Source organism: Mytilus edulis, chromosome 13 (assembly GCF_963676685.1).
Source record: "Mytilus edulis chromosome 13, xbMytEdul2.2, whole genome shotgun sequence".
NCBI classification, from domain to species: Eukaryota; Metazoa; Mollusca; class Bivalvia; order Mytilida; family Mytilidae; genus Mytilus; species Mytilus edulis.
This window is the reverse complement of record NC_092356.1, coordinates 69,170,178-69,314,356: the sequence shown is the minus strand read 5'-3', so window position 1 is coordinate 69,314,356 and position 144,179 is coordinate 69,170,178. Positions and strand designations below refer to the sequence as shown.

Sequence of the window (144,179 nt, the reverse complement as noted above, 5' to 3'; positions counted from 1 at the left end):
CGACCTAAATTATGAACCGGAAATTGGAAATTGGATAAAAAAATACCGTTTCCGGAGAACGATTGACTGTACTCCGTACTTTTGAACATAGATTATTGTTTGCTCTACGTCCAGTGAAATTATTTCATGGATATTCGAAATTACTACCCTTTGGAAAAGGTCTTATAATGTGGATTAAATTTCATTTTCAAATTCAAAAGTATTATTTATGAACGAAAACAGAATATGAATCTTTTATATCGTCCTATTACAAACAAAACACTTTAAACAATATTATATATATATTTTCAAGTTAATAAAATGGGGACGGTATAATAATTTATTGTCATAGTCCAAATAATTATAACGCCTAAAAAGTCTATTTCAGTTTATTTTTTTGACGCAACAAGGGTCTTTATACTAAACTTCCACCCAATCTTATTAAAGTTTCCCGTTATCTAAATAAATCATGGTCGTTTAAGAAATCTGATTGCAGGTTATTTGCTGCAACTCTTATGAAGCGTGTTCCATGTTTTCTCAAATGAGAAAAAAATATATATGCTAGATATACCTACCTTAGATGTCATGAGATGATTAAAGCCCTAGATTTTCTCCTTGTTAATATGTATGTACATTTCGGCAATAAAGTTTATCAACCTGAGATATTCATGTTATTGTTACACCAATGAAAACCTTACACAAAAAAATTACGACCAAAAGTAACGGTTTTATTCCCCCCTAAAGTTAATTTTCCTATTTGGTACCATCTTGTGGCCTCTTATCTATTTCTTGCATGAATAGATATTTTTCGTTTCACACTTCACGGAGTTGATATTAATTAAGCGCTATCACATTCTCACTCGTTATGAAATTTATAATTATACATCAAAAATCGTTCGCTATATAAAAAGAAGGAGCAGTATATGATTGCCAACTAGACAACTCTCAACAAGAGACCACATGACACAGAAACTATCAGATATAGGTTACCGTTCGGTCTTCAACAATGAACAAAGTCCATACATCAAAGTCAGCTATAAAAAGCCCCGAAATGACACATATGTGTTTGTAGTGACTTTGAAGTTGGATTTCAATGAGTGCAGTCTAGAAAGTATTGGATATTATTAATTCAGGGATTTTTGTTTCCACGAATTACTTTGTTCAACCTGTACTGAATTCGTCTATATAAACAAAGATTCTGTTTTCAAGTTAGTCTGTACCAGTCCTGTAGAAAACTTATTACACTCCGAATAGCACATCCGAAATTTTATGACGATGTTGTTAACTTAACCCGAAAATTTCGATACGATCCGGGTAACCTTGTCAATTCTTAAAATAAAATTATTCTGGAAGGTTATCAAATCAACACTGTCATTACCTTTTTTTTATATAGTTTTTATTGATATAAATAGTGATTTTGCTATCACTATATTAAAACCATACTCACTTTTACATTATATACTTTCACGGTATTACAATCTGTAGATGAGACAATATCTGAAAAGTCTATAATTTCCATGTCCCACACTTTACCAGCAATTATTTTTTATTCAGGTATCTTTTTGGAAAATTTTAAGTTATAGTTTTAACTAGTGTATAAAATGCACAAACTACAGCCACTTAAACATTCTTTTTAATATTTCTTATAATAAAATATTATAATTTAAATGGTCACCCCCCAAAAAAAATCATGTTGTCCCCTGTTATTTTCTGAAAATTAAATCATTCAAAGAATATTTAAATTAAGTAAACAGCCTTCCGATTTTCACAAATCTGATAGATTATATAAAAAAAATTCTCCATTACTGGTCTGGTTTTGTTATAACTAAAGCATGTAAGAAAATTTTGCATTTGTAAGGGTCTTTCAAATGTTGTCCCCAGGGGTAATATCCCTCCTGTTACCGCTTGTTTTTTTTCCACCTGTAGACATGTTTCAAAGACCAAACATTTATTTATTGTAATGCAGTGTGAAGAGCATCATTTCCTGAATGTATGAATTCATATGATTAGGTGAATAGCCGTGAACCAGTTTAAAAAATCTGAACTCCCAAAAGATCAGAATTTGGAGAAAAATAATTTTGTTGTTCTCTCATGTTTAAAGGTACAGCCTTTTTGTGTACATTCTGAGAATATTTCATTGTCAGCACTATACCAGTACATGTGTTTTTATAGTATCTTATCAAATTGACATTTTAGATGGAAGTAAACTTATACACAATTCGAGTAAATGAACAAAAAGTACTGCGTAATTACTTTCTGTTACGTTAACGTTCTAGCTGTCATGTTATCTGATTGAGAGTAACAGCATAACCATAATCAGTAACAGGAGGGATGTTCAAGACAATTTCACTGATGAATCAAAAAGCTGATCTACTATATGCCAACTATTTCATTTAATATAAGTTATCATCACCATATTAAATAAATTTCAAAATAATATACAGTATATTGAATGAAAAAATAGGTATTTTGCTTTTGATAACAGCAGAGTACATTGTGCAATTTTAGTATAGTAGATAGTAACAGAAAGGAATTTATTTTAGAATTGTTCATTACCTAGGCAGATTTGTCATCTTGCAAATACAGTTTCAAAGGATAAATGACATTGTTTGCTGTTATCTTCCAATTGTGACCAATCTGAAATGATGTATTTTTCTTAAACTATAAAATAAATCATTTTTTTAAGAAAAAAAAATCCTTTCTGTTACCAACTCTGTTCTGTTACCGTTTTCCTGTTACTCAAGATACTTTCATGTTACCGACATATCTAACTATATTTTAGGATATTTCTAAACCTTTTGTATTGCAAATGCTAAAATTAATAATTGGCATTTGATAAACTATTGCAGGACATACTAGAAAACCACAAATAGTGTATTAAACTTATTCCTTATTCCCATTAGAAACTTTTTTAAAATTGATTAACTTTGGTAACAGGAAAGAACTGGATTTTTTTTATACCATTTTTTAAATTGCCATTGTTACCACATTTAACAATTGTTTGAATTACAGACAACAGTTCCTAGATCCTCAAGGTGAGTTCTTCGATTTGTGTTTTTAAAATACCGGGTCTAAAGATTTTTTTGGTTTTTTTTTTCTTATTACCAAAGACTTTTTCAGATTTTGTCTCAAATACTTTATGACATTGCACAAGGTTGGGGTTTTCTGTGACTGGTTGTCACATCCAGTGCAGGATCTGTCCGCTTACCCTTCCGGAGCACCTGAGGTCATCGCCACTTTTTTGGGGGGTTCGTGTTGTGGTTCGTGTTGTTAAGTCTTTAGATTTCTATGTTGTGCTTAATGTACTATTGTTTGTTTGTCTGTTTTTTTTCTTTTTGATCCATGTCGTTGTCAGTTTATTTTCGAGTTTGAATGTCCCTCTGGTATTTGACGACCTTCTTCTATAATGCGTCTTTACACTAAATCCATTGGATGATGTGATCTGAGTGATATTTTAGTCTTACAGATACATAAAATTGAAAATAGAAATGGAGAATGTGTCAAAGAGACAACAACTGACCACAGAACAAACTACAGCAGAAGGTCACCAACAGGTCTTCAATGCAACGAGAAATTCTCGCACCTGGAGGCGTCCTTCAGCTGGCCCCCAAACAAATGTATATATACTAGTTCAGTGATAATGAACGCCATACTAAACTCCAAATTGTACACAAGAAACTAAAATTAAAAATAATACAACACTAACAAAAGCCAGAGGCTCATGACTTGGGACAGGCACAAAAATGCGGCGGGGTTTATATAAAAGAGAAGATGTGACATACTTGCCAATGAGAAACTTTCTACAAAAGACAAAATGACACAGACATTAACAACTATAGGTCACCGTATGGCCTTCAACAATGAGCAAAGCCCATACCGCATGTATTAAACATGTATTAAACATGTTTATGAAATCTCAACCCTCCCCCTTTACCTCTAGCCAATGTAGAAAAGTAAACTCATAACAATACGCACATTAAAATTCAGTTCAAGAGAAGTCCAAGTCTGATGTTATAGATGTGCATAAAAAAGATAAAGTCATAACGTCAATAAAAAATAAAAGATATGCATGTAGATTTTTTTTAACACCTTTTGCAAAATTTTATCAGAAATGAGTTTATATTGGCTGTTTTAGTGCATGCCCCTTTTGAATTTGTCATTATTGTCCAATTTCTGTTAACACTTCCCCTGTCCTAATATACAGTAACTGATCATGATTTGTATGTTTTATTGCGATATGTGCATTTCCTTTTTAGTCCCAGCATTATGGTTTTTAACATAGCCTTATAATTGTTTAACTTTTTATTGCAAAATGTGTTTGCCCCTGTTGTCAGTCAGTGATAAAATGTGTTTATTTTTCGACGGATTTCAGAATAATAGAGTTCATCCGTTCATTACTAATATTTCTTATTTAATAGAATATTAAACCCTTCTTTTGGCTTTTGGAATTTGCAACAACAAAAAGAAAGGTATGGAACAAATTTTGCTAAGATTTTACGAATCTTGTTAATATTTTTCAGAAAGTTATGGTGCGTTACTGTTTGAAACATTTCAGGATTTAGATGTATTTTAAGTAGTTCGCTCAGGAAACAATCCAGCATGTGGACTGTCCCTAGGCATCGATCACAACAAGGATTGTTTCCCCTGATTGCAATTACAGAAAGCGAAAAATGAGATGATGAACTGAAAATACTGAGCAATGGCAATATTTAGTGTATACATAATAAATAAGGCTGGTGGTTTAATTTACCAGTTTGACCATAACAATACCCGACCAGAATTGGAGAAAACATTTGCATACCCTCTCAATTTAATGTTGAAAATTTATGATGATAAGGTGGTAGTTGCATTTGGAGAATGTGATGGGATTAAAGGTGATTGACAGGATGTCAAACTGTAGTATTAAGCTTAAATAATCATTATTTATATAAATCATAGTTGTGTCAAATGTATAATAAAAAAATACAGACAAATCCATTGCAGGCTGCAACTTAAAGGCAGCTACTATGACAGGCATTGACATTTTTGTATATAATATATCACAAAGTACTTAACTCGCATTTTTGAAAAATGTCAGCCGGTCGCACAATTAGCCCCTTATATGCCGATTTCTCGGTTGTCAACCCAACTAAACCTTGTTATCTGGTTAAGGTTTATGTACCCTTCTGTAGCCATTTTTGTACAAATTTTTCAAACCTCAGTTGTATCAAAACTAAAGATATAATAAATAATAGAGATAGGCCATTTAGTACATGTTCCAAGGGGAAACTTGATGCAAAGCATTATTTTTTACTGTTTCATTGCATTTGATAGAAAAAGAGGACTTTGTGGCAAATAAATCAAGATTTTTATAGAAAATCCACAGCCTTTAATACAGAGATTTTTGTTATAAAATTTGAAACATAAATTACTCACTTGATTTTCTATGATGTGCTAGTGTTTATTTTTTACAAAAGGTTCTAAGTAACCTGTAAATTCCAAAACACCTCGTGCTGAGTCACTAAAGTCGAGCGCACCCTAAAAGGTGTACTTGATTTTGGCCATATTTATACTTGTCTTAACCAATAACTACATTTATAAACTTGTTTTAAGGAAATCAATGCTAGCACTGCATGCAAAAATCCTATATCTATCAGTCATCAAATTGCCAAATATGAGAGTACAAGGATAAAGGCTGTGGATTTTCTATAAAAATCTTGATTTATTTGCCACAAAGTCCTCTTTTTCTATTAAATGCAATGGAACAGTAAAAAATAATGCTTTGCATCAAGTTTCCCCTTGGAATATGTACAAAATGGCCTATCTCTATTATTCATAATATCTGTAGTTTTGATACAATTGAAGTTTGAAAAGTTCGTACAAAAATGGCTACAGAAGGGTACATAAACCTTAATCTCAATTGATTTTTCTACACCATGATGTATAACACGCCTACTTTTGTTGTCAGAATCATCCTAATGTACCTAAGCTTGTCAATCATAATTATTTCGTCTACCGAAGCCAGATTGGAAACATACGACTCACAGTAAAAGGTATCTTCCCACTCTCTTCATATACTTCAATTGTTGATTGGTCAAATTTTATTGTAAGGTCTGATCCTGATTCTGATCCTAAGGTCAATAATTGACACAACTTGTCTCTCAAGATTGTACTGTATACTGACTATATACTGTCAGGGGACTTACTTTAATAAGTGATTTTAAAATCACTTATTTAAGTAGCAGATTCAAAGTTTTGTCACAAAATGTGATTTTGTAGTTTTAAAAAATTATTTTAAACACATACTTGACATATTATAGGTTTAAATAATATCTTTTCATTGGTAAAATTGAAAAAATATACCTTTTTGCTTCTTTTAAGTAGCAAGGTTTATGCCTTTAATGCTGCCATTTAGCTGCAAATTCTATTTTAGTTGAAAAAATACTATTATAATGGTTTTACATAATGAACTGATACTTTTTTAACAGATTTTTCCCAGCAGTGGGAGTATTTTTCCTGTGAAGTTCAAGGTTTCATCTCTCAGATTATATAATAAAATTCTACTGTTTGCGATAAAAATTTCACTGTTCCAGCCTTCACGACGAGTGGCAGCCCAGGCAGCCTAGGCAGCCTAGGCTGGTAAAATTGCTCTCGGGCCTGTAAAAATCAGACTTACAGGCCAACAGAATCTAACTAAAAATTTTCAAAAATTGAGCTGCGGGCCTGTAGATTTAGCAGTTCAACGTGAAGACTGCTGTTCGGGGTGTTGAAATTAGTGGTGGTTATTAAAATAATGATACTTAAATAAGTGATTTTTGGGAAGGAAATTAAGGTATGATACTTAAACAAGTGATTTTTATGTCATTATCCTAGATTCAGTACAAGGTCATCACCTGAAATGACTTGGTCATCCTATCAACACAGATGTTGGTTCTGATAATCTTAGAAATCAGTCCCTGGATCATTAGTATTCTATATTTAAAGCTACAATAAAATTAAATCACTTCTTCTAGTGATTAATTTGTACTACATGTACTTAAATAGGTGATTATTAAAGAAAGACAACTCTAACTTTCAACCTTTGTTGAAATAATGTTACTTGAATCAGTGATTTAGAAAATCACTCATTTAAGTAAGTCCCCTGACTGTTGTACGTTGCACCATTTCTCTTGGTAATTTCTCGCAAGTATTTGAAAAATTAGTTTAGGCCCAGAATTGGGTATCAGGGTCTATAGTTTCTCAGAGTTTTCTGATCTTATTAGATTTCATACGTAAAGTCCAGAGAGTCTGAATGACATTGATGTAATGGGAAAACTTACAACATACCACCATTAACACTTGTTTATTTATTTTTCACTGTATCTTAAACAATTTAACATAACTTGGTAATAAGTTCTATTCAGACAAAAACTTCCAGTTTTTGTTGAGCCTGCAACTTTTGTTGCAGAAAGCTCGACATAGGGATAGTGATCCGGTGGCGGCGGCGGCATTAGCTCACTTCTTAAAAGCTTTATATTTTAGAAGGTGGAAGACCTGGATGCTTCATACTTTGTATATAAATGCTTCATGTTACAAAGTTACCGTCAGTCACATGTCCAATGTCCTTGACCTCATTTTCATGGTTCAGTGACCACTTGAAAAAAAAGTTCAATTTTTTTGTAATGTTGAATTCTCTCTTATTATAAGTAATAGGATAACTATATTTGATATGTGCGTACCTTGCAAGGTCCTCATGTCTATCAGACAGTTTTCACTTGACCTCGACCTCATTTCATGGATCAGTGAACAAGGTTAAGTTTTGGTGGTCAAGTCCATATCTCAGATACTATAAACAATAGGGGTAGTATATTCGGTGTATGGAAGGACTGTCAGGTGTACATGTCCAACTGGCAGGTGTCATCTGACCTTGACCTCATTTTCATGGTTCAATGGTTATAGTTAAATTTTTGTGTTTTGGTCTGTTTTTCTCATACTATATGCAATAGGTCTACTATATTTGTGGTATGGAATGATTGTAAGGTGTACATGTCTATCGGGCAGATGTCATGTGACCTTGACCTCATTTTCATGGTTCAGTGGTCAAAGTTAAGTTTTTGAGTTTTGGTCTTTTTATCTAATACTATATATGCCATAGGTCAACTATATTTGGTGTATGGAAATATTTTATGATCTTTATGTCAGTCGTGCATGTTTTATTTGACCGTGACCTCATTTTCACGGTTCATTGCACAGTGTTAAGTTTTTGTGTTTTGGTCTATTTTTCTTAAACTATAAGTAATGGGTCAACATGGTCACCTATATATGTTGTATAGAAGCATTGTTAGCTGTACATGTCTGCCTGGCATGGTTCATCTGACCTTGACCTCATTTTCAAGGTTCATTGGTCTTTGTTTAGTTATCTTGGTTAATGTTAAGTTTATGTGACAGTTGTAATTAAAGCTTAGCTTTATACTTAGGACTATCAGCATAATATCAATGATTAGTATAGAAGGCGAGACATTTCAGCGTGTGCACTCTTGTTTTTCTGAATGATTATTCTTATTAATCTTTGACCTGTCAAATATTGAAACAAGTTTATTTTTTGGTTTTTACGATGTGAAATATGTTCTAGTTGCCCCCCTTTTGCTGATCATTTGATATTCTCGTTTAACTGATTTTGATATGTGTTTACTCCACCTTTAGTTTTAAAGTGAATTCCTTTTCCTAGTCATTACATTAGAATTCTTTAGATTAATCAAATCAAGAAATTTCCCATCCCTCCCCCCCTTTTTAGCTCACCTGACCTGAAAGGTCAAGTGAGCTTTTCTCATCACTTGGCATCCGTCGTCCATCGTCCGTTGTCCAGCGTACTTAAACTTTTACAAAAATCTTCTCCTCTGAAACTACTGGGCCAAATTTAACCAAACATGGCCACAATCATCCTTTGGGTATCTAGTTTAAAAATGTGTCCGATGACCTGGCCATCAAACCAAGATGGGCGCCATGGCTAAAAATAGAACGCAGGGGTAAAATATATATTTTGGCTTATATCTTTAAAACCAAAGCATTTAGAGCAAATCTGACAGGAGTAAAATTGTTGATCAGGTCAAGATCTATCTGCCCTGAAATTTTCAGACAAATCGGACAACCTGTTGTTGGGTTGCTGCCCCTGAATTGGTAATTTTAAGGAAATTTTGCAGTTTTTGGTTTTTATCTTGAATACTATTATAGATAGAGATAAACTGTAAACAGCGATAATGTTCAGCAAAATAAGACCTACAAATAAGTCAACATGACCAAAATTGTCAGTCAACCCCTTAAGGAGTTATTGCCCTTTATAGTCAATTTTTGACAACTTTTTCGTCATTTTTTTGTAACTAGTACAAAAATCTTCTTTTTGAAACTACTGGGCCAAATTTAAACTAACTTGGCCACAATCATAATTGTGATATATAGTTCAAAAAATGTATCCGATGACCCCACCTACCAAACAAAATGGCCGACATGGCTAAAATTAGAACATAGTGGTTAAATGCAGTTTTTGGAAAATGACGCTTTCAGCCGCATGTTTCCGATACTAGTGAACTGAACTTCCATTACATTTCTCTGCCTACCGCGCTTGGTTCGTATTTACTTTCCATTACATTTCTCCATCTACCATGCTTGGTTTCGTATTTACTATTTTACATACAAACTGGAATTTGCTTGTATTATCATTTTTGTGTAGTAATCAACCGGGAACCAGTTTACATACCTCCGGTCCTTCTTATTACCAAAAAGATCCAAGTGTACCAACCAATGTTGTTAAGATACTCATAAATCTATTTTTATAACTTTATTGATTATGTGAAGTAAAACTAAAACATTGTTAAAACATTAACGATATATGATTAATCATGGAAAACTTGACAGTCTTTTCTTTTTACAAACAACTGCCTTTTTATAAGAAAATATAATGAGTCCGTGTTTGTCCACTTTCTACTGGTTATAAGACAGATCGAAGTACCGGAAATTTGACTCAATCTTTGTTTACAAAGTTACAACAGTAGAGTCGGTAACAGACTATCTGTATGACAAGTGAATAAATTGTCGATATCGATGCTGGCTTTAATACAACAGTTTTATTGCAATGTATTGGCGGGGCTGGAGAACAGATTTGAAGCTCTCTACGTTTGATGCATACACAACAGTGTCGTCTAGCTGATTCGGCATGCGATCACTGTCTTACGGAATTCTAGTCAAATCGGCACTTGGTTAAATCGGCACCTGGTCAATTCGGCACCCGGTGTAGTCAAATCGGCATCTAGTCAAATTGGCACCTGGTTAAATCGACACTTGATATAGTCAATTCGGCACACATGTTAGATTTTTTTAATATATATTTTTAACAGTATTTCATGCAAAAACAGTAAAAATAAGGAATGGGTTGTCCAGAAATTTTTACAGTATTTACCCAAGAAGAGGTAGATAAGGAAGGGGTTGGCCAGAAATATTAACCTAAATTTATCATGTTTATTCACATTTTTAAGGGTTGAATTATTTATATATATTATTGGATGCCTAATTGACTTTAAATAGGTGCCGATTTGACTAGATGTCGATTTAACCAGGTGCTGATTTGACTTTTTCTATGGGTGTCGATTTGACCAGGTGCCGATTTGACTTGTACCCTATTATTAAGGCCCTAAAGTGAGTTTGAATATTGTATGGAGTTTAACTTGGCGGAATGTCAATACACTCACATTAAGAGTAATACTTTACTTGCTTTTCCATAATAATTATTTCGTGGTATTCTTTGAATTTCTCAGCAGTTATGGTTCTCTTCGGACATGCTTTTAAGAGGAATTCGTCTGGTTCAATAGCGTGAATCAGCCCCTCAACTTCTTTGTACATAAATACTAACTTTGGCTTCAACGCCTTGTTCATCCTTGTCTGGAGATCTTGTTGTAGTTCCAGTTTGGCAAACATTTTGGAGACTTATCCATCCTCTTTTGACTTGTAATCTCTGGTGATAAATTTTGCCGCTTGACATGTTTATTTTTGTTACCGGGTAGTGGTCGCATACGATGGCTCCATATTAAATTATGAGATCAATTCCTAAAGGTCTAGTTCATTATCCAATCTGACACAAATTTCAATAACCATGATAACTGGAATGCCACCCAAGATGAATATATGGTGACCCACTATAACAGCATAATTACTTGAAATTGTGTTTAATACCATGATGGTTCAATGGCATAAACTTAAATGGAGACAAAAGTTAACATGAAAGATTGTGAATTAGTGTAAAATAAAAAACTAGCTTACTATGATATATGGTTAAAGAATGAATATCAAATTATATGGGTCATGGGCAGAGTTGTTATAAAATATCAATATGGCAGAGAAGTGGTTTCAAGTATCATATAAAGGGACCTGATTGACATGAAATAAAAAAATCAAAGGAGTATCCCTATTTGTCTTATCTTCAATGTGAAATAAAAAAAGTATAACAATATTGTGTAAATCTACAGAAAAAGAATTTGCTTCAAGTAACAGAAATAACATACATTTGTGTATGTCACTAGTAACTTATATAATGAGTACATGTATGTGGGTAATTAGTCCTATAACATATGACCTCAGGAGCATTATTTACTATTTCTATTTACTGTTCTTATAATTTTTTTTACTATCAATGTGTCACACTTCGCATTCAAAAATTTAAAAAAATGAAAATATCAGTATAACTGGTATAAAAACGTTAAACATTGAATAAGAATGGGAAGTCAGATGTTATAGGACAAGTGGGGTATAAGAGCTTATTACAACAGGCTCTTCATAATCATTTGGTTTGAAAGGATACTAGTAGTCTGTTTCTTGATTTAGAAAAATGTAATTGCAAGAAAAAAAATATACACATTACTTAGAATACTTTAGATCATTCAGGTAGTCTTTATTTAGAACGTACAAAAGACATGAAAGAACAGCCAGTAGTCATTGGATATTGTAGATCATATAAATAGTCTTGACCTATTTATTAGTACAAGAGAACAGCTAGTAATCATTGGATATTGTAGATCATTCCAGTATTCTTGACCTATTTATCTGTACAAAAAAAAACAGCCAGTAGTCATTGGATACTGTAGATCATTTAGGTAGTCTTGACTCTTGACCTAATCATTTGTATTAAAAAAAAACCAGTTAGTTGTCATCTTTACTTCACACACTCATATACAAATGTCAATTATATGCTTACGAGACATGTTGCGATGTTCACCTTATTACGGTATGTGAAAATCAAGACTTGCATAAAAAATATCTCAATATCAGAGGCAGTGGCGTCATTTTTCCTCAGAGCTTTCAGCTCTTTGATTGCTTTATATCTTTGAAACTAAGACATTTAGGGCAAATCTTTCAAGATTTAAATGTCCATCAGAATAAGATCTATCACCTCACAAATTTTCAGATGAATCCTACAACCTGTTGTTGGGTTGCTGCCCTAAATTTGGTAATTTATAGGAAATTTTGCAGTTTTTGGTTATTATCTTGAATACTATTATAGATAGAGATAAACTGTAAACAGCAATAATGTTCAGCAAAGTACGATCTACAAATAAGTCAAATGACCAAAATTGTCAGAGAACCCCTTAAGGAGTTATTGTACAAAAATCTTCTTTTCTAAATGTCAAATGACCCTGCCTACCAACCAAGATGGCCGACATCAGTAAATACAGTAACAAGTGAGCGACACAATCTCTTGAGAGCCTCTAGTTTATATTGTTTAAAAAATATTTTTTGATTTTTATTCATTTAATTTTTGCATATTTTGCATCAGTAACTTATACAGGGGATATTTAATTTTTGTGGCCCACCATTATGTGTATTATCCTAAATTAACTGAATAAGTATTTAGTATTTTTATATATTATATGCATTGTTATTTGTTCTTTATATTATTGTAAAGAAATGTATATAAAGATTTATGTTTTCGGCCAAATAAAGTTATTAGTACAGTCTTATTTGAAGCCAAAAGTAATTTAAATACTTGCATAAAAATTTATATGAGTGATTTTTTAAAGAAGGAATTCATAGAGTCATTTTAAAATTATGTGAAAGCATGGAATATATGTGTATGCATTTTTTTTATTTTATGAATAAAGATGAATATTATTTTATACCTCATGTCAGTCAATGTCATTCATGGACTCTTATTACTTAGCATGTGATTTCAGGATCCCCTATTACAAAATTATTAACAACAGACAAACAAGTTTTGTCATAACAGATCAGCAACATTTACCATCTTCTCATTTCAGTTGGTCATTGTGTACTTGGAATTAATGGTATTATTGCAGAAGGCAGATATTTGCAAGACGGCAGAGAAATCTTAGAAGTTTTATCCTCAGCAGAAAATTACCCCATTAACATCAAATTTGGAAGGCAAAAATTATCAACAAATGAAAAAATTATGTTGGCTAGCATGTTTCATTCGTAAGTATAAAAAATTATGTTGGCTAGCATGTTTCATTCGTAAGTATTCTAGTCTTTTAGTGTTACTGGTAAAGTTTAACTTACTGTATCACGTTCCTGTAAATTCAGAAATTGTTGCGTGCATTTATGATTGCGATTTCGTCATTTTAAACTTCCAAATGTGATTTTAATTCTTAAGATTTTGAGAACAATCCTGTTTAATTCATATGAAATATTTCAAAATGGGAGTTTAAATTATTGCGCTTTCAACTCTGTCGCATTATTCGCAATAATAAAAACCTCCCATTAATTTCTGAATTGACAGTATATCATGTGCATAAACATTAGGTAGCTTAAGGTGGCTCGCAGGTATAAGATTTTCAGAAAAAAATTAAACTTTAATATTTCATTACAAATTTTATTTATTACCTTTAGTAGTTGTTACTTTATCATATGGTACAAAATTCATTCCCAAAAATCAATTCATGTTGGCCCCAGGTGACTTTTAAAATGTAGATATCATTGAAAAAGCTCAAAATTATCTCCCTTTGGTGCAAAAATGCCATATTTTGGCATTAGAATTGAAATATCTTTTTTAACTCTTCGGTGACCTATATTTTTTATTGTTGTTTTCGAATAAGCTGTACATAAACTAAATAATTGTAAAAATTAAGCGATTTCTGCAATTTTAGTTCTTTTTTTATTTCAACAAATGTTCGATATTACCGCTATTTCTGCTATTAGTTCAACAGAAAAAAGGACATTAACAAAAATGTATGCTTCTTTCGAAGGCAGATTGTGAGCGTAAATGAACTGTGAGCCCATTTTTTATTTCATTTTTCTATTAAGTATAACACGAATAAGATAAAGTTCATTTATAGAAAAATATAGAGAAATCCTATATTAAATAAAAAAAATTTGATTTAGACCCGCGAGCCCCCTTAAAGGGTCAAGTGAGCTGTTCTTCTTTGTTTTGTTTGTTTTTGCATTTTTTGTCTTCATGTTTGCTTTAAATCACAGTTTCTACCCTTTTCTGATTATATAGATTCCTATTTTGTCTCTGACCAGGGTCAACCAGTACCAGACAAGTTGAATTATAATATTTTTCTGCTATGTTGAATATGCTATGGTTTTGAAGTTAAAAAAATTTTGAAAAAATTTTGAAATTTTTTTTTATTCTCCAGCATTTTAATAATATCTGTTCCAAACATGGGTTTTGATATTTAAATCAGATTATACACAGTATCTGTGAAGCCTGACTCCTATGTCCTTTGGCATTGATAGCTATATAGATAATAGATTTGTTTGTAATTTATTTTTTCCAGATTATTTACGATTGGTTCCCAGCTTTCTCCAGAGCCTAGATCTTCTGGTATAGAGTTATTGGAGACAGATGTATTTAAACTTCACTGTCATCAGACAATGACAGGTAATTTATTGTCGAGCCTGCAACTTTTGTTGCAGAAAGCTCGACATAGGGATAGTGATCCGGCGGCGGCTACGGCGGCGGTGTTAGCTCACTTCTTAAAAGCTATATATTTTAGAAGGTGGAAGACCTGGATGCTTCATATTTTGTATATAGATGCCTCATGTTACGAAGTTTCCGTCAGTCACATGTCCAATGTCCTTGACCTCATTTTCATGGTTCAGTGACCACTTGAAAAAAAAGTTCAGAATTTTTGTAACGTTGAATTCTCTCTTATTATAAGTAATAGGATAACTATATTTGGTATGTGCGTACCTTGCAAGGTCCTCATGCCCGTCAGACAGTTTTCACTTGACCTCGACCTCATTTCATGGATCAGTGAACAAGGTTAAGTTTTGGTGGTCAAGTCCATATCTCAGATACTATAAGCAATAGGGCTAGTATATTTGGTGTATGGAAGGACTGGAAGGTGTACATGTCCAACTGGCAGGTGTCATCTGACCTTGACCTCATTTTCATGGTTCAGTGGTTATAGTTACGTTTTTGTGTTTTGGTCTGTTTTTCTCATACTTTATGCAATAGGTCTTCTATATTTGTTGTATGGAATGATTGTAAGGTGTACATGTCTAGCAGGCAGATGTCATCTTACCTTGACCTCATTTTCATGGTTCAGTGGTCAAAGTTAAGTTTTTAAGTTTTGATCTTTTTATCTAATATTATATGCCAAAGGTCAACTATATTTGGTGTATGGAAATATATTATGATCTATATGTCAGTCCCGCAGGTTTTATTTGACCATGACCTCAATTGCACGGTTCATTGGACAGTGTTAAACTTTTGTGTTTTGGTCTATTTTTCTTAAACTAAGTAATAGGTCAACTATATTTGTTGTATGGAAGCATTGTTAGCTGTACATGTCTGCCTGGCATGGTTCATTGGTCTTTGTTTAACTATCTTGTTTAATGTTAAGTTTATGTGACAGTTGTAATAACGCTTTATACTTAGGACTATCAACATAATATCAATGATTAGTAAAGAAGGCGAGACATTTCAGTGTGTGCACTCTTGTTGTTATATTTATAAACTTTCGAAAAATGAATCTTTTTACTTTATATGAAATGAATCTTTTATTTAAAGATAATTGATCTCTGTATATCATGTATATGTAAATATTAAACAGTAAGGAATTTTAAATGTTAAAAATATTCACATAAACTTGGTTGTCAAGAGATAGCATTAATCGGTCTCACTAATTAGGGACAAGAAGTGTCAAGAAGCGACAAGAAACTTTTTAGCGACAAGAATTTTTTTTTTATAAAAATTACTTATTCCAAATAACTATTAAAATGATATGCAAAAGAAACCAATTTTAGTGACAAGAAGGTTAATATTGATAGAAAAAAAATGAAACATAGATCTAATTGCTACATTTATTTTCATGATATTTTATTATTTATTATGTATAACAGCAAGTATTACTTTTACCCTGTCGTAATATATATGCTATTACTTTTACTTGTGTTTTAGAACAATAATATATTTATCTTATAATTTGTTTTTTAAAACTCTCTTTGTAAAATATATAATAAACTTGCAAAATGCATTATTTGTGCATCATTGTCCAGAAAATATAGACACGAATTGTGAAATACAAAGAACTGAAATCAAACAAGAGGTAAACAAAATTAAAATGTGAATAATTTTCATCACTTTATTTAGTGTATTGCATCATTTAATGATATTTATCATGTTGATTGAAGATTAAAGAAAATTAATAAATAAATTTTGAGTTTTCAACAGGTGTTCACTTTTTAAAATGATTGTATATTCTGGCCGTGCAATTGTATAGTCTGACGCGTGCAATTGTATAGTCTGATGCATGTACAAAGTTGAAGGTGCTAATTGAATGTTATTGTAGCAATAAAACAAGGGACACACGCCTCGTTAATATCATTTGATGTTCCACATCGCCGTGTCAATCTAAATCCCTTAGGATAAGGGTTTTCCTCTTGGGCAAAGGAAAAAATAAGGGAAGTTATAACCTGCAATAATAATCTTACACTCTAAAAATGTCACATCCCTGTGGTAACTGCTTAAAAAACTGCACTCAAATGTGCCCATGGTGTGTTTTGTGAAAAATGTGAAACATGGTTTCAACAAAAATGTCAGAAAGCATCGCATTGTCATAACAAGAGTACAGTTAGAGCATACCATTAAGCAAATGAATCAAGAGATTATATTCTATTATGCCCACTCTATATTTATCTCTATTCGTTTATTCATACTCTGTCGTTGCTGAAAACAGATACATACATTATCTTAAACATATTCTTTATATTTAATGAAAAACTAAACAATCCCTTTCCTTCTAGGCCTTACAAATGTTTAATTTCTTCATCGATCAATATAATCAATTTAATTCTGCCCGTATATTCTTTATATTTAATTAAAAAAATTGTTTCTCGTTACTAAACAGTCTTCTTGTTGCCAAAATTATTCTTCTTGTTGCTTCTTGACGCTTCTTGTCGCTTCTTGATGCTTCCTGTCACTTTTTGACACTTCTTGTTGCTAATTAGGTAGACCTGCATTAATTAATTAGACTACAAGTGAACAAAAATTTCATCATTTGACTTATTTTTGTGAGTAGAATATGGAGCACATGTCAGTACCAAATAAATGTTTCATAAACACAAATTATCTACTGTAAACCAACTAATTTCACAAGCCATTAATTTTTGCGACTTTCAGGATTAAAATAATGCTAATATTAAAAATATTCACTTTAATAGTTAAAATGTGGATCTTTACTCATTTAACTACTAGATTTGCAAATGGTGAAATTAAAGAGATGAAATATCGGAGATAAATAAGTTTGTTTAAATTAGTTGATATGAATGTGTTTAATATTTGCTGGTGCAAAAGTTTGTTTGAAATTAACCAAAATCTTTGCATTCTTCACTGAAACATGTATAAATAAAAAAAATGAAGATGTGGTATGATTGCCAATGAGACAACTCTTCACAAGAGACCAAATGACACAGAAATGACTGTATGGGAATTTTCCATGACATTACAAGTTTAAACACATGTATTAAAGAAATTGCGGTTGGTCTTTATTATAGTTGAAATTTAGTTTTTCAACTATTATCATGATAAAATATTTTATTTTACAGGAATAAAATTTATTGTGATAGCAGATCCTAGACAAACTGGTGTTGATGTGTTTATTAAAAGACTTTATGAGATTTATGCTGACTTTGCTTTAAAAAATCCATTTTATTCCTTGGATATGCCTATAAGGTAAGGAAGTTAACAGTTAGTTATATTCTATAATTAAAAGATCCTCCTTGTTACTGGGCTCTAGCATTGGGACAAATTTAATGGATTAGTTGTTGATTTTTAGCTCACCTGGCCCGAAGGGCCAAGTGAGCTTTTCTCATCACTTGGCGTCCGGCGTCCGGCGTCCGGCGTCCGTCGTCCGTCGTCGTCGTCCGTCGTCGTTAACTTTTACAAAAATCTTCTCCTCTGAAACTGCTGGGGCAAATTAAACCAAACTTGGCCACAATCATCATTGGGGTATCTAGTTTAAAAAATGTGTGGCGTGACCCGGCCAACCAACCAAGATGGCCGCCATGTCTAAAAATAGAACATAGGGGTAAAATTCAGTTTTTGGCTTATAACTCAAAAACCAAAGCATTTAGAGCAAATCTGACAGGGGTAAAATTGTTTATCAGGTCAAGATCTATCTGCCCTGAAATTTGCAGATGAATCGGACAACCCGTTGTTGGGTTGCTGCCCCTGAATTGGTAATTTTAAGGAAATTTTGCTGTTTTTGGTTATTATCTTGAATATTATTATAGATAGAGATAAACTGTAAACAGCAATAATGTTCAGCAAAGTAAGATCTACAAATAAGTCAACATGACCGAAATGGTCAGTTGACCCCTTTAGGAGTTATTGCCCTTTATAGTCAATTTTTAACCATTTTTCGTAAATCTTAGTAATCTTTTACAAAAATCTTCTCCTCTGAAACTACTGGGCCAAATTAAACCAAACTTGGCCACAATCATCATTGGGGTATCTAGTTAAAAAAATGTGTGGCGTGACCCGGCCAACCAACCAAGATGGCCGCCACAGCTAAAAATAGAACATAGGGGTAAAATTCAGTTTTTGGCTTATAACTCAAAAACCAAAGCATTTAGAGCAAATCTGACAGATGTAAAATTGATTATCAGGTCAAGATCTATCTGCCCTGAAATTTTCAGATGAATCTGACAACCCGTTGTTTGGTTGCTGCCCCTGAATTGGTAATATAAGGAAATTTTGCTGTTTTTGGTTATTATCTTGAATATTATTATAGATAGAGATAAACTGTAAACAGCAATAATGTTCAGCAAAGTAAGATTTACAAATAAGTCAACATGACCGAAATGGTCAGTTGACCCCTTTAGGAGTTATTGCCCTTTATAGTCAATTTTTAACCATTTTTCGTAAATCTTAGTAATCTTTTACAAAAATCTTCTCCTCTGAAACTAATGGTCCAAATTAAACCAAACTTGGCCACAATCATCATTGGGGTATTTAGTTTAAAAAATGTGTGGCGTGACCCGGCCAACCAACCAAAATGGCCGCCACGGCTAATACTAGAACATAGGGGTAAAATTCAGTTTTTGGCTTATAACTCAAAAACATAAGCATTAAAGTAAATCTGACATGAAGTAAAATTGTTTATCAGGTCAAGATCTATCTGCCCTGAAATTTTCAGATGAATCGGACAACCCGTTGTTTGGTTGCTGCCCCTGAATTGGTAATTTTAAGGAAATTTTGCTGTTTTTAGTTATTATCTTGAATATTATTATAGATAGAGCTAAACTGTAAAAAGCAATAAATGTTGGCAAAGTAAGATCTACAAATAAGTCAACATGACCGAAATGGTAATTTGACCCCTTTAGGAGTTATTGCCCTTTATAGTCAATTTTTAACCTTTTTTCGTAAATCTTATTTTTTACAAAAATCTTCTCCTCTGAAACTAGTACTGGGATAAGTTCATTATAGATAGAGATAATTGTAAGCAGCAAGAATGTTCAGTAAAGTAAGATGTACAAACACATCACCATCACCAAAACACAATTTTGTCATGAATCCATCTGCGTCCTAAAGTTTAATATTCACATAGACCAAGGTGAGCGACACAGGCTCTTTAGAGCCTCTAGTTCTAGATATCTGTAGTTTCCCAAAGGTTAAATGTATATCTTCATAATTACTAAAATACATGTATGTTTCAATGTAATCTGTTTTGATTAGCTGAAAGCAATCATAAGACATTCAAATTTCCAAGTGTATTTCTCAATAAAATTCAATATTGGTGCTTCTCTTTGGCCAGCTCTGAATGCCATATCTCAAAGATTATTAGATACTTACATATTTATTGATTGTCTCCCATATTATTTTCTCTTCCATGTGCATGCAATAACTATTCAGTGTTTTATTGTGATGGTATAAGTTGCATGGACAGAAGGTAAACAGTAAATTGCTGATAACTCTATTTTATAATGTTTTTTTTTTGTCTTTTCAGATGTGACCTGTTTGATACAAATCTTCAGCAAACAATAGAACAAACAGAGAGACAAGGAATAAATACTGTATAATGTACATGGACTATGATTATGTCATGCTTTTATTTGATTTAAATTTTGTTAGATTTGTATTGTTATTTTAAAGTTTTTGAAATAGGACCAATACTGTATCAAACAGAGGAAGATATATCCATAACACTGTTTGTCCATCCATAAAGAAATAGGCCCCAGATAAAAATATGTCATCTTATAATATTTTTCCTATGTACTTATAGATATGTGATAAAAGTTCAATTCTAATATTGCTATCTAGATCTTTTGCCCTTATTTTAAAAAGTACAAACAGTGTTTAAAACTAAACCATTTCATAGTATGGGATTTGTTAAATGATATTCTAGTTGAAGTGATAAATGTATAAAATTAAATGAAATGTAAACATAGCTTACTGAGCCCAGATTACAATGTGGACATACACAGTGTATGATTTATTGGTAGTTAATTGCTATACATGTAGTATGTTACATGAAATATTTATTTGAAGAACTGTGCAATATATGTGTATGAAATAATAATTAAATGAATAGAAATAAATAGAAATAAATAAGACATTCCATACAGATATTTCTTTGTTTATTATTGCAACCAGATATAAGTTTCAAGAGTATGACTGAATCTTAAATTAGCTATTTATCACAAGATAACATTACACTGACAAAGGTACTATTTACACTGTGAAACTCATTTAATTGAATATTTTAGTTTAAATAGTGTACTTTCATAAGAAACACAACAGGTGCTACATGTTGAGTAGGATCTCCTAACCCTTCCAGAGCACATGAAATTCCCCCCAAGATTTTGATGAGGTTCCTGTTGTTTTTGTACCCATATATGTGACATTCTGTTCACACATCGTTGTCAATATAATGGAATTTGAAGTGACTGTTGTACAAGTGAGAGGTTTAGCACTATCAAACCAGGTTCAATCCACCATTTTCTAAACTGAAAATGCCTGTACCAAGTCAGGAATATGGCAGTTGTTGTCCATTCGTTTGATGTGTTTTGTCATTTGAATTGATCATTTGATAGGGGACATCCGTTTTTAGCTCACCTGGCCCGAAGGGCCAAGTGAGCTTTTCCCATCACTTGGCGTTCGTCGTTTGTCGTTGTCCGTCGTCGTAAACTTTTACAATAATCTTCTCCTCTGAAACTGCTGGGCCAAATTAAATCAAACTTGGCCACAATCATTATTAGGGTATCTAGTTTTAAAAATGTGTCCGGTGACATGGCCAACCAACCAAGATGGCCGCCATGGCTAAAAATAGATCATAGGGGTAAAATGCAGTTTTTGGCTTATAACTCAAAAACCAAAGCATTTAGAGCAAATCTGACCGGGTAAAATTGTTTATCAGGTCAAGATCTATCTGCCCTGAAATTTTGAGATGAATCGGACAACCTGTTGTTGGGTTGCTGCCCCTGAATTGGTAATTTTAACGAAATTTTGCTGTTTTTGGTTATTATCTTGAATATTATTATAGATAGAGAAAATCTGTAAACAGCAATAATGTTCAGAAAAGTAAGATTTACAAATAAGTCAACAGGACCAAAATGGTCAGTTGACCCCTTAAGGAGTTATTGCCCCTTTGTAGTCAATTTTTAACCATTTTTCGTAAATCTTAGTAATCTTTTTCAAAAATCTTCTCCTCTGAAACTACTGAGCCAAATTAAACCAAACTTGGCCACAATCATCATTAGGGTATCTTGTTTTAAAAATGTGTCCGGTGACCTGGCCAACCAACCAAGATGGCCGCCATGGCTAGAAATAGAACATAGGGGTAAAATGCAGTTTTTGGCTTGTATCTCAAAAACCAAAGTATTTAGAGCAAATCTGACATGAAGTATTATTGTTTATCAGGTCAAAATCTATCTGCCCTGAAATTTTGAGATGAATCGGACAACCTGTTGTTGGGTTGCTGCCCCTGAATTGGTAATTTTAAAGAAATTTTGCTGTTTTTGGTTATTATCTTGAATATTATTATAGATAGAGATAAACTGTAAACAGCAATAATGTTCAGCAAAGTAAGATTTACAAATAAGTCAACAGGACCAAAATGGTCAGTTGACCCCTTAAGGAGTTATTGCCCTTTATAGTCAATTTTTAACCATTTTTCGTAAATCTTAGTAATCTTTTACAAAAATCTTCTCCTCTGAAACTGCTGGGCCAAATTAAACAAAACTTGGCCATAATCATCATTAGGGTATCTAGTTTAAAAAATGTGTCCGGTGACCCGGCATATCAACCAAGATGGCTGCCATGGCTAAAAATAAAACATAGGGATAAAATGCAGTTTTTGGCTTATATCTCAAAAACCAAAGCATTTAGAGCAAATCTGACATGGGGTAATTGTTAATCAGGTCAAGATCTACAAAATGATGTATCTGCCCTGCATTTCTCAGATAAATTGGACAACCCGTTGTTAGGTTGCTGCCCCTAAATTGGTAATTTTAAGGAAATTTTGCTGTTTTTGGTTATTATCTTGAATATTATTATAGACAGAGATAAACAGTTTTTCATAATTTTCATAAAATTTGTAAATTTTTACTAACATTTTCCATTGTAACTACTGGGCCAAGTTCATTATAGATAGAGATAATTGTGAGCAGCAAGAATGTTCAGTAAAGTAAAATCTACAAACACATCACCATCACCAAAACACAATTTTGTCATGAATCCATCTGTGTCCTTTGTTTGATATTCACATCTATAGACCAAGGTGAGCGACACAGGCTCTTTAGAGCGTCTAGTTAATTTTCCTCAGAGTTAAGTTTTTTTGTGATTTTACTTTTTTTCTCCATATTACTGGTTAATTTACAAACTTGGACATATCAATCATGTCCAAAGCCATTTGTATAGAATGACTATATGAATAAGATGTTGTACAATTGCCAATGAGATAACTCTCCATCTAGGTCACAATGTATAAAAAGATAACAATTATAGGTCAAAGGACTTACAAGAATGCCAGGGTAACAAAGTGTTAAAGAAAAAAAGAAAATCACAAAAATACTGAACTCTGAGGAAAATTCAAAAAGGAAAGTCCCTAATTAAATGGCAAAATCAAAAGCTCAAACACGTCAAACGAATGGACACCAACTGTCATATTCCTGATTTGGTACAGGCATTTAATGTCAATTTATGTTGCAGATTCTAGGTACATGTTTATTAGTTATAAAGCGTGAATTTAAGGAACTTTTAAGCATCACTAGAAGATGTGTTATGAACATTAAAATATCTTGAAGATCAGTATTGATTGCAAATGTATATAGTATAACCATGTTCAAATGCATTCCAACAATACAACTTATCACAATAGTTCAAATGACACTAACACTAACAAATGTAGGTCCCGTATGGCCTTCTACAAAGAACAAAGCCCATACTGCATAGTCAGCTATAAAAGGCACCGAAATGACAAATGTAAAACAATACCTTCCCTTCGTAAATTTTACGAACGCCATCACGAGTTGGTTTACCGTTATGGAATAACCGTTTCACAGATGATATCTGATATGTTCCTTACATCGTAACTACATTCCCTTTCCCCTTTAATGAATTTGACCTACCGAATTAGACCATTTTCTGTGTTTGTAATATCATAAGCAACACGACGGGTGCAACATGTGGAGCAGTATTTGCCTACCCATCTGGAGCAGCTGAGATCACCCCCAGTTTTGGGTGGGGTTCGTGTTGCTTAGTCTATAGTTTACAATGTTGTGTCATGTGTACTGTATTTGTTTGTCTTTTTGATTTTTAGCCATGACGTTGTCAGATTATTTTTGATCTAAAAGTTTGACTATCTTTCGCCCCTCTTTTTTAAACAAGAAAACTATTGCATAATCAATATCCAAAAGTGAACGAAAAATAAATTTGTAACTTAGCAACAAACGACAACTACTAAATTACAGGCTCATGACTTGAGACAGGCATATACATACAGATTGTGGCGGGGTTAAACATGTTAGCGGGATCCAAACCCTCCCCTAACCTGGGACAGTAATGTAACAGTAAAACATGAAAACGAACGATACAAATCAGTTAAAAAATACTTAATTCATTAGATGGATACAAATAGAAATACATCTAACACAATCACAGTGTTGACGTAACTGGGTACGTGTACATCCAAACAACACAAAGATTATAAATACAGATCTGAGATACCTTGTAATTACTTACAGCAAGTTCAAAACCAATAAGAAAGTTAACTAATCTAGCAAATACATTTCGGTATTTTGAATTATATGCCGTTGAAAAGGCGAGCTGACCATCCAAATTGTCAACCCTTAAAGGTTATTTTTAGGATGCAGACCAAAGTGAAATAAATTAATGCATGCAATGATTATGCTCCAAATCGTATAAAATAATGGGTCCATGATTAAAATGATTGTCAGAGTTTGGTTGTTTGTAATGATGAACGGTTCTTTGAATCTTTCTCTGTTCAAAATTATGCGAGTCAAGAGCAATGATAATGGGTAAATTAATGACAAACAATACTATATAGACTCATATAACCCATATATTATATTTAGAAAGAAACAAAACTGGAAATAAGTTAGAAAAATAAAGATTCTTACACTGCAACAAGTGTATTACGACATTTCTCCACTCGAGACAGTTAAATCTTATTATTTAAAGCGCGAGGCTTGCCGAGCCCTTTAAATAATAAAATTTAACTGTCGAGAGTGGAGAAATATCGTAATACACGAGTTATAGTGTCAGAATCTGTTTCTCTAATGCTTTTTATCGTTCTTTTTCAAAGATTTTCAGAAAATTGTGCTCTTTATATGCGACGTCATCAGGCAAGGTCGCCTTTTTTCATGACGTCACAATAGGAAAATTGAGAAGAATACAAAACATTTTGACGTCATAATCAAATTTCGACTAGTCATTTGCCGAAAACAGACTTTTCACTAGTGAGGAGAAATATTTTTCTCACACCGGTCAGGAAATGTGAAAATAGTACAAAAATTAGAGAAACGAAGTTCTCTCATTATTTTGTTTTATGTTTTCCCCCAACCTGTTTAATTTCCTTCTACAAAAAGCTGATTCTACATGTGTACGAACGGTTTTGTCACATAAACAGAAAAGAATAAAATTCCAAAATGCCTGCGCACTGTCTCCATATGAATGTAGATATAATAAAGCTTGTTTTATGCCATGGTCATAACAGTAGCTGTTGAACGGTATATCGGTTCTAACTAGTCCTAAACCCAATCGTATAATCCCCCACATGCGCAGACAGTAGATGATAAGACAGCTGATACAGTATATTTCATCTTCTCGTCTCAGTTCATTACTGATTTGGTTCCACTGAAGAACGTTCCTATTAAACCGTCTTCCCTGAAAACACAAAAGTTGACACTAAATTGTTAACCATTTTGTTTTATATCACATGTATGTTGTTTTTGTTGTACTGTAGTGTAAAGATCACCCCAGTTTTGTTGGGGTTCGTGTTTCGTATTTCTTCCTGGGTGACGTTTACATTTTCTGACGTCAAACACGCGAAGCAATGAATGTCCGGTGTTGCTGTTAAATTTGATAGATGCTTTTATGCTTCTTTAATAAATATTTATTGTTTTGAGATTGGGACACAGTGTACCCATACTTTGACAATTTCACCTATTATGTCTGTTTTGTTCACGCATCGTTGTGAATATAATGGAATGTGATGCGACTGTCATATAAATGAGAGGTTTAGCGCTATAAAACCAGGTTCAATCCACCATTTTCTACATTTGAAAATGCCTGTAGCACGTAAGGATATGTGTTTTATCATTTGATACGGGACTTTCCGTTTTGAAATTTCCTCGGAGTTCAGTATTTTTTGTGATTTTACTTTTTGCTAAGTCTTTAGTTTCTATGTTGTGTCTTGTGTACTGTTGTTTGTCCTTTTGTCTTTTACCTTTTTTAGCCATGACGTTGTTTGTTTATTTTCAATCTTTGAGTTTCAATGTTCCTCTGGTATCTTTCGCCCCTCTTTTATAGGTTTTGAACAAGCAAGTCGAGTTAAAGAAACTTATCTAGAATGTACATTACAAAAAAAACATAAAAGCTACCCCTCTAGGAAAAGAGTCTGTCCTTCGCGATTTGCCCTTTTGCAACATGTTTCACATGAAGATGCGCAAAGTTGTTTAGGTATATTGTATTAATCGTTATATTACCCCGCTACTTTTTGTTTGCCTGCATCTTACAGCTATCGTTCCGATATTTTACTGAAATTGTTTTATTCTGCCTGCTGCTATTTTCGTTCTTAAAATTCAGATTCCTGTCACCTGTATTTTATATTTAAAGACACAATTCTTTTACACTTACAAAATGTTAAAAAATTCTATACATGGACGATGCTTCTTTATTTCGAATGCGGTCGTTTTAAGGAAGTACACAATGGCGTCGACATTTTTGCATTCTTGCAATGAAATGCTCTTCGCTTTTCATTTACATATAATCCGAATAGGGATTTCATCCAGATCATCACATGTTAATCTAATTTAATTGTTATCTTTACATTTCAATTGTTTAGTATAGCTGTTTACGTTTTCAGTCAGTGATATTCAATTTGTTATTTGACACCTGCTTCAAGTTGGTTATTGCGTATTTGTTTTGTTTAGTGTATACAATTGCTTACATGCAATTTTGGAGACCGTACATGTTTTGAATTTACTTACTTGTCTATATGTTTTGACTTTCATCATCATATATAGAATTGCAATTACAACATATGTGATGACTTCCCATCCTTTGCCTGTCACAAGCATCCAGAATAATCCCCATTTTGTATCTACTGGAACCTTTAACCAACACCATACACCATTTATGGAGTAAGTTCCATTACCAAGTTTGTCACATATATATGCCGTCAATGTAATTACTCCTAAATAATTCAAATTCAGATAACAGTCAAGTAGAGTTATTCGGATTTTAGAAAATATACTGATAACTCCAAGGTCTTATATTATAAAGAAACAAAAAGAATTGAAACAACAGCCTACAATGCACAACTCAAAAACTTTAGACTGAGCAACATACAGCCTACCAAAACCTGGTCTCATCCCATGGTGCTCCGGTAGGGAAACTATACGGTAAGGAGTCATTGACTATCATTTGTGGTCACATGACTAATTTGAAGATCTTGACCAAATGTTCAAAACATTTGACAAGAAATGGATAAGAATATTATTGTCTTTACGTCAATAGAGGCTTAAAATACAGGAAATGCCATGGGGAAAACTTCAAACGACAACAAGACAAGCAGTAGACAAACAATCAACTAAGAAAACTAAGGACGATCATTTCTACAGTTTGTTTTGCAGATTAGGACATGATGATCGTTTTCCAAGGTCGTTTGTTTAATTATCAATAAGGAAGTTATAACCAACCATGATTTATCCCTGATATTCTTTTTCAATACCTGGTATGATATGAATTATCCGAAAAAAGATAAACTTCATACAGAGTTATTACCCAATTACCTCAAAAGATGAACTGATCAAGTTTTGTTTAGATTAGCCTTGTATTGATGTTTTAGGACATTTTAAAAATAAGTTAAAAATAACAAACGAGGGACGATAAGTTATGGTTATACTTCACATGGACAAAAATGATAAAATATCTGACAATCATATCAAAGACCCGTATGACAGAAGTACGTGTCTCTAAATACACACCCTGAAAAGCAAGAAAGTTACGGAAAACTAAAAGTGGATACAGAAAAATATTGGAAATTTAGTTTTTTACAACGAAATTTATTTAAACACGTAATTATAGATAAAGGGGCATACATTTATTGACTATAACGACTTATATAGGTTTCATATTATAGATATACATACATGTAATGTAATTTCAACATATTTAACTTCCCTCAAAATAAAAATTCATTAAAACAAAAAATAAAATAATTCTTGCTGACGTACCTACCTGGTATTCCCCAAATAATAACATGAATTACTATCATAGTTTTTCTGGTTAAAAGCGGGTCTTCCTGTATCCAAACACATCGAAAAAGATACACCGCTATTGATAGGATCCACAGAAATGAGGAGATACTGAAAGTAGTGGTAATAAAACTCTGTCCAACACACACAGCATTACTTGAGAGAGACTGTTTTAAATCCAAATAATAAAACTGTACACCTCCCACGCCGTTTCCAAATGCAATGCAAATGTCAGCGATTGTCAGAGCAACCAATAAATCGCGGACTCGATTTTGAGTTTCTGTGATTCTCGAATATGACCATATTATTAAAATACCACCAATGATAGAAAGAATTGAACTTGCAACTGTTATTCCAGCAGAAATAGTTAGTTCTTTATCAGAGAAATCGGTTTTGTTCATCTTTAACATGTTTAAGCTACATTCAATTTAATTTTTGTTTACACGTGGTTAATGAAAATTCCCTTTCCTGTTATCATCAGGAAAAGTTATTGCAGATAACAAATGAATTTGATTTTAACACATGATTTAATTAGTCATGTATTGTTATTTGATAGGGCGACACCCATCAAAATCACAGTAATGATCATAAAAATAAAATTGAGAATGGAAATGGGGAATGTGCCAAAGAGACAACAACAGAAGGTCACCAACAGGTCTTCAATGTAGCAAGAAATTCCCGCACCCGGAGGCGTCCTTCAACTGGCCCCTAAATAAATATATACTAGTTCAGTGATAATGAACGCCATACTAATTTCCAAATTGTACACAAGAAACTTAAATTAAAATAATACAAGATCATGTCTATTTAAAAACATTGAATTGGCATTGCACATTTTGAACTGGTTATGGATAACACCAGTATTGTCATAGAAGGAATTCAAACAGTATTTACTAAACGTATAGATGATAACATATCAAGACTCCTTGTGTACACGCCGTATTATTGATTAGATAACAGAAGATGTGGTATTAATGGCATTGAGAGAACTCTCCATCCAAGTCATAATTTGTAAAAGTAAACCAGGATAGGTCAAAGTAAGGTCTTTAACACGACGTCTTAGCTCACACCGAACAGTAATCTATAAAAAGCCCCAATAACGACTTGTGTAAAACCATTTAATTTTAAACGGGAAAACCAATAGTCTAATTTATATAAAAAAAGGAGAAACACTTAGGAAACACATCAACAAACGACAACCATGGTTCCTGAATTATGACAGGTGCAAATAAATGCAGCGGGTAAAAACTTTTAATATGTCCCAACATTCACTCGTTCCTGAAACAATAGTGTAACATCACAACATAGAAAGACACACTATAAAATAGCAATGGCTTTAGTGAACACACATATAAATTACAAGAATTGAAACGATGGATAATGACTTTTGTTTTACTGTTTCGAAAAAAATCAAAGAAAACAAAAAAAATACTGAATTTAACATGCTTTCGTGACCTTATTACTGGTAATGGTTAAACCAGAAAAAAAGATTATTTTCAATCACTTCATTTACAATCGAACGTTTATCATGTTTAATCTTTCAATAAAAATAAATACAATCTCTCAAATCAGATAACTTGTCACCTATTTATTGACCTATAAAGTCACACTGATATGAACCCGCTAGTAAACATCCTGATAGAATTTTATTCTGACAGTAGCATCACAACATGGGACTAATATACACGATTATTTTCGCACGTACTCATGACACGCGAGATTTAAAAACGAATAGGGTATCTCTTTTGTATAAGAATGCAATACCATTTGCGTATAGGGTATCTCTTTTGTATAATAATGCAAATCCATTTGCGAATAGGGTATCTCTTTTGTATAAGAATGCAATTCCATTTGCAAAAAGGGTATCTCTTTTGTATAAGAATGCAATACCATTTGCGAATAGGGTATCTCTTTTGTATAATAATGCAATACCATTTGCGAATAGGTTATCTCTTTTGTATAAGAATGCAAAACCATTTACGAATAGGATATCTCTTTTGTATAAGAATGCAATACCATTTGCGAATAGGGTATCTCTTTTGTATAAGAATGCAAATACCATTTGCGAATAGGGTATCTCTTTTGTATAAGAATGCAATACCATTTGCGATTAGGGTATCTCTTTTGTATAAGAATGCAAAACCATTTGCGAATAGGGTATCTCTTTTGTATAGGAATGCAATACCATTTGCGAATAGGTTATCTCTTTTGTATAAGAATGCAAAACCATTTACAAATATGATATCTCTTTTGTATAAGAATGCAATACCATTTGCGATAGGGTATCTTTTTTTGTATAATAATGCTATACCATTTGCGAATAGGGTATCTCTTTTGTATAAGAATGCAAATACCATTTGCGAATAGGATATCTCTTTTGTATAAGAATGCAATACCATTTGCGAATAAGGTATCTCTTATATATAAGAATGCAATACCATTGGCGAATAGGGTATCTCTTTTGTATAAGAATGCAAAACCGTTTGCGAATAGGATATCTCTTTTGTATAAGAATGCAATACCATTTGCGAATAGGGTATCTCTTTTGTATAAGAATCCAAAACCATTTGCGAATAGGGTATCTCTTTTGTATAAGAATGCAATACCATTTGCGAATAGGGTATCTCTTTTGTATAAGAATCCAAAACCATTTGCGATTAGGGTATCTCTTTTGTATAAGAATGCAATACCATTTGCGAATAGGGTATCTCCTTTGTAGATTAATGACTGACAGTTCTTGCATCTAAAATAAAAATATTACCTATTCAAACTTACACATTATTCGATCTGCTTAGGACTATAGGTAGACAAATCAAAGGGTTGCGAAAATTTGTGATGCAATTATTTGTTGACATTAATATTGTTTGATTTAGTACGCATATGATCGCTGCTTTGAATTATTCACATATTGTCATGACGGAACCTTTTGTAGTTGACTATACAGTATGGATGAAGGCTTTATAAATGGTGACAAATAATATTATCCGCTTCATGACCACTCTGTTGAATACTAAAGCTTTATATCAACTAGTAATATATATTTATCAAAGGTATATATTGAAAATAGTGAGATGAAATTTAACACAAAATAAGTAAATATTGAATAACACAAATGCATTACCAAGTGTATCAACAGGTCAAATTAACACGCAATTATGATTTGAGAGTACTCGCAGTTACTGAAGCTAAAAGCAGTTAAGAATAAAAACATCATGAATCATCACTAAAATCAACTAAAATTCATCCCAGGGATTTATTTTTTAACGTCATGTCAGTCAAATAAGACATACCTTCTGCAATGCCAAAAAAATGAAAGTATAATAAATGTGTATAATGTTATATATAGATAAAGCAATATTTCAATAAAAAATGAACTGAGAAATATGTTTATTTAACTATGCTTTGATTTGTTGTTGACACTATCGATATTTGTGCCAATAAAAAAAAATCTAATTTTAAAGATCTAATAACAACATTGATAAGTAACTTTTACTATTAATAAGTTCGTTTAAAGGTTCGATGAGTTTGTACGGATCACAAAGTAATTTCCGCGCTATTAGTGCAATAAATCCTCAAAAATGGGTTAAGAAACACCATTTTGAAAATCTTGCTACAGGAACAGCGGAATTTACTAATTAAATCAGACGCGTGCCTCGTCTACAAAATAATTATCTATATATGAGGATTTAATGAAAACATAACTGCTATACCTTAAACTTTTCGCAAAAGGAAGTTTTCAAAGGCCCAAGACTGACAAGACTTGATTCTCTGAAAGTTTGGTATATTATTTAAAGTTGTAATAATGCAACTCAGGTAAATATTATCATCAACGGACCAAAGTCACGTGCTGCAAATGCTTTGTATAAAATACTTTTGATTTTGTTACCTGCAAAGCTTCACTGTTTACATCATCATTTGTAAATTAAACGCGACGTAACCAATTCATCTTTTGAACTGCAAACTTTATTTAGCAAAGAATACAATTTATGGTGTTAGAAATGAAAATTAAACTTTAAAGAGGGTTTGATCCGAATCGGTTTTCTGAATATATCTCGACAAAAGCCCCAAGACAATCGTTTGAAAGCTAAGAATATATAAGAACTGAAACAAGCGATCTGGTTCTAAACTCGTCAGTATATTTTGCTGTTAATGATGAAAAATGTTCATGTAATTTGGTGTTAATAGGTATCAAACACATAACACACAATTCGGTTCCAGCTGAAACACAATGCTTCAAAAGGATTCTGGATTCTAAACATATGCCTACACCATATACCTTTCAGCAAATCAGGACTGTCATGCTATTCTTCATAATCAATATAGTTCTTTAATCTTTTCTACATTAACTTAAGTTAGCAGTTTAAGCTTGATGTAATTATAAATTATACAATGCGTGTTTTGTGGTATAGTTGGCACAGATTTAATAGGATAGAACAGATATTAATAAAAAAAATCTTATTGAAAGAACACTATTCATCAATTTTTAAGTCTTAAAAAGATAAACTATTCAAGAGCAATTAAGTTCATATCACCAGTAGTATTGGACATTCTTACGTTACAGATCTCAAACATTACATAACACATATTTAGGAATATGTTCTAATAACAGAATTTACGAACTTCAGATTTATAATCCAATTAATATGGACCAAACCGATTTATTTGTTCCAATAAAGCGCTGTTGCACTTGCAATGAAAATCTTTCAACTAAACGTGGACAAACTATCGTACTCGTAAAAATATTAGTATTGGCCATCATTCCTATCATCGTTCTAGTAATCCAAGGAGGGATAGCAATAGCAGAAGATAACAATCAGGTCGTTACACAAAATAAAGTCAAAACAGATATTAAGTTTAGTGTAGAAATCGGACTACTAGTCCACAATTTACAAATTGAAAGGGGAACAACATCCATGTACGTTTCTTCAGGAAGGATGGATATTCTACCAGTTCTACACAGCAAAAGAACAATGACAGACATTTCGCTAAATGCTCTAGACAAATGGATATCATTGTCTACCCCTAGTTACTTCAGGTCAAGAAATACCTTTTTCCAACGACTACGGGAATATAGAAATACTTTCGACAGCCTGAACAAGAGTTCAAGTGAAGTAATACGATTTTACTCTTATGATATGGACTTCATATTAGATTGGTTAGGATCTATAATAACAAACGCTAAATATGTAACCGAAACAAGCTGGCAACCATTGATAGCGTACCATATGATTTTGTTAAGCAAAGAACAAACTGGGATGGAAAGAGCCCTTGGTGGAGTGTATTTTGCGAAAGGTAATGATATCAGATCTTTAAAAAAAAATCAATTACTTTTAAAATTTATGAATGAGTTTTAAGTTGATTTTATGTTTATGTTCACGATACAAATACATCCAACGATAAAAAGGTTAACAAAAACATTAAACACAAGACAACAATAAACAAGTGAAATAGAAAAAAAAATAAACATAATAGACTATCATTAGTTCCAATTCACTACAAAGAAAAGGAAGTATAATTATGAAGATGTGATATGAGTGCCAATGAGACAACTCTTTATTAAAGTCACAATGAATAATAAATAATTAAGATAAAAAGCTATAGAACCTATATAAAAAAAAATTACGAGAGACATGAATCACAGCAACACACGACAGCCACTGAACAACAGGTACATAAAAATGCAGCGGGTTAAACGCTTTATCAGGCACAAACCATCAACTTAGCCTGCGACAGCAAAGTAACATCAAGTGTACTCACAACCCACCAATAAAACCTTGATCAGTACAAGCGATCATAGAGGGATAAAAATTCATACTCCTTTTAAGGCACCCATTGTGCTGCTTGAGAGAAAAAAATGAATGTTTAGTAGAGTAACCGATAATCTCTGTCCTTTTTAAAAATATGAAAAATAGATCTAAGGGCCCGAAATGACAAATGTAAAAGAGGGACGAAAGATACCAAAGGGACAGTCAAACTCATAAATCTAACTGACAACGCCATGGCTAAAAATGAAAAAGACAAAAAGACAAACAGACAAACAGACAAACAATAGTACACATGACACAACACAGAAAACTAAAGAATAAACAACAGGAACCCCACCAAAAACTAGGAATGATCTCAGGTGCTCCGGAAGGGTAAGCAGATCCTGCTCCACATGTGACACCCGTCGTTGCTTATGTGAAAACAAATCCGGTAGATAGTCTTATTCGGTAGGTCACATTCATGAAAGGGAAGAGGACTGTAGTTACGACGTAAGGAACATATCCGATATCATTAATATTTGTGAAACGGTTATTCCATAACGGTAAACCAAATCGTGATGGCGACCGTAAAATTTACGAAAGAATGATTTCAACTTCACCATTTGAAACTCTTGGTTTAATAGCTACCTTGGAAGCAGCAACCCTCTATCAAGAAAATCATGATAGGAAATGCAAGCACGGGAATATCGTACCAATTGAAAAAAAACAAAACTAACGGCCTAATTAATGCACAAAATAATGAACGAAAAACAAATATGTAACATTAACAAACGACAAATACTGAATTACAAGTACAAAAGCTGCATGACTTTCGACAGGCTTTTAAAGTTGATTTTGAGGTGTTGACTATGCTCATTGTTAAAGACCATACAGTGGCCTATAGTTGTTATGAACTGTGTCATGTTTTTCCCTTGTGAAGAGTTGTCTTATTGGCACTCATACGAAGTATATCTATCTACATATATGTTTTTTGAACGCATAGGTAAACTACAGTATAAATAGCTTTGCATGACGTTTTGGATATTCAATTAGCCTATACTGTTTGGTCGAATAATCTGTAAATCTGCTCATGCGAACTACATTACATCAAGTATATGTCATTATATATGCATACGAACTGAATTAAACGAAAGTTTCAAGGATGTAAAAATACTAAAAACCTTCAATCAAGTTCAAGTAATTGACCAGTATTAATAGCGTATGACGTATTGCATAATATATGTACAAATTAATTTGAAATTCATAGCGTAGGACTAAAGATGTACATAAACATTCACCAGTTCTAATCAACCATATACTATAACAGCACTAACCTTTTAAAAAGTAGATAATTTTAATGGTTTTAGATTAAACATGATTATCGAACAAACTTGCTAGCATAAAAAAATACCTTTTAAAACAGTAGAGTGACACATTAACAATTAAGATTACATGTTGCAGAAAATCATACAAATGTCATACCAATTAACGTTTTGAATAGCACTGAGATTATATGTCGTCGACAAAGAAAAATCATGAGCGATATATTTGAACGGAATCATGTTAATATTGACATGTCCTAACATTTATGCAATTTGCCGTTTCAGACTTTTAAAATCCAGGGAACTGCATAATATGTACACTTCAAAATAGCGTTCGACCTTTGTTAGATAACATTGTTAAGTATGTCAACTTGTTAACCGATAGCCCGATAGTCTTAGGAATGATGACTGTATGCAACATGCTATATCTATGTTGGTCTCAGTATTAGCGCGTCTTAATGGTAATACGAAAAATGTGCTGTGATTTATATTAAGAAATAATAGTGATTTTCATGATCCTTAGTAAAACTGACTTTTTAACTTGTTCTATTGTTGTGCAAAGTCCTAAATGATTCCTAGAAATTAAACTCTTTTCCACAAAAATGAAATGTTACTTTATGGAATCAAACTGATAGTCCACACGACACTGCATGATGTCCTTGTTAATTTTGTGATTGGCCATGGCTGTTTCTGCATTTATTAAACTGAAAAGGCGTAATAATAATCTTAGAAGTCTAGAAATAAAGGATGTCAAACAGAATATGTGGCAAATTTAATTACTTGTAAAAGGCTGAATCTTAGAGAGGTTTTCCATTTTGCGTTGTTTCGTTGCCGATATACACACCGAACTAGATTGTATTTCTAATTGTGAAAGATGTGCTTGGCATATAGTAATAATTAGCCTTTTGTCATGGTTTTGAACTGTTTTTCAAATTCGGCAGGTTTTAGAAGACAAATTGTGTGCAATGTTTTCTAACTATGTTGCAATAACTTGACAATATTTATGTGTTGTTCTACATGCACACATTTGAATGCATTCGCTATTAAATTTTTTAGATAGTACTTGTTAAGACTTATTTGTACTTTTTGGTTCTTTGAATTTCTTTTTGATCATTTTAAACATCAATACTCTTCCTGAAGCATCATCTATGAACAATTCACATGTATGTACAAGGGACCAACCAATCAAACATTCATGTGCCAAGTCAGGAATATGACAGTTGTTGTCCATTCGTTTGACGCGTTTTATCATTTGATTTTGTCATTTGATTGCGGAATTTCCGTTTTAAATTTTCCTCGTAGTTCATTATTTTTAAGATTTTACTTTTTTCAATACGTCAGTCACCAACGCGACACTCTTTCACTGACATTTTTTTGTATAGAGAGAAACTTGAGAAATTTATTATTAAGCCTTCATTTATGAGATTTTCTCATATAATGGGTTGAACTTCAAACGGTTTTACAAAAACTGTAACTTATAAGAGGGCACTAGAAGTTTGATTTATTTCGTATGAAAACGATACATTCAAACTCGTAATAATATTTTAGCGTGACAAATATAACACAACATTAAATTGTCAGTTTTTGATCTCTGTGCACAAAGCAGTCACATTATTACCAGAAAATTCGTTCAGATATAAAATTACTTTTTATATGCTTTTTTTTTCTTGATCTAAATTTCAAAGAACGGCTCATTTGATTAATTTTGTGTCGCATGAAAAGTTAAGCTTTATTGATTGGTAATTATGGGACTACATTTGTAATTAAAATAGGAACTTAAAGCACTGACCCTTTTCTATGTGATATGTTATCAAGATAGAAAGCAAATAAAAATTTATGGTGGAGAAGTAATGAGTACTTTTTTGTCATCGTGTGAAGGCTACATTTAAAGTCGATAAGTTTTGACTCGTAATACCAATTGCCAAAAGTATTAAAAAAACATACTAAAATCAAAAAGGACTTCTGGAAGACAAACAAAATCATGCTTAGCTCTAAGTCAATTCATAAAAACGGATGATTTTTCTTCCTTATGGAATTGGTTGATATTGATTGGTATTTTAAATGTGACCTTCCGAATTAGACTATTTACCGGATTTGTAATAACACAAGCAAGACCACAGGTGCCACATGTGGAGCAGGATCTGCTTAATTTTCCAGAGCCCCTGAGATCACGCCCAGTTTTTGGAGGTGTTCGTGTCGCGTAGTCCTTAGTTTTCTATGTTGTGTCTTATGTATTATTACTTTTACTGTTTGTCTTTTTCTTTTTCAGCCATGACGTAGTCAGTTTTTTTTTATCTATGAGTTTGACTGTCCCTTTGGTAATTAGAGAAGTTTATAAATTGGTTCAAGCACATCTTTTGTGTTTGCATAAAATTAAACTTATCAAAGATTCCAGGCATATAATCAGTGGTCTAACAAGCTATGCTAGCACTCAATCACTTTATTTAGAGACGGGATGGGAAAAATTAAAGATTAGACGGGAAGTGAAGAAGTTATCTTTATTTTACAAAATTATGAAAGAGGACGCCCCAGAATACTTATTATATTTAATACCCCCTACAGTTGCAGAAACGAACAACTACAATCTACGAAGCAGTCAAAATATATACCAAACCTCTAGCAGACTGTCTCTTTATCAGGAATCATTTATTCCATCAAGTATCAAACTGTGGAATTCGCTCGATTTAAGTATTAGAGATGAACTTTCTTTAAATATGTTTAAATTAAAAATTAAACAGAAATATTTTAAAAACAAATCACCCCCTACATATTTCAATATTGGCGATAGATATTTAAATGTTTTACACGCAAGATTAAGAAACAAATGCAGTGCCCTGAACATGGATCTGTATCACGCAAATATTAAACCTAACGCAATGTGTCAATGTGGTTATTTATATGAAAATGCGCAACATTATTTCCTCTCGTGTAAAAATTATACAGTGCAAAGGAATAAATTATTTTTTGAACTTAGAAAAGAAAATATACCTACCGACTTTGAAAATTTAATGTACGGCAATGCTTTGTTTAATATGAACATAAACACGCTAATTTTTTATAAAAGTGCAGAATTATATTAAAGAGACCAATCGCTTTTCATAGTTTATAAACATTATGGTTAAATATATACCAATAACAATGTTATTACTTTTTGTCGACTTCGAATGAAATTGTTCATTTTTTCCTAAGACATGGATCATCAATTTGATTTTATTATCCATCAGTTGACAACAACACTTTAATTTAATTGTTCAAAATAAAATAAAAACTTACCTTTTGAGTGAATATTTATTCCAAGATTAAAACAACCTATTAGGTAGGTCTTTCATAAAAATTTACGGTCAACTCGACTTTTAGGAATCGATGAACCATGTCGTATAAATTCTTGTTAATGTCATGTCTTCATATTAATATTGTTTATGATGTTATTATTATGTATTTCATATTTGTTCGGATATGTATTATTTGTATGTAATGGAGAAGACGTTCTAAGTTGCAAAACTTGTGTCCAATCCTATTGTCAATGTTTTTTTTTGGACAATAAAATATGTTTAAACTAAACTAGGCATAATGTGTTGTTTTAAAGTTTAAATTCGAGTTTTAACTAATGTTTCATAATAAAAAAAAAAAAAAAAAAAAAAAAAACAACGTTGAGCGAATTCTAAGTTAAAGAGCATTTGAAACCCAAAATTCCAAACATCAAAGGTACAATTGAGCTGTGTATATTTTTGAAAGTTTTATATTGTATGAACTGCATTTCTCACGAATCAAGATGGTTTTATGTCTTATTTACACCACTGGGTCGATGCCACTGCTGGTGGACGTTTCGTCCCCGAGGGTATCACCAGCCCAGTAGTCAGCGCTTCTGTGTTCACATGAATATCAATTATGTGATCATTTTTATAAATTTCCTGATACTAAATTTTGAATTTTTAGAAAAACTAAGGATTTTCGTGTCCCAGGAATAGATTACCTTAACCGTATTTGGCACAACTTTTTGGAATTTTGGCTCCTCTATGCTCTTCAACTTTGTATTGTTTGGCTTTATAACTATTTTGATATGAGCGTGACTGGTGAGTCTTATGTAGGTGAAACGGGCGTCTGGCGTACTAAATTATAATCCTGGTACTTTTGATAACTATTATGTACGTTGATAATATCTTCAAAAATATCATGTGTCTAATTTTTATATTTACATTGAATTAAACGATGTTGGTTGCCTTTGAAATTGACGACTACCTCCACGCTATACCTAGTTTTCACATCATTATGACACAAATGTTGATTTTCATCTTAAATCACGCAAAACAGACATGGATCTCACATTTAATTATATTGTAAAAGATAAGACAGACGATATTAATCTTAGTAATATAAACGGCGAAAACCCATGATTTATATGTCTACATCAAAGATCATCTGACCGTACTTGAGAAAATCTGTTAAATCTTTGAAAGGGTTCAAGGTTAATTAAATCATTTCTTTATAAATGAATTACTTGACCGTATTTGATTTTTTTCTGATTATCAGAAAGAGATATGTTTAGTCGCTTATCTTGCCGATCCGAGAGCAGTAGTAATGGCAGATTCTATAATAACTCCGTTAAACGGTCATTTGAATTCATGTATTAAAGAAGTTGCAGGATTAGTGTTATATTATTCTCATCGGATTTTGTCTAATGCTTAGTCCGTTGCTGTGTGTGTTACATTTTAATGTTGTGTCTTTGTTCTCCTCTTATATTTAATGCGTTTCCCTCAGTTTTAGTTTGTTACCCCGATTTTGTTTTTTGTCCATAGATTTACGAGTTTTGAACAGCGGTATACTACTGTTGCCTTTATAATACGTGTCTGTGTGTGTTACATTTCAATTTTGTGTTTCTTTTGTGTCGTAGTTCTCTTATATTTGATACGTTTCCCTCAGTTTTAGTTTGTAATCCGAATTTGTTTTTCTCTATTTATTTATGAATTTCGAACAGCGGTATACTAATGTTGCCTTTATTAATCATTTCATCAAAGTCTAAAAGTTTTAACCTCGTCACATTGCATATGTTTCTGTCCATTCGGTATATGTATATTGTTTTACAGATTTGCTTTTAGTATAATGTTTATATTGAAAAAGAAGCCCAAAATACTTCTGTTACTGATTCTCATTCTGTTAAGTATAGATTAGTTGCAATAATCATCGACATTGCTAACCATAGACTATTCAAACCCGTATCGACTATATCCAATAGTGAGGAAAAACGTTATTTTTTAAGGTAGAATTCGCCAATAAAGGTTTAGATGCTGTAAATATAAGCAATATTTTCCATCAAAAATCTGTACAAAAACTATACCTGATTACTTCAGAAATAAAGCTACACCTGTTATTTCTTATACTTACACCAAAGCTACTAGTATTGCATCCAAGATTTTCCACCACAAGAGAGATTTAGAGGCCTTTAACCTCAAAGATACGAAATCCAAGCCTCCGGATTGCTCATGTGCATCGTCACAATACAATTATAGTCCAGCTGGTCATGTTATTACTGGTGACCTTGGCATCGTTACCATTGAACAAGTAAGAGAGTTGTTAGCCAAGGGACCAAAATATAGAATCCCTCGGCCCATCAACTGGAAAAAAGAATTTCAAGTTACTGATGGATGGTTGAGGACTATGGAAGAAAATGGGTAAAGCGCGAACCAGAAGAACCAGAACTGGACACTTTGTCTGAATGGATCAAAGCTATTTGATCATGCATTCAGAGGCGCATACAAAAACTACGATGCAATATGAGTACAAGAGTTACTAACCCTTTCAAGAATCCGGATGTTGTGAATGCTTTATCCTCTTTGCATGACAAATATGTCGTTGTTCCAGCAGATAAAGCCTCTAATGATATTGTCTTCATATGTAAAAAAAAACATTATTCGCAATGTCTCACAACAGAGCTTGGAATAAATAAAACTACTGGTAACCCTATATATTCTTTAACATCATTTATCAAGGACGAAATTTTACAAAATCATAAATCTGTCCTTCTTTCTTTGGTATCAACATCAAAGAAAACGAAGAAAACTTACCTTCATTATACTGGATACCTAAATTACACAAAACTCCAAATAAAGAACGATACATAGCTGGGTCTTCAAAATGTTCGACTAAACATCTTTCGAAAGTACTGACTACTATTCTTTCTACAGTAAAAGATGGGCTTCAAAAATATTGTGATGAGATTTATTATACCAGTGGTGTTAACCAGATGTGGATTCTAAAAAATTCGAAAGATCTACTGCTTAATCTTCGATGACAATTTTTGTAATTTTGCAGCAACATAAAAACTTTTGATTTTCTACGCTATATACTACAATTTCCCATGCTCAGTTGAAAGATCGACTTCACCATCTTATAAAACAGAGCTTTTTCTATAAAAATGGGAATCATAGATACAAATTTCTTGTTTTGGGTTACAATAATTCATATTTTGTGAAGAATCACACTGAATCTTCAAGAAAATATACTAAAGATGATATTATCAAAATGCTGGACTTTTTGATCGACAATATATTTGTTGAGATTGGAGCATTTGTATTTCAATAGACAGTCGGTATTCTAATGGGTACTAATTGTGCACCCTGCTGGCCGATTTGTTTTTGTACTCGTATGAAGCAGAATTCATTCAGAACCTCCTAAAAGACAAAAAGAAAAAGCACCTGTCGAAATTCTTTAATTTTACTTTCCGATATATTGATGATGTTCTATCATTGAATAACCCATATTTCAGCCAATACTTGCATATCATGTATCCCAGTGAACTTGAAATTAAAGATACTACTGATACTAAAAGGACTGCTTCATATCTTGATATTTTCCTCAATATTGACGCAGATTGACGACTCCACACGAAAATCTATGATAAACGGGACGATTTCAACTTCCCAATTATCAATTTCCCATTTCTCAGCAGTAACATACCCTCTGTCCTTTCGTATGGTGTTTACATATCACAATTGATACTTTATTCTCGTGCTTGTTCACACTATACGGACTTCATATACAGAGTGTGCTCCTTATGCAGAAACTGCTACAACAAAGTTATGAGGAGGACAGATTAAAATTGACACTCTGTAAATTTTATGGACACATCACGAATTGGTGGATCCATACAATGAGTCTTCGACCAAACTAGCTGAGGACATTTTTACCACATGGTAGATTGTGGTTTGTTAACGTCGTCTAATCTTTTAATTGCAAAACGTGACTTATTCCCTATTGTGACTGTTTTGCTGAGTGTTAAATCGCATTACTATAAGACGTGTTACGGTACTTATCTATCCCAAATTCATGTATTTAGTTTAAATGTTTAATGTTATATTTGTAATTCTCATCGGATTTTGTCAAATGTGTTGACGTCTTTTCCATTATATTCATGTAAAAATGAGAATGGAAATGGGGAATGTACCAAAGAGACAACAACACGACCATAGGGCAGACAACAGCAGAAGGTCACGAACAGGTCTTCAATACAACGAAAAATCTCGTGTATGGTAAAGAAAATAAATCACCTTCTTCATTCATTTGATCTAATTTTGTTAACGCAATCTGTACGATGTTTTATGTTTGAAAAAAGTAAAATCACAAAAATACTGAACTCAGAGGAAAATCAATTCGGAAAGTGCATAATCAAATAACAAAACGCATCAAAAACGAATGGACAAGAAATGTCATATTCCTGACTTGGTACAAGCATTTTCAAATGTAGAAAATGGTGGATTGAACCTGGTTTTATAGCTACCTAAACCTCTCACTTGTATGACAGTCGTATCACATTCCATTATATTGTCACCGATGCGTGAACAAAACAAACAGACACAATAGTTAAAAATGTCAAAAACAGGGGTACAGCAGTCAACATCTTAATCACTATAAAACAACAAATGTAACGAAGAAGCACACATCAAATTAACATCCTCATTTTGATTATATTATACGATTTTATTTGTCTAAGTAAAAAATGCACCCATCAAGGAAGGAGGGTTTTGAGTACTAGTGTGAAATTGAGCGTTTGAAATTCGACCAGGTAGACATGAAATAATTTTGTCGTTTAAAGTATGACGGGATGCATAAATGCAGTCACGCAAAATAGATATAACAAAAACTGACTAAACAGTATAAAGTAATAATGAATAAAATAATAGTGTGGTTCAAAGAATGACGGGATACATAAGTACAGAGTCACGTCAAATGTATATCACAAAAAGTGGTTTAACAGTTAAAGTACTATTAATAAATAAAATACTTTTGTCATTCAAAGTATGACAAGATACATAGGTACAGAGTCACATCATAAAATAATTTTGTCGTTAAAAGTATGATGGAATACATAAGCACAGAGTAAAGTCAAAAAGGATATCTCAAAAATCAGACTAACAGTAAAAGTAATATTAATAAAGACAAATAAAAGAATAATATAACAAGTTATTAAGATGATAAACAACGTCAGTACGCAAAATCTATACTTCAAGACCATCGTGTATTATTTGTGAAGTTGATACGAAATATTTATCAACAAGTTCTGGGTACCTTCCGATGAACTTTTTAGAAAAAGGACGAGACGTTCTTTGACATACCCCTGGTTCATCAACTTTCTGCTCAGACATTGGTGACGTTTTACAAAGTCTGAGTAGGAGCTGCAAGCTTTTGAATACCGAATAAGTTGGGAAATGTATATTCCATATGCAGGTGAAGTTGGTATATTGCTACTAAGGTGGGGGAAGTTGATAATTTCAAAATCAAAATCGTCTCGTTTGTCATAGATTGTACTTAGATGACTGTGTATGTCAAATTCGAAGTATAAGTCTAAAAATGAGGCAGAGGAAGCCGTGTTTGTTGTCTCTTTAATTTCTAGTTCTGGTGGATATATAAATGGAAACCAATCAGAAAAGTTCGGATTGTTAATGGAAAGAACATCATCAATATATCTGAAAGTGAAATATAATAACCTGGCTTCTTTGATCTTCTTGTTTTGACAAGTGTCTGAAGGAACTCCGATTCATATGAAAATAAGAAGAGGCCAGCAAGGAGAGGCGCGCAGTTCGTTCCCATAGGAATGCCTACAATTTGTTGAAAAAGTCTACCTCCGAACTCAACAAATATGTTGTCGATAAGAAACTCCAGCATACTGACCACTTGTTCTTTTGTGTAGCATGTTTTACCTTTTTGTTTGTCACTATTAACGAAATATGCCTTATGAAATCCCAAAGTAATAAATTTATAGCGTGTGATACCATTTTTATGTTGAAAGGCATTGTGGATTATTTCTTTTAGGCGATTTTTTAATTTACATGGGGAATGGTGGTATACAGGGTTGAAAAATCAAAAGTTTTGATAGAACTAACTTCAGAAAAAGACCGAGATTTAAAATTGTCTAGAAGTTCTTTAGAATTTTTAAGAATCCACATATGGTTAATACCACTACGCGAGTAAACAGTTCCACAGTATTTCTAAAGACCCTCTTTCACTGCGGATAGAATTTTAGACAATCTAATGGACAATTCTTTAGTGGAACATGAAGATGAGCCAGCAATATACCGTTGTTTGTACGGAATTTTATGAAGTTTAGGTATCCAATACAAACAAGGTAAGTCCTCCGATTTGGTGTTCAATGTAATCTTTATTGAAGCCATGAAGGACTCATGATTTGCTAAAATCTCATCCTTGTCAAATGATATGTCTTTGTATGCGGGATTACCTGAGTGCTCCTTTATACCCAATTCTTTTACAAGACATTCGTAGTAATACGATTTACATACAAAGACAATATTATTTGACAAGGAGTTAGATTCAAAACAAACTATATCTATAGCTATATAATATAGTTAATTGCTACCGTAGTTTGCTATTAATAAGTATTGAAATGTGCATTGTTATTAAATGTAATATCAGTATTTAGTTCAAATATAATCTTAAATCAATCCTAATTTTATCTTATTCATTCAAATGTGTCAATTTTTTGTCATTTTTTACAAATCAATATGCGTCACTTGGCGTTGAGGTTTTCACTTATTCGGATGTGTCAATTTTTTGTGTTGCATACTGTCGGGTTATGTAATGTATTTCGGTTGTTTCCTGTAATTAGTTAATACTTCAGTTTTATCATGTATATCTTTTGTATAGTCATTTTATAAAATTTACTGTTTGCAAAAGTATATATTATTCTAAATGATAGGGATGTTCTGGTAACTAACAGAAAACCCTGAGAGTTTTTGGCAAAACTTTTTTGAACTTTTGGTCCTCGATGCTGTTCAACTTTGTACTTGTTTCGTCTTTCAAACTTTTGTATCTGGGCGTCACTAGTAAGTCTTGTGTGGACAAAATGCACTTCTGGAGTATTAAAATTTAAAACTTGTTGCCTTTTGTTAGCTATTATTCGTGTATTTCTTTGTCAATTGTGTTCTCCTATTTATTTATGTTGTAGTCCTGTAATGTTGTGTTGTCATTTTAATGTAATGTTTCACATGGCTATACAAGAGGGAGGTTTGGCATGCCACAAAACCAGGTTAAACCCACAATTTTAACCTTTAAAAATGTCCTGTACCAAGTCAGGAATATGGCCATTGTGATATTATAGTTCTTTTCTGTGTGTGTGTTACATAATAACGTTGTTTTTCCGTTGTGTCGTTTGTTTTCTCTTATATATGAGTGTGAATTCACATTACTATAAGACGTGTCACGGTACTTATCTATCCCTAATTCATGCATTTGGTTTTGATGTTATATTTGTTATTCTCATAGGATTTTGTCTAATGCTTAGTCCGTTTCTGTGTGTGTTACATTTTAATGTTGTGTCGTTGTTCTCCTCTTATATTTAATGTGTTTCCCTCAGTTTTAGTTTGTTACCTCTATTTTGTTTTTTGTCCATAGATCTACGAGTTTTGAACAGCGGTATACTACTGTTGCCTTTATACACAAATCAAACTGTTTCAACATATAATATAAACAAAAAAAATATATAACTGCGTTTGCATATACTTTTGTTCCTTTCACAGCCTAGTAAACAAACTTGTTAACTTTTATTGATATTTGGTTAACCGTATTTTTAATAAACTCTTCGTACTCTTGAAATGATATGGACGCCGGCTTGATCTAAATTGATCAAGTTATCTGATGTCAACTATACATTATCTCTGAAAAACTCAGAAACGAAAATAAGCCGATGTCAAATAAAAGCTCATTATATTCATAATCAGGTCACATAAGTACATCAATAAAACTGGTTTATGTTTCAAAACAGAATCAAATTTTACATTTAAGAATCATTGTATATGATAACGTTTGAAGAGTTTTTATAGCTGGTCAACAATGCAAAAAGAAATACAGACGTAATAGAATACATAAAAAGGTTTTCATAAGATGGCGAAACTATGGCATTCCTAATCAAGTAAAGTAGCATTCGAACGAACCGAATATGCAAAAGTTTCGAAAGTTACAACTTTAGAGTTGACAGTTATCTCGTGATACTGTAGAAAACAAAACAGTTTGTGTAATCGGCTACAGAGGCTACCCCCTTGACTAATATGATAAGAATGTATCTACCGCGATATCGTAACGTATCCATAAAGATATTCTCCGTTTTAAAACTACAAATTAAAGTTAAGACCATCATAACTAACTTATACTTGCAGGAGGTGTTTCATCACCAGAACTTTTATGGTATAAAGAAAAGGAAACACTTGGACTTAGCTATTTAACAAGAAGTATGCAGTATTCTACCACAGTACACAATCAAATAAACAGCCGGTATACCTCAAGTGAACTAGAATCAGTTATAAACAGCATGCGGGCAGACATATTGGCTAATAATGCAACTGGTGGATCTACTAAAACCAGTATTGCATGGTCCAATAACATTACTAGTTATATAGATTTACTGAAAGAAATTCAGGATATCTTATCGCAGGTAAATATTATTATGGAAAGACAGAGTTGAGATTGCATGTACTAGTTGCGACCTTCTTGATACAAATGTGTCCAGTCAGCTAATGGGCATCGAATCAACTGATATTCGCAATTTGACTTTTTTCAACACCCTCAGGCAAAGTTGATTTTAGATGAATTTGGCTATTTATTTTAAGTATTTTTGACATATAGCTCTTCAACGGTTTCGGTACTTATACATCTTCGGATTTCAAATGTTTGGCTTTGAGCGTTCCGAATGAAGGTAAATCCAGAAAAGCGCTTCGAACGCAAAATAATAAACGTGTTGTTTTCATTTTTTTTAATTATTTATCACATCTTTGCAAAATTAGTATTGTCAATAAATATGTTTATATTACGGAGAGACAAAATAATAAGGTACATTATAATAAAAGATCCATTACACAACACATAATAGAATTACCGAAACAGGACAAGAAGAATGAAAAATGAACACTTATAATAGTTTATTTCTTTTTACAAAATTGTGACTTTGATGAAGAGTTGTCTCAATGGCTACAAATTAAATCCTCCTATATCTACTTTAAACATTTAAAATTGAGAATGGAAATAGGGAATGTGTCAAAGAGACAACAACCCGCCCAAATAAAAAACAACAGCAGAGGGTCACCAACAGGTCTTCAATGTAGCGAGAAATTCCCGCACCCGGAGGCGTCCTTCATCTGGCCCCTAAACAAATATATACTAGTCCAGTGATAATGAACGCCATACTAATTTCCAAATTGTACACAAGAAACTAAAATTAAAATAATACAAGACTAACAAAGGCCAGAGGCTCCTGACTTGGGACAGGCGCAAAAATGCGGCGGAGTTAAACATTTTTGTGAGATCTCAACCCTCCCCCTATACCTCTAACCAATGTAGTAAAGTAAACGCATAACAATACGCACATTAAAATTCAGTTCAAGAGAAATCCGAGTCTGATGTCAGAAGATGTAACCAAAGAAAATAAACAAAATGACAATAATACATAAATAACAACAGACTACTAGAAGTTAACTTACATGCCAGCTCCAGACTTCAACTAAACTGACTGAAAGATTATGATTTCATCATATGAACATCAGGCACAATCCTTCCCGTTAGGGGTTTAGTATCATACCATCATAACATATATGAGAAGAACATAACCCGTGTCATGCCAACAACTGTTTTTAGAATAAATGTGTTTAGTTCCGATGCAAAGACCTTATCAGTGACTCAATATTAACGCCAAAATATGCAATCTTTAATGACTTGACAACAGTACCGTAATTATATCCCTTCTTAATAAGTCTATTCAAAGGTTTTGTAAGTTTCTGAGGTGAATACTGACACCTTTGTGCTTTATAAAGAATATTACCATAAAAAATTGGATGTGAAATACCTGAACGTATTAGAAGTCTGCATGTTGAGCTATATTTACGAATGATGTCTTTATACCGATGATAAAATTTAGTAAATGTTTTGACTAGTTTGTGATATCAAAAACCCTGGGGTAATAATTTTTCAGTAATACATAAATTTCTCTCGTTAAAATCTAAAACATTGTTACATACACGAGCGAATCGTACAAGTTGAGATATATAAACACCATAAGATGGTGACAAGGGAACGTCACCATCTAAAAACGGATAATTAACGATAGGAAATGAAAAATCATACCTTTTATCATAAATTTTAGTATTCAGCTTTCCATTAGTGATATAGATATCAAGATCGAGAAAAGGGCAGTGGTCATTGTTAGTATTAGCTTTATTTAAAGTAAGTTCAACAGGATAAATTTCATTAATATACATACTGATTTATTTATTTTTTTACATTTAATGTTACTGTAAATTGTTTCAATCTAATTTTTACTAAAAAGAGGAGAAAAACAAAAAGGACCAAAAGACAACAGCAAAAAACACAAAACAATGCATTTAAGGTAGCACAATGCAAAGATTTTTCATCCCCAATCAGACATCTTTAAACTGATGTAATTCCACACATCCTTCTTTAAATTTTATAAATGAGGTACCAAATGAAAGACGAATGAATAATCTTTCAAATTGTGATAATTTACATAATTAATTGTTATGTAATTAGTTGCTATATTGTGATGTCCATACTTGAATGAATTTAGCTTCTTTGTTATTCATAGCATCCCAAAATATTTTATAGGTTCTTGCACTCCAAAACAATGTCTAAACTAGGTGTAATAGCAGGTGCTCCGAAAGGAGTAAACATTTCCTGCTTCAAACGGGTAACCAATCGATTGCTACTGTAGCTTAACCCGATAATAACGTCTTATAAGTTAGGTAACATTCGAAGAATAAGAGAGATTTTTTTTATTTTAGGAAATAATAGGAAAGCTCGAAGACCACGTAAAATCATTGCAGAAAAATTTAATTATAAATGTGATAAAGATGGTTTGTGCTATATTACTGTTTCTGATTACTGTGACCCTCGTTTACACACTTACAAACAAACTTCGGCTATTCGCGAATTCACTCAGGAACAAAACATATGACCTTGAGAAGGAACGTAGACGTTCGGAACATTTGTTGTATCAGCTGCTTCCTATATCTATAGCCAGAAGAATGATGAAGAAGAAGCCGATAATTCCGAAGCATTATGATTCAGTGTCAATATATTTTTCTGATATTGCTGGTTTCACTGACATATGTTCAAAAAGCACTCCAATGCAGGTTATCTACATGTTAAACTTATTATATATTATGATGGACGCAAAACTTGAAGCCTTTGACGTCTATAAAGTAGAAACTATAGGTATGTATGCAAAAACGTGTAAAATGGGAAACATTTTAATCAACGTCGTAATGTGAAGAACTTTGATATTATGAAATAATACATTTACATTCAATTTCTTGATGTGCATTAATAATTTTTTGGTAAATTGTCCTCAACCAATGCACATTTATCATTACATCAATAGCTCGTTGTCATTAGAACTTGTATCCGACATGAACTTTTTGTCATCGGAGGCTACAATATATATTTTCAAAGGACATTATCAAAGATTAAAAAAAAAAATTGATGGTGTATAATTTAAACAAACCATTTGATGGTTGCTTTTTGTGCTATGACGTTGAGTGGCAAATATATTTCATACGTATTGAGTACATACAAAAAAACAAAACCAAGAATGGGTAAGTTTTGAAAGAAGTGGTTCCTTACTTGACTTTGACCAGAATTTAAATTGGTGTTTCAGAGTGATGTCATTTTCACTTTGCGTTATGAATACATATGCATCCATTTCAAGTTGGAATTGAGACGCTATATGCGTTCTCTTGGATCGTTGACAAGGTCTCTTATTGCATAGGTTCATTCATTTCTAACATTAATCAAGCCATCGCGCTCTACTTTCTTTGCAGAATCCTATATTTTTATTATGTTTTTTTTTGTTTACGCCCTGAAAAAGCTTGATCTATTTTACAATTTACCTTAGGCGTTGAACCTAATATCCTGCAACTATGTCGGGATTTTTTGCGTTATTATATACCCAGGTATATTGGAGCATATATATTTCCGCTTTTTATATCGGTCACTTGTTTTTAGCTGTTTGTTTTCTATAAGCTAGACGAATATATTAATTGAGGAATAAATATGTGCCAATGAATGATATCAAACCTTCTACACAGTGTTTCTTATAATTTTATAACTACATAATAATAATAATATTACTGCCTTGTGGTGACCTATTTATAATCATGAGGTATATGAAATTGCTCTCTCATTAACCATTGTTCCGATTCTTTTAGTCATGCATTTTACTGTATTTATTTGTTTCAGGCGATGCCTACATGGTTGCCTCAGGTCTACCAGTACCTACAAAGAACAGAACAAGACATGCAACAGAAGTAGCATCAATGTCATTAGAAATCATGAGTACAGTCAGTAAAGCTACGGTTCCTCATATTCCACAGGAAAGATGGAAAGTTCGAATAGGCATCAATTCAGGTACTACACTTTATCTAAATGTAAAAAAAGGAAGTGATATTGATGATACAAGTAATCGAAACGCTAGTACATGCCTAACCCACTTTTAGAATATCACTGTCTTTGAGCTTCTTTGACAAATCTGAACTCAACTTAAAATGAGATTTAGTATCGTAGTTAATAGTTAATGTCCTTTTGCTTTAAAACTTCAGTTATTATTGCGGTCAACTTTAATTTATTATTCAAGGACACGACTTTTAAAAACCTATGTTGTACAAGCCTTATGATTATATTAAGATTTCAGTTAGAGAAAAACACAACAGACAACTATTTTTGGGTTCTGTAATTGACTTTTATATTGCCGCAAATGTTATCAAGCTTAAAACATTTTAAATCAAATAATAGAACATGCTTTTAGAATTTTGAGTATGTTCTGCGTCCGTTACACTATAATATGCTATTGGTTCTTGTAATCAATAATCTGGAACACAGTTCCAAGATCAACTTTGTGTATTTGTATATAAGCTTTGTTTAAAATCTAAAAAATGTCTTCTCAATTTTTAAATGATAAGCTTTGTTAATGAATCAAAACTTCCTCATTTCTTGTGTCGAATAAATTTTCATAATAAAACGTAAACAAACTGCTGTAATGAACAATTTCTGTAAAACGTTTTGCTCGATTACTTTCGATATCACTATCATATCAGCATGTTTTGATTCATTTTCGTTTATTTTATGGAATATATGATATAGGCCCTGTTGTAGCTGGAGTAGTAGGTACTAAGATGCCTCGTTACTGTTTGTTTGGTGACACTGTCAATGTAGCATCGAGAATGGAATCGTCTGGAAAACGTGAGCACAAAGATATTTAATGAAACATGTTGAAAATATCTTATTATTTATCTTAAGCACATGCCAATAACATGTAAAAACTAAACGCCCATCACAATATGTATGCGCCTGTCCAAGTTGGGAGTCTGTTATTCAGTAGAGGTCGTGTGTTGCTGAGTAATAATTTTTTTTCGTCCATTTTTTGTACAAAATTAAGACCGTTAGTTTCTCGTTTGAATTGTTTTACATTGTCATGTTGAGCCCGTTTAAAGCTGACTTTGCAGTAAGGACCTTCGTCATTTTTGAAGGCCGTAGAATAGCATATAGTTGTAGTTATTAATGTGTGTACCATTAGGTCTTTTGTGAAGATTTATTATTGGCCATCATACCACATCTTCTTTTATACGTATTGTATAAAAGTAAATTATTTAGTACATCGATAAAATGAATTAGTTTTAAGACACAAAATGTATTAAGTTAAATCACAAAATTACAATTTAGAATAAAGAGATGTTGTATTATTTTCAATGTGACAAATGAACAACTTGTCTAAGGAAAGCGGATTTAAACAATTTAATATTGGTCACCGTAGACTTCCTACAATAGAGGTATAAAGCTCACGTCATAATGAACGGCCTGATGTATAACATGCAGTAAACGAAGAACAGATATTACAAACAATAAACAACAATTACAACTGACTAACAAACTCCTGATATATGAGTCCACATAAATAATGGGGCGGACATTGACGTGTATACTCGGGCTCAAATCTCCACAACCTGAGTCAATGATGTAACAAAACGATGAATGTTGCATAAAAGTTTCCCTCAAAAAAAAAAAAAAAAACAAAAATATTTTAACAAAATGTAAACGGTGTGATACTACCATATCAATACGTCACATCCAGCAAAACATAAAGTCATAAATATATATCTTGGGTGTGTCAAATCTCCAGTCTTTTTTATTTGGAAAACTTGAGGTCACATGCTTGTTAAAGCTTGTGTCCAAGGCAAATAAGTGTGGCAATTTGATTGGTTAGCTTCCAGTGATGGTTATTATCATTTAGGGAATTTTGTGTGCAGTTCTCGACAGGATAAAACATCGTTAATAGGATCATAAACATTTCTTTTTTAATTAATATTTAACAAAGACAAATATTGGAAAATGAATGGTGGTATTACTCCTATACTATACGTGTATACGAAATACCATGGGTTGTGACATAAACGTCTTCAAAAGATGCACGAGCAGCTACAGAGTATCTGCTATTTCATTCGCAATAATTATATATACAGAGTAGCCACCATAACAAAACTAGAACAAAAACCAAAACCGGAACATTATTACCCGTATATAACTAGTTACTATACCATGTATACTGTCCTGCTATCTACATAAGAATTAAATAATTAATAATATATGATTTTTATAATGTTTCAGCTGGTATGATTCAGATATCGTCTGCTACAAAAGAAGCTTTAGAAGCATATCCAGAGTTTCTCATCAGAGAAAGAGGTGACATGACAATAAAGGTAACTAGTATTATTGTTGTAGATCAGACAAACAGGCGACATGACGATAAATGTAACTTATCATAACTTGGAAGGTCAGAGAAAGAGGTGACATGACCTTATGGTCACCCATTCCATCGTGGTAGGTCAGAAAAAAAACGACATGACAATAAGGGTAACTAATCACATCGTGGTAGGTCAGAGAAAAAGGCGACATGGCAATAAAGGTACCTTATTACATCGTGGTAGGTCAGAGAAATACAGGCAACATGGCAATACAGGTAAATTTTCTCATCGTGGTAGGTCAGAGAAAAAGGCGACATGACAATAAAGGTAACTAATCACATCGTGGTAGGTCAGAGAAAAAGACGAGACATGGCAATAAAGGTACCTTATTATATCGTGGTAGGTCAGAGAAAAAGGCGACATGACAATGCTGCAGGTAAATTATCTCATCGTGGTAGGTCAGAGAAAAAGGCGACATGGTAGTAAAGGTACCATATCACATCGTGGTAGGTCAGAGAAAAAGGCGACATGGCAATACAGGTAAATTATCACATCGTGGTAGGTCAGAGAAAAAGGCGACATGACAATAAAGGTAACTAATTACATCGTGGTAGGTCAGATAAACAGATGACATGACAATAAAGGTAGCTAATCACATCGTGGTAGGTCTGATAAGCAGGTGAAATGGCAATAAAGGTAACTTATCGCATCATGGTAGATCAGAGAAACAGGTTAAATGATAATAAAGGTAACTTATCACATCATGGTAGATCAGAGAAACAGGTTAAATGATAATAAAGGTAATTTATCACATCATGGTAGATCAGAGAAACAGGTTAAATGATAATAAAGGTAATTTATCACATCGTGGTAGGTCAGAGAAAGAGGTGACATGACACTAAGTTAGCTAATCACATCGTGGTAGATAAAATAGACAGGTTACAGGTTACTAGTCACATCACTGAAGGTCAGAGAAACAGTTGACGTAAAATAAATGTAACTAATCACATTGTGGTATGTCAAAGAAACAAGTGACATGCCTATAAAGGTACCTCATATCATTATTATATGCCAAAGAAAGGGATGAGATGACTACCAATGTGTACTCAAATTAAATATGTTCACTCAAACCTTTACATGGATTTATTTTTTGTTATAGATTGCCTTTCTAATAATGAAATCAAAAACAAAATCGTACGAACACGTGGACCGAAGTCCATAACTTATATGACTAATTTATAATTATATTGGTATCCCATGTATGACACACTATTTATAAAAGTTAATTAAGAAAGATTTTTCATCAGTTCATTTGTTTGCGAAATAAGGGACCTCGGTTGCCGAGTTGTCTAAGTAGTTACTACTGTTATCACTAGCCAGTCAAATTGTTAAATTATAGTTCGTTTCTGTGTGTGTTACGTTTAAATATTGTGTTTCTGTTGTGTCGTAATTCTCCTCTTATAATGATGAAGTTGAAATCATCCCTTCGTAAATTTTACGGAAGCCATCACGAGTTGTTGACCGTTATGGAATAACCGTTTCACAAATGATATCGGATATGTTCCTTAAGTCGTAACTACAATCACCTTCCCTTTTCATGAACGTGACCTACCGAATGGGACTATTTACCGGATTTGTTATCACATAAGCAACACAACGGGTGCCACATGTGGAGCAAGATCTGCTTTCCGTTCCGGAGCACCTGAGATCATCCCTAGTTTTTGGTGGGGTTCGTGTTGTTTATTCTTTAGTTTTCTATGTTGTGTCATTTGTACTATTGTTTGTCTGTTTGTCTTTTTAATTTTTAGCCATGGCGTTGTCAGTTTACTTTCGATTTATGAGTTTGACTGTCCCTTTGGTATCTTTCGTCCCTCTTTTATATTTGATGCGTTTCCCTCAGGTTTAGATTTTAACCCGGATTTGTTTTTTTTCTCAATCGATTGATGAATTTCGAATAGCGGTATACTACTGTTGCTTTTATTGAGTGATTTCCATGTGACGGATACCTTTGGACTGTCAGACAAAATACATGCTTCAATAAGGGGACAGAAGGGTAAACATTAACTCATAAATTGAATAATGACAGACAAATTCACGTAAACAATCCAATAATTTACATTAAAAACTATATACTGATCATCATGAACTTACCAAAGACAATAACAATCAAAACCAAGGAGTAAACAAAGACTCACAAAACCAAAGGACATTTATATCAACAGTTATAGATAATAGATAAGAAACAACACGAACTCCACTAAAAACCGGGAGAGAAATCAGGTGCTTCGGAAGGGTAAGCATTTCCTGCACCGTATATGGCACACGTCGTGTTATTTCTTTGTTCAGTTCGGTATTGATGGAAGGTTATTATGACTGATGAAGTATATCAGATATGATTTCTGACACACTTTTTTTATAATGGCCAAACAGCTCATGATGGCGACCGTAAAATTTCTTGAGTGATGAACCAAAAGTAGGGGTGATATATTGTATGCAAATGTTTTAATTTACAGGGAAAGGGTCAGATGAAGACCTATTGGTTGATAGGACACAGTAATTGCTACAGCGATTCCACGCCTCAATAATCCCCGACTGAATGATCTATTCAGGACACAGTTGTTGCATCAAAGTTTTCACACTCCAGTTATTCCTCACAGAAACATTTAGGGAAACAGTATTCTGTTATATGTTTATTAAATGCCTCATTTCTTACTTAATAAACACTCCAGGACACAGTAGTTGGTACAAAGTGTCTACACCACAATCATTCCTAATGGCATACAACAGACAATAATTGGTTCCTTTTTGTTTTAAGGTCTTATTGATTTCTTACAGAATGAACACTTTAGGGCACAACAGTGGCAAATAAGTTGCTACGCCGAAGTTATTCAACACGGACTAAAATACTTCACGACAGTGTAGTGGCTACAGATGTTCAAACCAACAGTAATTTCTGAAAAATTAAACACTTTGGGACAAAATGTTGGGTACTGATTTATTCCTAACAAAATGAAACACTCTTGGACAAAGAAGTAGGATCAGAGTTTTTTTATGGTTTATATATTATTCATGGAATACAACATTCAAATACAAAGTTGTGAGTACAGCGTTTATACGTTTCATGTAATACTCACATCATAAACTCCTCATGCCAAAGAAGTTGCTACTAAGTTTCAACACCAAAGTTATGCATACGATAGAAAGAACAACATGACACACTTTTAACGTTTTGCACAAAGATCATTTAACATAGCTCCTATCAACAGTATATTATATTATATTATATCATTGAATTATATATAAACTCATCATAGATACCAGGACTAAATTTAGTATATACGCCAGACGCGTATATACTAAATATAATATTTATATATCCTGCCATGTCTTGTTCTATCGTGTCCTGTCTCTCTGTAAACTATACACACCAATATTGATAAGGTTACTTTATACTTTCCGATTCATGCATTGCTTTTTACATTATTACAGCATTTTATCTTGTTCCATATGTTAAAGATATTTTTTTTGATAGGCCTTCATGTAAAGAGGCTAACATATGGCGCTGTTGTATAGCCATATCATAGATTTCATGAAAGTGACAGTTAAAAAATGTCTACCGTTCAAAGTATTTTTCTTGACTAACTTTCATTAAAAAATAATCATTTACAATAAAGGATATTAAAAAACATTGAGGCGATAAGGGCAATATGCCCAACAGAGAAATGAAAAAAATATAGCGAAATTCAGCTATGTTCAACTTTGCGTAATTTGTTAGTTTATCAACGGGGAATTTAAAAACAAACTATGTCGCAGCACAGTAGAGTGCTGATACGGGTACCACATGTGAAACAGGATCTGCTTACCCTTCAAGAGTACCCGGGTGCACCCCCAGGTTTTTGTTGGGTTTGTGTTGCTTAGTCTTTTAGTTTTCTATGTTGTGCCTTGTATACTATTAATTGTTTGTTTGAATTTTTATCATTTAGCTATCTATGAATTTGAAAGTCCCTCTAGTATCTTACGTCCGTCTTTTGCAAATACCGCAAGTGCCGACGATGATTACTGATTTGACGAATGCCTCAATTATTCCTAATATTATACGTCAAAAATTGATAATACATTATTATTATTTTTGTGAATTATATTGAAGAAATAAATATCAGCCGAAGTTTTTCATGGTTTTGTGTTTATGAGTCTTTATTTTTTTTAATTGTTTGTAGGTGCATACTGAGTTCTTTCGTTTGGTCGTGCCACATGTGGAGAAGGGTCTGCTTACCCTTCCGGAGCACCTGAGATCACCCCTAGTTTTTGTTTGTCTGTTTGTCTTTTTCATGTTTAGCCATGGCGTTGTCAGTTTATTTTCGATTTTCAGTTTATAATACACATACACAACATAGAAAAATAAGGAATAAACCACACGAACCCCACCAAAAACAAGGGGTGATCTCAGGTGCTCCGGAAGGGTAAGCAGATCCTGCTCCACATGTGGCACCCGTCGTGTTGCTTTTGTGATAACAAATCCGGTAAATAGTCTAATTCGGTAGGTCACATTCATGAAAGGGAAGGGGATTGTAGTTAAGACGTAAGGAATATATCCGATATCATTTGTAAAACGGTTATTCCATAACGGTCAACCAACTCTTGATGGCGTTCATAAAATTTACGAAGGGATGATTTCAAGTTCACCATTCGTAAATCTTGGTTTAATAGCTTCCTTGTGAGCAGTAACCCTCTATCAAGAAAATCATAATAGGAAATGCAAGCATAGGAATATCGTATCAATTGAGAGATATATACCCCGTATGCAGGTGCGGTTGGAATGTTGCTTCTTAGAAATGGAAAGTTCACAATTGGAAAGCTGAAATCATCTCTTTTGTCATAAAGTTTTGTTTTCAACCGACCCTCATTGTCAATTTCTAGATGTAAGTCAAGATATGAGGCCGACTTAACTGTATCTGTAGTATCCCTTATCTCTAGTTCGATGGGATAAATGCGTTCCACATAGTCACCAAAATTTGAATTATTTAGTGAAAGAACATCATCTATATAGCGGAAAGTAGAGTCAAAGGATATTGCTAACTTCTTGTCGTTCTTCCTAAGAAGTTCCTGTGTAAGCTATCATTATAAACCTTAGATGTTTACTGTCAAGTCTTTGAATAGAAGTTAAAAAGAGGTCATATGTGGCAGTGCCATCTACACGTAATAATGTTCATTTAATGTTGATAGCTCTAACATAAGTAGGTATATTCTCAGCATTAGGCTTTTCAGTTACTAAGGTATAAGATTGAAATGAAGAATTGCAACATTTGTGTTTCTGAATTATATGACTTCTATAAAGCTTAAAATTTTGTTAGGACGTTTTGGAGTATTGCGACATTTTTGTGGACTTCATTAATTGGACTTTCTTGCGTTTTAGATTTGTATTATTAATGCAGTTTTGTTACTTTTGTTTTCTTTTGTTTTGTTTTTTTTGGGGGGGGGGGGGGGGCATTATAGAAAATTCGCTCTACTCTCATTCAAAGTATGGATAACTTTATGTCAAGGGAGCTAATTCTTTTGACCAGCTACAGATATAATAATTTTGTACCTTTTTCAGCTGCCCAAAATCCTTTTTTTCTAATTATTCGTTGTCCACATTGAATTATATACTAGAATGAAGAAAACAACAATTTCAATTTTCAGTAACAAGATTAGGCCCTAAACACTAAAGATTACAAAGATGTGCTACACCTAGTGCTGCTGAATATAATATTACATACATACAAATATTATAGTGACATGCGCATTGTACTGGCCAGACACATAGTCCTGGAACTATTCGTTCGGCTAGCCGGACAAATAGCAACTGCCAAAAATAAAACCTAAGCAAAAAAACCCATGCATAATACTTCAAAACACTGCTTTATAGCAGAAAGTTATTACGAAACAACTCAATATTATTGTTTATGTACGTATATCATACATATTATATCCGGCTACACCAATATGGTGTTCTTGCAATGAATTTGTCCGTACGTTTGTTTATTTGAATGTTCGTTCGCATTCACACCAAAACGAATACAGTACACTTTATATCTGGTCATCAGCCTGACTGTCATAATAATTTATTTCTTGCGAACAGCACCTTTAAATATGTAAGTTAGCATTGATCTGTTTCCCGCTACTTTAGGTTACGAGTTGGTGTATGGTGTATGGTGTATGGTATATGGTGTAGGACGTAAACAAGTTTATTTTGTAGGTTTACAAGTATAAGTAATTGAAAACCTAAATCTTAATCGTCGAGTTGTCTTTCGTCGACCAGATAACTTGTCTTGTGTACGTCTCTTACATACGTAAGGGGAATTTATTTTCAACCAACCAATAAAAATGTTATTCTATTGTATTTTTAGGATTCAATTCGAATAACTAAATTTGAATTAAAAAGACAAAATTGAGGCTGCAAAGTGATTTCTTTTTCATAGATAAGACTGCTGGTTTTCTGTTTTCTGTTTTACACTTATTCATTTTAGGGGATTTTAGGGACTTCTTTATAGCTTGCTAATCGGTGTGAGCTACGTGTTGCAGACCGTACTGTGACCTATTATTGTTTACGTTTATACATTTTGACTTGTATAACAGTCATATTGTAGTCTTGTATTTTGAAAACAATGTGTGAATATATAACCGTAGTTGTATTTGGTAAAATCTTTTGGATTTTAGGTTCTCAATGCTCTTCGTACATTATTTGGCCTTCATGACTTTTTTCTTCGAGCGCCACTGATGATTCTTTAGAGAAAAAACGGACGTCTTACTCTTCCTAGTAAACATTACATGTTTAACCCTGCCACATTATTTATGTATGTGCCTGTCCCAAGTCAGGAGCCTGTAATTCAGTGGTTGTCATTTGTTTATGTGTTACATATTTGTTTTTCGTTCATTTTGTACATAAATAAGGCCGTTAGTTTTCTCGTTTGAATTGTTTTACATTGTCTTATCGGGGGCCTTTTATAGCTCACTATGCGGTATGGGCTTTGCTCATTGTTGAAGGCCGTACGGTGACCTATAGTTGTTAATGTCTGTGTCATTTTGGTCTTTTGTGGATAGTTGTCTCATTGGCAATCATACCACATCTTCTTTTTTTATATAACTATTTGTGTACCATTTAAAAAACACATATATTGTGTTGATAAATAAATAACATTAAGTTATAGGATATATCGGTAGATTAATGTGTCTCAAATGAATAAATTAGTTATCATTAAATTTTGTATAATACTTGTAGCACGTTATGCCTGTTTACGTTATTATTTAAAATTTATTTTCCAAAGAACCAATGGCAATTCAAAGGCAATAAAGAGGTGTGTCTTATGTGGGATGTAGCACTTTAACAATCGTTCTATTTAGTTCAAAAAGTAAAATAAAAACAGAGATTAGTGAATCTTTAACCAATATTACAAAACATGGCATCAATGTGGATTGCATGGATATATATCATCATTTTATCGGCTGAATGCGGTATTGTATTTTTTCTTATCAAATAATTTTACAGTGGCCTGATTTAAAAATGTATGTTTTACATTTGTATAAAATTTCAACTCGTTGATATATAAAGCTTTCATTAGTTATGCGTAATCCTTATGAAATACTAACTGTAAATGTAAAAATACTACCAATACCATAATGGATAATGGCGTCTTGTGATTGATAATGCATCTGCACACTGTTACGCAAAACATTGTATATGAGGACTACGGCTAAATACAAATTTAAGAAAAAAGTCTTATTTTTAGTGAAATAAAGTAGAATGTGTTTTTAGTTAAAAACAATTAATTTTATATGTTCAATAGGTATTGTTTTAATTTTTGTTCAAAAAGAGGGATGAATGATATCAGAGGGACAGTCAAACTCATAAATCGAAAATAAACTGACAACGCCATGGCCAAAAATGAAAAAAAGACAAACAGACTAACAATACACAACACATTAGACAACATAGAAAACTAAGTAAAAAGCAACACGAAGCCCACCAAAAATTAGGGGTGATCTCAGGTGCTCCGGAAGGGTAAGAAGATCCTGTTCCATATTTGGCACCCGTCGTGTTGCTCATGTTATAACAAATCCGGTAAATTGTCTAATTCGGTCACATTCATGAAACCCATTTACACATCAACACGTTTTGATGAGAACATTGTAACAATTTTTAATAAGCTTTAGAACTTAAGTCTATTACTGCAAATACAATCCTTTGTAGAAAGTTTCGTTGTCTTTGCAAACGCACTAATAAAAGAGGGGCAAACGACACAAGAGTGACAGTTAAACTCATAGATAGAAAATAAACTGACAACGCCATGGCTATAATAATATAAAAATAAACAGACAAATATTAGTACACAAGAAATAGGTTGAGGTTCAACCCACCACTTTTATTCCCCTTTAAAAGTGTCCTGTACCAAGTCAGGAAGATGGCCATTGTTATATTATTGTTCGTTTCTGTGTGTGTTGCATTTTCACGTTGAGTCGTTTGTGTTTTCTCTTATTTTTGAGATATTGAGATCAGACGTGGCACGGTACTTGTCTATCCCAAATTCATGTATTTGGTTTTCTTGTTATATTTGTTATTCTCGTGGTGTTTTGTCTGATGCTTGGTCCGTTTCGGTGCTATTTCGTTGTTCTCCTCTTATATTTAATGCGTTTCCCTCGGTTTTAGTTTGTTACCCCGATTTTGTTTTTTGTTCCTGGATTTATGAGTTTTGAACAGCGGTATACTACTGTTGCCTTTATTTAAAGAATGTTAATTGGTTATTCTGTCTCAGACTAAACAATATAGTTATCAAAGGTACCAGGATTATAATTTAATACGCCAGACGCGCGTTTCGTCTGTATTTATAGTATCATTAGTGACGCTCATATCGAAATATTTATAAAGCCAAAAAAGTATAAAGTTGAAGAGCATTGAGAATCCAAAATTCCCAAAAGTTGCGCTAAATACAGCTAAGGTAATATATGCCTTGGATAAGAAAATCCTTTATGTTTCAAAAACTTCAAAGTTTTGTAATCAGGAAATTTATAAAAATGACCATCGAACATGGAGACTAACTTGGGGTGAAATGGTTGTCTTTGATTGTATATGTGAATGCCATATGATTGCCATTAAACATATCTTTTATAAATCAGCACATTGCATTAATAAACAACACCAACGTTTTTCTTTTTTTGAAACTTTCGATTGTGTTAGCATTAAGTTATTTTCCATGAATATTTTGTAGCTACAATGGAAGTTGCTAAGTACAAACAAACAAAGCAATCATCAGATGAAAACCCAATAACAAGACATTCTTCTAATGCTGTAGAAGGAATTTATGAACAGTATCTTATTAGTTCACCGAATTATTGTTCACATACAGGTTTTGTCGATGAACTGGCATGGTGGGCAGTGGATCTTGGTGCAATTTATGACATAAGTAACGTTGTTATCTTTGGTAGAACTGACTGCTGTAGTAAGTTTTACTTGTTAATAGTCTCAGCCAACCCAAATAAAATTTCTAACGGAACATTTTGATAGGTATAGAACCACGAATTCTGGCCCGGTAAACAAGAACATTCAATAAAGTGGTACATATTTTAAGCAAAAAAGTTCATACGCATCGCAGTATCTGTCACGGGGTGAAATATCCAGTTAGTTTTGTTTCAAATGTAAACTTGGGACTTGGGACGACTGTTTAACCCTAGGTGAAAGTTTCGTTGAAATAAATAATAAAAAGAAAACAACAGTATACACATAATAGGAGGGCACATTTTCCCTGTTGTTCAGATAAGAAGTAACTTTTATCATATTACCGGGAACCAGAACGCTCTAATATGCAATTAAAATCCAACGATTTTGTTTTGATATTTAGCTGTACCTGTAGACCCCTAATTTCTTAATACTAAGGATTTTCTACCTCAGGAATAGATTACCTTATCTGTATTTGACAAAACGTTTAGGAATTTTCAGTCTTCAATGGTCTTCAACTTCGTACTTTATTTGGCCCTTTAAATATCTTTGATTCGAGCGTCACTGAGGAGTCTTTTTTAATCCTGATATCTATGATGAGTTTATTTCTAACGTAATCTCACATCCTATATTTTACGCGGATGTTCTTTTAAGATGATTAACTTATGAATCCTTGAAATCAAATCATTCTAAAGAGCTACCAATTCAACATTTTGATTAAATCTTTTAATATGATTTTATAAGTATCAGTATAATTATTAATTATCTGTATCAGTAAATTTAAATCATGCTTTATATCATTGTTATTCACATACAGACATTTGCATGTGTACTATTGTTTGTTTGTTTGTCTTTTTTATTTTTAGCCATGGGGTGTCTGTTTATGAGCTTGACTGTTCCTCTGGTATCGTTCGTCCCTCTTTTAAATCATGATTTATTTCATTGTTATTCACATACGGACATTTGCGGTTTTACAATCTCTCAATACTTTTACATATGTTAGCATTGCACATATTGTTCTTACTGCGTCTATTACTAAACCCTTCGGATGTAAGTTCTGACCTGATTGATATTTTTTCTTAGATGTAATAGTTGTCAGTTACCGCGAATATTCTCCGATCAAATTGTGTGTCATTTTGTAAACATATCATCATTTTGAAAAAAAAATTAATAATATCTTTATTTTAAGAGAGATACACATTTGAACCAACATACAATACGGCTATCTACATACATTTCTAACTACATGAATTTAAAATTATAAATCTACTATTACTCACATAAGACCAATTGATGTATATATATACAAAAAGAACAACAACAAAAAAAGAATTTGCAATTATAGTATACATAAAATTATTTCACACTTTTAAAATTGTAATGACATTTTAGAGAATTGAAATGCAGATACAGTTTTTGATTTCTTCCTTCTATAAAATTCTTACAACGTCCGTTCGGTGTTTTTGTTAGATGTTTTTCTGCTTTGAATAGATCTTAAGAGTTACAATGGAAGCCGTTTTTCATACATTTGTATTACTTCTTCTTATGTTGTACTGTTACACTACGTACTGTACATGTTCGAGAGGAGAGTTCCAGCAACCATGTTTAAACCCGCCATATTCATTATGTCCGGATCTCAAGTCAGGATATCGAAATTAAGTGATTGTCGGTGGTTCAAGTCTGTCATATTTGTTTTTCGAAATGTGTTCCGTTATGAATTAATGAATATGCCAGTTTGTATTCTTAATTGAATCATTTCATAGTTGAATGTAGATGTCTTTTATAGCGATTGTATGGTTTATGTTGCCGATTGTATGGTTTATGTTTCTCTCATTGTGAAGACGGACAGTTGCCTTTAGATGCTGTCATCCAGATCATATGCAATTTGTGATTTTTGTCTTGTGTCCATAACTTTAGTTTCCGAACTTTTTTCATTGTTATTTATCCAGATGTACGAAAAGGTATAAAGAAGACTTAACTTTTTCTGTTAGTATATTATGTTCGATCTCTGGTTTCTTTCGCCCCTCTCTTATATAAGAAGTCGAGGCGGATCGATTTTGTCATTTCGAATAAATGAGGTTATAACGTTCAACTGAAGTGATATTTGTTTTTGTGAGTAGCTCCTAAATGAAGTCTGACTGAAAAAGATGCATATTCGTTTCATAATGAGTTCAATGTGTTCATTTGTTCATATCATGTGTCAATATATATCACTTTGTCGCAAGTTTATTGATTTCGCGAGAATGGATCTTTTTTCTTCATTTATAAAAGACTGTTTATTTGTTTACAAATATATATATATTTCGTTTTTATTATCATATCATTAGAATGTCTATACGTACTTTTAAATTCTTTTAGAAAACATTCATTTTCTAATATTGATTTCCAATTCTTAAAATATTATCGTTTTTTGAATGTATCCCTTTTTCTCATATATCATTCATTATATAATAATAGGACACTTTGTTTGAATGCATCAAAACTATTTGATAATGCATTTAGAATCGAATTTAGTAACTACGATGTACCATGGGCACAATGGTTTCTTATTGATTTAGGAATCTTGAGGTTGTTGATGTTTTATATTATTTTCGTTCGTGTCGAATATATCGTTGTTGCAATAGATAAAACCTCCACTGATATTGTCTTCGTATGTACAAATCATTATTGAATTGTTTTACAAAGGAGCTTGGAATAAACAGCACAAATGGTATATGTAATCCTACATATTCTTTAACATATTTTATAATAGATGATATTTTACCAAATCACAATCTGGCCTTCTTTATCTTGTTTTGAACACTAAAGAAACTGACAACAATCTACCAGCATTATGCTGGATACCAAAACTTCACAAAAATCCATGTAAAGAACAACAAATAGCTGGATCATGAAAAAACTGAACATACATCTGAAGTGCTGACTAATATTCTTTTTACAGCTATTTTTTCAATCGGATTTTGATTTTCAAATTTTTTAAAGATCTACTGCTAATTTAACCCACCAGTTTTCCTAACATGACCTGAACCAAGTCAGAAAAATGGCTGTTGTTATCTAATAGTTCGATTCTGTAGACTAGAATGTAGCATTGACGTTTGATTTTTGTATCATATCAATCTTTCTGATGTTCCGTTGTTTTCTTCTTATAGTTGATGTGTTTTACTCGGTATTAGTTTGTAACCCGGATTTGTTTTCTCTCAATCGATTTATCACTTTTGAAAAGTGGTTTACTACTGTTCCCTTTATTTACATTAGTATTTCCCAAACTAAATTGCAATTTATATCGACTTCACCATCTCATTTCACACAGCTTTTTCTTTAAAAATGGGAATCGTAAATATAAATATGAATGCTTTCTTTTAATTATTATGTTTCCTGTTTTGTGAAGAACCACACGGATACTATTAGAAAATACACTGAAGATGATGTTATCAAAATGATTATCTTATTTGTCAGATTTGTCGAGATAATTTTCATTTTCCAAGAAAAAAGCAAATAATAATGATGTCATCACACTAAAATAGTGATAAAACATTGATTGAGTAAATACATATTACCAAATGACATGCGCGTTCTAAACGAATTAAAAAAAAACTGTAGCAGTGTTAGCTATATAAAGTTAAAAACACACCAACGAAATTGCGGGCATTTAGAGTGTGGATGAAGATATGGAGACTTTTGTAGGATGATATTTTTTTTATACATTACAAAATTGTAGGAGTTTCGTGCAATACTTATATATGATTACTTTTTTATCCTGCGTATTATTATGCAAACTTTTAATCCTAAAATAGAGAGTTCTAATCCGACACTCTCCGGTATTGAAAGGCAGTTTCGAATTTACAAGAAAATCGAACGTGCGTAAACTTTACAGATTCAGTAATATCTTCCAATCAGATATTAAATATTCAATAGATTAAATAACAAAAAATATCGAACTGTAAGGAAAATTTAAAACAGAAAGTGCCTAATCAAATAGCAAAATCAAACGATCAAACGCATCAAACGAATGCACAATAGATGTCATATTCCTGAAATGGTACAGACATTTATTATGTTGAAAATTGAGGATTATACATGGCTTTAAAACTAGCTTAAGCTCTATTTGTTGTCCTCGAGCGACTGTTACATATTTGGCCTTATATGAGTTTGATTTGTGTCTATCTTAAACAAAATGTACAACAGAAGGGATGATTGGTTCACTTTGTCCTGGTGGCTGTTAAATTTACCCCCCTAGAATTTTTTTATTTCAGCTGAACGACTGTCAAATTTTGTCATTGAAGTATTTAGACCATGCCGGAATAAAACTTCCTGGTTTGAAGATAGTATCGTCACTCTCTGCCATCACCAGCAATACAAAAATCACGCATATAGAAGCTGCATGCCCGGAGCACACAGTGGGGAAGTATGTTCGCATACGACTTAAAGATCAAAATTATTTAGCACTCTGTGAAGTTGAAGTACACGGATCATTCGTTGAAGATGTTTATTCTGGTATGTTTTCCGTTAAATATCATATTTGTCATGTTTTTGTGATAATATTTATGTCCTTAAATTTTTCTGCAGTCCTCCGATCTATAGACTTACATTTTTACTCTTTAATCGGGGGATTTCAAACTGTGAACCTATTTGCATATAAACATGATAAAATATTACACCTTATGTTCAAAAAAGAGGGACGAAAGATACCAAAGGGACAGTCAAACTCATAAATCTAAAACAAACTCACAACGCCATGGCTAAAAATGAAAAAGACAAACAAACAACAGCTCTCATGACACAACATAGAAAACTAAAGAATAAACAACACTAACCCCACCCAAAAAACTAGGCGTGATCTCAGGTGCTCCGGAAGGGTAAACAGATCCTGTTCCACATGTCGCACCCGTCGTGTTGCTTATTTGATAACAAATCCGGTAAATAGTCTTAATTTGGTAGGTCACATTCATGAAAGGGAAGGGGATTGTAGTTACGACGTAAGGAACATATCCGATATCATTTGTGAAACGGTTATTCCATAACGGTGAACCAACTCGTGATGGCGTCCATAAAATTTACGAAGGAATGACTTCAACTTCACCATTTGGAACTCTTGGTTTAAAAGCTTCCTTGTGAGCAGCAAACCTCTATCAAGAAAATCATGATAGGAAATGCAAGCACGTGAATATCGTATCAATTGGGAGATATATACCCCGTATGCAGGTGCTGCTGGAATGTTGCTACTTAGAAATGGAAAGTTCACAATTGGAAAGCTGAAATCATCTCTTGTGTCGTAAAATTTTGTTTTCAACCGACCCTCATTGTCAATTTCTAGATGTAAGTCAAGATATGAGGTCGACTTAACTGTATCTGTAGTATCCTTTATCTCTAGCTCGATGGGATAGATGCGTTCCAAATAGTCACCAAATTTTGAATTATTTAGTGAAAGAACATAATCTATATAGCAGAAAGTAGAATTAAAGGATATTGATAACTTCTTTAGAAATTCCTGCATGAAGTCAGCCTCAGAATAATAAAGAAACAAGTCGGCAAGTAGATGGGCACAGTTTGTTCCCATTGGAATGCCGACAGTCTTTTGAAAAACACGTCCTCCGAACGTAACCAATATGTTGTCAATCAAGAAATCAAGCATCTTAATAATATCAGTTTCAGAGAATTTTTTGTTTGAATCAGAGTGTTCTTTTACAAAGTAGGATTTATCCCTCCCTAAGACAAGATACTTGTAACTACGTTCTTTCAAACTTCACTTTCAAAGTTGAAAATAATAATAGAGAATTAAAAAAGATAATTGACGATATCATAATTATGAACACCAATACAGCAAGTTTTAGTGCAATAACGAACTCTCAAGCATTCAATTCTATTCATGACCATCCAATGTCTAACTCAGTTAAAACGTTACAATACTAACAGACTAGTATTTAGATTATTTAAGATTAAACATTGGAAAGCGTATTTCTATGGTAATTATAATGAAATAATTATTATCAAGAAAATGCGTCATTTCTCTACATATTAGTAAAAGTTTTAGAAACAATGTTGGTTATTGCCCTTTGTTGGATAAAATACCGGCAACGCGGAGTAAATGTAGTACATGTACAGCTTATTGCATTGCGTGTGTAGGTAATATGTTTGGAAAGGTTGCTTGCTAGCTGAACCGGACAGTCAATATTATTACGAGACTAATCCGACCGATAACACATATATCTGTGTGTAGGACTAGCTATATATTGGCTACTTCGAAAATGTTTTACTATTACCTACATTTACTTCTTCATGTACTTTAACTTTCTGTATTAGTTTTAAAAAATCATTGGTTTTCTGCGCTGAAATACAATGTCAGATAATCAAACCAAGATCAAAATTTGATCAAGAATGATGAATGATAATTGAAATGACACGATGAATGACAATGAAATGGCATGCATTATATTATGAACACAAAAAGGGTCAGTCGTTTTGAGATCGCTCACTATACGATAGTTCGTTGAAGATCTTACAGAAACTTCAAAATGAAGAATACAGAAACAGTAATGTGTTGAATGTCTTAAAATTTACTAGACTTTTATCCTGTTAGAATCAAATGTACCAATCTTAATGTTGTAGAAGTAAGCATGCGTGAGAAACATAAATTGGAGCACATGTTCTTATAACGGAAAATGACACGCAAAACGTCCCGCACAAAGTGAAGTTTTGCGATAATTTGAACGCTTTACGTCGCGCCAAGAGTTAATTCCCTTGCAACTGTATCGGATGCCCTTAAGATAAAATGTGAGCAGATTTTAGTATGTTTTAAGATATCAAAAAGAAAAAAAATGAGTTACTAGACTTGCTTTCGTGCTACATATTAAAAATGGAATATTCATAACACTTTCTATTATAAAAATGACTTTTTTATATACTTTGACCTATAATGGGTTTCTTTTACCAAATATGACTTGGATTGAGAGATGTTTCTTTAGCACTCATACCACATCTTCTTTCTTTCTAATACCTATTTATATAAGCTATCAGAGCTATCTCTACTGATGTGGCAATACTGAAAAAATGAATAAAACAAAATTATAGAAAAAAAAACCAGGCCTTATATGATAAAACACACAATATTTTCTGTATAATCATGACATGTCTAGCACATACTTGACCTAAATATTTGCACATTTCATCTAAGTATTTATCAAAGATACCAAGATTATAATTTAGTACGCCAGACGCGCGTTCCGTCTGCATAACGATCTTTTCGTCTGCATAAGGATCTAGACTAATTGTTATCTGCGACTTAAAAATTTCAGATAGTGTAAAACACTCTAGCCACCTTAAACAAGAATAATTTCAAATTTTGATACAACAATTGTTGATGTAGCTAATAGTATTGGACTATAGATTTTTTTTTAATTTGAAAAAACATTAGACACCATAAAAGATATTGAATTGGCAGGTTATCAATTAATCTGTAATTCTATATTGTAAACATAAGAATAAAAGATGTACAAACTGATTAAATTTGATATTCCTTAAATAATGCATTATTAGAATGAAATATAAAATACGATATGGTGTCCACTCGAGTAGATAAAATGTAACCAAATAAGATCTGACACACAAATATTTGCACTTTAAAAATCAAACAAATAATAAATAACATAATGCAATACAAAGTTCCAATGTTCACTCGATTTGTTAAAAAAAGGATATGCTTTAAAAGCACACACGTAATACATCGAAATATAAGAGAAACTAGAGAATCAAAAGGAACATTCAAACTCATAGTTCAAAATAAACTGATAATGCCATGATTTTTTTTTGAAAAACAACACGTTTAATAATTTCTTTTGTCCGAAGGCCTCTCCTGGATTTACCTTCATCAGGAACATTTATAGCCAAACATTTGAAATCCGCGGATGTATATGTACAGAAACCGTTGAAAAGAAATATGTCAAAAATACCTAAAATAAATAGCCAAATTCATCTAAAGCTAACTTTGCCTAAGGGAGTTGAAACCTTAATAATACATTGGTTGTTGCCCATCCACGTCAAAAAGATATTACCAAGAGTGAAAAAAAAACCAACAAAGACATATTAACGGACAACGCGTAATTAAGGTAATGACGAATCTATACTTCAAGAACATCGTGTATCATTTGTGAAATTGATATGGAATATTTAACAAGGTCTTGCTGTTTGAACAGCAAGAGTATGTCAAAACATATCGTTATAAGGTTCATTGGCAGCTACTCATATATTTATGTCGATAGCCGGTTTGTTATTTTAAATAAAGGCAACAGTAGTATATCGCTGTTCAAAACTCATAAATCAATGGACAAAAAGCAAAATCGGGGTAACAAACTAAAACTGTGGGAAACGCATTAAATATAGGAGGAGAACAACGACACAAACCGCAAATAAGCTTATTTTGATTTTTACAACAAAAGTTATACATGAAGTTTACCCGATTAATGAAAACGAAAAAGATCTTAAACTGTCGCCATAGAAATATGTACCGAAAATATGTATTTGAATAGTTATATGCAATCACTTAAACAATGCACAATTTCAACATGTTCAAGGGTAAATGGACCATAACTGAGTACAATAATCTGTAAATAACTGTATGCAATAATAGACATATAATCATTGACTTATCATAAGCTGTGTTAATTTAAATTAAGATGTTTTTCAAACACTTCAGAAATAATTCGCGAAAGCCATAGATTTGTTGTAAATTTACACATGACTTAGGCCGTGATATATCGAATTGTGTCCTGACCGTTTGCAAGGAATAAAATCAACGAATATCACGGCCATACCACTTGTAAAGTTGAGGAATTTTACTTAAAATACAAAAACTGTAGTTTTGCTAATTTGATTTTAAAAATGTATGTTGACCAATTTATTATAGAAAAATTGTTCTAATTATCCATTAAACACAATGACTATCTATGTACTATTTTGTGTTGATAACTAAATTATATTTATCATAACTGATACGATTTTTTTTTTTAAAGATAAGAGATATATCGATAGATGATGTCTTTTATATATATTTCATTATCTGTGACCTTTGCAACTTGACTATCATTTTTAAACACGATTTCTTGAAAAACCAATGACCTTTAACCCACAATAGCAGGCGTATTAGATGTGATGATAAGCATTGTAGTTATGCTCTGATTATTTGATTCAATAAAAAAGGGACGCAGCTATGTACATAAAACATAATTTCAAATCAATGTTTCAAAACTTGCCACCAATTGTGATTGCAGAGATAATTGTCTTTATTTTAGTGCCTACATGTGGTATGTTGTTCCTCTTAGGTTCAATTAATGCTTTATTCAGTTTTTATAAATATATAGTGTTCTGCTTTTAATTAAACATATTTGTTTTCAATTTTTTAAAACATGTATATATTTAATACTAGTCAATTAAATCTTTAAATCTTTCCTTAGCTACAGAAACATTAGAGTATGGTACGAACTTCACTAACAATTACGACACATGTTACTCTTTTCGCTACACAGTTTAGGAAATAAAATATGGTCTTTACAGGCATCTCAATCATTCGATGTCCAACTCGGTTTAAATTATGAAAAAATACCTAAACAGACTTCTTCTGACACTCAATATATTCAAAACAAAACTATGCACACACAAAATAAACATTCAAACAGGCGTTTAAACTTTCAGTGTATTCAGTGTATGATACAAACTAGTCGGTTTCATATTTGAAATTTTGATATTTTTCATCAAAATTGTTCTCAGACGGTTGTCAAATTTTACACTTACTTACAGTAAACAAATTTGAAAACATTTTTCAACTCATAATAACAATCCACTTATTTGTCAAATAATATGGTGCACAGAAAGCATTGCTCTATTGTAATCATAACTTCACAATAATTATCGGTGATTAAAAGTAACATTTTACTAAAAGGTAATTTTAAAATTTCGTTATTTTTGTTGAACATCATTACAGATAAACGACACAATGTTTTATTTCAATAGCTACCTATCCTCACATCAGTGGAATTCAAGGTCACACTTGCGATGGACATGGCAAAGTTCTTCAAATAGCGATAGTTAACAGTGACATTTAGTGTATTTGTAAGTGTGATTATACGAATGGCTGTTATGCAGACTTCAACAAGAAGACATCAACTTGAACGTTGATGAAAAGAGTAAACGGGTCTAACGTCGTAATTAGTTCGTACTATAACGTCTTTCTCGTTAATTAAAAATCGTGGTTTAATTTGACTATTCTCCTTTTTTTTCGTCAATTTAAAATCGTGGTCAAATCTAACCATTTTTCTCTTTTTCGACTACTTTAAAACACTGCTTTTTGTTTGTTTATAACCTGAACTTCTGAAGACATTAGATGAAAAGAGTAAATGGATCTAACGCGGTTAATTCTGACCATTGTGTCCTTTTCGTCAATTAAAAACAATGTTTTTGTTTGTTTGTTATTTTTTGTCTGCTACATGTACAAATATGTTGTAAATACAATATGCAATACAAGTTGTATATTATGAACTTCTGAAAATCTGTTTTAAGACTTATCGTTAATTTACGGTTAAAAGTACACTATATTTGACCTCATCTCCAATAACCCAAGGATCAATAACTCATCGTTATAAGGTGAAATAAATGATAATTAGGAGTTACATGTTACATGATACAGTGTCTTAACTTACTAGCGCAGTGCTTTTTTGCACTGTTAACGTCTAATTCCTAATTACGAATTTTAACTGAGTGAACATTCACATGGTAGACGCTCTGATGTATTGTTTGTTACCTTGAATTGGTTTGTCTCTTCGCAATACATTTACTAAATTTCAACATGATCTAATTACAGTGACCTCGTTTCGATATGTTAAAAAAAGTTGTTTCATGTCATAACCGTAGTATTATGAAATAAAGAGTAAATGCTAAGAATGGATTTGACATTTTGTTTGGGATGCTAAGATTTTCTTTAATGCCTGTTGTAAAGATTGTTTTGTACTGTAACTACAAACACACATTTGAACCAAATATATTGTAATGTTATAAATTATAGAATGCATTCGATGCAATTAAAGATGATTCACAACATGTACAAACGTCTGAACGTTGCAAGATAGATACAGCAACGTTTAATTATCTTTTAAAAACCCTTACATATTTTATTGTCATTTTATCAAGATACTGAAGTGATAGTTTACTTGATATATTTGGCATTCGGTATTTTTCATTTATGTAAAATTGAGAAAGGAAATGGGGACTGTGTCAAAGCGACAACAGCCCGACCATAGAGCAGTCAACAGCCGAAGGCCACCAATGGGTCTTCAATGTAGCGAGAACTCCTGCACCCGGAGGCGTCCTTCAGCTTGCCTCTTGAAATAAGTATACTAGTTCAGTGATAATGGACGTCATACTAAACTCCGAATTATACACAAGAAACTAAAATTGAAAATTATACAAGACTTACAAATGCCGGATGCTCCTGACTTAGGACAGGCGCAAAATTGTGGCTGGGTTATCCATGTTTGTGAGATCTCAACCCTCCCCCTATACCTCTAGCCAATGAAGAAAAGTAAACGCATAACAATACGCACATCAAAATTCAATTCACGAGAAGTCCGAGTCCGATTTCAGAAGGTGTAACAAAAGAAAATAAACAAAATGACAATAATACATACATAACAACAGACTACTAACAATTAACTGACATGCCAGCTCCAGACCTCAATCAAACTGATTGAAAGATTATGTCTTCATCATATGAATATCAGGTAATATTTAGTATCATACTATCATAAAATATATGAGAAGAACATAATCTGTGTCATGCAACAACTGTTTTTTTTAAATAAATGTGTTAAGTTCCGGTGCAAAGACCCTATAAGTGAATCAATATTAAAGCCAAAGTATGCAATCTTTAATGACCTGACAACAGTATCGTAACTATATCCCTTCATAATAAGTATGTTTAAAGGTTAATGCTGAGATGTTTGTGCTTTGTAAAGAATATTACCATAAAAAATTGGATGTGAAATACCTGAACGTATAAGATGTATGCATGTTGAGTTATATTTACGAATTATTTCCTTGTATTGATGATAAAATTTAGTAAATTTTTTGACTAGTTTGTGATATCGAAAACCCTAGTGTATTAATTTTTCAGTAATACATAAATTTCTCTCTCTAAAATCTAATACATTGTTCCATACACGAGCGAAACGTACAAGTTGAGCTATATAAACACCATAAGATGGTGAAAAGGGAACGTCACCAACTAGAAATGGGTAATTAACGATAGAAAATGAAAAATCATCTCTTTTATCTACATTTTTTGTATTAGGCTTCCCGTTAATGATATAGATATCAAGATCGAGGAAAGGGCAGTGGTCATTATTTGTATTAACTTTATTTAAAGTAAGTTCAACAGGATAAATTTCCTTAGTATACATACTGAATTCCTCATTATTGAGAGCCAATATATCATCCAAATATCTAAAAGTATTGTTAAATTTTTGTATCAAATGTTGTGTCGATGGGTGTTTGCTTATTTTAGTAATAAATATTGTAACTCATAACAATACAAAAACAGGTCCGCAATAAGAGGCGCACAATAAGACCCCGTTGGAATTCCAACAGCTTGACGATATACGGATCTTACAGCTTGATTAAAAAAAACTCTCTAAGGATATCAGGCTGTTAATTTGGTACAACTTAAGAATTTTTCGTCTATATCCGACTCATCATTGACGCAAAAATTCAAAATGTATAATTGTCAAATAAGATACAATACTAACAAGAATTGCAAACACAGAACCACAAAAAGAAGGGCAAAACATGGTTGGGGTAACAGAAACTTGTATACTTATGGAGGTGAGAAAACTTTTGTGTTTAGAACAATTTAATATTTTATAGACACATAGTAAAAATGTATGTAAAGTACTTTCCAGCAAAAGTTTATGTCAAGAAACTGATATTTTTTGTAGGAAATGCCACAATCATTATCTATATATTAAAGTGAGTAGATTGACATAACTATGAACGATAAGCTAACGAAGGTAAAGTTGCATAAAAGAAAAAATGAGACATAAATTCACAAAATGATTATTAACAGATTGATTTAAAATAATACCATGAATACGGTGACACAAGAATCAATCACGACATCTTATTCAGAACTTCACCATTGGCATAATTTAGAACTCTCACGCCTTAAATTTGCTGTTGATAAATTAAAGAATTGTAAAGATAGTAAATTGAGAGTTCTCTCGGTGGATGTTGACCTTAGAATGATCGGACTATTGCTCAATGTCCCTGTCGGTTATATAGCTTATATATCATTTATTCGTATCTGACTGACATATGTTTGATTTTGATCGATCATGATAAAGGTTTATCAAGATTGCTTTGTTAATTTGTAGATTATATTTTAATTATTTTAAGTCTATATGCACCAAAACAGCTGTAAGATAGACTGTTTGAATATAATTTACTGTCGGTGTTATTAGGAACTGTGTGTAGATGCAGTAAATAGCACCTTCATGGCTTTGAGCGTTCCTAATAAAGGTAAATCCAGAAAAGCGCTTCGGACGTATTAAAATTGATAAACGTGTTGTTTTCATTTTTTTAAGAAGGAAAGAACGTCCCTTTGACATATAAAAGATGTGTCCCGAATGTACCTGTGACTATTATCCGTGCTCTAAAGTTCAAGCTCAAAGTCGAACGATCCGGAGGCGTATACACGTGCCATAAACGTGCCTCACACGTATCTGTAGCGAGGTGCAACCTGCTTGTAACGTACGTCGTACGTGTGTGTAGCCAACAAAATACAGAGTACGCTTCACAAAACGCTACAGCTTAATGAAAATTTGTATGCTGCATACAAATTTCCTTGATTTATAGCGTTCACCAAGCGTGTACCTATGCATTTTGACGTTCTTCAAAATTATGCAACACGCATCTAACAATTGTTTATAGTTTTAGCATTCTCTTGCGTGCACATAACGTATACGGTCATTTTCTCTGTACGTCTGTACGCCAATGTATGACGCCAGAAATTATAACATTGACATAGACATATCACCGACGTGAATATTTGTATTGTAAAATATCAGATGCTCGACTCGACTTGGAGCCTTTCTGAACTCGTTCGCTGCGCTGAATCGATCAACGTAGCCTTTAAGGCTTTGAATTTTTTTAAATGTCAAAACTTAATGATACGTACATAATTATTTAGAAGAAGCACAAATAAATACTTTTTGAACGCCCCGGTATTGTAAAATTCTTATTTGTTTTTGTTTCTCTTTTATAAATCGAATTCAAGTTGATCTGTTCCCGATTATAGTGTTATCGACATTACATAACAATGATGAATCCAAATAGGTTAGGTCACATACGATTTTATTTGCTGCAGGTCGTTACAATTTATTATGCTATGATTGTGATCGTTTGAGAAAGTTCAAGATTTTATCTTTGTGTAAACACGTTTTCATTTCATTTGAAATGCATGTTCTTCTTTTCATTTCGGTTTCGGTTTCGAAAGGCATAACATGTCAATGTGTCAATATGTTTAAGCTTTTTTGCTTCTCATAAATCTGGATTTCTTAACAATGGACTATTTTCATTGTCTATATGTTGAATATCATCATGCGTGTTACGTAATGTAGATGCGTTGCCACAAGTTAGATAACGGCTTATTATATAAGAACGAACAGTTCGATCACAAACACAAAATAAAATAAAGTTCCAAAAAGCCTGCGCACAATCACCATATGACTGTAACATAAGAAATGCAATTTCTACATGTCCACTATTAAACTTTGCAATGTCTAGAAAGAATCGCACAGTTCCCCATATTCTAAGACAATACAGAACCAACCAGGTAAAACAAAATAATTCGTCCTCTCTGCGAAGTCCTGCACTGATTTGATTCCATAGAAATTGCCGTCTTCTGTTTTTCTGGAAGTATAAATATTTGATTCTTTTTCTAACTTTTTTTCCTACTGATCAATTATTTAGCATATTTACCTGAGGGTATCTGTATATAGGTATTTAGTCGGATCTTAACATGTACTTCAAACCGGTATTGATAAAAATAAACAAACAGATGTCGAAATGTTCAGGACTTAATTAAATCTGTATTTTGGTAAGATGATGCAAGCATACGATTTGTTTTGGTGTATCAAAAACATTGATGTACGAATATAATTTCATAAATTTGAAACGTTTAAAATGATTACATACCAATATAAAGAACCGTTCGTCAATTTTGAAAAAGACTATACATGAAGTCGAAGTAATTATCTGCTCTTCATATTATATTGATTGGGAATTTAAACAGTTATCTAATGGTAATCACAGAGAGGGACTAGCAAGCAATTTTTTATTGTAGCTTATTTAACGTTAAAACAATGTTGCACTATAAACGAATGTTACTTTTTACAAATATTAGGACTTAGTTAGCTAAATCTACAAATTTTATTAGATATTATGAATTTTTATTACAATAAATTATTATGCTTGATTATTACGCTTTAGCATGGTAGATATGCTGAGGTCGGGTGTATACTATTGCTGAACGTTGTTTTTTTTTATTGTAGAGGCAGTTTGTCTCGCATGTAATTATGTTGGTGCGATCATTCGGGCATTTTTGATTGTTTGGTATTTTTTTAAATAATTGTAAGTAGTGACCATTTTTCTTACTGTTACCCTTATTTCATTTAGTTAAAAAAAACATTTTCACAAACGTTAACATTTTTACAGATTGCTAAAATCTATTAAAATCATTGACAAGATAAGTGGTCCACATCGGAAACCTACAAATGATTTTAAATATATTTAATAACAAAACCAAATAGCTATTTTTAATTCACCCTAAACCTGTTTTTCCAAATTCAGTAGTTTTTTGTTTATTTTTGTTTGTTCATATCAAAATGTGGTATTTTTGTGATAAATGTGCTATATAAGCCGTACATTGACCTATAATGGTTTACTTTTATAAATTGTTATTTGGATGGAGAGTTGTCTCATTTGCACTCACACCACATCTTCCTATATCTATTTACGGCATATTTTGGTTTTCATAGTTATATTTAATCACTAGTTGTCAAGCCTGTTATGGGGCTGTTTATTTCATAAAGTTATATTATATCATTTTTCGAAAACAAAGAATTTTGTTATCTCAGCCATAGATTACCCTAGCCGTATTTGGCAAAATGTTTTGGAATTTTGGATCCTCAATGCTCTTCAACGTTGTACCTGTTTGACTTTATAAATATTGTGATATGAGCGTCACTGATGAGTCTTATGTAGACGAAACGCGCGTCTGGCGTTCTAAATTATAATCCTTGTACCTTTGATAACTTTGATATACATTTATGGTGATCACCATATATGTTCGATAACCTGGAAGTGTTTGGATGAAAATAATGAGATGTGGTATGATACCTTAATTTTGTATTCGTTTTATTTCCGTAAAAAAGACCTCACGTTCTAATGAATCCATGTTAAAAGTACTGCTAAGCTTCAAAAACACAAATTCATTTTTTTTTGCATTATACAGAACTGTTGTTTATTTCTATATGGCTTATAGGATCTTGACATACTATGAATGACTAAACTATTTTATTCAACAAGACTACTTTTTCTGTTTAGTCTGTTTTTTATGATATACATTTGACGTGAAACTGTACTTATGTATCCCGTCATACTTTGAATCACACCATTATTTTATTTATTATTATTACTTTTACTGTTAAATCTGGTTTTTGTTATATCTACTTTACGTGAGGTTGCATTTATGTATGCCGTCATACGACAAAATTATTTTTATGTCTACCTGTGCGAATTTCAAACGCGCAATTTTACACCAGTAATGAAAACCTTCTATCATTTATGGGTAGACTTTACATAGATAAATTCAGCCGTATTTGACGTGAAACTGTACTTATTATGTGTCCCGTCATACTTTGAACCACACCATTATTTTATTTATTATTTTTACTGTAAGTCTGTTTTTTGTTATATCTACTTTACGTGAGTCAGCATTTATGTATGCCGTCATACGACAAAATTATTTTTATGTCTACCTGTGCGAATTTCAAACGCGCAATTTTACACCAGTAATGAAAACCTTCTTTCATTTATGGGTAGACTTTACATAGATAAATTCAGCCGTATAAGAAAAGCAAAATGAGAATGTTAAATTTGATGTATGCCTTTTTGTGCTACTTTGTTACATTTGTTGTTTATGTAGTGATATTAAGATGATAACACAATATTGACTGTTGTACCCCTATTTTTGACATTTTTACTCTTTGAGTATGTTTGTTTTGTTCATGCATCGTTGACAATGTAATGGAATTTGATGCGACTGTCATACAAGTGAGAGGTTTAGCTAGCTATAAAACCAGGTTCAATCCACCATTTTCTACATTAGAAAATGCCTGTACCAAGTCAGGAATATGACAGTTGTTATCCATTCGTTTGATGTGTTTGGACTTTTGATTTTGCCTTTTGATTTTTGATTTTCCTTTTTGAATTTTCCTCGGAGTTCAGTATTTTTGTGTTTTTACTTTTTACATTCAGAAATCCTTTGCCCTTTAGAAGGATATAAAGTATGGCAGTGATGAGATATGTAAGTATTTCCCAGCCTTTCCCCGCTATAATCATCCATATAATTCCGTTGTGATCTTTTGACGATACCGCTAGCCAGCACCACACTCCATTTATTCCTAATAGTGATTCGTTTCGTCCTAAAACGCCCATTGTTAACGCTACAGATGTAATGATTCCTGAAATGTGTATCAAATTAAACACCAATGTGTTTTATTAAAACATTATTCAAGCAGAAAAACAAAGAAAAGAGGCATTAGTTATTAATAGTGTTTACCATAATTTAGAATGTTCATATAGTTAGTTATCAAAGATACAAGGATTATAGTTTAATACGCCAGACGCCCGTTTCGTTCACATAAGACTCATCACTGACGCTCAGATCAAAATAGTTATAAAGTACAATGTTGAAGAGCATTGAGGATCCAAAATTCACAAAAGTTGTGCCAAATACGTCATTCATTATTTGCAATTGATTATAAACGGAGTACCGAGTCTAAGTTATTCATTATCCATTACAAAGTAGAGTGTTCAGATATACTGGAATAAAATTGATATTGCGACCTCATTATCAATCTGCTTTAACCTATATAAAAGAACACCAATGAAAATTGAACATGTTTCTTGATCAGAAATATCTAAATGGTTAACCGTTAAAATGTATATGCCAGAAAAGTACATACCTGGTATTCCCCAAGCTACCACATGCACACATATAAACTTTACGCCAGATAAATCTACAACTCGAGAAAACCAAACGCAGATGAAAAGATAAGTTGCAATGAATGAGGTCCACAGAAATGACGCAATACTCAAAAACGTCGTTATAAAACTTTGAGCTTTACAGAAGTCATCCGATTCGGGAACACCATTACTGCTATTTTGCACACTAATAGAAAACCATCTTACACTTGCCATAAAGTAGCCTAATGCTGATATCATATCTGCTAATGTTAAAGCAATTAACATCAACCGAACAGTATTGCGAGTAGATGGCACAACATAGAATGACCAAATTAATACGAAACCTCCAAATATTAACAACAAAGAACTAATAGTTGTTATAACAGCTGATACGTTGAGTTCTATCGAGTTGAATCTAATTGTATCGTTTGACACCGTTTCCATTTTCGCTTCGGATAATTGTAACGGTAACTAAAATAAACTTTATTCACACGTACATCTTATTCACTACGAATTCACTTAACTGATCAATTGACATGCATTTTTATCTTATCAGAAAAGATATCCTTCAATACGATACTATGCAAAAAGATACAAATAGACAAGTAGCAGTGTTTATTAGTTACTATTAAAGTGTGTGTCACCATTCAAAGGTTACAGGAAACGGACTTCCCTGTTCGATTAAAATATCGTTATTTAAATAAGATATATCCAACAAATTGATTTTTGTGTTTTTGTGCTGTATATTATTCTATATTTTATTTTTAGGTTCTATGTCTCTTCCTTTATGATTGGGTTCTAATAAATAGGATTTGAAATATTGTAAGGCACGTTGAAAAAACCAATATTGTAAGACACGTTGTAAAACAAATATTGTAAGGCACGTTATAAAAACAAATATGGTAAGGCACGTTGTAAAAAAATTATTGTAAGGCACGTTGTAAAACAAACATTTTAAGACACGTTGTAATACAAATATTGTAAGGCACGTTGTAAAACAAATGTTGTAAGGTAAGTTGTAATGCAAATATGGTAAGGCACGTTGTAAATGAAATATTGTAAGACAAGTTGTAAAACAAATATTGTAAAGCACGTTGTCAAACAAATCTTGTAAGACACGTTGTAAAACAAACATTGTAAGGCACGTTTTAAAACAAATATTGTAAGGCACGTTGTAAAACAAATGTTGTAAGGTAAGTTGTAATACAAATATTGTAAGGCACGTTGTAAAACAAATATTGTAAGGCACGTTGTAAAACAAATATTGTAAAGCACGTTGTAATAAAAATATTGTAAGGCACGTTGTAAAATAAATATTATAAGGCACGTTGTAAAACAAATATTGTAAGGCACGGTGTAAAACAAATATTGTAAGGCACATTGTAATACAAATATTGTAAGGCACGTTGTAAAACAATTATTGTAAGGCACGTTGTAAAACTAATATTGTAAGACACGTTGTAATACAAATATTGTAAGCACGTTGTAAAACAAATATTGTAAGACACGGTGTAAAACAAATATTGTAAGGCACGTTGTAAAAACCAATATTGTAAGACACGTTGTAAAACAAATATTGTAAGGCACGTTATAAAAACAAATATGGTAAGGCACGTTGTAAAACAAATATTGTAAGGCACGTTGTAAATGAAATATTGTAAGGCAAGTTGTAAAACAAATATTGTAAAGCACGTTGTAAAACAAATCTTGTAAGACACGTTGTAAAACAAACATTGTAAGGCACGTTGTAAAACAAATATTGTAAGGCACGTTGTAAAACAAATGTTGTAAGGTAAGTTGTAATACAAATATTGTAAGGCAAGTTGTAAAACAAATATTGTAAGGCACGGTGTAAAACAAATATTGTAAGGCACGTAGTAATACAAATATTGTAAGCAACGTTGTAAAACAAATATTGTAAGGCACGTTGTAAATGAAATATTGTAAGGCACGTAGTAATACAAATATTGTAAGGAACGTTGTCAAACAAATATTGGATCAGACTTTGTAAAATAAATATTATAAGGCACGTTGTAAAACAAATATTGTAAAGCACGTTGTAATAAAAATATTGTAGGCACGTTTTAAAACAAATATTGTAAGGCACGTTGTAAAAACCAATATTGTAAGACACGTTTTAAAACAAATATTGTAAGGCACGTTGTAAAAACCAATATGGTAAGGCACGTTGTAAAACAAATATTGTAGGCACGTTTTAAAACAAATATTGTAAGGCACGTTGTAAAAACCAATATTGTAAGACACGTTGTAAAAAAAATATTGTAAGGCACGTTATAAAAACAAATATGGTAAGGCACGTTGTAAAACAAACATTGTAATACTCGTTGTAAAACAAATATTGTAAGGAACGTGGGGAAACAAATATTGTAAGGCACGTTGTAAAACAAATATTGTTAGGCCCGTTGTAAGACAAATATTGTAAGGCACGTTGTTAAACAAATATTGTAAGGCACGTTGTAAAACAAATATTGTAAAGAAAGTTATAAAAACAAATATTGTAAGACACGTTGTAAAATAAATATTGTTAGGCACGTTGTAATACAAATATTGTAAGGCACGTTGTAATACAAATATTGTAATGCACTTTGTAAGACAAATATTGTAAGACACGTTGTAATACCAATATTGTAGAGACGTTGTAAAACAAATATTGTAAGGCGCATTGTAAAACAAATATTGTAAGGAAAGTTGTAAAAACAAATATTGTAAGACACGTTGTAAAACAAATATTGTAAGGCACGTTATACAAACAAATATTGTAAGGCACGTTGTAAAATAAATATTGTAAGGCACGCTGTAAAACAAATATTGCAAGACACCTTGTAAAATCAATATTGTAAGGCACGGTAAAACAAATATTGTAAGGCACGTTGTAAAACAAATATAATCCGACCAATAAAATGTAATCACTATATTGTGAAATAAAAACGTCTTCACACTTTTCTGTCCCGAAGTGTTTTGTTCTATGTTTTATTCTGAGATGAATAAATGTGTCTCTAAAACTCATCTAAATCGTGTGTCCGGAAGTGTATATTTCTTAAATAATAACTGTGGCGTTGATACTTTGTACCAATTATTGGGACATAGAGAATTCTTCCTTGAGGAATAACTATAGGGGTGAAACTTAGTACTCAATATTATATCATAGAGTGCTTTATTCTGTGATAAAAATCATCGCAGTTTGGGTTTGTCATGTTCAGTGTTCAGTGTTTAGTGTTTTGTATTGCCACATGTTTGCAAGATGTATGAACAGATAACTTCATTTTTTAAAATTTCAACATATATTTTTGCATACAGATAAAATCAATTTTAAAGATATTAGGTCACATAATATACGGATCAGACAGGACAATATTCCTGTTTTATATGCATATATATTTATCTTATCTCGAAAATATTCATTGGGATATGATTGGTTAAGTAACTACACGTGCTGACTATATATAATTGATATAGTGTCCTAAACATATGTGGTTGGTTACCATTTAGGTTTTGTAAGGTTTACTCCCCTTTCATAACAAAAAAAAACAAATGGAGACGAAAAAGACGCAGAAGTGTTTCGAAAGTAAATCAGACGAGGAAATCACAGATAGAATACTAAATATAAAGTCAAGCTATACTTTAATGGTTAACAAAAGATGTGCGAACAATCTTTGAGATTTTTTAAGAAGAAAAAACAGAACTGTGTTTTTGAAGTTTGTGGTTGTGTGAGTCCATAAGACATGTATTAAACAACTACCTAAAGTATCTACCTTACAATAAAACATTTAATATGTTGAAGTATACTGAATTCAAAGATAGCAACACCAACTTGCTAGGCCTAGTTGATATTGAACACCATGCAGTCATTGATAAATGTCACCGATATAAACAGTGCATATCCTTATATCTTTCGACAAATTTGCCTAAATGACTCTCACGGAAATTACAATTTGACGTACCACTCTACTTTTGTAGGAGAGGTCAGGAAAACATGCATAACATGACCAAAACAATATTTTCTATTAACACAGGCTGTAAGACACTCTTTTTAAAATATGTAAATAATGTAAATATCATGACAAATAACGAGCTTATAAAAAGACAGAGAATCTGACACAGGAATCCTTTCAGGAGTTATGCCAGAATGACTAGGTGTGTTATCAATTTAAAAAAGGGGTATAAAATGTTACTGATCCTGTAATAAATATCTTGTACAAAGGACAGAAGTATTAAGGAATGTGTATACACAATTTTGTAAACATTTTGTAAACATCATGTTTAAAATCTTACACAATGTATATTTCTTACTGTGCATTAAAACACCTGTTCTCACCATCATGACCATGTACATGTATAACCTATCTTGTGTTAAAAATATTGTACACACCATGTATTAAGTGAACTACCTAAGATAGAAATCAACCTTATGTTAGAGCTCGTATACAATCTTACTTACCATGTATTTTGTAATTCATTCAGGATCGTGTACGAGTAATTAATAGAAAAAACAATAGTCATACATGTACTCCATGACATTAATACAAGAAGGGAAGGATTTATGGATGATTTACAAGATTTCGACCTTACTTACATTGTGCAGACTACTTGTTATGCATATTGTTTTGAAATTATTATATTTACACTTTAGCAGGGTAGAGATGTTGAGGGCGGGTATATAATAACTATTGTTAGACGTTTTCCTTTTTCGGGGCAGCTTGTCTTGCATGTTAATGTATCAGTGAGTTATTTCGAGTATTTTCCATTGGTTGGTATCTTTGACATACGTAAATCAAATTTAAAAAGCAACGAATAAGGTTGTTTGATTTGATATATTCCTTTATGTGTTTCTTTGTTTAATATTTGTTTGTTTTTATTGTAATTTAGAAACTGTTGGTACTTGTACATCCTGTCGTGTTATTGTTTATGATATTCTCGTATTCTTTTCTTTCATTTTTGCTGATGTGGGTTGTCTATATGCCTTTTAGTGTTACAGCGGTACATATGGCGTGGCTCTAGATCTGTACATATAGATCCCGTTAGTATGATATTGTAAAACATGTGTGTGTGGTTGTCTTTTATTTTGTCATTTTCTGTATAACTTTTGTGTTTCTTTGATACATATATATGACGTGGCTTTATATTTAACATCCCATCGTTATGTTTTTGAACTATGGTAAATATGTGTATTTTTGTCATTAAGATTCACTGGCGTGCAATTTTTACCTTTTTGTGTCTATTTGTTCTGTTGCGCATCGTTGTCCGTATGGCGGAATTTGGCGTAGTTCTGTACTTATACACCCCGTTATAGTTCTATAGTGAAACATTTTGTGTATGCTTGTCTTTTATTTTTGGTGGGATGCTTGGTCTGTGTGCCATTTTTTCTTGTTGTGTCTATTTGGTTTTTTCGCACATCGTTGTCGTTGTGGTGGGATTTGATGCGACTGTCATACAAGTTAGGGATTCAGCTGGCCATAAAATTAGGTTCAATTAACCGTTGTCTACATTCGAAAACGCCTGTACCAAATCAATTATGTGTCAGTTGTTATCAATTCGTTTGGTGTGTTTTAGCTTTTTGGTTTTCAATTTGATTAGGGACTTTCCGTTTTAATTTCCTCGGAGTTTAGTTCTTTAAAATTTGTGATTTTACTTTTTACATACTGTTACCTCGTATTGCATTTAGTTAAAAAAAAACAACATTTACAGATTAAACAATAGATCAACTCTGCTAAACTAATTGACATGATAGTCATATTTTAAACCTCCAAATAATTATATTCAAAGTTCATGCTACAAAACCAGACAAATCTACAACTCGGAAAACCAAACGCAGATTAAAAGGTAAACTGCAATAAATGATGTCCACAGAAAAGAAGCAATACTCGAAAATGTCGTAGTGAAACATTGAGCCTTACAGAAAATATCCGATTCGGAATCACAAGTGCTGCCAGTCTGCATTCCAATCGAATGCCATCTTATAGTCGCCATTAAGTAGCATGCTGCAGTCAATATATCTGCTTAAGGATGTACTTAGGTGAGGTTAGGTGAAAATTAATAAATTAAGAAGTTAAAATTGATACTATAAGCCGGTAGAGCATCAATTAAGGATAAAAATAAGCTAAAAATATTGATAGGTCATGGACCTCCTTTTCGAGATATTTGAGATTTAAAATATGGCGGGAAAAGGCTGACTCAGACTTTTACCTCATATTTGCATTGGTATTATTAGCTCTCAAAACAAAATAAAGAAAATTAAGAATCTTCTAAAATTTTGGTAAATGACCTTTCATGAGCTATTAAGTCTTGTATAAAAAAATAAATGGGTGTTATTGGGCAAAATATTTTACATTGTATTGTATGGAAAAACACCAGGGAGTCTGAACATTTGACACAAATTCCAAAACCTCACCTAAGTACATCCTTAAGTTAGAGCTATTAACATTAAACGGACAGTATTACGTGTAGATGGAACAACATAATATGACCATATTAATACCAATCCTCCAAGTATTGACAACAAACAACTAATGGTTGTAATAACAGCTGATATGTTGAGTTGTCCTGTGTTAAATTTAATTGTATCGTAAGACACCGTTTCCATTTTCACTTTGAATAATTATCAATGGTACCTAAAATAAACTATACACGTACATCTTTTTTTACAACGAATTCACTTAACTGATCAAATGACATGCATTTTTTTAAATTTTATCAGAACAGATACTATTTAATACGATTACATTCAAATATGATACAAATAGACATGAAATACAATTTATTGGCTACTATTGAAGAGTGTCACCATTCAAAGATTACATTTTTGGACTTCCCATGTACGATGTGATACCCTTTTGCCAAAGGTTTGAAACAAAAAAAAAAAAAAAAAAAAAAAAAAGAAAAACCAAATAACAGAATATAAAAGAGAAAATTAAAGATTATCAACATGCATCCTACCAGTAACCGGGTTTAATATCAGATGCCTGACTAAAAGAAAAATAGTTAATGATTAGTAAATGAATAACAAAAAAGAAACCTTTCATCTTAGTCAGCCAGAGGCCATGATGGCCGCGTGGACTTACAAGTTCAACTGACGTTGTGTCTTTCGAAACATGAACCATTACATGTGCGTTCGATTTCGATCTTTATTTACTAACAATTATAATATTAATATGCTGTTATTTTATTTTTGGCGTTGAAATGTATCACAGAATACTTCGATCGATTTCTTTAATCGACGATACTAAATCAAATCAATATTTTATGTGCCAAGAAATAAACCATTTTGATATTTTTGCCATACGTGACATGATTATCAATATAATGAGTTTTATTTATTTTTGCTGTACTTTTGAATGATAATGTTTCTTTGACATCCGATTATGTGTTTAATTAAGATCAAGAAGGCGTGTCTTGTTTTCTAAGAGTACACATACTTTATAAACAGCAACAACATTTTTTATTTACACGACAGCTGCGACATGATTTAGTGTGACTGCAAACGAAACATCAATTCAATAACTAACCGTGTTTAGTTTATAGATGGGTATTTATTAATTATAATAACTTAATCAATGGGTTTTATGTCTTTCATTTGGATTTTAATGTTTAACATTATTTTGAACTAAGCTTGCGGCTATTTGGAGGTTTAAAATGATAGAAAGCACCTGGCCTTTCATTTAAAATAGTTTCAAGAGATTTAACTTTCTCGAACTTATGACGGTTATCCTCACGTTCTCAATTGCATTAATCAAATTACAGTTCGATCGAGTTTTTATAGAATCTAATCTTTTTTGTTTCGTCTAAATTTGTATGTGATGTTCACTTTCAACCTAAATTCTGCGTGACAAAGAGTGTCTAATCTTTTCTATCTAGATTGAAATAATAAATTGATACAGCAGTTTATTTAATCCTCTAAACTTCTCAAATTACATTATATTTACTGCTACCACTACTTGTTATAGTAACAATAATGATAATTAAAGTACCCTACTATTATTTGTTCTTTTTTTGTTGATCCTATTCTTTTCATTTCTGTAATTTGTGGTTGCTTTTTCTTTACATTTGACCATTATTCTGTGTAAACTCAAAGCAGAGGTTTGTCATTTCTTTGTTCCTTAATTGTTTATGACATGTTTGGCTATTCTTTTTATTAGCAAATCGATATTCGTTATTCCTTAAAGTTTTCTTTTTGCCTTATTGGTACACTTTATTTTGGATTTTTTGTCTATTGTCCTGTATTAATATAATGTAATATATGCATATACTCCTATTCACGATAACCATCTCATAAAATGGTGGGTGGGTGGGTTCACATAATAACGAATGCTGCTACGTTGAACTATAGGAAAACTTCGAATAACTTTAATTTATCAAACTTAATTTCTCTAACTAACCCCTTAAGTAATACCTATTCATGCTTTTCTCGAAAATCATGAGGGCATATAACCGTAAAATAGGCAATACGGGTATATGCCATCCAATCAAATTGAACATAAACACAAACCATGTGTTTGATATAAACACACACACGTGTTTATAGTAAATAATCACTTGACCGTTATAAAGTCATTTGACCAATAACTTTAATAAATATATTAATAAAATAGTAACTTTTTAGATAAAATTTCACAAATCTTGACACCCTCCTCCTATCCCTGATCTGCACTTGTAGCCACGTTTGGGTCAAAGGTAAATGTGAACTATTGACATGACCACTTGGCATCTATCGTTGTCTGAATCTTTCTTTAGTTTAAACAAGAACTTTAACCAAACTGATAAACGGGTCATTTTAGAAAAAAAAATAATGTCGAATTTTCAGTTCACCTTTGCTTTATCTTTCATGGTTAATGACAAACGTATTTATTACTGTTTAAAAATAAGATCGGAGCATTTATGATTCTTAAAATTGAAAACAAGACATGAATAAGAATGAATATAATTTTATTTTCAAAAACTGTCTGCATGAACATTGCTACATCGGCAAACAAACATCAACATTTGAATTCCCAGTTTCCTTAACAGCACATTTCAATTGGATTTAATGTCAAATGCATACACACAATTAACATTATATATAAAGCCAGATATGTAGTTTTCATGATTTGTTTTCTATACATAATTATGATGTCAGCACACATAGAAAAAGAAATGTAAAATGTGTTTATGACAGGTTATAACGTTATAAAGGTGAATAACTAAACAGAATAGTAATGATAATGCCGCACAAGTTCGTGCTAGATCTGAGTTTCATGGTAATTAGCATTACATTTTGTTGATTGCCTTGTAAAGTGACAGAGTATGTTGTGATATGATATTGTAAGAAAAAAAAATTAAAGTCGGTCAAATAATATATTTATAAGTAAGTTGATGGATTATTTAGGCTTGAATTTAGCAAGGATTGAACTGACTTTCTCAAGTAAAGTAGGCTGTTCTTTGATCTTGACTTACACATTATGGATATTAATCATTTTAATTTCTAGGATTACTACCGCTTTTTCTCTCTTTAACAATGGAATTAATTTTGCGATCTATGGCTGCTTTATGTGATTTAAGATCAGAATTAACAGATATGGTATAATAATATAAATTGCTTTAACATTTACAGAAATTATTTCCTACACGAATCTTTTACTGTTTGTTTATTTTTGCAATCATATGTTAAAATAGTTTAAAAAAAAGGCACCTATATATTTTTCTGTTTCGTCTATCGTTTGTGATAAATCCCGTCAGCTATAATTTATCAAAAAAGTGACAAAGTGTCGGGTATTAATCAGTGTCAAAGCAGTCAAATTCACTTATAACCTATCCATATAATTATGTAAAAGAGGGACAAAAGATACCAGATGGACAGTCAAACTCATAAATCGACAATAAGCTGACAACGCCATGGCAAAAAAATGAAAAGAACAAACAGACAAACAATAGTACACATAACACAACCTAGAGAACTTAAAAATAAGCAACACGGAACCCCAAAAAAATAAAGGGTGATCGGATGTGCCCCGGAAGGGTAAGCACATCTGGCACCGTAGTGTTGATTATGAGATAACTAATCCGGTAAATATTCTAATTCAATAGGTTACATTTATGAAAGGGAAGGGGACTGTAGTTACGACGTAAGGAGCATAATCCGATATCATTTGTGAAGCGGTTATTCCAATACGGTCAACCAACTCGGGATGGCGTCCATAAAATTTACGAAGAGATGATTTCAACTTCACTATTTGGAATTCTTGATTTAATAGCTTCTTTGTGAGCAACAACCCTGTATCAAGAAAATCATGATAGGAAATGCAAGCACGGGAATATCGTATCGTGAATAGCGAAATAGATACATGATGTCCTTGCAGTTATTGTTCAATAAACACATATGTAATCTTAGACTTTTGAGATCCCAAAATGACTGATGTCATGAAAGTGTATAGTTAAGTTAACTTCATATTTGACTTTGACATTTTTATTGGAGCGCTACTGATAATTAGATGCAAGACACTGATTAAAAATAACGAATTATACAAATATTAAATAATACATTGAATTAGTAAAGAAAAGACATGTGTACTAAATCAGGGACAACAACAGTTTATTTATGTTCAACTTCAACAATCGCAAGAGCATTTTCGACGAGAGAACCATACCCATCCACGTTTTGATTTAAAGAAATGCTTGCAAACACACTCTGTAGGTCGTCTTTAACTTTCCACGACTATTTGCATTTAAAAATGTCAGCGAAATATTAGATAATGACTCTGAAGATCGTAAAAATAAAAATCGCATTTGGGTCTAAAATGACAAAATCGTAATAATAAATGCACGGAAGTATTTCTGAATTAGTAGTTGAAATAAGTTAAAAGAATATTGAATATTGGCAATGTCCTTGAACAACACATCAAATAATCTGCTTTTTTCAAACGCTGAAACTGAAAATAGTTGTGTTGATGAAAATTATCATGACGTAAATATATTTGTTTTGTTATTATTCACGTAAAATATGCTGCTAAAACTAACTTTTGCTCATATCAGTACTCGTTTCATGATTGATAAGTCTGAGATTAAAACAGTTGATGATAAAAGGCTGTCATACCGAAATCTTTTCTAATAACATACGGTAATGTTAAGATACATTAAGCTACTCAAGAAATGAAGGGTTTTGATCACAGTACAGTTAATGGTTTAACTCAATGTTGTTGTGTGGAAGGTAACTACTCGTTTCTATTAAGATAATTTAAACGTAAAGCTAACAACAATATAGGCAAAACATGTGAGTTCGTGGTCTACTGGTTTGAAGAAAGATGTCTTCAGTGCTGCAGGTTCTGAGTTCGATTCTCACATGGGGTGCTAATACCATCAGAAGGTTGATTTTCACCCTCTCACACACATCTCTGGTACCCAGACCGGAGTTTAAATTAAAATTGGTACTTTAGGGCATCAGTTGGTATCAGTTGCTCCCTGACCTGGAGACAAATCTGCTGAAGTCTCTTGTCTGTTCCCGGATGGTTTTCCCCGAGTTCTTCGGCTTTCTACATCATGATTACAGATTCTGTCCTGTGTCCTAACACTCCCTCGGGTTGGGTGAGGATTGTCCATGTAAATATTAAAAAAAACCTGTAAATACGTAAGTGATACATCTCGATTTTTCTCGATAGGGAGTGTACACGAATGCAACTGTATCCTCTCAGCTCTCGTGGGTTGCTCCGCAAACGGAGGGATCTACGTGCATATAAACATTAGCCAAAGCGAAAAACAAGAATACAAATCTTTTTCATATATATATATATATATATAGTACAATAACACAATAACGGGATGTATAAGTACTGAGCCACGACAAATAGAGCTATTAAACCAATTCAATCCACCATTTTCTACATTTGAAAATGCCTGTACCAAGTCAGGAATATGACAGTTGTTGTCTTTTCGTTTTTGAAGTGTTTTTTTTTTGTAATAATTTTATTTTTGATGATGAAACATGTGATATTACATACTACAGTATTCGATACACATTTTACAAATAAAGTAATACTTGATAAATCAATTATGTCATATGGATATAATAAGATATATATATAAATATTACAAAAATGTTTTGTTAATTAATCAAATAAATTAAATAAAAGCTGCTTCTAACATATGCCATTTCTGATCCATTTTTACTTTTTGTACAGGGGTTAAGAAACATACAGAGTATTTTTCTATATTAATCCAATATTTTAAATATTCTACCCCACCATATTCTGTTGGGGATATGTTCTTACATCTACATTTGTATATATAATATTTGAATAACAACAAAATATTGTTAACTGTTTTACTGTTAACAAAATCCTCAGACACACCTAACATGACTTCTTTTGCACTGAAAGGCAGGAGAATGCCATAATTTTTAATCCAATCTATAACGGATAGCCAGAAGTTTTGTGATACATTACATTCCCAAAAAATGTGAAAAATATTTTCTTTAAATTCTGAACAAAAATTACAAAGTTCAGTTTCTTTTAATTTACATTTCAATAAAAATGAATTACATGGTAGAATCCTATGAACAATCTTAAGTTGAAAGTTTTGCAAAAAAGAGTTTCTGGTTATAATGAAGGGCATGGAATAAATAGCATTCCAATCTTCAATCTGCATATTTAAATCTCTTTCCTATTTTTCACGGGAAGATAAAGATAATACTTTATTATCCTCCAAAAATAATGTATAGAAAAATTTACAAGATTTTGGTTCCTTTTTAACTTTATCTATTAATTTATTTTAAATAATTTCCAGTTTTGAACTACCTTCTACTATACTTTTCCATCTCTTTGGAATCGCACTTAAAATACGATAAAATTCTACAAAATTAGTATTTATATCATACTTTTTTTTAAATTCATCATATGAAAATAATGTATTATTATCTGACATCAGATCATTGATGAAGAATATACTATTTTCAACATATTTGAACCTCAAAATCATCTTTCCATCCATTTTGATGTTCGGATTCAGCCATATGAACTGGGTAAAATTTTCAGTATTGTTTTCAGCTTGAAGCTTATTTTTTAACTTGGAAAAATTTACCAGGATATCATGCCAAAATGGATTAACTTTTTCTGCTAAATAAAGTACACCTTCTTGACTTAAGTGTAAAATCTTTTCCCCCCAAAATTTTTGTATACAACTAAGTAGCAAGACTTTCCAAGGAGAGTAATTTTGGGGATCTAATAATTTATACAGCCAAGACATTTTTACACCATAGCAAAAATAATAAATATTAGGCATCTTAAGACCACCATCACAGTGTTCGGACATTATCACTGCCCTTTTCACTTTATCAGGTTTTCCTTTCTATAAGAAGTTAAAAAATATATTCTGAATCTCCCTCAAAACCTTTTTATTCATATGAAGGAAACTAAAATCCCTTCCAGGCAACAACTGCAAATTATAACTCCTGGTTTTTTACATCAGTTCAAAATGGCGAAACTATTACTTTTTTAAATGTTGCACTTATTGCGTTTTTCATATCCACTATACCATATTGTGTCTTACATACTACCCGAAAATTTTGTATTTTGCCACTTTCTCTCCATCTTCCTGAACATGCATGAAATATTTGCCAATGGATGTTTCAGTAACCAACAACCAATCAGTCTCTCCAGGAATTGTACTTCTGAATTTTACCCAAATTTTAATGAATGCAATCAACATATCAATGTTACCCAATTTTCTTAAATAATGAAAATACAAAGGTATGATTAAATATAATTTATTATTACTAGACAAACAGTAAAGTTTAAAAAAATCTGTTTTGTATCTATACGTTGCTAAATCAGATCTAGAATGAAAATTATAAAGTCTATTCATGATGATGAATTTATCCCGTTTGCATAATATCATTACAGTTTATGTAGAAATATTAAAGCTCTGTATGAAGGCATTGATAATTCATTTCATACAGCTATTTTTCTAGTTATGTATTCCAACATGGTTTTTATTCACAAGAGTTTTCCTTTTGTTTTCTGCTACACTTTGTTTTGTCACTATTTCTGGTTCCGTCTTATGTTAAATCCTTTATCCAGTTTAGCATATCTTCATAAAAGTTATTTCACTGACTCTGTAATAAAGTAATGAATAAAAAGAGTACTCAATGTATGTATATTTTGAAAATGTTAAATCCTCCTAAAAAATCAAAAAAATCAAAAAATACAATGTAATTGTTTCTGGTGTCCTGGCACTATACATTTTTGTACAATAGTTAGAAAAATACTTTTTTTAAACAATTTTCCCTAGCCTATACAAACCAAGGCAAAAAGCATAGTGCATGCTTTACCATAATAGCTAGACTTCACCAAGCTAGGTAGGTTAAGCAGGACACTTGAGTGTAGAAATAGTTACAGGAAACTTTGTCAAAAAAATTTCTAAGTATCAGGAAATAAATAAAACTAGTTGAAAAATAAATACATAGTCAAAACTAAAAACACTAGCATTAAACATGTTAAAGGTAGTATTAAACATGTTATGCATATATATCTGTGAAATTCGAATCCGATGTAGTATAAAGGATGGCTATTATGTTAACTTACTTTCTTAAAGTTATTCATTCTGGGCTATCAAATGGTAGAATGCATTTTTTCCCATCTCCATTCCCATGCATTTTCTAGCAAGGATGTTGTCAATAATTCTTATTATTCCTAGTTCTCTTTTTTTTTCCTTTTGCACATTGAGTTATTTTGTCTTCTGTAGTACTCAAATACCTGACCTATAAATTTATATTAAAATGTAAAACAGCTACTTCAAGTAATTCAGACACTAATTTATAGTCTTTTTCTTTTAAAAATATTCGTCTGTGTGGTATATTTTTTTACCGCACCTCCCGGTTTTGTTTTGCAAAAGTTTTGCCGAGGACAAAAAAACTAAATTCAGCCGAGTCCGTATAATTATATGCAAATAACAACATATTCTTGCAATGAATTTAGATAAGATTTTTAAATAAGATAAAAAAAAAATACTCTATTTGATATCTTATACACTGTTATACATGCAAGTGTGTATATGATCAGGTTTTCACAAATATATCGTATATGTTTGCATGCGATTTAGAAATACAATAAAACTAACAAATTCATTTATATTTCATTGAAGTAGAAATCATTATACCACATTTCTGAAACATTATGGAATAAGGTACATCTTAAGACAAATTTTTCCATTAACTTCAGTAATGGTCATAAACGTTATCGTTATCATGGATATAGATTTTAGAAAAAAAACTATTAAAATATTGGTAATTTACAATTTGTTTGAAGATACTAATGTTCATTGGCAAATATTTCATTATGATTAATAGGATTGAAATGATTTAAAATCAAGAAAATATTTCTCCCGAAACGTATAAACTTCAAGATCAACATTATAAAATCATCGGATAGAAATTGATATATGTTTTAATTTTTAACAACATCCCTCAGATTAAAAAAATACATATTGTAATTGTCATTATTTATCGTATATATACATCAGATTTTTTAAAGTTACAACTTACATGTTACTTTCTTTCTCTTTGAACCTCAGATGGTATGATTTTCTCTTTTGTTTTCTTCGTTTTACTGCTTTCTTACAAATACACAACAGGAAATAACCACAAAAGTGACCATCCAATTACATTCAGATTTCTTATAAACTTAATTACCATAGCAGCTGTCTTTGAAATTTGTCGAACATATGGTCAACCTTATCAGAATAAGCTTGAATAACAGATTGGCTGTAGCAAACTTCACTCTGCATATAATTGCTAAATCATTATGTTTCACAAATTTTAATGAATAAAGTTATTATAAATAATGATTGCAATAAATTTAAACTTTTAACCAGGCAATCTATGTTTACGATATACATTCTTTTTATTACAGTAATGATATTCCAGTATAAATTTTATCTGGCTTATATATATATATATAGTATAATATATGATCAACGTTGGCCCAGCATTGGCCCAACATAGAGTTGTAAATGTAATTTCAGTTGAACACTTTCGGTATAACATTAACTTTTCATAAAGCATGCAGCAATCGAAATTATCCGCCTCCCAAGAGAAATAAAGCGTAAAATTTTTCATAATCAATTTTTATAAACAAAATTTCATATCGGCCCTATGTTGCTACTAACATAATGCCAACATTTGCCCGATTTTTCATAACCAACATGAGATAATGATACGGATTTACAACAACAGACCAACGTTGGTCCAATGTTGTGCAGCCAATCCCAACTTGCGACCAACGTACCGACAATTTGCCAACGTTGGGCCAATGTTGTACAGCTAACATAAACTTGCGACCAACGGAACGACAATTTGCCAACGTTGGGCCAATGTTGTGCAGCCAACACCAACGGTCGACCAACGGGCCGACAATTTGCCAACGTTGGCCCACTGTTAGTCTGTTGACTGGGTACCAGGTGATTTAGAGTTCTTCATATGTTTAAGAGAAGATAGACATTCCTGTACTGATACAGGTCCTTCGCATGATTCCACCTCTTCCTCAATAGTTTTTGAAGGGTTTTGTCTTTTGATTTTGCCTTGTGATTAGGGACTTTCCATTGAATTTTTCTTGGAGTTCTGTCTTTTTGTGATTTACCTTTTGGAATATAGTTGATACAGTTGTCTCATTGGTACTCATACCACATTTTCTAATAACTACAACAAACAAACAATACAATACAAATAAAACATTACCACGCTATTAAGTTTCGGACAGAACGTTTGTCAATCAAATCGTTAATTGTTGTAGTTGAGTGTGCCGATTCTTTTCCATTCCTAATATACAAAGAACATTTCATAGAAAACAAGGAAAACAGAAACAAATTAAAAACCAATTGTTCAGAGAACAATTGAAGGTCTTTCCACTAGTAAAGGTCTATTTTGATATTGAAATATGAAAAATCAGTTTAAAATGTTAGTTCCTATGGTTTTATAATGTATTCATATGAATTTAAAGCAAAGGTCAAAATCTAGAACGTCCTTTTAACCTATGACCTTGACCTAAATTTCAAGGTCACAAACCAAGGACCTTAAATCATAAGACCCTAGGTCTTTAATATGTTTGGTTAATGAGTAATATCACTTTACGCGTAATTCTAAATGTAAGATGGACAAAAACTCCAATTTATTGTATGCACACCCTTTCAACCAAAATATACAAGTAAGGAAATGTCGCAACTAACAATTTAGGAAAAAATATTTGTCGATATGTCATACAGTATTTGAAAATAAGTGGTAATAAGCCAAAATCAAATTTTAGAATATGACCTTGACCTTTGACCTTGACCTTATTTTCATTTTTGTTGACCAAGGATCTCAAATCAAGAGACCCTAGGTCTCTATCACTTATGGTTTACCAGTTAGAAACGCATATCACCTATATCAAATACATAAGGGGGAATAACTCTCAAATGGAGTCTCTGGATAGCTTCGGTCAAAATTAAAATCCTAATCCTGAAGATGTAACGAGCAATTTGGTAAAATAATTTTGTCGTAATCTTTTACGGTTGCAAAGGAGTAGTGGCCACAAAAAAAAACAATGTTTGGGGAGATAACTCTTACAACGTAAAGTATTTGGTTACGCCGTTGTCATTATTAAAAGCGTATAAACTTTATGATATCATATTCCAAATATCTAATCAACATCTTTTGAAACATCAATATTACCCAAGAAAAAAATTAGGCGGAAGAAAAAAAAAATAATAATAATTTAAAACCAATTGTTCAGAGAACAATTGTAGGTCTTTCCACTAATAAAGATATATTTTGATATTGGAATATGAAAAATCAGTTTAAAATGTTAGTTCCTATGGCTTTATGATGTATTTATATGAATTCAAAGCAAAGATCAAAATCTAGAACCTTGACCTCAATTTCAAGGTCACAAACCAAGGACCTGAAATCAAAAGACCCTAGGTCTTTAATATGTTTGGTTAATGAGTAATATCACTTTACGCGTAATTCTAAATGGAAGATGGGCAAAAACTCCCATTTATTGTCTGCACACCCTTTCAACCAAAATATACAAGTAAGGACATGTCGCAACTAACAATTTATGAAAAATTATTTGTCGATATGTCATAAGGTATTTGAAAATAAATGAAAATAAGCCAAAATCAAAATTTTGAATATGACCTTGACCTTTGACCTTGACATCATTTTAATTTTTTTGGACCAAGGACCTCAAATCTAAAGACCCTATGTCTTTATCACTTATGGTTTATCATTTAGAAATGCATATCACTTAATTAAATGGAAAAGGGGGAATAACTCTCATATGGAGTCTCCGTAAAGCTTCGGTCCAAATGAATAACCTAATCCTGAAGATGTAACAAGCAATTTGGTAAAATAAATTTGTCGTAATCTTTAACGGTTGCGAAGGAGTAGTGGCCACAAGAAAAACAGTGTTTGGGGAGATAACTCTTACAACGTAAAGTATTTTGTGACGCAGTTGTAAATTTTTAAAGCGTCTAAACTATACGATGTCATATTCCAAATATCTAAGCGACATCTTTTGAAACATCAATACTACGCAAGAAAATAATTAGGCGGAAGAAAAAAAAATTATAATAACCAGAACAAAACCTATAGTTCTTTCCACGGAAAGGTGGAAAGACCTAATTATCAGAACAAAACCTATAGGTCTTTCCACGGAAAGGTGGAAAGACCTAATAATAATAATCAGAATAAAACCTATAGGTCTTTCCACGGAAAGGTGGATAGATCTAATAATAATCAGAACAAAATCAATAGGTCTTTCCACGGGAAGGTGGAAAGACCTAAATATACAAATTTAAAAAGCAATATTATTTGGCCAAATTTACAAAAATAGTTTATTTCTTTTCTCAATCATAACAATGTTGATAAATCAAAAAGGCGTTTTCTGCTTAAATAAAAAAAATATATTTTGGTGATAATATTAATTATTATTCATATAAAATGCTGCAATATTGGTATCTCGCATTAGTCATATTCAAAACCAGTATTTAAGACATATTCGGAACGTATGCATACACTTTGGGTATACATGCATTATGAAATATCTAGTTCTGCGTTGCAGTGCTTATATAACATATAATTCATTGATATTTAAATATCTTAAAGTCAATTAAGATATAAAATTCTGATAATAGGTATTATTAATAATTAATGACTGTTTGATATACTTACGTTTAACATGAAGAACATACTTGTTATTGAGTACTATATCATATAATCCAAAATGGACAAATGTCACAAAGTGGGAATGCTATGCTATGCTATGCTAAACTAGATTAATTTTACCGGTTTTACGTAAGAATATGCCTGTATCGTTTATTGTGTTAAAGCTTTTGTGTTTCCATTTTTGATTAAGGAACTTGCCGGTTCCAATCTTGAGATTTTATAGTTTTACCTTTTCATGAGAAGAGAATACCTAGGGCTTTGCCACTTGCAGGTTTTCCTGTATACATGTAACTCGACGTAACCAATTCACATGTTGAACGGCAAACTTTGTTAAAACGATCTATTCAATTTTTAAAAATGAAAAAGAGTTTTGTAAAGTTGTTTTGCGTAAGATGTGCTCTCATCAAAGATATAATGTAACCAAAAAATAATAAAAATAAAAAAAAATCTCGATGATAATGAGCTTTCAAACGCTATAAACTTTATCTAAATCCATTGGAAACACAATACTTCTTAACAAAAAATGCAATGCTTAAGAGGAATCGAGATAATTAACCATATTCCTACACCAGATACCTTTCAGCCAATCAGGACTGTCATGAAATACTTTATAATCAATACAGTCCTTTAATCTTTTCTACATCAACTTAACTTTGCAGCACAAGATTGATGAAATATAAGTTAGACAATATTTATTTTGTGATATTGTTCGCGCAGATTGAAAAAAACAGTAGAAAAAAATATTCCTGAAAGATCTTAATTTTCATCAATATTTTTACATATCGACAGTAGCGTTTTCATTACATTACAGATCGCAACCTTTACACAGCATAATTCGAAGAATATTTTACGAACTTAGTATTTGTATTGCGAAATAAATATGGATCAACCAGATTTATTTGTTCCATTTAAGAGCTGTTGCACTTGCAACTCAAATCTTTCGACTACACGTGGACAAAATATCATACTCGTTAAAATATTAGTATTGACTATCATACCTATTATTGTTCTAGTAATTCAAGGAGGTATAACTATTGCTTATGATAATAATCATGTTGTGACACAAAACAAAGTGGAAGCAGATATAAAATTTAGTGTAGAAATTGGACTTCTCGTCCACAATTTACAAATTGAAAGGGGAATCACAACCATGTATGTTTCTTCAGGAAGGATGGATATTCTACCAGTTCTAAAAAACAAACGGACAATAACAGACATGTCATTAAACGCTCTAGAAGAATGGATATCGTTGTCTATCCCTGGACACTTCCGTTCCAGAAGTACATATTTTCAACGACTACAGGAACATAGAAATACTTTTGATAGCCTTAACAAAAGTTCGAGTGAAGTAATAAGATTTTACTCTTATGATAATGACATCATATTAGATTGGTTAGGTTCTGTTATAACAGACGCAAAATATATAACTGGAACAAGCTGGCAACCATTAGTAGCGTACCATATGATTGTGTTAAGTAAAGAACAAGCTGGGTTGGAACGAGCATTGGGTGGAGTATATTATGCGAAAGGTAATGATATCACATGTTTACATCTTATCTAAAAAAGTTAAATATTTTCAAGCATCATTGAATGAAATTTAAGTCGATTAAATAAATGTGGCATGACACATGAGTTAGTTGGTATCATAATGCAGAACTTAATTGTTTATAAAGCCCGCATCGGCCAAAGTGCCTGTTCTATGATTAAACAATTATTCAGAATTTAATATGATATCTTTGTTATACTTTGTTCCCACTAACGTTATCACTTTTATAGTACAGTTGCAGTATAGTCTTCTTTTGATTTGACAACATACTTTTGCTTGTATGAGTAATTTTAACTATTTTTTTTTATTTTGAGAGCTTAATAATTTGAACTCTTTTTTTTGTATCTTTGTGCTTGGGTTGTTGTCTCTTTTAAGCATTTCCCGTTTTCAATCTCAGTTTAATTGTGATAACTGCACCCTCAATTTGTAAAAAAAAAAAAGTAGCGTTAGTAGCTAAATATTACTGTAGAATTTGATGAGAAAATTTTCAGAATGACATCCGTTTGTCATAAACTGAAGTTATTTAACATCACATATCTATCAGATACACATCAGATTTCATGGAAATGATAAAAAAAACATTACATTATATCATATTCATTACAAATCAATAAAACTACTTTAGTTTCAAAGCTAGCGAAAGGTAGATGAGCTGAGGATATATTTATGGTGTAATTGCAATATTCCAAATGTTTTCATTTATACAAACATTTCTTAATCGACCGCTAACTTTTAAGATGCACATATTTCTTGAAAGTTAAAACATTCTCGAAATTATAACATTACAATTTGTAGATACCTTTATTTTGGAAAAAAAAAACTAAGGTCGTGCTTTCCCTAGAGCAATGTTACCAAAACAATGGATACACCACCAATAACTGTGAACACTTAGTTAGCCATTACTGGTTGAGTGAACTGTTTCTTAATAAATGAGTTCATATGAAATACATTACATCAAAGTATATGTCAATTAAACTTTCATAACAACTGAATTAGAATCAAATTCCTTTTTTTTTTAGATGATAAAAATTGAAATCAAGTTTAATTAATTGAGTAGTCATTAGAACGCATGTTGTATGAAATATTGCATTAAATATGCACATACAGTTTTAAGCTAATTTAAATGACTTTGTGTAAAATAACTGATTTACATGATCATTTACCAGTACTAATCAACCAAATACTTTACAGTGCATCTAATTAATGTATTCTGCTTTAACCTTTTTAAAAAGTACAGGTATATAATGTTTGTCAATTACACAGGTTAATCTCTGAAAATTGAAATGTCTAGATCAATGCATTTCAACCAGAAGAGTGAGTGATCCAGCATTAAAATGTATATAATGCAGACACCTATTAATGTAAATGTCAAATCAATAACTTTTTATGCAGTATTGAGATCATATAGCTGCGTTCAAGATAAAACCTTAACCTTATTTATAACAATTACCATTGTAGAAATGACATGTCCTAAACTCATCTTTTTGATTAACTAAAAAGCGTTTGATCTTGTTAAATAACCATTCTTAAGCATGATCAAACGATTATTAATCATCTACGAGTCTTAGAAATGGTGATTTGTATATGCTATACACCATACAGATGGTCTCGCTATTTACGCTCCTTAGCTGTAAAGCTCTCGTACAAACCACGAAGTGTCAGTATTTTCTGATGCTGTGCATAATAAAATGGTTTGAAACAGGGATGGGGTAATTGAAAATGTAATGGTAATTAGGTGTAATGCATTACAATTTTCCATGTAATTGAATGTAATGTGTAATTGAGCATTTTGTAATTACATGAATGGTAATTTAATTAATAACATTGAAAAAAGCATGTAATGTTCAATTACTTTTGAATTACATTTCAATTACATGTACTTGTTTGGTGTTAAAGATAAGGATTTGTGTTTAATAATATAAATTGTAAAACTATATTTATTTTTTTCAAATATTGATATCACATACGTCTTTAATATATGAAGTCTGTAATTTATTCTGAAGTTTTTATATTATTTATTTGACCTACAGATTTTTTTGAAATAGTCTTAAAAAATGTGAGGATCATGTGATAGTGTTACTCAGTTTTTAAGAAAGAGCTATTAACTAAACAGATTAATAAATAATTAATTATATATAATCACCTTGTTAAACAAAAACAAAAAACTGTGTGATTGTGAAAAATCATTCTTATACAGTTCATTTAGAATTAACATTCAATGCACTCAATTATTTGGTCAAATTTGTATACACAAAAGGATTATAGAAATAAAAATTAACAGCTATAAAAACAAACAGCAATTAATCCGATTAAAATGTGCAGTGGCAATACCACTATTACATGTATTTTATTTAATTAGCAAACTATTGCTTATATTTAGACATTATATACATAATGAACTAACAGAAAAATTCAATATTGTGACAGGCACACTTTTTAATATTTTTAAAGTGAAAAATGTTTTTTGTTTGTATTTATTTATAATTTCTTTATTATGTTTAATTAAAATGACTTCATTTCTGAGATGTTAAAATACCCCTTGATGTATTGGCAAGTCAATAGGAACAAATTCCTTCTCCTATCAATATGATGATCTTCTGATCATGGAACTTCAATGGTCTGATTAAGCAATATCTGCCAGATTAGCTCCTTTCGAAAGACGATTTTTAGAATTGCTGTCAAAGTTTTAAGACCGGAGAGATTTAGATTAAATAGCAAAACATTAAATAACTAATGAATATCAAATGCAATGCTTAAACCTATGCTTACATGAAGATTTTACACATGTATTATATATACATGTCGTATATTGAGAAAAAGAATCATGATGAAATGTAATTGTAATTTAATTAATTACATTTCAAAAACTGTGTAACGTGTAATAAGTGTAATTGATCATTTTTGCAATGTAATGTGTAGTTTAAATAATTCCAATGTAACTGACCCCAAGTCTAGTTTGAAAGGATTAAACCTTACCTATCTCAAGTTCGGAGTTCAGTGGTTGTTGCTTTATTTGATTGATATGTCATACAAGAGATCATAACATTAGTATGAGAGAAAGATTTTGTACGATTAACAATGGAAAAAATATACATCAAAGACGAAAACAACGAACATATAGATCATAGCAAATATACACAGCTACTTTTGCATAGGTACTATTTCTGTACTAAAAATCTGTAGTACTGGAAATTTACTTTTAATATTCAGTACTATTTTGTTAGAAGTCGTTCTGTTGAAGTCTAGAGGTTAAAGATTTATATCAACAATTATACTGTTGATCAAGCAATAAAGTATAGTGAATAACTACAAGGAATGTATTTATTTTATTATTTCTATAACCATATTAATATCAGTGAAGTTGGTTGCTTTAAAAATTGATAAACTGCAACACTTTATCTCCTTTTATCGATAGTTTTTAGTTGATGAATGTATCACAAACGATAAGACTTAGGAACAATTTCGCAGCTTATTTGACATATAAGTCCATGACAAAATGAACCGTAGCAGAATCATATGGGAAATTATTTCTTTTCATGTTTAAACAATCTTATATTGTCATAACATAACTGTTGATTAAATCTGACAAAGCAGCCATAGATCGCAAAGTTAACTCTATTGTTAAAGAGAAAAATGACGGTATTGATCTTGTTCTTTGAATATAAATAACCAAAAACCCCTAAATGGATAAGTCAACATCAAAGATCATTTCACTTTACTTGACAAAATAGTATCAATCTTTGTAAAAGTTCAAGGTTAAATACATCTGCAACATTCTTTGTAAATAAATTTATTTGACCGAATAAAACTGACTTTCTTTTCGTAATATCACCACCCAAATACACACTTCATAGATACCAGGATTAAATCTTGTATTTACACCAAACGCGCGTTTTGTCTTCAAAATTCTCATAAGTTATGTTCGATTCTAAAAAGTTAAAATGACGAATTTGAAGAGCATTGATGACCAAAATTTCTTAAACGTTTTCTTAATACAGCTAAGGTAATCTATTCATGAAGTAGAAAATACTTCTGTACTGACTACTGGGCTGCAACATATTAAGTCACTTGTGCCAAGTCAGGAATATTAAAATGTTATCAACATTTTCGTTTCAATTTGTATTGTGCATTTGTTTTTGTTGAACCTCAGTGTTCCTGTACTTATTATTCCTTTTTTTTCTCTTATATTTGGTGTGTTTTGATTTGTAACCCGGATAAAAATTTTCTAAGTCACTTTATAACTATTGAACACCTGTTTACAAATTTTGCCTTTATCTACGAACCTAGTAGTTGAAATAGTAATAGTAGTATTAGTATTAGTAGTAGTAGTAGTAGTAGTAGTAGTAGTAGTAGTAGTAGTAGTAGTAGTAGTAGTAGTAGTAGTAGTAGTAGTAGTAGTAGTACTAGTGGTACTGTATGTTCACAAGTATTTTTATATTTAAAAAAAATGTAACTTTGATAGTTAAAGTTCTTATATTCCTTGTATAGCTGAAATAAATCAGGCGGCTGACCATCTCCATTTATTCGCTTTACATTGTGCCTTGTCATGTCCTTTCACAGCTTGCTACCCTTACTGTGTTCATTTCATTGTAAATGGGTGCACGGCGACTGAAAGTGACTAAGTTCTACGTTATATGCTCTCTGTAAAAGAGGGACGAATGATACCAGAGGGACAGTCAAACTCATAAATCGAAAATAAACTGACAACGCCTGACTAAACATAACAAGGACAAACAGACAAATAATCAATACCAAAAACCAAAAACCTTATTTCAAATAAAATTTAACAGATGCCAAATAATATATAAAAAAAGATGCAGCCAATTAGAACATGTGTCTACAGTTCCTGTGGCAGCCTAGTAAACAAATATGGTTGTTGATATTTTAACCGACCTTCTAAAAGCTATTTGTACTCTTGAAATGTAAATAGTGTACTCTTGAAATGTAAATAGTGTACTCTTGAAATGTAAATAGTGTTCTCTTGAAATGTAAGGCACGCCTTCCTAGCCTTAATTGAAAAAAATAATCAGATTTCAACGATACATTATCTCTGGTAAAAATCAGACATAAACATAAGCCAATGTCAAATAAAAGCTCATTACATTCATAATCAGGTCATGTTAGTATATCAATCAAAATGGTTTATTTCTTGGTATAGCAAATACTGATAGTAAAGTCGTATAGAATAACAGTTGAAGTGTTTTGATAGATGTGTCAAAAAACAAATAAAGACAGTATAAAGTATATGTGAATTGTCCTCATCAGATGGATAAAAATCATTGCACCGACCTCTATCACAAAACTACCCGTGATCCTCAAACCCCTACCCTCAAAATAAATAAAACCTGCACAGTCCCCATGGTTAGCTAAGACCGATTGATAGTTGTTGTTTTACTTCCTTGTCGTGATCTTGATAATATTCTATAACGAAAGCAGGCGTCTCATTCCGACATGGAATGAAAACATCCAATCTTCGCCAATCAATGTCGGAGTCAAAGCCCGAACTCCTAACATCAGAGTTGGCATAGATGGACGAAAGATACCAGAGGGATATTCAAAATTTTAAAATAAGCATTCACAACACATGTACTTAAGATTTTGCATCCACATTGCGTGTCTAAAGACTGTCAATGGGCATATAACCCGATATTAACTAACATGAATATCTGAACAAAAGGAACGTACGTCCAATTGAATTTGTCAAGGTTTTCTAGTTCAAAAGTATATTCATCATATTGTTTTATCTTATCGTAGCTATAATGACCTTTTAAAGCAAAGTTAACCTAATTAGATGCTGTTGTAAATGATTCATGAATTTGTTTATGTATTCACGTTTTTCAATTTACCTGAACATATGTACGAAATCATCTTTGTACGCTTCTTTGACGTTTGAATCACAGATTGCGATAATGCCATATATTACATTACACTTTAATACGACTTATGATGGATACAAGAGGACAGTGCATCAACCACGAAACACTTGTCATATATAATATATTGACAAATGATTTTTCTGATATTTAACCTTAATTGGTATCTCAGAATTTTCCCTATTTACACATATGTAGTTTTTTATGGAATCTGCATGATACTATGCCATGTGATCACTGAATGATCAAGATGTATGTACAAAGGTATTTGTATGCATTTAGTAAACATACCCGTTTTTAAAAATTACCCTACATTGTCTAATACCATTAGATTGAATAGAATAGAATGTAAATATATATTTAATAAAACCTTTCTGTATATATCTAATTGATACTTCAAGCTACATGTATAGACATCATAACCAATTTTAAAAAAATATTTGCAGGTAGTGTTGCATTACCAGAACTTTTGTGGTATAAAGAAAAAACAACACTTGGTGCAAGCTATTTAAAAAGAAGTATGCAATATTCTACCACAGTACAACAACAAATAAATAGTCGTTATACCTCAAGTGAACTAGAATCAGTTATTAACATCATGAGGTCAGACATATTGACTAATAATTGTACTCATGGATCTGTTGAAACCAGTATCTTATGGTTCAATAACATCACTAGTTATATAGATTTGCTGAAAGAAATACAAGATATCTTATCGCAGGTAGATAATATTATGGAAAGACAGAGTTTGTATGTTTCGTTTAAATGAAAGACATTACTTTTAAAGAAAGAAAAAATCATGAAAGGGGGAACTAGACATGAAAAGTTTAATAATTTATTTACAGGAATGTTTAGAGATTTTAATGATTTTTTATTAAAAAAGAGAAGAAAGATATATATACCTAATGAATATACAAATCGCTAGTCGGAATAAAACCTGACAATTTCATTGAATACACTAAAAAAAAGGATCAAAAGACAGCGGTATACTAAACATAATAAAGAACACAAAAGACTGAGCAAAACAAACCCAAAACGAACATGGAGAAATCTCTGTTTGTCCGGATGGGTGACCATATCCTGCTCCATCTGTGCCCACCATTAAGTTACAAATGTAACAACAAAGCCGATGATCAGACTTAATCGTGGAGTTACATTCGAGGCTTACATACAATGATCTTTTTTATTTCAGGAAATAATAGAAATGCTGGAAGACTACGTAACGTCGTTAAAAACAAATTTGATTATAAATGTGATAAAAATGGTTTGTGCGATATTATTGTTTCCAATAACTGTGATCCTCGTATACAGACTCACAAACAAACTTCAACAATTCGCGAATTCACTTAGGCACAAAACGTATGACCTTGAGAAGGAACGTAGACGTTCAGAACAATTGTTGTATCAGCTGCTTCCCATATCCATAGCCAGGAGAATGATGAAAAAGATGACGATAATTCCGGAGCATTATGATTCAGTGTCAGTATATTTTTCTGATATTGTTGGTTTCACTGACATATGTTCCAAAAGTTCTCCAATGCAGGTTATCTATATGTTGAATCTATTATATATTATGATGGACGCTAAACTTGAGGCTTTCGACGTGTATAAAGTAGAAACTATAGGTATGTATAGAAAAACATGTTAAATGGAATACATGCAATTTATACAACTGCGTAAATTGAGGAATTTATAACTTCAAATAGCCATACACAAAAAAGTCAATGACACCGTTAGTGTCCAATTGCCTTAGCATAATTTTCAGTTGCCATTAAAAATGTTTTCAGATATGAATTTTCAGACATCAAAGGGAAACACTGTATACTTCACATGACTAAAGTAAATTAATTCATACATAATATATTAAATAATTGTTTGTGTATCAACATCTAGTGGAACATATAGTTCGTTCATATACGACATTATCATAGGAACCAAATGAGACCCTATTGCCGGGGTTTCATGACTGAATTTCCATTCAGATGTCAAATTCATGTTTCAAAGGGGCACCCTTTTTGTGTGTGTTGAATATATATACATGCAGTCACGTCAAGTTGAACTAAGACACTTTCTCCGCATAATGGCACATAAACTAAGGTGGTCAATTGCTGGTCTATGTCTTTCAGTTGACTTATTACTATTTAGGAAATTCAATGTGTTATAATTAAACTGATTGCATTAAAACAATATAGTTTATCTGGTTTCATTTTGTTTTGTCTCTGTTGATATTTTCACGATTTTGTCCTTGTACTAAATTAGTTGAAGTCTTTGAAAATGTGCCTAAGGATGATTTAGAGCCGATGTATGACATGAAATATCATGAAGTTCTCTTATTAATTTTTTTCCGGATTAGCTTTAGTCATATGTCTAGTACAGCTGATTTGTTCCAGGCGATGCCTACATGGTTGCCTCGGGCTTACCAGTGGCTGCAAAGAACAGAACAAGACATGCAACAGAAGTGGCATCAATGTCTTTAGAGATCATGAGTACAGTCAGTGAAGCTACAGTTCCTCATTTACCACAGGAAAAATGGAAAGTGAGAATAGGTATCAATTCAGGTAATAATAATCATGATAATTGATGGATTGGTTTTTAACGCCACTATCACCCCTATTATCCTATATCAGGGAGATCCATTAGTGATTGGTGTAGGAAGCAAGAGTGTCCGGAGAAAACCATTTGACTTCGGTAGAATACCTGACAATCCTAGTTTACTAATATTGGTGTCGAGTGCATCTTCCCAGTGCAAGTTTCGAACTCACAAACTCAGTGTTTACTGGCTCATGATACAGTTGGTCAACCACTAAGAAAATCGGCCACCGAGGCTCCCTAATGAACATGATATTAATAACAATAATAATAAAAGCCAATGAAACAAATAAATCTCACAGTTGAGAGTTATAATTTACATTTGATGAAAAATATAAATATATATATATATTGAAGACCAACTAGTGGCCTTCGACTGTTTTATGTTTTTTGGTCGGATTGTGGTCTCTTTGACACATTCCCCATTCCATTCTCAATTTTATTTTCTAAAAGGTCAACAAATGTACAAGTGTCTTATAAACTTTCATTCAAGATGCAGTTGTCATGATTACCGCGGGCTTTGATAGTGTTTACATGATAAAGGAAAATAATGGAGTGTTAAAAAATTGAGAATAGAGTATAATTGCAAACTGATAAATCAATGATAATAACTCATGAATGATGGTCTCATATCGATTTATTGGTCTTTAGGTCCAGTTGTAGCTGGAGTAGTAGGTACTAAGATGCCTCGGTACTGTTTGTTTGGTGACACTGTCAATGTAGCATCGAGAATGGAATCGTCTGGGAAACGTGAGCATAAAGATATTTAATGAAACAGTTTACCATGTTGAAAATATATTATTATTTATCTTAAACACATGTCAATAACATTTAAAAACTAAACGCCCATCACAATATGTATGCGCCTGTCCAAGTTGGGAGCCTGTAATTCAGTAGGGGTCGTGTGTTGCTCAGTAATACATTGTTTTTCGTTAATTTTTTTGTACAAAATTTAGACCGTTAGTTTCTCGTTGGAATTGTTTTACATTGTCATGTTGGGTCCGTTTAAAGCCGACTTTTCGGTATGGACGTTCGTCATTGTTGAAGGCCGTATAATGGCATATAGTTGTAGTTATTCATGTGTGTGCCATTAGGTCTTTTGTGAAGATTTGTTATTGACCATCATACCACATCTTCTTTTTATATGTAATATATAGAAGTAAATTATTTAGTACAACAATGAAATAAATTAGTTTTAAGACACAAAATGTACTAAGTTAAATCACAAAATTACAATTTAGAATAAAGAGATGTTGTAATATTTTCAATGTGACAAATGTACAACTTGTCTAAGGAAAGTGGATTTAAACACCGTAGACTTCCTACAATTGAGCTATGAAGCTCACGTCATTATGAAATGTGAATCAAATCTGTAATAGGCCTCTGATTAGAAAATGTGAAATAATGTGGATAGAAACAAAAACCAACGGCCTGGTGTATAACATGCAGAAAACGAAGACCAGATATTACAAACAATAAACAACAATTATAACTGACTAACAAACTCCTGATATATGAGTCCCACATAAATAATGTGGCGGACTTTAACGTGTATACGAGGGCTCAACCCTCTACAACCTGAATCAATGATGTAACAGAACGATAAATGTTGCATAAAATGTTTCCCTTAAAACAAAAACAAAAACAACAAAAAAATATTTTAACAAAATGTAAACGGTGTGACACCATATCAATACGTCACATCCAGCAAAACATGGTTGTGTCAAATCTCCAGTCTTTTTTATTTGTTTTTTTTTCAATAGAAAATTTGGAAAACTTGAGTTCACATGCTTGTTAAAGCTTGTGTCCAAGGCAAATAAGCGTGACAATTTGATTGGTTAACTTCCAGTGATGGTTATTATCATTTAGGGAATTTTGTGTGCAGTTCTGGATAGGATAAAACATCGTTAATAGGAATTTTCTTTTTTAATTCATATTTAACAAAGACAAATATTGGAAAATGAATGGTGGTATTACTCCTATACTACACGTGTATAAGAAATACCATGGGTTGTGACATAAACGTCTTCAAAAGATGCACGAGGAGCTACAGAGTATCTGCTATTTCATTCGCGATAATTATATATACAGAGTAGCCACCATAACAAAACTAGAAAAAAAACCAAAACCGGAACATTATTACCCGTATATAACTAGTTACTATACTGTCCTGCTATCTACATAAGAATTAAATAATTAATAATATATGATTTTTATAATGTTTCAGCTGGTATGATTCAGATATCGTCTGCTACAAAAGAAGCTTTAGAAGCATATCCAGAGTTTCTCATCAGAGAAAGAGGTGACATGACAATAAAGGTAACTAGTATTATTGTTGTAGATCAGAAAAACAGGCGACATGACGATAACTGTAACTTATCATAACTTGGAAGGTCAGAGAAAGAGGTGACATGACATTAAGGTCACTCATTCCATCGTGGTAGGTCAGAGAAAAAAAACGACATGACAATAAAGGTAACTAATCACATCGTGGTAGGTCAGAGAAAAAGGCGACATGGCAATAAAGGTACCTTATTCCATCGTGGTAGGTCAGAGAAAAAGGCGACATGGCAATACAGGTAAATTATCTCATCATGGTAGGTCAGCAAAAAGGCGACATGGCAATAAAGGTACCTTATCACACCGTGGTAGGTCAGAGAAAAAGGCGACATGGCAATACAGGTAAATTATCACATCGTGGTAGGTATGATAAACAGATGACATGACAATAAAGGTAACTAATCACATCGTGGTAGGTCAGAGAAACAGGTTAAATGATATTAAAGGTAACTTATCACATCATGGTAGATCAGAGAAACAGGTTAAATGATAATAAAGGTAACTTATCACATTGTGGTAGGTCAGAGAAACAGGTTAAATGATAATAAAGGTAACTTATCACATCGTGGTAGGTCAGAGAAAGAGGCGACATGACACTAAGGTAGCTAATCACATCGTGGTAGGTAAGATAAACAGGTTACAGGTTACTAGTCACATCACTGAAGGTCAGAGAAACAGTTGACGATACAATAAATGTAACTAATCACATTGTGGTATGTCAAAGAAACAAGTGACATGCCAATAAAGGTACCTCATATCATTATTATATGCCAAAGAAAGGGGTGAAATGTGTACTCAAATTAAATATGTTCACTCAAACTTTTACATGGATTTATGTTTTGTTATAGATTGCCTTCCTAATAATGTAATCGAAAACAAAATCGTACGAACATGTGGACTGAAGTCCATAACTTATATGACTAATTTATTATCATATTGGTATCCCATGTATGACACACTATTTATAAAAATTAAATTAAGAAAGATTTTTCATCAGTTCATTTGTTTGCGAAATAAGGCACCTCGGTTGCCGAGTTGTCTAAGTAGTTACTACTGTAATCACTAGCCAGTCAAATTGTTATATTATATTTCATTTCTGTGTGTGTTACGTTTTAATATTGTGTGTATGTTGTGTCGTAGTTCTCCTCTTATAATGATGAAGCCATCCCTTCGTAAATTTTACGGACGCCATCACGAGTTGTTGACCGTTATGGAATAACCGTTTCACAAATGATATCAGATATGTTCCTTAAGTCGTAACTACAATCCCTTCCCTTTCATGAACGTGACCTACCGAATTAGACTATTTACCAGATTTGTTATCAAATAAGCAACACGACGGGTGCCACATGTGGAGCAGGATCTGCTTACCGTTCCGGAGCACCTGAGATCATCCCTAGTTTTTGGTGAGGTTCGTGTTGTTTATTCTTTAGTTTTCTATGTTGTGTCATTTGTACTATTGTTTGTCTGTTTGTCTTTTTAATTTCTAGCCATGGCGTTGTCAGTTTATTTTCGATTTATGAGTTTGACTGTCCCTTTGGTATCTTTCGTCCCTCTTTTATATTTGATGCGTTTCCCTCAGGTTTAGTTTTTAACCCGGATTTGTTTTGTTTTTTTCTCAATCGATTTATGAATTTCGAAAAGCGGTATACTACTGTTGCCTTTATTGAGTGATTTCCATGTGACGGATACACAGCAAAAATTGCATACCCGTTTTTCATGCGTAAAACAGGCGATTTACGCATGTTATAAAACGTACGTAAAACGCATATTGAGGACCACGCATGTAAAACGCCCGATTGAAACGTATGAATTACGTATGTTAAACGCACGTAATACGTGCGTGAGCGTAAAACATGCGTTAAATTATTACGTATTACGTCCGTTTTACGAGTAAACGCATGTTAAACGCCCGTTAAGTCATGCGTTTTTCATATGGTTTTTTGGTCCTCAACACCTGTTTTGGCACAACCTTTTTCAACTTTTGATCCTCAGAGATGTACTACTTTGTCCCCCTTTTTTTGACTTTCGAACCTTTATATCTGGGCGTCACTGGTAAGTCTTGTTTGGACGAGGCGCGTTTTTGACGTAATGAATTTTAAACCTGATGCCTTTTGTTATCTATTATTCATGTGTTTCTATGCCTAATACGTTCTGCTATCTATTTGTATTGTAGTCCTGTATTATTGTACTCCAACACCTGTTTTACGTATGTTTTACGTATGTTTTTCTTTCTCCGTATTATTATGTTGTCATTTTAATGTTATATTTAACAATGCCATCAAAGTGCGAGGTTTGGCATGCCACAAAACCAGGTTCAACCCACCATTTTTTTCTTTAAAAATGTCCTGTACCAAGTCAGGAAAATGGCCATTGTTATATCATAGTTCGTTTCTGTGTGTGTAACATTTTTACGTTGTGTTTCCGTTGTGTCGTTTGTTTTCTCCTATTTTTGAGTGTGAATTCACATTACTATAAGACGTGTCACGGTACTTTTCTATCCCAAATTCATGTATTTGGTTTTGATGTTATATTGGTTATTCTCATCGGATGTTGTCTAATGCTTAGTCCGTTGCTGTGTGTGTTACATTTTAATGTTGTGTCGTTGTTCTCCTCTAATATTTAATGCGTTTCCCTCAGTTTTAGTTTGTTACCCCGATTTTGTTTTTTGTCCATAGATTTATGAGTTTTGAACAGCGGTATACTACTGTTGCCTTTATTTACGTATGTTTTTGGGATCCTCAACACCCGTTTTACGTATGTTTTTTATGTCCTCAACACCCGTTTTACGTATTTTGTTTTGTCCTCCAACACCTGTTTTACCTATGTTTTTCTTTCTCCGCAACAACTATTTATACATGTTTTTGTAGTCTTCAAAACCTGTTTTACATGAGGTTTTTTTCCACAGCACCCATACTATGTATGTTCTTGTTTTTTTTGCATCTACAACAGTTTAATGAATTTTTTTTTTGTATGAGGTAACACATCTCTGTTTAACATTTTTTGTTGTGCACAACATCCAAAAAAATTCCAAATACATTATGATTTTTTGGAGTTTTTTTCTGGTTGGTATAAATGGATAAACCATAGATATTTGTCTTTTCTTAAGTAAACACTAACAATTTGATTCTATTACATATCTTCATGTATGTATATAAATCAATGAGTATATCCTTGTAGCATTTAGTTGGAAATCAAAATGACAACATTTAAATATGATGGTGTTGTCTGTCCGTTTCAACCTTTGCCTCCCTTCCAGAACTGTTTTTGGGAAGGCATACATTTACTGTGCGCTATCTTACAATTAGAATTGAAGCACAATATTTTATGACAGCCTATACAAATGATCTACATCCATGAAAAAACCCTCATGAGAAAGATTATTAATTAGCATTTAGAATTGAATATTTGCCTTAAACATGTTAAAGATGTCTTTTGGTCTTTATGCTGGTTTAAGGTGGTATCTAACACTACAGGGAGATAACTCTGTAAAGTCAGTGAAACGTTTTAATTACATTCTGTTTTAAAGGGAATATCTCCTTTTTTATATTTATGTTATACTCAGAATATAATCTACTGAAAAGAATTGGTTATACTCAAGCCAATATGAAGAAGAAAAGGTGCATGTATTAAGGATTAGACATCATCTTTTTCTGTTGGTCAATGGAAATTTTGTTCACTACAATTATGATTTGAATGAATTGATTGTTGGTTGGTTGGTTCTATGATAGAATTTGCAAAAAGACCTCAAAATATGATGGTCATATAAACGCTACAAATTTGGTTAATTCAATTTTATTTATTTAACAACTACATTTTTTTGGGACCCGATATTCACAATCATACAAAATGTGTGTACCATAGTTCTTATTTCATTAGCATTATGTGGTATTTAAATGTACTTGTGGTTGACATATATACACTCCAAGTTTACTCTGCCTTGCTCTTGGTCTCACAAAACTGTTTAACTGTTACTATTATTTAAACTGTTCTCCTGTTTACAATATTATAATTTTTGCACATGAATTCCTTCATTTACTTGCACTTCTCCTTGTAAGATTCCAAGGTCATCCAAAATTTTCTACAGCAGCTGTAATGTAAAAACAAAAGAAAATGTATTTTGATTGGGAAACCATTTTTTTAATGGAATAGCAAACATGGCAAAGTATACTTAAACATAATTTTTATTCAAATACCAGCATGAATATATGTAGATGTTTGTCAGGAATGGAGATATGTCCTTTTTATAAACACAAGTCTGCTTTACTAATCTCAAAAACTAAAAAGTCTGATATACATGTATCAGTGAATCACTATCACACAATACACCAAATATAGCCTATTGTTAATATCATATCTGAGTAACTGACCATTGGTGATTCTTGAAGGCTGTACAGTCTCTTGTGGTGAGTTGTCTCAGTGGCAATCGTACTACATCTAATCTAATTTGTATACAAGCTAGAAAACTGTTCATTGACTTATTGGTATGTATCATAACTAGAGGCTGTGTCGCTCACCGTGGTCTATGTGCATATCATAAATGAAGGACACAGATGGATTCATGACAAAATTGTGTTTTGGTGATGGTTATGTATTTGTAGATCTAACTATACTGAACATTGTTGCTGCTTACAATTATATCTATCTATAATGAACTTAGCTCAGTAGTTAAAAATATTTTGTAAAAATTTACAAAATTTACAAAATTTGTTAAAATTTAAAAAAAATGTCTATAAAGGGCAATAACTCCTTAAGGCCTAAGGGGTCAGTTGACCATTTTATTCATTTGACTTATGTAAAGGCCTTACTCTACTGTACATTATTGCTGTTTACAGCTTATCTCTACCTATAATAATATTCAAGATAACAACCAAAAGCTGCAAAATTTCTTAAAATTACCAATTCAGGGGCAGCAACCCAACAGCTGGTTGTTCTATTCATCTGAACATTTCAGGGCAGGTAGATCTTGACTTGATAAACAATTTTACCCAATGTCAGATATGCTCTAAATGCTTTGAGAGTCAAAATCTACATTTTACCCCTATGTTCTATTTTTAGCCATAGTGGCCATCTTGGTTGGTTGGCTGGGTCACGGGACACATTTTTGAAACTAGATACCCCAATGATGAGTCTGGCCAAGTTTGCTTTAATTTTGCCTAGTAATTTCAGAGGTTAAGATTTTTGTAAAAGTTAACAATGACGGACGCAAAGTGATAAGAAAAGCTCACTGGGCCAAGGGACAGGTGAGCTAAAAATGAGGTTCTGGTCAGATGAACACTGCAGACAAAACCTACACCATGCAATCATTCCTAGCTACACATATGGTTGATATATTGATTATAGTATCTGGGAAACAGACATAACCATGAAAACTAACACTGATCAATGAACCGAGAATGAGGTCAAGGTCAGATGACACAGGTACACCTTACAATATTCCATACAATACATATATTTGATCTAATTGTTTATAGTACAAATGTAGTAGTATCTGAAAAATAGACCATACCTAAAAAAAATTAACATTGTCCTATGAACCATGATAAAGTTTGAGGGTCAGATAAAACCTAACAGACAGACATATTCATCCTACAAACATAATATACACCATATACACAGATGATCTATTGCTTACAGTAATGCACTATTTGAGAAACCAACCAAACCACACATAAAATTAGTATTGACAAATTAAATGAACCATAAATATGAGACATGATAGTAGCCAGCACGAAGACAATAGATAAGGAAAAACTGTATAGTTAATAAAAACTAGAGAACTTGTGTCTCGCTCACCTTGGTATACGTGCTTATCAAACAAAGGACACTCTAGAAAGTTAATGGCTGAAGACAGACCAAGGTCAAATTAATTCTGCCGAACAGACATGCAAATCATCTGACACACCAAATATATTTTAATTTATGGAAGTTCCCTACTCAGTTTCAAAATAACAAGCTTTTCTTAACATTAGTATTATATCGATAGGTGATTAATAAAGGAACCAAAAGAGCAATAAAAATATATAGGCCAATGTGCTTGTTTTCCTGATATCTTTGATTTTTTATAGCTTTATCATTGACAATTTAAGTTCTAAAAAACTATTTAAAAAATAACAAAGATTTTATAAGACTTTCACAGACATGACAGATGGCATATAATTTAACATCTAAAAGATTTATAGAAAGAAAATGGGGGTCAATTGGGGAAATTTTTTAAAGACATTTATAAATGAATAAAACCTGAGAATTCCGATAATCTGACAAAAATAACAAAACATGACAAGCAAACATCCTTAATATATATAGTAAATGATAAATTTTGTAAACATGTTTGGAAATTGTCTTTGAATAGCTCAATGTATCCATATACATTTATATTTACATAAAACGAACTTTTCTTTTCTTTTAACAGTTTGTTAGATCTATACTATAGTATATACAGGATCTGATCATACACCAAAAAACATATTTGACAAGCCTAAAAAAAAAGAATAATTGTTTTTACATTATTATATGAAAAAAAGTTTAGAATTTTTTTACCCTCTCTTAGATAGATGATCATGAAGTTTATGTTTAACTGTTACAGCCTTTAAATAGTATATCGTCGCTGGGCTTCTAAAATGTTGTAAATTACAAAATTTTCAAGAAAAAAATATCTCACAAGCAGGCTTTGAAAATTTTGACAAAATGCATGCTTCCAAAATGTCGTATGTGAACTTGAACATTTTTGTAAATAGCAGTGAAATAAAAACTTTGACATTTCAGGATTATCCAAGAACTTAAATTATTTTCACAGAAATAAAGAAATGTACACTTATTGTTTTCCCAAAGCCATTCTACAATGATTTTCAAGTTTTCATACAACATTTTGGAAGCAAACTTTACAAACAACTGACATTGGCAATTTTGTAATATGTCTTATTTCACACATTTTGATTGGTCTAACTGTATGCTATTTTGTAATACCAAAGATTTCCTCCCGCCCAGACCATTGGTGTCAAAAAGTATTTTTAGCCAAAAAAGTCATATACGACATTTTAGAAGCCCAGCGACGATATAATATATATGTGTGGCTATGGCGCGGAATCAGGGTAAAAATACTTGTTTACGTGATTGTGAATCTGCTATTAAACATGTCGCCTCTTGTTTTTGGTGGTTTACTGTTGTTTAGTCTTTTATAATTAGTTTTCTAATTTTTCTAAGTTTTACCCAAATTGCTGATATCATGCATGATTTTAAGGTAATTTTCGTTCCAGCTATTTGACCTTATGACCTATTTGTTGATCTTGTCTTTTTGAACATAAACATCGGGCCTTTTATAGCTGACTATATGGGCTTTGCTCATTGTTGAGGGCCGTACAGTGACCTATAGTTGTTAATGTCTGTGTCATTTTGGTCTCTTGTGGACAGTTGTCACATTGGCAATCATACCACATCTTCTTTTTTATATTGTTGACCTGCGAACACAAGGCCATGGCAAGTATAGGCTGACCAATTATTTATCTTGTTTTTCCCCCTTCCTCTGATCATGCTGATGCAAGGCAAAATGACATCACCAAGTGGAAATGTCATTTATATGAGAATTTACAATGAACATGTACATCATTCATGAAAAATTGATAGCTACTGCTTATAATTGTTTGCTACAAAACAGTATCTAATACTTACCAATTTATATTATGTTGTTGGAATAGTGATTGGCACTGAAAAATTAAAAAAAAAAATTAAAAAATATTTTCATGCATACATGTTTACATACATAATCTGCAAATATCTTTACAAAATTTACTTGACCATCGGTGGATAGTTGTCTCATCAACGCATCATGTCATGTGTGTGTGACATTGGCATTCATATAATTAATATGTGTTTCTCGTTTCTTGTTTTTTTTTTATATAGATTAGACTTTTGGTTTTCCCGTTTGAATGGTTTTACACTTGTAATTTTAGGGCCCGTTATAGCTTGAGGTTCGGTGTGAGCCAAGGCTCCGTGTTGAAGGCCGTACATTGACCTATAATGGTTTACTTTTTTTAAAATTGTTATTTGGATGGAGAGTTGTCTCATTGGCACTCATACCACATCTTCCTATATCTATATGCATGCTGCATCTCCTTATTTTGAAATTAGGCCAAATAAAATAGTATGTGTGGTTCCAGTTACATCTGAAAAAAAGTTAGGGTAGGTAGGTAGGGATTTTTTTCTTTTTTTTTTTACATTGAGTCTATGGAAGCAACATTCTGACTTTAACAGTGCTTAATGAAAAATGACAATCTTCAGAGTAGGCTATTTTTAAGACAAAAAAGTAGGGAAGTTAGAGTTACTGGAACACCACATATATATTTTTATTTGGCCTTAGCATGGTATTTTTTTAAAAGTTTTATATCAATTTGACAGTTCTAAAAAAGGTTTAAACTTCAAAATGTTATTGCTTTTGGCATTGCAGTTTTGTAGACAAACATGTATACAGATGCAGGATTCATTTTGTGATTATAAGCATTAGTTTTAAACATTTGTATGAGACATGAGAACAGAAACTACAGATTCAGCCATTTTTTCTAATAATGGGGCATATCTCTTTGACACCACGAAATTTCAACCTCAATCTGTGCTTTGTGGTAATAAGCATTGTGTATATGTAGTAGCACTTTCATAATATTTAGTTGAGACAAACTTATGTTGGATTACGAAACAATATAACGAGACTGCCTATGATCAATCGGGTATCCAATATCCATAGTCCAAGTACTTACATAGCATATATAAAAATAAGATGTAGTATGATTGTCAATATGAATAAGAGTTTAAAGACATTCACAACTCTCCACAAGTGACACAGAAATAAACAACTATATGTCAACGACTGTACATGTACAGCCTTCAATAATGAGTAAAACCTAAACTGCCTAGTCAGCTATAACTGGCTCAAAATGACCAGTGTATAACAATTCAAGCCAGAAAACTACAGCCAGATGGTGTATATAAGTCAAAATAATGAACAAAAAACCAATGATATATCATATATAAGGCACAACACTGACCACTGAATTAATTACAGGCTCCTGTTGGTTCTGATGGCTTCGGGTCTAAACTAGTTGAAGGGCCATATGCATCCCTCCCTTACCCTATTGGAAATAAGTTTTAATAACTTTTGTGGGTCATCTTAAGATATAAGGCTACAGTAAAAATCTAATCGTTCTAAATTTCACTTGTTATGTAAGCTTTAGATATTGGAAGATGTGGTATGAGTGCCAATGAGAAAACTCCATCCAATTTACAACTTATAAAAAATAAAGTAAACAGTTATAGGTCAAGGTACATCCTTCAACATGTAGCCTTGGTTCACACCAAACCGCAAGCTATAAAGGGCCCCAAAAATTGCTAGTGTAAAACCATTCAAACAGTGAAACTAATGGTTTAATCTATATAAAAACGAGAAATGAGAAACATGTATGAATTAAAGAACCTTAGTGAGCGGGCCCACATACCCTACGTCCCCACATTGTCATTGAAGAAATTAAATACATGAAATAAGAAAAGAAAATTGTATGAGAGAAAAAAATGATTCATAATTTCCTGTCAATATGCACATCTTCATAGTATGTCCTTATTATATACAAAGTTTCATGAAATTCTGTTGTATGGTTTCAGAGAAGTTACGATGATGAACTGTTGTAGTAGTACGTTTAAGAAAATTAGTTAAAAGGGGCGCAACTCCTTGAAAAAAAAATGAATCGTAATTTCTTGTCGATATGCACATCTACATATTATGTCCTTATTATCTAAAAAAAGGTTTCGTGAAATTCTGTTGTTTGGTTTGAGAGGAGTTTCCATGACAAGAAACAGGAATGACAGGTTAAAAACATTATAACCTCCGCAACTATGTTGCGTTGGGTATAACTACATAAACAGAGGACAACCACTGCAGGGGCAGATGTAGCTGCGGAACCGTAGCTCTTAGGTCCTTAGAACTATTTAAAAAAATCACACACTCATTCGTTTTCAATTGAGACAAAACGAATAATTAAAAGATAAAAATAAAGTTTAGCAATCAGTGTCTATATATGTATAAATTACTGGATGGTCATGAAAGTGAACTGGACTGAAAGGTAAAACAATGTTTCATGTGACCTCGAGTCCTTTTTATTTTTTTACTGATAAAGCAGGGGCGGATCCATGCAACCAATTTTTTTCAGGCCCAGTCATGGATAAAAGGGGTTTGGTTCTTACCATATATGTCCCATTCAAATTCATTGATCATCAAAAAGGTGATTCCACCCCCTTCCCCCAGGATCCACTTGGGCACTATTTAAGTTCTGTACATTTGCCAATTGTCTTCACTCTTTTTCTGAAACTGAGACAATTGCCATACTAAAAGTTTCATTAGAAATATAACAAAAGGAAATACAATGTATCTTAAGTGGTTAATACGTAAATGAGACCAAAGCCCTCCCCCACCCCCATAATAACAGAAATTACTGCAAATATTCTGGGACTATAAGAATTTTAGACCTTTCAGAAGACCAGCCAACGTAAACGATGAATCCTTCCCCCATCCCCGGAAATATATTTACTAACTGTGATTATAAACAGAATAAATCAACATATCATGACCAAGGAAATATCACATCCAAGTGTCCTTCTGATCCCTGCTGGTATTTCTATTCTCATTTTACCGTAAAATGATAATAGATTTAAAAAACCAAAGGCGGATTAGGGCCGAAAAGTGCTTACTGAACAACAAAGATATATTCTCAAATGTATATTATTGAATAAGACCTTTAGCGTAGACTTCAACATTTCATGATAATGTGGTGCTGAACATGTATGTCTAGAGATCATCAGATATTAATATACCTTTTAAGTAAAATAACATTAATCTTGAGAAACAAGGACTGTTGAAAAGGTACATTTTTTTGTTGGTAATAATGTTTAAAATTTGTGTGAAATTTCTCATGTTAATGAGTTTTAATATTAAAAAAAATGCTGCGTAACACAAAAAGAAATAATGAAAACGCACGTAAAACACATGTAAAACTGATGTTTTACGTGCGTTTTTAAAACATACGTGTTACATACGTGATGTATTACGCCCGTTTCAAAACACCCGTTTTGACACCCGTTTTTGGTACAGGCGTTTAACGCATGTTGGCTAAAACATGCATTTTCAATACGTAAAACGTACGTTTTACAGACGTTTTTTGAAACGTACGTAAAACATGCGTTGCACTTTTTGCTGTGTACCTTTGGACTGTCAGACAAAATACATGCTTCAATAAGGGGACAGAAGGGTAAACATTAACTCACAAATTGAAGAATGACAGACAAATTCACTTGTACGACTTTGCCCCCCGCAGAGCTATAGAAAAACAGTACATTAACGGGTGTTACACGGACTCTTTTTAGACGATACACGGACTCTTCTTAGTTGTTACACGGACACTTTTTATGAATAGAATCACTCGTGCATGATCAGTGAGTTCATGGGCACTTTAACTTTCAATTAGATTTGAACTTTTTGGTTCACCGACTTATTTCCTGTCTTTTTATTGAACAAAATATTTACGTTAGCATCAATATCTATTTTCAAACATTTCCAGTTAAATACTATTCATATCAGTACACTATGGGATTAGACATTTAACTTCAAAAGGGGGGGCGGGGGGGGGGGGGGGGGGGCTGGGGGTGTATGGTTTTTTTCCTAAAAAAAAATATTTTGATCACAAGTTTTATCAGAAAAAATTTATTATGGTCAAGCAGATGACAAATAAATGTTTTGCATGATTCCTGATTTTCCGAATACCGTAAATAGTGCTAATTTAAACAAAAACATTTGGGTGATGGCGTTGAAAAGTAAATAGTTAATTAATATACTAAAAAAAAAAAACATACCGCCCCCTTTATGAAGCAAAATATTCGGTCAATAAACGTTTTCTTCAATATATGGATATGAATAGTATTTTGGACAATGCTGAAAGTAAAGAAATGATGATACTGACGTGTATATTTCAATAAAAATAAGGCAGGAAATAAGTAAATAAAAATCAAATCTTATCAAAAGATAAAATCCCTTTCAACTCACCAATGCACGATTGATCCTATAAACAAAAAGTGTTCATGTAATACACGTCCAAATAAGCAGCAAATCTAGAAGAAAATCATTCAACTTATGTCATCAATTTTGGGCGGTAAGCTGCGATTGGATCATATAGTAACACGTGTTTATTCCCGATCAACACTTGCAGATCTAGAGACGAGCATGAATTTAAAAAAAATTTAAAGTATATGCCTGAATATATTTAATATTAAAACAAAATTCATTTTTTCATAAACATTTCATTTACTAATGAGGTAGGAAATTCATTCTTTTGATACATTCATATTGTTATCGAATTTATATCAGTGGCGGATCCAGGTCCAAATCCAGGACAAAACGGGGGGGTCCAAATTTTTGTCCCCATTTAAATGCATTGATCATCCAAAAAAGGCTTGTTCCAACCCCCGGGACCACCCCCCCACACACACACTGAATATTAACTTCATGTATTTGGCAACAAACGTATTTTTTTAAGGGGGGATGGAATGGCACATCCTGCATTTTTCATCAGAAATAAAGATTACAGCCTGTTTATCTTAAAATGAATTAGCCCCCTACCCCAACCCCCACCCCGTCCCCTTTCCCCGCTTTCCGTTTCATCCATAGAGATCAAAAGTAATCCTACTTGCCACTAAAACATTTCTTTAATATATTACTTTTTTACGAAGTTGCCTTTTAAAAGTCTTAAATGTGTACAACATTCATCTTTTACTTGAAATGGCTCTTTTTTTATCAAATAATTAGATTCCTGATTTTTTTTCTTTAAAAAAAAAATGTCGGTTGAAGGGAAATGAAAAATGTTTAAACTATAACTAACATTTACTGCTTTATGGCTATCTAAGTATCTAAAATGTTTAGTCTTGCAAAATGTATTATTACTTTCTTGAAACGTCGTACAAGTCAGATAAAAAACAAAAGTAACAAAGGAAACAGGCCGGTAACAACCAGCCGAATAGTTGTTCTGCACTTGTAGTCAGGTCAAGGTCCTCGGCTATCGCCTCGGACCTTGACCTGACTACTCGTGCAGAAAAACTATCCGGCAACGGTTGTTACCGGCCTGTTTCTTTGTTACCTTTGTATTTTATCTAATACGTAAACAACCCAATAATTTACATTAAAAACTATAGACTAATCATCATGAACTTAAAATCAAAACCAAGGAGTAAACAAAGACTCACCAAACTAAAGGACATTGACACCAACAGTTAATAATTAAGGAACAATTCAAACGTCACTCAGTTCGGTAATGATGGAAGGTAATTATGACTGATGACGTATATCAGATATGATTTCTGACACACTTTTGTTATAATGGCCAAACAGCTCATGATGACGACCGTAAAATTTCTTGAGTGATGAACCAAAATTAGGGGTGATATATTGTATGCAAATGTTTTTAATTTACAGGGAAAGGGTCAGATGAAGACCTACTGGTTGATAGGACACAGTAATGGCTACAGCGATTCCACGCCTCAACTATTCCTGACTGAATAATGTATTCAGGACACAGTTGTTGCATCAACGTTTTCACACTCTATTTCTTCCTCACAGAAAATTTAGGGAAACAGTATTGTGTTCTTTGTTTATTAAATGCCTCATTTCTTACTTAATAAACACTCCAGGACACAAAGTGTCTACACCACAATCATTCCTAATGGCATACAACAGTTCAGAAGACAATAGTTGGTTCCTATTTGTTTTAATGTCTTATTGATTCCTTACGGAATGAACACGTCAGTGCACAACAGTGGTAATTAAGTTTAAACGAAGTTATTCAACACGAATAAAATACTTCACGACAGTGTAGTGGCTACAGATGTTCAAACCAACAGTAATTTCTGAAAAATTAAACATTTGGGACAAAATGTTGGGTATTGAGTTCTTCCTAACGAAATGAAACACTCTAGGACAAAGAAGTTGGATTAGAGTTTTTTTTATGGTTTACATAATTTTCACGGAATACAACATTTAAATACAAAGTTGTGAGTACAGCGTTTATACGTTTAATGTAATACTCACATCATAAACTCCTCATGCCAAAGAAGTTGCTACTAAGTTTCAACACCAAAGTTATTCATACGATAGAAAGAACAACATGACACACTTTTAACGTTTTGCACAAAGATCATTTAACATAGTTCCTATCAACAGTATATTATATTATATTATATTATATTATATTATATTATATTATATTATTGTATTATATAATATTTATATATCCTGCCATGTATTGTTCTCTCGTGTCCTGTCTCTCTGTAAACTATACACACCAATATTGATAAGTTTGCTTTATACCGTCCGATTCGTGCATTGCTTTTTACATTATTACAGCATTTTATCTTATTCCATATGTTAAAGATATTTTTTTGATAGGCCTTCAAGTAACAAGGCTAACATAAGGCGTTGTTGTATATCCATATCATAGATTTCATGAAAGTGACAGTTAAAAAATGTCTACCGTTCAAAGGATTTTTCTTGATTAACCTTCATTAAAACATAATAATTTACAATAAAGGATATTACAAAACAGTGAGGCGATAAGGGCAATATGTCCAAAAGAGACCTGAAAATACAGCCAAAGTCAGCTATATTCAACTTTGCGTAATTTGTTAGTTTATCAACGGGGAATTTAAAAACAAAATATGTTGCAGCACAGTAGAGTGCTGAGACGGGTACCACATGTGAAACAGGATCTGCTTACTCTTCAAGAGTACCCGGGTGCACCCCCAGGTTTTTGTTGGGTTTGTGTTGTTTAGTCGTTTAGTTTTCTATGTTGTGCCTTGTATACTTTCTATGTTGTGCCTTGCATACTTTCTATGTTATGCCTTGTATACTATTATTTGTCTTTTTAAATTTTTATCATTTAGCTATGACGTTGTCAGTTTGTTTTCGATCTATGAATTTGAAAGTCCTTTTAGTATCTTTCGCCCGTCTTTTGCAGATGCCGCAAGTGCCGACGATGATTACTGATTTGACGAAACCCTCAATTATTCCTAATACTATACGTCAAAAATTGATAATACAATACTATTACTTTTGTGAATCATATTGAAGAATTAAATATCAGCCACAGTTTTTCGTGGTTTTGTGTTTATGAGTCTTTATTTTTTTTTATTTTGTGTATGTGTATACTGAGTTCTTTCGTTTGGTCGTAGTTCATTTCTGTCATGGCATTTTTAGTTCATTTCAGTTTTCAGACTTATCTTTAATATATATATTTTCTCTTTTGCAATTGTTCCGTAAGATAAACCAATGTTACATGTATTACAATGTAATTGGGGTTCGTGTTGTTTATTTTTTAGTTTTCTATGTTGTGTCATGTGTACTATTGTTTGTCTGTTTGTCTTTTTCATTTTTAGCCATGGCGTTGTCAGTTTATTTTCGATTTATGAGTTTTACTGTCTCTTTGTATCCTTCGTCCCTCTTTTATTACAATATGACAATATATATTTATATAAATTAGCAAAACAGGATATATCTTATGTGTTGTTTGATACACCATGTACTATTTTATAGAGTGGCTTCAATCTTACAGGGACGTCGAACAGTTTTAACATTTGAATGTTGAAATGTCCAAATTATCAATCTTAACTAAATGTCGACTTGTATGATTTTTTTAATGTACGTAATAGTGTTGTTTGGTAGATCTGATGATACGATAAGAGTAGGATTTCATCAATCAATTACGTAAGGTTTATTGAAATGTATGTACTTGTACAATATTATGTGTATACCTCGAAACAAAACCGACTTGAATATAAGTTATATCCGGGAAATATCAGAGTGAACGTGTAAGCTATCATGATAAACCTTAGATGTTTATTGTAAATTCTTTGAATTTAAGTAAAACATAGATCATATTTGGCTATGTAATCTACACGTAATAATGTTCATTTAATGTTAATTGCTCTAACATAAGTAGGTATACTATACTTGCCTTTCCGTTTTACGTAACGAAATTCTGAATAATTTCTACCGGTATATATATGTAGCTAGGTGTGTTTGTTTCCGATATATGTTACAACAAATAAATACAATTCATCAACAGTAAGTTATTATTTTAGAGGTCTTGTCCATTTTTTATATAAAAAAAAAAAAAAAAAAAAACGGAGTGGCTATTTGTTTGGCTAGCCGGACGAATAGTGCCAGAGCTATTTGTCCGGCCATTGTAATACGCATGTCATATAATGTGCGTTCGGAAGTGCGTGTAACATTATCTCAAGTATCACCAAGGGGGCGTGTGTAATCTGATCACTGATTTTCAATTTTAGTATAAAAGTATAAATTTGTCTAAATAATAGGGATGTTCTGGTACCTAACAGAAAACCCTGGCCGTTTTTGGCACAACTTTTTTGAGGTTTTGGTCCTCGATGCTGTTCAACTTTGTACTTGTTTCGGCTTTCAAATCTTTGTACCTGGGCGTCACTAGTAAGTCTTGTTTGGACAAAATGCTCTTCTGGCGTATTAAAAAGTTTAAACTTGTTGCCTTTTGTTAGCTATTATTCGTGTGTTTGAAATTGCCATGTGATCATGGACTTTCCAATTGATTTTCCTCTAAGTTCAGTATTTTTGTGATTTTACCTTTTCCTTGTCAATTGTGTTCTCCTATTTATTTATATTGTAGTCCTGCAATGTTGTGTTGTCATTTAATGTTATATTTCAAATGGCCATAAAAGAGGGAGGTTTGGCATGCCACAATACCAGGTTCAACCCAGCATTTTTTCCTTTAAAAATGTCCTGTACCAAGTCAGAAATATGGCCATAGGGACCCCCCCCCCCCCCAAAAAAAAAATAAATAAAATCACAAGGAAAATGGGCAATAAAAGATTATTAATCGGAGAACTAGTTTTACAAAATTATTCGACTCGCTAAAGATGTGTAAATGGTAGAAAAGACGTTAAAAGCAAGAGTAGTTGAGAAAGGCTTTTACAAGGGGGATTGAGGCTTCAAACTTAGTAAAAGAGAAGTAAGAATGAGAAATTTTGGGAAAGGAGCACGTCGTGTCACCCCGACCCCTCACGTAAATAAAATAAAAAACAGTGTTTTTTACATCTTTTTTTTTAGGGGGGGGGGGGCATTAACTGCCACAAAAAAACCCTTGGCAAAAAAAAAACCATGCATAATAATTCAAAGGCAGAGCTTTATAGCAGAAAGTTGTTGCGAAACAACTCCGTATTATTGTTAATGTAGTTCTACGTATATCATACATATAATATCCCGCTACACCAATATGGTGTTCCTGCAATGGATTCGTCCTTACGTTCATTTATTTGATTGTTTGTTAGAATTCACAGCAAAACGACTACAATACACCCTATATTTGGTCATCAGCTTGACTGTCATAATAATTTATTACTTGCGAGCAGCACCTTTGAATATGTAAGTTAGCATTCATCTGTTTCCAGCTACTTTGTGTTACGAATTGGTGTATGGTATATGGTATCTTGTAGAACTAAACAAGTTCACTTTGTAGGTTTACATATCAAGTATAAGTAATTGAAAACCCAACACTCAAAACGTCGAGTTGTCTTTCGTCGACCAAATAAATAGTCTTGTTTACGTCTCTTACATACGTAACAGGAATTTATCTCCAATCAACCAATACAAATGTTATTTTACTATACTTTTAGGATTCAATTCGAATAACTAAATTTGAATTAATAAGACAAAATTGAGGCTGTAATTTGAGTTTTAAACAAGTTATTTTATTCCGGAAGTATTTCTTTAAAGGATAATTATGTCTCCCGATGAAACATTACGATAGCTGTATGTTAAAGTAATATATCTGTTTTTCTCTAAAATGAAACATTGTTTAGTTACTTCGTGTGTTTTTTAGATACAGCTCACATTAAACATTTATAATTGGTGTAACTTTTAATCTGATCGACGTGTTAAATGTATGATTCTCTTGTATTTCTAATCTTTGTATGCAAAATCATTAAAAATGCGCCCCAAAAAAAGCCCACTTAAACCATGTAACCTTTAATTGCTGTTCAGTGGTTATCAATTGTTGGTGTAATACATAAGTGTTTTCATTTTGTTGGTAGATTAGACTTCTGTTTATTTTTTCTGATTTCTGTTTTACACTTATTCATTTTAGGGGATTTTAGGGCCTTTTTATTTTTGCTGATCGGTGTGAGCTACGTGTTGAAGACCGTACTGTGACCTACATGTATTATTGTTTACTTTTATACATTTTGACTTGTATGACAGTCACATTGTAGTCTTGTATTTTGAAAACAATGTGTGAATATATTACCGTAGTTGTATTTGGTAAAACCTTTCGGATTTTAGGTCCTCAATGCTCTTCGTACATTATTTGGCCGTCATGACTTTTTTCTTCGAGCGCCACTGATGATTCTTTGGAGAAAAAACGGACGTCTTACTCTTTCTAGTAAACATAACTATCTCTGTATCATTTGAAAAATACATATATTGTGTTGATAAATAAATTACATTAAGCTTTATAGGATATATCGGTAGATTAATGTGTCTCAAATGAATACTTGTGGCACGTTATACCTGTTCACGTTGTTATTTAAAATTTATTTTCCATAGAACCAATGGCAATTCAAATGAAATAAAGAGGTGTGTTTTATGCGGGATTAAGCACTTTAACAATCGTTCTATTTAGTTAAAATAAGTAAAACAAACAGAGATTAGTGAATCTTAAACCAATGTTACAAAACATGTCTCCAATGTGGTTTGCATGGATATATGTCATCATTTTAGTGGCTGAAAGCGGTATTGTATTTTTTCTTGTCAATTAATTTTGCAGTTATAATTAATTCTATAGTGGCATGATTTAAAAATATATGTTTTATATTTTTATAAAATTTCAACTCGTTGATATATAAAGCTTTCTTTAGTTATGCTTAATCCTTATGATATAATAACTATAAATGTAAAAATACTACCAATACCATAATGGATAATGGCGTCTTGTGATTGATAAGGCATCTGCACACTGTTACGCAAAACGATGTATATGAGGAATACAGCTAAATACAAATTTAAGAAAAAAGTCTTATTATTAGTGAAATAAAGCAGAATGTGTTATTAGTTAAAAACAATTAATTTTATATGTTCAATAGGTATTGTTTTAATTTATGTTCAAAAAGAGGGATGAACAATATCAGAGGGACAGTCAAACTCATAAATCGAAAATAAACTGACAACGCCATGGCCAAAAATGAAAAAAAGACAAACAGACTAACAATACACAACACATGAGACAACATAGAAAACTAAGGAAAAAGCAACACGAAACCCACCAAAAATTAGGGGTGATCGCAGGTGCTCCGGAAGGGTAAGAAGATCCTGCTCCATATTTGGCACCCGTCGAGTTACTCATGTTATAACAAATCCGGTAAATTGTCCAATTCGGTCACATTCATGAAACCCATTTACACATCAACACGTTTTGATGAGAACATTGTAACAATTTTTAATAAGCTTTAGAACTTAGGTCTATTACTGCAAATAAAATCCTTTGTAGAAAGTTTCGTTCTCTTTGCAAACGCACTAATAAAAGAGGGGCAAACGACACCAGAGTGACAGTTAAACCCATAGATAGAAAATAATATAGTTATCAAGGGTACCAGGATTATAATTTAATACGCCAGACGCGCGTTTCGTCTGCATAAGACTCATTAGTGAGTCAGACGCTCATATCGAAATATTTATAAAGCCAAAAAAGTATAAAGTTGAAGAGCATTGAGAAACCAAAATTCCCCAAAGTTGCGCTAAATACAGCTAAGGTTATATATGCCTGGGATAAGAAAATCCTTAATGTTTCAAAAAATTCAAAGTTTTGTAAACAGGAAATTTATAAAAATGACCATCGAACATGGAGACTAACTTGGGGTGAAATGGTTGTCTTTGATTGTATATGCGAATGCCAAATGATTGCCATTAAACATCTCTGTTATAAATCAGCACATTGCATTAATAAAGAACACCAACGTTTCTCTTTTTTTGAAATTTTCGATTGTGTTAGCTGTTTAACATTAAGTTATTTTCCATGAATATTTTGTAGCTACAATGGAAGTTGCTAAGTACAAACAAACAAAGCAATCATCAGATGAAAACCCAATAACAAGACATTCTTCTAATGCTGTAGATGGAATTTATGAACAATATCTTATTAGTTCACCGAATTATTGTTCACATACAGATGTAATAGTTGTCAGTTACTGCGAATATTCTCCGATCAAACTGTGTGTAATTTTGTAAACATATCATAATTCTGAAAAAAAAATTAATAATATCTTAAGTTTAAGAGAGATACACATTTGAATCAATATACAATACGGCTATCTACATACAATTATAACTACATGAATTAAAAATTATAAATCTACTATTACTCACATAAGACCAATTGATGTATATATACAAATAGAACAACAACAAAAAAAAAAAAAAAAAAAAAAAAACGGAATTTGCAATTATAGTATTCATAAAATTATTTCACACTTTTAAAATTGAAATGACATTTTAGAGAATTGAAATGCAGATACAGGTTTTGATTTCTTCTCCCTATAAAATCCTTACAACGTCCGTTCGGTGTTTTTGTTAGATGTTTTTCTGCTTTGAATAGATCTTAAGAGTTACAATGAAAGCCGTTTTTCATACATTTGTATTACTTCTTCTTATGCTGTACTGTAACAATACTGTACATGTTTGAGAGGAGAGTTCCAGCAACCATGTTTAAACCCGCCACATTACGTATGTCCGGGTCTCAAGTCAGGAGATCGAAATTAAGTGATTGTCGTTGGTTCAAGTCTGTCATATTTGTTTTTCGAAATCTGTTCCGTTATGAATTAATGAATAAGCCAGTTTGTATTCTTAATTGGATCATTTCATAGTTGAATGTAGATGTCTTTTATAGCGATTATATGGTTAATGTTGCCGATTGTATGGTTTATGTTTCTCTCATTGTGAAGACGGACAGTTGCCTTTAGATGCTGTCAACCAGATCATATGCAATTTGTGATTTTTGTCTTGTGTCCATAACTTTAGTTTCCGAACTTTTTGTCATTGTTATTTATCCAGATGTACGAAAGGGTATAAAGAAGACAACTTTTTCTGATGGTATATTATGTTCGATCTCTGGTTTCTTTCGCCCCTCTCTTATATAAGAAGTCGAGGCGGATCGATTTTGTCATTTCGAATAAATGAGGTTATAACGTTCAACTGAAGTGATATTTGTTTTTGTGAGTAGCTCCTAAATGAAGTCTGACTGAAAAAGATGCATATTCGTTTCATAATGAGTTCAATGTGTTCATTTGTTCATATCATGTGTCAATATATATCACTTTGTCGCAAGTTTATTGATTTCGCGAGAATGGATCTTTTTTCTTCATTTATAAAAGACTGTTTATTTGTTTACAAATATATATATATTTCGTTTTTATTATCATATCATTAGAATGTCTATACGTACTTTTAAATTCTTTTAGAAAACATTCATTTTCTAATATTGATTTCCAATTCTTAAAATATTATCGTTTTTTGAATGTATCCCTTTTTCTCATATATGATTCATTATATAATAATAGGACACTTTGTTTGAATGCATCAAAATTATTTGATAATGCATTTAGAATCGAATTTAGTAACTACGATGTACCATGGGCACAATGGTTTCTTATTGATTTAGGAATCTTGAGGTTGTTGATGTTTTATATTATTTTCGTTCGTGTCGAATATATCGTTGTTGCAATAGATAAAACCTCCACTGATATTGTCTTCGTATGTACAAATCATTATTGAATTGTTTTACAAAGGAGCTTGGAATAAACAGCACAAATGGTATATGTAATCCTACATATTCTTTAACATATTTTATAATAGATGATATTTTACCAAATCACAATCTGGCCTTCTTTATCTTGTTTTGAACACTAAAGAAACTGACAACAATCTACCAGCATTATGCTGGATACCAAAACTTCACAAAAATCCATGTAAAGAACAACAAATAGATGGATCATGAAAAAACTAAACATACATCTGAAGTGCTGACTAATATTCTTTTTACAGCTATTTTTTCAATCGGATTTTGATTTTCAAATTTTTTAAAGATCTACTGCTAATTTAACCCACCAGTTTTCCTAACATGACCTGAACCAAGTCAGAAAAATGGCTGTTGTTATCTAATAGTTCGATTCTGTAGACTAGAATGTAGCAATCTTTCTGATGTTCCGTTGTTTTCTTCTTATAGTTGATGTGTTTTACTCGGTATTAGTTTGTAACCCGGATTTGTTTTCTCTCAATCGATTTATCACTTTTGAAAAGTGGTTTACTACTGTTCCCTTTATTTACATTAGTATTTCCCAAACTAAATTGCAATTTATATCGACTTCACCATCTCATTTCACACAGCTTTTTCTTTAAAAATGGGAATCGTAAATATAAATATGAATGCTTTCTTTTAATTATTATGTTTCCTTTTTGTGAAGAACCACACGGATACTATTGAAAATACACTGAAGATGATGTTATCAAAATGATTATCTTATTTGTCAGATTTGTCGAGTTAATTTTCATTTTCCAAGAAAAAAGCAAATAATAATGATGTCATCACACTAAAATAGTGATGAAACATTGATTGAGTAAATACATATTACCAAATGACATGCGCGTTCTAAACGAATTAAAAAAAAACTGTAGCAGTGTTAGCTATATAAAGTTATAAACACACCAATGAAATTGCGGGCATTTAGAGTGTGGATGAAGATATGGAGACTTTTGTAGGATGATATTTTTTTTATACATTACAAAATTGTAGGAGTTTCGTGCAATACTTATATATGATTACTTTTTTATCCTGCGTATTATTATGCAAACTTTTAATCCTAAAATAGAGAGTTCTAATCCGACACTCTCCGGTATTGAAAGGCAGTTTCGAATTTACAAGGAAATCGAACGTGCGTAAACTTTACAGATTCAGTAATATCTTCCAATCAGATATTAAATATTCAATAGATTAAATAACAAAAAATATCGAACTGTAAGGAAAATTTAAAACAGAAAGTGCCTAATCAAATAGCAAAATCAAACGATCAAACGCATCAAACGAATGCACAATAGATGTCATATTCCTGAAATGGTACAGACATTTATTATGTTGAAAATTGAGGATTATACATGGCTTTAAAACTAGCTTAAGCTCTATTTGTTGTCCTCGAGCGACCGTTACATATTTGGCCTTATATGAGTTTGATTTGTGTCTATCTTAAACAAAATGTACAACAGAAGGGATGATTGGTTCACTTTGTCCTGGTGGCTGTTAAATTTACCCCCTAGGATTTTTTTTATTTCAGCTGAACGACTGTCAAATTTTGTCATTGAAGTATTTAGACCATGCCGGAATAAAACTTCCTGGTTTGAAGATAGTATCGTCACTCTCTGCCATCACCAGCAATAAAAAAATCACGCATATAGAAGCTGCATGCCCGGAGCACACAGTGGGGAAGAATGTTCGCATACGACTTAAAGATCAAAATTATTTAGCACTCTGTGAAGTTGAAGTACACGGATCATTCGTTGAAGATGTTTATTCTGGTATGTTTTCCGTTAAATATCATATTTGTCATGTTTTTGTGATAATATTTATGTCCTTAAATTTTTCTGCAGTCCTCCGATCTATAGACTTACATTTTTACTCTTTAATCGGGGGATTTCAAACTGTGAACCTATTTGCATATAAACATGATAAAATATTATACCTTATGTTCAAAAAAGAGGGACGAAAGATACCAAAGGGACAGTCAAACTCATAAATCTAAAACAAACTCACAACGCCATGGCTAAAAATGAAAAAGACAAACAAACAACAGCACTCATGACACAACATAGAAAACTAAAGAATAAACAACACTAACCCCACCCAAAAAATTAGGCGTGATCTCAGGTGCTCCGGAAGGGTAAACAGATCCTGTTCCACATGTCGCACCCGTCGTGTTGCTTATTTGATAACAAATCCGGTAAATAGTCTTAATTTGGTAGGTCACATTCATGAAAGGGAAGGGGATTGTAGTTACGACGTAAGGAACATATCCGATATCATTTGTGAAACGGTTATTCCATAACGGTCAACCAACTCGTGATGGCGTCCATAAAATTTACGAAGGAATGACTTCAACTTCACCATTTGGAACTCTTGGTTTAAAAGCTTCCTTGTGAGCAGCAAACCTCTATCAAGAAAATCATGATAGGAAATGCAAGCACGGTTATATCGTATCAATTGGGAGATATATACCCCGTATGCAGGTGCTGCTGGAATGTTGCTACTTAGAAATGGAAAGTTCACAATTGGAAAGCTGAAATCATCTCTTGTGTCGTAAAAGTTTGTTTTCAACCGAACCTCATTGTCAATTTCTAGATGTAAGTCAAGATATGAGGTCGACTTAACTGTATCTGTAGTATCCTTTATCTCTAGCTCGATGGGATAGATGCGTTCCAAATAGTCACCAAATTTTGAATTATTTAGTGAAAGAACATAATCTATATAGCAGAAAGTAGAATTAAAGGATATTGCTAACTTCTTTAGAAATTCCTGCATGAAGTCAGCCTCATAATAATAAAGAAACAAGTCGGCAAGTAGATGGGCACAGTTTGTTCCCATTGGAATGCCGACAGTCTTTTGAAAAACACGTCCTCCGAACGTAACCAATATGTTGTCAATCAAGAAATCAAGCATCTTAATAATATCAGTTTCAGAGAATTTTTTGTTTGAATCAGAGTGTTCTTTTACAAAGTAGGATTTATCCCTCCCTAAGACAAGATACTTGTAACTACGTTCTTTCAAACTTCAGTTTCAAATTGAAAATAATAATAAAGAATTAAAAAAGACAATTGACGATATCATAATTATGAACACCAATACAGCAAGTTTTAGTGCAATAACGAACTCTCAAGCATTCAATTCTATTCATGACCATCCAATGTCTAACTCAGTTAAAACGTTACAATACTAACAGACTAGTATTTAGATTATTTAAGATTAAACATTGGAAAGCGTATTTCTATGGTAATTATAATGAAATAATTATTATCAAGAAAATGCGTCATTTCTCTACATATTAGTAAAAGTTTTAGAAACAATGTTGGTTATTGCCCTTTGTTGGATAAAATACCGGCAACGCGGAGTAAATGTAGTACATGTACAGCTTATTGCATTGAGTGTGTAGGTAATATGTTTGGAAAGGTTGCTTGCTAGCTGAACCGGACAGTCAATATTATTACGAGACTAATCCGACCGATAACACATATATCTGTGTGTAGGACTAGCTATATATTGGCTACTTCGAAAATGTTTTACTATTACCTACATTTACTTCTTCATGTACTTTAACTTTCTGTATTAGTTTTAAAAAATCATTGGTTTTCTGCGCTGAAATACAATGTCAGATAATCGAATCAAGATCAAAATTTGATCAAGAATGATGAATGATAATTAAAATGACACGATGAATGACAATGAAATGGCATGCATTATATTATTAACACAAAAAGGGTCAGTCGTTTTGAGATCGCTCACTATACGATAGTTCGTTGAAGATCTTACAGAAACTTCAAAATGAAGAATACAGAAACAGTAATGTGTTGAATGTCTTAAAATTTACTAGACTTTTATCCTGTTAGAATCAAATGTACCAATCTTAATGTTGTAGAAGTAAGCATGCGTGAGAAACATAAATTGGAGCACATGTTCTTATAACGGAAAATGACACGCAAAACGTCCCGCACAAAGTGAAGTTTTGCGATAATTTGAACGCTTTACGTCGCGCCAAGAGTTAATTCCCTTGCAACTGTATCGGATGCCCTTAAGATAAAATGTGAGCAGATTTTAATATGTTTTAAGATATCAAAAAGAAAAAAAAATGAGTTACTAGACTTGCTTTCGTGCTACATATTAAAAATGGAATATTCATAACACTTTCTATTATAAAAATGACTTTTTTATATACTTTGACCTATTATATAATGGGTTTCTTTTACCAAATATGACTTGGATTGAGAGATGTTTCTTTAGCACTCATACCACATCTTCTTTCTTTCTAATACCTATTTATATAAGCTATCAGAGCTATCTCTACTGATGTGGCAATACTGAAAAAATGAATAAAACAAAATTATAGAAAAAAACCAGGCCTTATATGATAAAACACACAATATTTTCTGTATAATCATGACATGTCTAGCACATACTTGACCTAAATATTTGCACATTTCATCTAAGTATTTATCAAAGATACCAAGATTATAATTTAGTACGCCAGACGCGCGTTCCGTCTGCATAACGATCTTTTCGTCTGCATAAGGATCTAGACTAATTGTTATCTGCGACTTAAAAATTTCAGATAGTGTAAAACACTCTAGCCACCTTAAACAAGCATAATTTCAAATTTTGATACAGCAATTGTTGATGTAGCTCATAGTATTGGACTATAGATTTTTTTTTAATTTGAAAAAACATTAGACACCATAAAAGATATTGAATTGGCAGGTTATCAATTAATCTGTAATTCTATATTGTAAACATAAGAATAAAAGATGTACAAACTGACTAAATTTTGATATTCCTTAAATAATGCATTATTAGAATGAAATATAAAATACGATATGGTGTCCACTCGAGTAGATAAAATGTAACCAAATAAGATCTGACACACAAATATTTGCACTTTAAAAATCAAACAAATAATAAATAACATAATGCAATACAAAGTTCCAATGTTCACTCGATTTGTTAAAAAAAGGATATGCTTTAAAAGCACACACGTAATACATCGAAATATAAGAGAAACTAGAGAATCAAAAGGAACATTCAAACTCATAGTTCAAAATAAACTGATAATGCCATGATTTTTTTTTTGAAAAACGACACGTTTAATAATTTCTTTTGTCCGAAGGCCTCTCCTGGATTTACCTTCATCAGGAACATTTATAGCCAAACATTTGAAATCCGCGGATGTATATGTACAGAAACCGTTGAAAAGAAATATGTCAAAAATACCTAAAATAAATAGCCAAATTCATCTAAAGCCAACTTTGCCTAAGGGAGTTGAAACCTTAATAATACATTGGTTGTTGCCCATCCACGTCAAAAAGATATTACCAAGAGTGAAAAAAAAACCAACAAAGACACATTAACTGACAACGCGTAATTAAGGTAATGACGAATCTATACTTCAAGACCATCGTGTATCATTTGTGAAATTGATATGGAATATTTAACAAGGTCTTGCTGTTTGAGCAGCAAGAGTATGTCAAAACATATCGTTATAAGGTTCATTGGCAGCTACTCATATATTTATGTCGATAGCCGGTTTGTTATTTTAAATAAAGGCAACAGTAGTATACCGCTGTTCAAAACTCATAAATCAATGAACAAAAAGCAAAATCGGGGTAACAAACTAAAACTGTGGGAAACGCATTAAATATAGGAGGAGAACAACGACACAAACCGCAAATAAGCTTATTTTGATTTTTACAACAAATGTTATACATGAAGTTTACCCGATTAATGAAAACAAAAAACATCTTAAACTGTCGCCATAGAAATATGTACCGAAAATATGTATTTGAATAGTTATATGCAATCACTTAAACAATGCACAATTTCAACATGTTCAAGGGTAAATGGACCATAACTCAGTACAATAATCTGTAAATAACTGTATGCAATAATAGACATATAATCATTGACTTATCATAAGCTGTGTTAATTTAAATTAAGATGTTTTTCAAACACTTCAGAAATAATTCGTGGAAGCCATAGATTTGTTGTAAATTTACACATGACTTAGGCCGTGATATATCGAATTGTGTCCTGACCGTTTGCAAGGAATAAAATCAACGAATATCACGGCCATACCACTTGTAAAGTTGAGGAATTTTACTTAAAATACAAAAACTGTAGTTTTGCTAATTTGATTTTAAAAATGTATGTTGACCAATTTATTATAGAAAAATTGTTCTAATTATCCATTAAACACAATGACTATCTATGTACTATTTTGTGTTGATAACTAAATTATATTTATCATAACTGATACGATTTTTTTTGTAAAAGATAAGAGATATATCGATAGATGATGTCTTTTATATATATTTTATTATCTTTGACCTTTGCAACTTGACTATCATTTTTAAACACGATTTCTTGAAAAACCAATGACCTTTAACCCACAATAGCAGGCGTATTAGATGTGATGATAAGCATTGTAGTTATGCTCTGATTATTTGATTCAATAAAAAAGGGACACAGCTATGTACATAAAACATAATTTCAAATCAATGTTTCAAAACTTGCCACCAATTGTGATTGCAGAAATAATTGTCTTTATTTTAGTGCCTACATGTGGTATGTTGTTCCTCTTAGGTTCAATTAATGCTTTATTCAGTTTTTATAAATATATAGTGTTCTGCTTTTAATTAAACATATTTGTTTTCAATTTTTTAAAACATGTATATATTTAATACTAGTCAATTAAATCTTTTAATCTTTCCTTAGCTACAGAAACATTAGAGTATGGTACGAACTTCACTAACAATGACGACACATGTTACTCTTTTCGCTACACAATTTAGGAAATAAAATATGGTCTTTACAGGCATCTCAATCATTCGATGTCAAACTCGGTTTAAATTATGAAAAAATACCTAAACAGACTTCTTCTGACACTCAATATATTCAAAACAAAACTATGCACACACAAAATAAACATTCAAACAGGCGTTTAAACTTTCAGTGTATTCAGTGTATGATACAAACTAGTCGGTTTCATATTTGAAATTTTGATATTTTTCATCAAAATTGTTCTCAGACGGTTGTCAAATTTTACACCTACTTACAGTAAACAAATTTGAAAACATTTTTCAACTCATAATAACAATCCACTTATTTGTCAAATAATATGGTGCACAGAAAGCATTGCTCTATTGTAATCATAACTTCACAATAATTATCGGTGATTAAAAGTAACATTTTACTAAAAGGTAATTTTAAAATTTCGTTATTTTTGTTGAACATCATTACAGATAAACGACACAATGTTTTATTTCAATAGCTACCTATCCTTACATCAGTGGAATTCAAGGTCACACTTGCGATGGACATGGCAAAGTTCTTCAAATAGCGATAGTTAACAGTGACATTTAGTGTATTTTTAAGTGTGATTATACGAATGGCTGTTATGCAGACTTCAACAAGAAGACATCAACTTGAACGTTGATGAAAAGAGTAAATGGGTCTAACGTCGTAATTAGTTCGTACTATAACGTCTTTCTCGTTAATTAAAAATCGTGGTTTAATTTGACTATTCTCCTTTTTTTTCGTCAATTTAAAATCGTGGTCAAATCTAACCATTTTTCTCTTTTTCGACTACTTTAAAACACTGCTTTTTGTTTGTTTATAACCTGAACTTCTGAAGACATTAGATGAAAAGAGTAAATGGATCTAACGCGGTTAATTCTGACCATTGTGTCCTTTTCGTCAATTTAAAAACAATGTTTTTGTTTGTTTGTTATTTTTTGTCTGCTACATGTACAAATATGTTGTAAATACAATATGCAATACAAGTTGTATATTATGAACTTCTGAAAATCTGTTTTAAGACTTATCGTTAATTTACGGTTAAAAGTACACTATATTTGACCTCATCTCCAATAACCCAAGGATCAATAACTCATCGTTATAAGGTGAAATAAATGATAATTAGGAGTTACATGTTACATGATACAGTGTCTTAACTTACTAGCGCAGTGCTTTTTTGCACTGTTAACGTCTAATTCCTAATTACGAATTTTAACTGAGTGAACATTCACATGGTAGACGCTCTGATGTATTGTTTGTTACCTTGAATTGGTTTGTCTCTTCGCAATACATTTACTAAATTTCAACATGATCTAATTACAGTGACCTCGTTTCGATATGTTAAAAAAAGTTGTTTCATGTCATAACCGTAGTATTATGAAATAAAGAGTAAATGCTAAGAATGGATTTGACATTTTGTTTGGGATGCTAAGATTTTCTTTAATGCCTGTTGTAAAGATTGTTTTGTACTGTAACTACAAACACACATTTGAACCAAATATATTGTAATGTTATAAATTATAGAATGCATTCGATGCAATTAAAGATGATTCACAACATGTACAAACGTCTGAACGTTGCAAGATAGATACAGCAACGTTTAATTATCTTTTAAAAACCCTTACATATTTTATTGTCATTTTATCAAGATACTGAAGTGATAGTTTACTTGATATATTTGGCATTCGGTATTTTTCATTTATGTAAAATTGAGAAAGGAAATGGGGACTGTGTCAAAGCGACAACAGCCCGATCATAGAGCAGTCAACAGCCGAAGGCCACCAATGGGTCTTCAATGTAGCGAGAACTCCTGCACCCGGAGGCGTCCTTCAGCTTGCCTCTTGAAATAAGTATACTAGTTCAGTGATAATGGACGTCATACTAAACTCCGAATTATACACAAGAAACTAAAATTGAAAATTATACAAGACTTACAAATGCCAGATGCTCCTGACTTAGGACAGGCGCAAAATTGTGGCTGGGTTATCCATGTTTGTGAGATCTCAACCCTCCCCCTATACCTCTAGCCAATGAAGAAAAGTAAACGCATAACAATACGCACATCAAAATTCAATTCACGAGAAGTCCGAGTCCGATTTCAGAAGGTGTAACAAAAGAAAATAAACAAAATGACAATAATACATACATAACAACAGACTACTAGCAATTAACTGACATGCCAGCTTCAGACCTCAATCAAACTGATTGAAAGATTATGTCTTCATCATATGAATATCAGGTAATATTTAGTATCATACTATCATAAAATATATGAGAAGAACATAATCTGTGTCATGCAACAACTGTTTTTTTTAAATAAATGTGTTAAGTTCCGGTGCAAAGACCCTATAAGTGAATCAATATTAAAGCCAAAGTATGCAATCTTTAATGACCTGACAACAGTATCGTAACTATATCCCTTCATAATAAGTATGTTTAAAGGTTAATGCTGACATGTTTGTGCTTTGTAAAGAATATTACCATA

General features: G+C 32.2%; 6 protein-coding genes across 6 annotated transcripts in view; 3 read left to right on the top strand and 3 right to left on the bottom strand.

Moving 5' to 3' along the window:
* LOC139501328 (EEF1A lysine methyltransferase 4-like) overlaps nt 1-26 on the bottom strand; it is a 4,544-nt gene extending 4,518 nt beyond the window's left edge. Inside the window, exon 1 of the mRNA XM_071290363.1 lies at nt 1-26. This exon is cut by the window's left edge and continues 61 nt beyond it. The gene's annotated coding sequence lies outside the window, so the exon portion shown is untranslated.
* A 4,599-nt stretch (nt 27-4,625) lies between these two features.
* Nucleotides 4,626-21,009, top strand: LOC139501641 (trafficking protein particle complex subunit 4-like). The gene is made up of 5 exons (XM_071290771.1): nt 4,626-4,853; nt 13,239-13,413; nt 14,718-14,821; nt 17,992-18,118; nt 20,394-21,009. The coding sequence occupies exons 1-5, from the start codon at nt 4,679-4,681 to the stop codon at nt 20,464-20,466; spliced, it is 654 nt and encodes a 217-aa protein (XP_071146872.1). The 5' UTR covers nt 4,626-4,678; the 3' UTR covers nt 20,467-21,009.
* Nucleotides 21,010-24,963: 3,954 nt separating this feature from the next.
* On the bottom strand, nt 24,964-28,969 carry LOC139501209 (G-protein coupled receptor 157-like). The gene is made up of 3 exons (XM_071290201.1): nt 28,370-28,969; nt 27,118-27,323; nt 24,964-25,792 (listed from the first exon to the last, which is right to left on the bottom strand). The coding sequence occupies exons 1-3, from the start codon at nt 28,794-28,796 to the stop codon at nt 25,421-25,423; spliced, it is 1,005 nt and encodes a 334-aa protein (XP_071146302.1). The 5' UTR covers nt 28,797-28,969; the 3' UTR covers nt 24,964-25,420.
* Nucleotides 28,970-33,029: 4,060 nt separating this feature from the next.
* On the top strand, nt 33,030-63,235 carry LOC139500514 (uncharacterized). Its single transcript, XM_071289259.1, has 9 exons — nt 33,030-33,664; nt 40,801-41,121; nt 45,909-45,967; nt 47,116-47,319; nt 49,747-49,818; nt 51,203-51,370; nt 52,103-52,201; nt 53,624-53,767; nt 62,943-63,235. The coding sequence occupies exons 1-9, from the start codon at nt 33,030-33,032 to the stop codon at nt 63,233-63,235; spliced, it is 1,995 nt and encodes a 664-aa protein (XP_071145360.1).
* Nucleotides 63,236-77,433: 14,198 nt separating this feature from the next.
* On the bottom strand, nt 77,434-81,948 carry LOC139501351 (G-protein coupled receptor 157-like). The gene is made up of 3 exons (XM_071290397.1): nt 81,457-81,948; nt 80,741-80,952; nt 77,434-78,118 (listed from the first exon to the last, which is right to left on the bottom strand). The coding sequence occupies exons 1-3, from the start codon at nt 81,899-81,901 to the stop codon at nt 77,747-77,749; spliced, it is 1,029 nt and encodes a 342-aa protein (XP_071146498.1). The 5' UTR covers nt 81,902-81,948; the 3' UTR covers nt 77,434-77,746.
* A 19,572-nt stretch (nt 81,949-101,520) lies between these two features.
* On the top strand, nt 101,521-126,576 carry LOC139500513 (uncharacterized). Its single transcript, XM_071289258.1, has 7 exons — nt 101,521-102,169; nt 108,506-108,780; nt 109,252-109,684; nt 110,450-110,617; nt 111,300-111,398; nt 112,876-112,967; nt 126,490-126,576. Exons 1-7 carry the CDS (start codon nt 101,521-101,523, stop codon nt 126,574-126,576), a joined length of 1,803 nt encoding a protein of 600 aa, XP_071145359.1.
* The last annotated feature ends 17,603 nt before the right edge of the window (nt 126,577-144,179 follow it).

Bases quoted from the DNA above. Each gene is read 5' to 3' on its own strand.
- LOC139500513 (XM_071289258.1), top strand. From the start codon at position 101,521: ATGGATCAACCAGATTTATTTGTTCCATTTAAGAGCTGTTGCACTTGC. The intron at 109,685-110,449 runs GTATGTATAGAA...GATTTGTTCCAG, and splicing joins GTATAAAGTAGAAACTATAG to GCGATGCCTACATGGTTGCC. The intron at 110,618-111,299 runs GTAATAATAATC...ATTGGTCTTTAG, and splicing joins GAGAATAGGTATCAATTCAG to GTCCAGTTGTAGCTGGAGTA.
- LOC139501641 (XM_071290771.1), top strand. From the start codon at position 4,679: ATGGCAATATTTAGTGTATACATAATAAATAAGGCTGGTGGTTTAATT. The intron at 4,854-13,238 runs GTGATTGACAGG...TTCTCATTTCAG, and splicing joins AGAATGTGATGGGATTAAAG to TTGGTCATTGTGTACTTGGA. The intron at 13,414-14,717 runs GTAAGTATAAAA...TATTTTTTCCAG, and splicing joins TTGGCTAGCATGTTTCATTC to ATTATTTACGATTGGTTCCC.
- LOC139501209 (XM_071290201.1), bottom strand. From the start codon at position 28,796: ATGTTAAAGATGAACAAAACCGATTTCTCTGATAAAGAACTAACTATT. The intron at 27,324-28,369 runs GTAGGTACGTCA...TGAATTATTTAG, and splicing joins TATTATTTGGGGAATACCAG to GAGTAATTACATTGACGGCA. The intron at 25,793-27,117 runs GTAAGTAAATTC...TTGTGTTTTCAG, and splicing joins AAGTCAAAACATATAGACAA to GGAAGACGGTTTAATAGGAA.
- LOC139500514 (XM_071289259.1), top strand. From the start codon at position 33,030: ATGGACCAAACCGATTTATTTGTTCCAATAAAGCGCTGTTGCACTTGC. The intron at 49,819-51,202 runs GTTTGTGCTATA...TATTTGTTTCAG, and splicing joins TTATAAATGTGATAAAGATG to GCGATGCCTACATGGTTGCC. The intron at 51,371-52,102 runs GTACTACACTTT...TATATGATATAG, and splicing joins TCGAATAGGCATCAATTCAG to GCCCTGTTGTAGCTGGAGTA.
- LOC139501351 (XM_071290397.1), bottom strand. From the start codon at position 81,901: ATGGAAACGGTGTCAAACGATACAATTAGATTCAACTCGATAGAACTC. The intron at 80,953-81,456 runs GTATGTACTTTT...TACACATTTCAG, and splicing joins GGTAGCTTGGGGAATACCAG to GAATCATTACATCTGTAGCG. The intron at 78,119-80,740 runs GTAAAAAGTAAA...TTATACTTCCAG, and splicing joins AGGGCAAAGGATTTCTGAAT to AAAAACAGAAGACGGCAATT.